General features: G+C 42.6%; 10 protein-coding genes, 1 long non-coding RNA gene and 1 other non-coding gene across 18 annotated transcripts in view; 6 read left to right on the forward strand and 6 right to left on the reverse strand.

The window, feature by feature from the left end:
- The first annotated feature begins 1,377 nt into the window (after positions 1 to 1,377).
- On the forward strand, positions 1,378 to 22,723 carry fn1b (fibronectin 1b). 2 transcript variants are annotated; one of them, XM_053427321.1, is made up of 46 exons: positions 1,378 to 1,707; positions 1,956 to 2,081; positions 2,417 to 2,554; positions 2,825 to 2,956; positions 3,261 to 3,398; positions 3,481 to 3,627; positions 3,738 to 3,926; positions 4,024 to 4,206; positions 4,631 to 4,807; positions 5,290 to 5,445; positions 5,932 to 6,060; positions 6,153 to 6,296; positions 8,521 to 8,642; positions 9,339 to 9,507; positions 9,598 to 9,774; positions 10,015 to 10,143; positions 10,257 to 10,346; positions 10,430 to 10,624; positions 11,431 to 11,709; positions 11,798 to 12,061; positions 12,149 to 12,243; positions 12,502 to 12,670; positions 12,807 to 12,893; positions 13,102 to 13,293; positions 14,339 to 14,617; positions 14,797 to 14,988; positions 15,116 to 15,205; positions 15,508 to 15,774; positions 15,893 to 16,009; positions 16,102 to 16,263; positions 16,358 to 16,513; positions 16,617 to 16,733; positions 17,101 to 17,370; positions 17,475 to 17,662; positions 17,746 to 17,833; positions 17,932 to 18,111; positions 18,216 to 18,305; positions 18,684 to 18,872; positions 19,007 to 19,096; positions 19,522 to 19,967; positions 20,076 to 20,214; positions 20,449 to 20,610; positions 20,914 to 21,039; positions 21,128 to 21,234; positions 21,348 to 21,443; positions 21,981 to 22,723. In XM_053427321.1, exons 1-46 carry the CDS (start codon positions 1,563 to 1,565, stop codon positions 22,056 to 22,058), a joined length of 7,401 nt encoding a protein of 2,466 aa, XP_053283296.1. In that variant the 5' UTR covers positions 1,378 to 1,562; the 3' UTR covers positions 22,059 to 22,723. The 2 variants fall into 2 exon arrangements, with proteins under 2 accessions (XP_053283296.1, XP_053283304.1); XM_053427329.1 differs by lacking the exon at positions 14,339 to 14,617.
- Positions 22,724 to 23,052: 329 nt separating this feature from the next.
- atic (5-aminoimidazole-4-carboxamide ribonucleotide formyltransferase/IMP cyclohydrolase) lies at positions 23,053 to 29,869 on the reverse strand. The gene is made up of 15 exons (XM_053418887.1): positions 29,556 to 29,869; positions 29,250 to 29,376; positions 28,963 to 29,106; positions 27,305 to 27,393; positions 26,989 to 27,140; positions 26,052 to 26,208; positions 25,428 to 25,553; positions 25,210 to 25,317; positions 25,044 to 25,129; positions 24,867 to 24,956; positions 24,655 to 24,780; positions 24,445 to 24,537; positions 24,186 to 24,368; positions 23,897 to 24,052; positions 23,053 to 23,377 (listed from the first exon to the last, which is right to left on the reverse strand). The coding sequence occupies exons 1-15, from the start codon at positions 29,572 to 29,574 to the stop codon at positions 23,258 to 23,260; spliced, it is 1,776 nt and encodes a 591-aa protein (XP_053274862.1). The 5' UTR covers positions 29,575 to 29,869; the 3' UTR covers positions 23,053 to 23,257.
- A 6,173-nt stretch (positions 29,870 to 36,042) lies between these two features.
- mnx2b (motor neuron and pancreas homeobox 2b) lies at positions 36,043 to 40,408 on the reverse strand. Its single transcript, XM_053424054.1, has 3 exons — positions 39,973 to 40,408; positions 37,743 to 37,903; positions 36,043 to 36,587 (listed from the first exon to the last, which is right to left on the reverse strand). Exons 1-3 carry the CDS (start codon positions 40,406 to 40,408, stop codon positions 36,180 to 36,182), a joined length of 1,005 nt encoding a protein of 334 aa, XP_053280029.1. The 3' UTR covers positions 36,043 to 36,179.
- A 21,908-nt stretch (positions 40,409 to 62,316) lies between these two features.
- On the reverse strand, positions 62,317 to 67,054 carry stk16 (serine/threonine kinase 16). 2 transcript variants are annotated; one of them, XM_053420443.1, is made up of 8 exons: positions 66,920 to 67,054; positions 66,563 to 66,676; positions 65,580 to 65,799; positions 65,360 to 65,493; positions 64,811 to 64,898; positions 64,563 to 64,691; positions 64,308 to 64,429; positions 62,317 to 64,024 (listed from the first exon to the last, which is right to left on the reverse strand). In XM_053420443.1, the coding sequence occupies exons 2-8, from the start codon at positions 66,646 to 66,648 to the stop codon at positions 63,886 to 63,888; spliced, it is 918 nt and encodes a 305-aa protein (XP_053276418.1). In that variant the 5' UTR covers positions 66,649 to 66,676; positions 66,920 to 67,054; the 3' UTR covers positions 62,317 to 63,885. The 2 variants fall into 2 exon arrangements, with proteins under 2 accessions (XP_053276418.1, XP_053276497.1); XM_053420522.1 differs by having other exon boundaries at positions 66,847 to 66,932.
- On the forward strand, positions 67,005 to 70,262 carry LOC128438167 (PEST proteolytic signal-containing nuclear protein). The gene is made up of 5 exons (XM_053420645.1): positions 67,005 to 67,064; positions 67,675 to 67,904; positions 68,640 to 68,714; positions 68,791 to 68,846; positions 68,964 to 70,262. The coding sequence occupies exons 1-5, from the start codon at positions 67,022 to 67,024 to the stop codon at positions 69,073 to 69,075; spliced, it is 516 nt and encodes a 171-aa protein (XP_053276620.1). The 5' UTR covers positions 67,005 to 67,021; the 3' UTR covers positions 69,076 to 70,262.
- Positions 69,518 to 84,111, reverse strand: LOC128437963 (interleukin-18 receptor accessory protein). Its single transcript, XM_053420317.1, has 13 exons — positions 83,952 to 84,111; positions 83,777 to 83,879; positions 83,471 to 83,684; positions 82,144 to 82,303; positions 81,883 to 82,054; positions 81,304 to 81,375; positions 80,826 to 80,955; positions 80,528 to 80,682; positions 72,449 to 72,586; positions 71,646 to 71,756; positions 71,419 to 71,562; positions 70,947 to 71,062; positions 69,518 to 70,851 (listed from the first exon to the last, which is right to left on the reverse strand). The coding sequence occupies exons 2-13, from the start codon at positions 83,862 to 83,864 to the stop codon at positions 70,624 to 70,626; spliced, it is 1,728 nt and encodes a 575-aa protein (XP_053276292.1). The 5' UTR covers positions 83,865 to 83,879; positions 83,952 to 84,111; the 3' UTR covers positions 69,518 to 70,623.
- Positions 72,702 to 78,825, forward strand: LOC128438239 (uncharacterized). Of its 5 annotated transcripts, none has more exons than XR_008338317.1 (4): positions 72,702 to 73,616; positions 75,263 to 75,370; positions 75,466 to 77,126; positions 77,942 to 78,825. It is a non-coding gene; the product is annotated as an uncharacterized LOC128438239 (long non-coding RNA). The 5 variants fall into 5 exon arrangements; XR_008338314.1 differs by lacking the exon at positions 72,702 to 73,616 and having other exon boundaries at positions 74,899 to 75,370; positions 75,466 to 75,703; positions 76,603 to 77,126; XR_008338319.1 differs by lacking the exon at positions 75,263 to 75,370.
- A 321-nt stretch (positions 84,112 to 84,432) lies between the features above and the next one.
- Positions 84,433 to 88,104, reverse strand: LOC128438449 (interleukin-18 receptor accessory protein). The gene is made up of 10 exons (XM_053421034.1): positions 87,932 to 88,104; positions 86,538 to 86,781; positions 86,268 to 86,445; positions 86,054 to 86,180; positions 85,907 to 85,969; positions 85,732 to 85,825; positions 85,483 to 85,625; positions 85,227 to 85,370; positions 84,963 to 85,115; positions 84,433 to 84,887 (listed from the first exon to the last, which is right to left on the reverse strand). Exons 1-10 carry the CDS (start codon positions 87,978 to 87,980, stop codon positions 84,517 to 84,519), a joined length of 1,566 nt encoding a protein of 521 aa, XP_053277009.1. The 5' UTR covers positions 87,981 to 88,104; the 3' UTR covers positions 84,433 to 84,516.
- A 19,363-nt stretch (positions 88,105 to 107,467) lies between these two features.
- On the forward strand, positions 107,468 to 109,007 carry LOC128440349 (eukaryotic translation initiation factor 4 gamma 1-like). The gene is made up of 2 exons (XM_053423039.1): positions 107,468 to 108,135; positions 108,301 to 109,007. The coding sequence occupies exons 1-2, from the start codon at positions 107,920 to 107,922 to the stop codon at positions 108,805 to 108,807; spliced, it is 723 nt and encodes a 240-aa protein (XP_053279014.1). The 5' UTR covers positions 107,468 to 107,919; the 3' UTR covers positions 108,808 to 109,007.
- A 1,476-nt stretch (positions 109,008 to 110,483) lies between these two features.
- Positions 110,484 to 119,053, forward strand: LOC128439881 (coiled-coil domain-containing protein 81). The gene is made up of 16 exons (XM_053422376.1): positions 110,484 to 110,739; positions 110,888 to 110,949; positions 111,110 to 111,263; positions 111,467 to 111,651; positions 111,752 to 111,826; positions 111,916 to 112,087; positions 112,310 to 112,427; positions 113,184 to 113,280; positions 113,385 to 113,531; positions 114,419 to 114,514; positions 115,044 to 115,213; positions 115,301 to 115,379; positions 117,166 to 117,276; positions 117,651 to 117,760; positions 117,874 to 117,999; positions 118,585 to 119,053. Exons 1-16 carry the CDS (start codon positions 110,664 to 110,666, stop codon positions 118,721 to 118,723), a joined length of 1,917 nt encoding a protein of 638 aa, XP_053278351.1. The 5' UTR covers positions 110,484 to 110,663; the 3' UTR covers positions 118,724 to 119,053.
- Positions 119,054 to 135,167: 16,114 nt separating this feature from the next.
- LOC128446006 (U6 spliceosomal RNA) lies at positions 135,168 to 135,274 on the reverse strand. The gene has a single exon (XR_008339539.1). It is a non-coding gene; the product is annotated as a U6 spliceosomal RNA (small nuclear RNA).
- A 2,348-nt stretch (positions 135,275 to 137,622) lies between these two features.
- LOC128426219 (serine protease 23) overlaps positions 137,623 to 140,423 on the forward strand; it is a 3,226-nt gene continuing 425 nt past the window's right edge. Inside the window, exons 1-2 of the mRNA XM_053413092.1 lie at positions 137,623 to 138,018; positions 138,760 to 140,423. The exon at positions 138,760 to 140,423 is cut by the window's right edge and continues 425 nt beyond it. Of these exons, the coding sequence (XP_053269067.1) occupies positions 137,993 to 138,018; positions 138,760 to 139,936 (1,203 nt within the window). The 5' untranslated portion in view covers positions 137,623 to 137,992 and the 3' untranslated portion in view covers positions 139,937 to 140,423. The remainder of the gene's footprint in view (positions 138,019 to 138,759) is intronic.

The following is a 140,423-nucleotide window of genomic DNA, read 5'->3' on the forward strand; positions in this document are numbered from 1 at the left end:
TGGAATTATCCATTAATGCAAAGTAAAAAAAACATCTTGACTATTTCAAATTGGAAGCACTAGAACAAAGTTACCATTTTAATGTAGGTGTGATCAGAGTTTTGTTTTTATATATGCTATAGGTCATTTAAGCAGATATTTAGGGGATTGGGTGTTTTTCCACTATAAAACACATCAATTGATGTTCAATGAATATTTGTAAGTGAAATTCATCAAAAATAAAATCGATTATATCCTAAAATGCATTGATATTATTTGTTGTTACTGTAAAACAGTCCTTAATCCTGAATAGAGGAATCCAGCTGGCTTTAAAATGGGCTATTGCTCTGCCCGACATCCAGAGGTCATGCAGACTTAATGTGAATTACAGATGTAAGAGCACTTTGTTGTTTTTCTCTGTAACAGACAGGCAAACACACACACACACACACACACACACACACCCCAAATAAAGAAAAGAAAAACACTGTGATGGATGTAAAACAGGTGGAGGGGAAAGAACGAGACTATGTGTGGGTGGGTGCGTGCGGTCACTTTCACTTACAACCCTTAAACAGACATTACTATTCGACATGGTATAAAAATAATTAGACTCAGGAAACATTGGCTGGTAAACAATGACTCAAGAAGAAAAATGAGGATCGTGTTTGGTTTCTCAGCGTGAACAGAAAATCTCCTGCTTGTCCTGGCTGCAGAACAGACTGTTTGGAATCTGGAGTTTTCTTTATCTGCTGTTTTCAGCCCCTGGAGGATTTTGCTCAGGATGGAGCAAAGTACACAAACTGGAATAGAGCAAATTAGTTAAAAAAAAGAAGCTATTTGGTACCTAGATTCAGTGTATTGTAATATTTTACTCCTAAAAATATAGAGACACATTCCCTGATGCTGCTATAAATCCCTGTAGGCCACCATTTCTTACATTTGGGGATAAATAACATAGAGCAGAAATATAATTAATTATGTGCAGGAGAATAAAGTGTATTTAATAGTTGCTTTGAATATTTGTGCATTCGGAACCAGAAGAGGATCATTGTTCTCTAAGACAGAACAAGTTTGAGACCCACTGGTTCATTCTGTGTGTTATTTTGAAAGTTGTAGTTTGCATTATAACACACAGAAGTGTCTTATTGTTGTATTTCCTTAAATTGAATTGTGCTGTTTCTTTCTCCATTTTCATTGCAGGCCCCTGACCCTGTTTGGTATCATGAGTTCTGATCTCTGAAGCTCCTCCATCCTCAAGATGTTTTTTTTTTTGTCCTGAAAGTGAAGTTTCCAGTGTGGGTGTTGCTCCCACTCGGGCGGGTCACCCCAGCTCCGGTTAAGACCCTCCCCTCCCTCAGGCTGCGTCGGTGTGTCCGGGTATAAAAGCAACGCGCTCCCGTCTCCTCAGTCTAGTGCACCGGCTGCGAGGCGGCACATCGACACGCCAGTCCGAGCAGCAACGGGGAGCAGAGAATAAGGGACAATCTCTCCAGGCAAAACTCTACTTCTGCGCTCGCTTCTCATTGTGAACCTGCCTTCATCACTACTCTTCACCCAGAACTCCTTCTCTTCCCCTCAAAATGACTGGTGGCCCTCTGACAGGGCTGCTGGTTGCGCTGTGCGTAAGCAGCGCAGTCCAAACTGTGCCAAAGACGCAGCAGAGGAGACAGACGGGCCAGTATCAGGTGTATCCTGAGCTCCGCGACGCAGCGGCTCTCAGTCCAGGTGGGTACAAGGGCTTCCATTGCCTTTTCAAAATGGAAAATCAATTCTCCTGTATGCGTAAAAAGGTCAAAGATGATTTTTTATCTCTGCGTTATTGTGCTTTCTGGTGCGTAAATGTACCCAGTTGAGAGTAAATGACACCATGGAAAACGGTCTCATTCTGCATTGTTTTTTCTTCTAATAATTTCAAATCTGAATAAATGATTTCATGATCTAATTGTTGAATATTTCTGTCGCGTGGTGTCCAGTCGGCTGTGAGGAAAACGGTCGCTCCTACAGATTGAACGAGCAGTGGGAGAAACCCTACCTCGGCAGTATTCTGGTGTGCACCTGCGGAGGAGCCGCAGGCATCAAATGCAAATCTAAACCCGAAGGTCAGTGAGAGTCCCACCGCTTTCACACCCGGAGAAATGTCTCATCGGGCCATTTCTTCTCAGGCTCACTTTGGTTTGGATCAGCTGCCTCCCTCGGTGCAGGGGAGCTGTTGTTTCAATGAAACCAAGCAAAGTAAAAATACTGTATAGGCTCTTGCACTGTGACTAAAACAACAGGGCTGAGTTACTTAAGAAAACACATATGGGAGCACTTTTACATTTCCAGTTGATCCGTCACCAGTGCGTCTTTACGCAGCGCAACAGAAACAACACCCACAGCAGGTAGAACAATAACAGCCTGTTGACCTTTTGGAGTTTTCCTGTGTTTGTCTCAGCGGTGGACTCCTGTTATGACAAGTACAATGACCGGACATACCGGGTCGGTGAAACCTACGAGAGACCAAAGGACAGCATGATGTGGGACTGTACCTGTATTGGTTCTGGTCGGGGCAAGATCAGCTGCACCATCGCAAGTGAGTACAACAATATACTTGTATGCATTATCAGGAATTGGGCATTTAGGTTGGTTTTAATTCCAATTTAATTAGATTTAAGTGTAATTAAAACATATAATTAAAGATTTATGCATTGGTGTAGAAACAGTTTACTTAAATTATATAGGTAGAAAATCCATAAGTGCCTGAATGATGTGTGTGTGTTACAGTGTGTGTGTGTGTGTGTGGTTATTAAGGCCTTAAATCTAAGCCATAATGGACCCAACTTCCAATCTGTGTCATTTCCAGATCGTTGCCATGAAGGAGGCAGCTCTTACAAAATCGGGGACACCTGGCAGAGGCCTCACGAGTCCGCTGACTACATGCTGGAGTGTGTGTGTCTGGGCAACGGCAAAGGAGAGTGGACATGCAAACCTGTGGGTGAGTAACTTGGATGAACTCTGGATTGCAGATCAATGGGACACACACACACACACACACACACACACACACACACACACACACACACACACTTACAGCAGGGTCATTTCTCAGAAGTGTGTGACTATGTTTGGTACCATTCTAAAGCAAACAGGTTGTCGGTGTGACAGGACCCATCTTACGCCACAGCTATTGATTTCCCCCTGGTTTATTTCTCATGCAAACTCTCGGAGGACAAATAACTTGTGACAAACTGCAGAAGCATCAGAATTAAGTTTATGTTTGTATTTATTTACCTGTGCAGCTGAGCGGTGCTATGACAACAGCGCTGCATCCTCCTATGTGGTGGGGGAGACCTGGGAGAAACCGTACCAAGGCTGGATGATGCTGGACTGCACGTGTCTGGGAGAGGGGAATGGACGCATCACATGCACCTCTAGGAGTAAGAAGAGGATAAGCATGCACAGAGACACACACTTTTTCAATACTTAAGCGGCAGCCGTTGACCGTTCTTCTGTCACTAGATCGCTGCAACGACCAGGACCCCAAGAGGTCGTACCGCATCGGAGACACCTGGACGAAGACAGACGCAAGTGGACAGGCCCTTCAGTGCCTGTGCTTAGGAAACGGCCGTGGAGAGTGGAAGTGTGAAGGACACAACGCAGGCCGAAGTGAGATTTAAAACCTTAAATCTCGTTCAAGTTCAGTTTTGCTCAAAGTGATCACTAAATGGAAAAACACTTCCCTTACATTCATCTTGCTCTCAATCTGCATTGTACAGCCACAGGTGCTCTTCTTTTGACCCCCACCCATGCCGTGCTCCAGAAGCGTGTCGACCCCACCATGGAGGGAACCTGCAGCACGGACTCCGGAGCCACCTACTACGAGGGGCAGCACTGGATCAGAAACCAGGGCAGCCAGCAGATGCAATGTACCTGTCAGGGCAACGGCGTCAGCTGTCAGGAATGGGGTGAGTGCAGGAGCGAAGGACGAAAAGCCGGGGTCACAGTTTCATTTTGTTCAAACCCAAAAGTCAAACCCCTCTTTTCCCTCTCTTTCCTGTGCAGAGACCAAAAACCAAGCGTATGGTGGGAACTCTAACGGCCAGCCGTGTGAGTTCCCCTTCGTCTTCATGGGGAAGACCTACTACTCCTGCACCTCGGACGGACGCCCGGACGGGCAGCTCTGGTGCTCTACATCCTCAGACTACGACAAGGACCAGCAGTACTCCTTCTGTACTGAGAGGAATGGTGAGATGTGAACTTTGGCTTCACCATTTTACTGGTGTTGTTGTTGTATTGTGCTGATGTGGGACCTCATCCCAGAGCAATGGCTGTTACCGTCCAGGAGTTAGAGCGGGTTTTCCACAATCTATGTGGTCGGTGGTTTGATCTCTGGCTTTGGGCGAGACACTGAACCAAAACTGCCCTAACGGCTGAGTGAGTGAGGGAGTGTGCACATACTCAATGAATGTGTGAATGGCAAAACCGTTCTGTAAAGCACTTTGAATGGTCATCAATCCTAGAAAAGCACGGTATACAGCTCACAGGCCATTTGACTATTTCCTATCTACAGACTCATTTCATAAAAACAGACTTACCATAGTAGAAGTGTACGTGTTGGTCACCATGTCAGAGATGAACAATAACAGCTGTGTCTCCTTCTTGATTCCAGTCATTGTGGCAACACGAGGCGGCAACTCCAACGGCGCCCTGTGCCACTTCCCCTTCCTCTACAGCGGCCGCAACTACACCGACTGCACGGCCGACGGGCGCCGTGATGGCATGAGGTGGTGCGGCACCACCTACGACTACGACGCGGAGCAGCACTTTGGATTCTGCCCCATGGCCGGTGAGTGTGCGCGCCCACTGCTTTTCAATTGCTCCAATTAAAGAACCTGATAGATGATTAAAATGCTTTTGTTTGATTTTTTGTCTGGTTGAAATGTGAAAGTCCTGGAGAAAGTAAATGGGTTCAGAAACGTGCAACACTTTACTCACATGTTTAAATACTTTGTCATTAAAGGGCATTACGCTAAAGGCTTTGGTGCTTAGCTTGTTCACATGGATGATAATGAAGCTGGTTCTTTGGGTCACTTGTGGACAATTTGGGTCTAAATAACTCACTTTTAGAAGAGACAACATTCATGGTCATGGGAGAGTGATGACTCCATCAGGACTGTAACATAACACACAGAACCACGGCACTGAGCTCAAGTGGACCGAGGAGAATTCCCACGCACGGACACATGCACAAAAGAAACACTGTAAGTAGACAAAGCAGTCAACAATTCCTTGTTTTTAATTTCCTCTTCCTGTCTCTTCTTCATGTAGCCCACGAGGAGGTTTGTACCACCAACGATGGAGTGATGCACCGTGTCGGCGACAAGTGGGACAAACGCCACGACGTCATGGGTCACATGATGGAGTGCACGTGCCTGGGCAGCGGTCGTGGGGAGTGGAGCTGCGTGGCTCACTCACAGCTGCAAGGTCAGAGAGCGAACTCCAACAAAACCGTGTGAAGGTCCAGTGTGTAAGGTTTAGGTGAAAGGGATCTATCGGCAGAAAATGTATATAAAAAAGCCTTAGGGATGATTTCCCGAGTGTGTTTCATCTGAATTGTACGGGTTGTCCTTTTCTTTACCCTAGATTAGGCAATTTATATATAAGAACGTTTTATTTACATCACAAGCTAGCCCTCTCTACGGAGGCCGCCATGTTTTTTACGGTAACCCAAACTGGACAAACTAAACACCCTTTGAGTTTTTATGACAACTGAAGGCGACCACAGGTTCTCCTTCATGTTTGGAAGGGGAGGTGCGGCTGAGGGGTGATAAACTGCAACATGCAACTTCACCACAAGATGTCACTAGATTCTACACACTGAATCTTTAAGTCTTAGCAACAGAAGTCACACGATCAGACATTAGATCATGACATGCGTATTCTTGCCTCCCTCCTCGCTTGTGTGTTCAGATCAGTGTATCGTTGACGGCCTCAACTATGAAGTGAACCAGGAGTTCTCCAAACGCCACGACGAGGGCTACATGATGAACTGCACCTGCCACGGGCAGGGACGCGGACGCTGGAAGTGCGACGCCATCGGTGCGTTCAAGGCTCTTCGCAGTTGAGAATTACTGCCCCACCTCTGTACCGTGCTAACCATCTCCTCTGACGTCTTGTGTTCTCAACAACAGATCAGTGTCAGGAGCCGCAGACCAGGGCGTTCCATCAGATCGGAGAGACTTGGGACAAAGTCATCCATGGTGCCCAATACCGCTGTTATTGCAATGGCAACGGGATCGGAGAGTTGAGATGTGAACCCCAGCAGACGTACCAAGGTAAGAAAAACAATCCGCCCAACATCATCACTTCAAAGCTGCTCAGAGGGCAGAGTCCGTGTGGTCTGCATTTCAATATAACAACAATGCAAAGTCACATGAGCCACATTATGTTGTTTTTTTCAGGTAAATAAACACCCACAGTGATGCACAAAATCAAGCCTGAACACCCAGACACGAAAAACACATCATTTTTAGATTAAGCTCGATGTACACGTTAACTTTAATATTTCTGATGCCCATCATCTTCATAGATCTACTTAAATCACACCAAGGACATGCTTCTTATAACTATAAGTTAGTTTTCTTTACTTTCATGTTGTCACAACGAAAACTGAGAATAACTCATTTGACTTTTCATCGTGCAACTGTGTTTAAGGTGTAATATGTAACCCAAAATGTCTATTTTATATTTTCGATTGACTTCAGGATTCACATTATCCAAAAATGTATCAAAACATTTTCAAACAGAGAGATTTCATTTTTTTCGTCTTTTGAAATGCATCATATCAGCTTTGTTATAACTTTCCTGGGCAAAGGACGTGTGACGAAGGAGAAAGACGCTGCCGATCAGTTAAACAGTCGATTGTTCCACTGCTTGTATCGGTCACTTGATTTTTAATTGCCGTTTTCTGATCAACATGAATAAAACTTGAATACATGACCTCATCTGTGAACCTGAAGTGTGCCCGGGTCGCGTCAGGTAGATTTTCATCTTCAATGGTGGCTTCTTAGTACGTTTAAACTTCAGCATATACAAATGTTAATATTTTATTTAAATCTCCACATTGTTCTCTAGTTTGTGGACTATCCAGTTGTGAATGTGATGTAATTGAGAGAACTCCGGCTGGTCCAAGGCTCAACCAGGGGTGAAAGACCTTAATCCTGAAAACCCCTGGCACACGACCTGATGACGCAGCATTTATCACCAGCAGTCGTCATGACCGAATAAGGAGAATTATTTTAATGAGAAGACAAGTCTGGCTTTTTTTTATTTCCCAGCTGCTTCTGAGCTGTCAGAGCTTTATTTGTGTTATTTAACTTTCTGATATCCACCTCCCTCTCGCCCAACACCTCCCGTCACGCGTCACCGAAATGAAAAGTTCACTTCATGTCAGCGAGGGTCGGGGGGGGGGGGGGGGGGGGGGGGGGTTTCTCTCCCGACTTCGAAGTCAAGTGAAGTCTTTGAGGGTTTGTCCTCAGCCGCCTGGTGTTGGGTGTGGTTTGTGTTGACCTGCTGAGGGGAATGGGATGCTGGGCTTATTTGGGCGAGTGTGTGTGTGTGTGTGTGTGTGGGGGGGGGGGTTAAGCCTTTAAAAACAGTTCCTGGCTCCAGTATCTCACCGCTGGTTGGGTAAACGTTGCTTAACAAGATACTTTGCTCCCGAATCAAACATTGACCTGAAAAGTTACAGTTACAACATTTATCTCACCGCGATCCGTCGCAGAGGAGAGTGTGTCGGTGTGTGTGTGTGCAGACGGGGGGGCGTTGAGGGCAAAGCAGGAAAATGCAACAGTTGATTAGCTTCATCCACATCAACTGCAATTCCTTTGAATGACCTATGTACAGGGGACTGCAATTAAACCTGGTCTGAAACCCCCCCCCGGAATGAGGCCTCACGTCAAGTGTCATGATTTTAGAGTTTGGATGAAGACTAGAACGTCTAAAAGTGTGTGTATGTGATGTGGATGGTGGAGGGAGTTTGAACTTAAACTGTTTTACTGTGACCTTTGTTTATAGGAATCATTTGACCATTCCCCAAACCGATTCTGTGTCGGTATCTTGAACGTGTCCATTTCATTTCATCTGTTTCTTGAGGTTGGGGGATTGGTTTAATGTGGGGCCCACGCGGGTCCCTTTAGCCCGGGGCCCTAAAGTCCCCCGAACTGCTCCCGTGAGCAGACAGAGTGTGTTGCTGTATGTTTGTGTGTTCTTGAGGGTGCGGAGGCTAGATAATCCGTGATGAATATAGTACTCAGGTGTCATGTCAGCGTGTCAGATGTCGGTGGTTGTTTGAGCTAGTTTAGCACCGTCTGGTGATTTGGTTCATTCCCAAAACAATGAATCCATCAAACAGAGCCTCACCAGAAAGAGAAGCCAACTTCCACCCACACCATCTCCTGCACGTAACACGGCTATAAACCATGTCTCTGACAATGTGTGATTCTTCTCTCTCCTGATGTCCTCCTTAACCTTTTCTTTTTTTCTTGTTGTCTGACTCAGACGGCCACCGACCCGTCCAGGTGATCATCACCGAGGCCGGAAAACAGCCAGACTCCCACCCCATCCAGTGGAACGCCCCCTCATCTGTTCACATCACCCAGTACATCCTCAAATGGAGAATTGTGAGTCCATCTTTTGGTTTATAACACAGGTTAGATATTAGTTTTGATAATAAAAATCAACTCTCTCTTCTTAGAGTTAGGGAAACTAACCCCCCTTTCGCCAGGAGTTTTTTTTATTTTCTCACACGTCTTTTTCCTATGAAGACTTCAAAGTCGAGCAGATTTCCTCTGAAGGGTTTTGTGTATTTTGGACGGCAAAGTCACTCAAGGTCGTCATCCGGCACTCCTGCTGAGAAAGTCTGAGAAAGTTTTCCGACTGCATGCAAACCCAGTCGAAATACTTCCACAGCAGGATGTGGCAGTAAACATGCCAGCGTGCAGCCAAAATATACAAAACCACCGTTCCTCCATCCTCTGAAGAAATGAATGATTCCAATAAATCCCAAAATTATTTAACTCTATAATATATGTGCCGTCAAAAAAGTGAATTACTTTAAATCTTTTAAAAATCATATCATTTAGTCGTCATTTTGATTTATAATTTAATTGTAGATGTTACATTGTTTTACTCACTCTTGTTTACTGTATGTTCAATTCAAAACTGAAGTTCATCAATCACTCTTGAGCTTGGAATCACCAGTTGAAATAAAAAACGTCAACTTTCAATCACATCACATGAACTTCATCAGCACTTGTCCTATATGTCTGTAGAACTTCATTTCAAACCCCTAAATACAATCTTTTTCTTCCCGGTAGAAAAATGCACGAGCTCCCTGGAGGGAGGTCAACATCCCCGGCCACCTCAGCTCCTACACCATCGGTGGGCTGCGTCCCGGCGTCACATACGAGGGTCAGCTGATCAGCATCCTGCGTTACGGACGCCGTGAGGTCACACGCTTCGATTTCACGACCACCCACGGCTCCTGTGAGTAGAACTGAGTGACGACATTCTCTCTCGGTAAAAAAAGAGAGGAAATGTTCTCATGAATGCTACGCCCCCTGTCGTCTTTTGTAGTGGAGACGTCCGAGGGAGAGACGACGCAGCTCCCTGCAGAGGTGGACACCTCGGAGTCGGTGACGGAGATCACCTCCAACAGCTTCGTCGTGTCCTGGACGTCGGCCTCTTCCACCATCTCTGGCTTCAGGGTGGAGTATGAGCTCAGCGAAGACGGGGCGAAGCCCAAAGTCCTGGGTGAGCGACTGAAACCCTCACAATGCTCTAACAAAGTCACAAAGAAAGTATTCAGTTGATTAATTGTTTAGTTTCTCTGTTGTGGTTTTGACTGGGGAAGGGGGAATAGAAGAAGTTACTGTTGAACAAAAGTAACACTTAAAAAATAGAATACTTCAAATGGATTTACATGTTTGTGCGTAATCTTTATCATTATCTTTATCTTTATCTTCATAACTAAGTTTTTATCTGCTTCTCCAGATGTTCCCCGCTCGGCCACCTCTGTCAACATCGCTGATCTGCTGCCAGGACGCAGGTACAACGTCAACGTCTTCGAGCTCCCAAATCAGGGTCAGCCGAAGCTCATCCTGACCACGTCTCAGACCACAGGTACGAGTCGCCCTCTCTGCGCCGCTGTCACGACCAACCGGTTCAGGATCCTGCACATTTTGTAGTTTTTTTGCAGAAGAATATAGAATTCCATGGTTTGCCTTTCTCTGCAGCTCCGGACGCACCCGCCCGGCATTCTGTGGATGATGTGGCAGAGAGCTCCATCCGGATCAGCTGGTCCAAACCTCAGGCTCCAATCACTGGTAAACAGATACTTCTGTGTGTATACGTGATTTAAAGTAGGGGTTTGGATTTAGAGATGTAACCGAGTGTGTGTGCCCGCCAGGTTACCGTGTGGTGTACACGCCGTCAGTGGAAGGCAGCAGCACGGAGCTGAACCTGCCGGACTCGGAGACTTCAGTGACCCTGGTTGACCTTCGCCCCGGCCATCTGTACAACATCAGCATCTACGCCGTGGAGGAGGATCAGGAGAGCGAGCCTGTGTTCGTACAGGTCAACACCGCTGGATCTCCTCTGCCTGGTAAACATTAAGAAATGAATGAAAGTGCATCAGAAATGATGTTGGAATCCTGTACATGGAAGGAAGGTTACCCTGGTCTTTAGAATGTAGGTTTTCCTTTAAGATCATTCTTTGTCCATCAGTGAAAGCTGAGCAGATTAACTCACAGATTTATACCCACAGCTGCTGATTCCTTATAGGGCCGGGGAGCTTTAGGAACGGCTTTTCAGTGTTTGGGGAAGACTGAGCGTGTCAAAACACCGGCTCGTCAAAACATGCTTTGACAGCTAAAGCTATACCAGCGTGATTTCTTTTCCAGGGCTCCTTCTGTTGACTCAGGGGCCGAATGTGGCCTCTGAGTGACCTCTCTTACAATTCATGGTGGGCGCTGAATCACACACCTGTTCAGACATAGAAGACACGCAAGAGCTCACAAAGTTCATAAATCCACACGATATCTGAAATGAGATTTCCCTGGCTGAAGTTTTCCTCCTCGTACCTGGCCCAGCTGTTTTATTACAAATCCAGATGCTATAGAAACTGGCAGTGTTTTTTGGAACATCTGGTTTGACCTTTCTCTTATAATTCCTGCTTTATCTGAGACCTCGGTATATGATACATTTAAGCCTCCTATTGCTCTATATTATGTATAAATGCAGATTGTTTTACAGGACATTTTAATTAACCTTGTACAGTCAATTTAAGGTTTGAATATTTTCAAACATTCAGTTTTTGAGCTGTGTGAGGTCAAAAACTCCAATGGGTCCTTTCCAGTCTGAACTCGGATGATATCCCCCGTCACTCAGTCTACCACCTTCTGTCCACAGAGGAGGTCCCGGCGCCCACAGACCTGCAGTTCTACGAGATTTCCGACGTGAAGATCACCATCACCTGGACCGGTCCACCCAGCGAGGTGTCTGGTTACAGGGTGATCTTCTCCCCCGTGGGCCCCGATGGCTCCGACACAAGGCCCCTGCAGCTGCCCATCTCCCCCAACGCATACGCTGACATCACCCACCTGCAGCCGGGCAAACTCTACCGCTTCTACATCTACGCCATCAGTGGCGGAGTGGAAAGCGAGCCACTCGTTGGACAAACCTCCACCAGTAGGTGTCACCATACACAAATTAAAGGGACAAAGGGAGATTATGTCAACTTGTGCCTCACGTGTTTAACATTTTCAAACCCCTTCAGAACCCGATTCCCCGACCAACGTTCACTTCACCGACATCGGGCCTGACAATGCGATCGTCACCTGGGAGGCGCCCCGTGCCATCGTCACCGGCTACCGTCTCTTCCTGAGCATCGAGGGCTCCACCCCCATCGAGAAGAGGATCCCGGGCCGCGTCACTCAATTCCCACTGAGGAATCTGCGGCCAGACACCCAGTACACTGCCCTTCTGCACTCTGAGCTGGACACCCAGCTCAGCGAGGGCGTCACCACCTACTTTACTACCGGTCAGTGTCAAGAGAAACAGAACATCAGCAGAAAGTGGAGCAATTTGTGCAATTAATCATTTTCCTCCCATTTTGTGTTCCACCCAGCCCCCGAGATAGGAAACGCTCCACCTTTCAGCACAGAGGTCACTGACGCCTCTATCATCATCACCTGGATGCCTGTCCGCAGGTTCAGCTACAAGGTACAAACCTGCCTCAGATCAGCAGAGCTCAAAAGAATTGTTCCACATCTGGAGAAATAAAAGAAGCAAATCTGCTCTTATCAATATTTGAATACCGTCAATGTGTCAAATCAAGTCCCCCCTAATAATCGTATGTTAGTGTTATGTTCACATCTTGATGCTCTGCCCCCAACTTGGCCCAAATTTTTTCTATTAAATCCATTAATGCTGATTTCAGTTTATTTTCAACTTTTCTAATTCTGGCCTCCTTCTCTCCAGCTGTCGGTGCTGCCCAGCCAGGAAGGCGAGTCTCCCAGAGAAGAGACCTCGGACTCTGGGCGTATCTATATCCCGGATCTGATTTCTGGAAATCAGTACACCTACAGCGTGCAGCCCATCTACAACGGACGCAACCGTGGAAACCCCATCACCCGCAACGTTGTCACTGGTGCGTTTCTAACTCACTGAGAAAAAAAAAATCTTCTTCTAAACAAGAGTTGTGCGACTGTTCCTGACCAGTCGGCAGACGTTTGTGGCAGAAGTGAGTGTTGTCGCGAGTTTCTCATGCTTCTCTGTCCTTGCAGCCTTGTCTCCTCCCACTGACCTCAGAGTGGAGTCCAACCCGAACACAGGAGCTCTCACTGTCCACTGGGTCGCCTCCAACGCACCAGGTAAATATTGACTGTGCTCGCCACACGCTGGCAGCCCATTGGATCACGGCAAGTCTAGACCTCGGCCTTCAAATGGTTTTTCTTTTTTTTTATGAACCAGGACAAACGGCTCTTCCCAGTATTTCTTTTCCATTTCTCACAGTGACTCAACCTCATGATATTATGTTCCGTCTCATCCATATTTGTCCCGTATCCGCCCACTTTGCAGGCCTCTCAGGCTACAGGGTGACGAGCACGCCGACCAACGGCCAGAGAGGAAACTCCCTGGAGGAGTTCGCCCGAGCCGATCAGACCTCGTTCATCCTAGAGAACTTTGATCTGGGGGTGGAGTACAACATCAGCGTCTTCACCACAAAGGGCCATTTGGAAAGTGCGCCTGTGTCCACTATTGTCACCCCAGGTAGGAGCCTTCAGGAACAGGCATCAAACACACAACTGTGTCCACACAAAGACAAGTGTCTGTGTCCAACATATTTCGGGAATGTCTTAATAACAAAAGAATAAAGATATAATTTAAAATAAAAAAGTCTGAATATATTGAAAATAAACGTAAGAACTTTGAATCTCACGTACACCAACGTTAACTTCACAGTCGACCACTACCAAACATTTCCTCCTCCACTAAAGAGGAAACTATAGCGCCCGACAGGCTGATCTTTGCAAATCCCCTGTAAAATGACCCATTGACTAAACCTCTGACCGTATTTTCATAATATTTACTTTTCCCTCATGATATTACGACTCTATTCTTGTAATATTATGACTTTAATCTCGTAAGATTACAAAATTATTCTTGAAATCTTAGTTTTTTTCCCCTTTAAATGTCTGGCATAGATTTAATTCCTCTTCTTGTTGGGTTTTGGCTACGAATTTTAGCATGAACTTTAAAACAAACTGGCAAACACGCACCTGTCAACCAGTTACACATTCTTACCCAATCGGACGTCCAGTTCTTTTAACTATTTTGGTTTCCACTGACTCGTGAGAAAAAGATCTTATCCAGTTTAGTTTTGGATGAAAACTGCTCCTGCTTCTAGAAATGGCATTTAAGCTATAAAACCAAAACAAAGAGATATAAGAAGATAAAAAGTCCAGTCGGCTCACACAGCTTTAATTATCATTAGCTACTACTAACATGACCATTGGCTGCCATGCATGGAGATCATATTCATTAATTGGGATGGTGAATAATTAATTGTTTGCATGACCAGAACGGTAGAATTAATTGAATATGTTTATGTGACTATAATTCTTAATATCTGTTGACTGAGGTAGTTTGTTATCATCTATCATCTATCGAGCATGACCTCTGTCACACTCTGACCTCTGACTGCTTCTTGGGAATGAAATGAATGATATTGATTTAATCAGTGTAATTATTGTGGCTGTTGAATCTGTGTCTGTGTAATTCTGCCTGCGCTTCACCACTGGCCTAACCCTTTCAGAAATCCCCAAACCGAGTCACATTGACTTTGTCGACATTACTGACACCACCCTTGGCCTGCGCTGGATCCCGCCCAACTATACCGCCATTACTGGTTACCGGATAATGGTAGTGACGTCAGGCGAGAGCTTGCCAATTTTTCAAGATATGGTGGAAGCATCTGCTGGTTATTACACGATTCGCGGTTTGGAGCCCGGCGTGGACTATGACATCAGTATCGTCACTGTTACGGAGGAGGGGGAAAGCGAGCCGACCACACACACAAAGCAAACACAAGCTGGTGATTTGACTCTTTCACTCCGTCAGTGGGTTTTGGTCTGAGAGAACTGATGCAGTCACACTAACAGCCCTTTTCTGAATGTGCAACATGCTGCAGTCACATTTATCACAGTCTTTGTCGTTCCTGTGTTCGCTGTAACTCCCCCCCCCCCCCCCCCCCCCCCCCCCTCGTTCTTGCAGCCATTCCAGCTCCCACCAACCTGCAGTTTGGAGGAGTGGGTCCTGATCACATCAGGGTGACCTGGACCGTCCCACACGTGGCCACACCCAGCGACATCTCTCGGTTTGTCATCCGCTACCACCCCGTGGCCACAGATGATGACATTAAGGAGGTGAATGTGGGCGGAGCCACCAACACCTTCCTGCTGCAGAGTAAGACCAACATGTGAATTGTGTTTTTAAAGGGATCGATGTCTTCAAAAGGCCAAAATGAGTTGTTATTGCCAGTTATTCAATGTCAAGTTGTCCATGCTGAATAATAATCGTCTCTTCCTGTTAGACCTGCTGCCCAACACAGATTACAGCATCAGTGTGGTGTGTGTGTACGGTGAACGAGAGAGTCAACCAGCCACAGGGACTCAGAGGACAAGTGAGTCTGGAAGCAGTTTATCAAAGTGGCTGCTGCAAGTTTACTTCACATTTTAAATAATAGTTCATCACACAAAAATCAAGATGTTACATTAAACTTTTAACTTGTAATATATCAAGACAGAGGCAAATAAAACATAAACATCTGAAAATCACTATTGAGAAAAACCTTGTAAAAAGACTGTTCTGCATGTTTTTAAATGGACTGTGTATTTATGCTTTGCTTCATATCAACAACCCCCAGTTTTTTTTAATCTTCATAATAACAAATTATCCTAACTCTCTTCATTCTTCCCCCTCCAGCTCTGGACTCCCCCACTGGCTTGGAGTTCTCTGACATCCAGACCAACTCCTTCACCGTTCACTGGTTCGCTCCAACCGCCGCCATCACCGGCTACCGCATCCGCTATCAGCAGACGAGCGGCGGGCGGACCAAGGACGAGAGGCTGCCCCCGACCAGGAACCACTTCACCGTGACTGGACTGACACCGGAGACGGAGTACCAGATATATGTGTATGCTGTCAACAGCAATCAGGAGAGTCAGCCTCTAACTGGCACACAGGCCACCAGTGAGTCTCCATACTGGTTTCTACCACCACCTCAGATTTTCTTCTGTCATTGACCCTAAACAGCTGAATCGTGATTTGACTTTAGCACCTTTTTCCTACCTCTTCTATTTCCTTTCAGTCTCTGATGCTCCCACTGATCTGGAGGTAACATCGTCCACCCCCAGCAGCATCACCATCCGCTGGGACGCCCCCTCTGTCCCAGTGAGGAACTACCGGATCACCTACGGAGGGACAAGTCAGTACTGATGATTTGATTCAAAGTTTCCTCAAAGACCTCATCCACATTCTGAGTCTAACACTGCACCCGTCATCTCTTTCCGTTTCTAGGTGGCGAGACTCCTCAAGAATTCATCATCCCGGGCACTCAGACCACCGCCACCATCACTGGTCTCAGCCCTGGTTCCGATTACACCATCACAGTCTATGCTGTGAGTGGACGAGGGGACAGCCCTGCCTCCAACACGCCGGTCTACGTCACACACAAGACTGGTACAGCAACCTGGACAACCACTGCTCCCAAATAACGTGCTGTTGAGGGTTTAAACTAAATCTAAAGGCTGTCATGTGTTCATCTCTCCTTCAGATATCGAGACTCCCGCTGACATGAAAGTAACCGATGTGAGTGACAACGCCCTCACGGCACGCTGGTCTCTTGCTCAGGGGCCAATCAGAGGCTACAGGGTCACCACTGTGCCAAAGAATGGGCTGGGGCCCTCCTACTCTGAGGTGCTGGCTCCTGGTAAGAACGACAACTGTCCAGAACCAGACTGACACCTTTTAAAAGAAAACATACCTAGAGCATCCTGTCCTCACTGGTTTTCTTTCCTGTTCTGCTGCTACAGATAAGACACAGATAACATTCACAGGTCTGATGCCCACTACGGACTACGTTGTTAGTGTGTACACCCTGGGCAACGACGGCCAGCCCTCGTCCCCTGCAGTGATCAACACCGAAACCGGTAAGTTTGACTCAATTCAGTCCTGGACCGGCTTCGTTTCAGGGAATGTTTTTTAGATAAGCTAGCTTTATTCAGTGTGTAGTAATAATAACTATTATGGGAGTTAAACTATTTACGAAATAAGGCAAATAAAATCCGGCAGTTCAAATAGAAATAACTTCTGCTGTTCATTGGGCTCAAAAGGAAAACTAAATTTAAAATTGTTTTTATAAAACCTCTTCATTTAAAACCGAACTACTTGCTTTAAAGGTTCAGTGTGTAAGATTTAGGTGAAAGGAATCTATCTTCAAAGATCTATTAATAGCATCAGAGATGATTTAAATAAAAACAACCGTTAGAGCTGAAATGACTCCCTCCCTCCCCGCAGCCATGGATCGTCCCAAGGACCTGACCTTCTCCGACATCGACTCCACCTCCATGCGCATCACTTGGGACAGCCCCGACGGCACGGTGACATCATACCGCGTCGTGTACTCCAGCCCAGAGGAGGGCGACAGCGAGCTGCGTCCTGCCCCCAGAGGTGACCAGAACACTGTGGTGCTGAGAGGCCTTCGCCCCGGGACCGAGTACACGGTGACGGTCTACGCCCTCCATGGCCGCACCCCCAGCAAGCCCTTAGTGGGAACTCAGGCCACAGGTAGAAATACAAACTGTAGAAAACCGAAAACACGTTCATGACTTAGTTTATTTCTTCCCTGACTCCAACTCTAAAATGGTTGTTTTTTTTGCCTTTGACCTCAGTGATCCCTGCTCCTACCAACCTGATGATCTCAGAGGTCGGGCCCTCGACCTTCACTGTGTCGTGGCGAGCCCCCACTGCTCGCCTGACAGGCTACCGTGTGGTTGTCATCCCCAAGAACATCAACAGCCCCACCAAAGAGCTGAATGTCGCTCCAGACACCACGCGTGTCCTCGTACCCGGGCTCATGGTAAACACCTGTCGTTTTGTCCATTTACACGGCTTCACAGTCAGTCAGGGAGTTAACACCAGCTCTGTGTCTCTGTATCGTAGGTGGCCACCACGTACCAGATACAGGTCTACGCTCTGAAGAACTCGGTTTCCAGCAGACCACTGGAGGGAGAGACCACCACACTGGAAGGTCACTGGCTGCACCATAAAGGACAAACATCTCCAGTTATCGCCAATTATTACCCAGGGCTCTGTTTCATGTGGGTTTTCCTCTCCTCCTCACCGCAGACGTGAGTCCTCCTCGCCGCGTGCGTATCTCCGATGTGAAGGACTCTTCCTTCACCCTGACCTGGCGCACCAAGATCGAAACCATCAGTGGTTTCCTGATCGAGGCCACGCCCGTCGGTGGCTCTCGCCCAACCATCAGCAGGACCATCCCAGCAGAGACGCAGACCTACACGCTCACAGGTACAACACCAAGTCCTGCTTAACAACCCTTTAACAAGCTTTGGAGCCGTGATTGTTTTTTTTGTTTTTTTTACAGTGTAAGTTGTTGTTGTTGTTCCCCTAAGGTCTGCAGCCTGGCACCATGTACAATGTAAATCTGTACACCCTGAATGGCAACACAAGGAGTGCTCCGTTTACCCTCATGATTCAAACAGGTACTACACACATCTCTCCATCCATCTATAAATGTCATATTCAGCGTTATTTTTTCCCATATGAAAACTTTTATTTTACAGAATAAACAATGCAGAGATATCGGTGTATTTATTTGTATATGTTACGTAATAAAAAAAATAGTTTTTCCCTCCAAGCTCTTAATATTTGTTCATTTTCTTTTTATTTATAGTTATTCATAATAAACTGTATATTTCACATTTTGTCTTATATCATCATCTGCCCCCGACAGTCCATAATAGTCTTGAGTTCAGATGCAGCCACAGTAAAAGCAGCATTTGCCAGATATGGACTGATGTTGCATAATAACCCTGCAGCGTGCACACAGATGACCCGGTGTTCTGTATTTCTCTTCCCAGCTCAACCTGTGGTCCAGGCTCCCACCAACGTTCAGTTCACATCTTTGACCCCCACCTCCATCTCCTTCACCTGGCAGCCGCCGGCCACGCAGATCACGGGATACTACGTCACCTACGAGGAGTCGGGCAGAGCGCCGCGGGAGCTGCTGCCTCAACCCCACGCCGGGCAAAACTACGCCACCGTCTCTGGTATGTGCTCGTAAACATGTTTATAAAAATCGGCATCATTTAGGTTCCACTGGTTATGATCATTCTCTCACATGTCAACACGAGTCCAGTGCATCCCAATGGTTCCACTAAGGGATAATTGTTCCTCTCGTCAGGCCTCAAACCAGCCACAGAGTACATCATCAAGATCATTGCCATCCAGAACACACAGAGGAGCACGCCTGTGGTGGGCAGAATCAGGACTCGTGAGTATTATCACACTTCCTCTCTGTACTGTGACAAATGGAATGGTAAAAGAAATGTGTTTAAATGATGTAGCAAAGGAATACAATTGAAATCAGGTAAGAGTCAAGTGTAAAAATGGAAGGGCTTGATAGACAGCTTTGATCCGCTCAGAGGCTTTGAGATAAACTGTGCAGTCAAACAAGCGTCAGGCTCCTAAAATAATAATATATTTAATATTGTATTTTGAATGCCTCCAGAAACGTCATTCAAAATATCTCCTGTGTGTTTGCAATACTTCATAATTATGCCACAGAGTCCAAGTAATGCAGCATATATCTATCACCCCCTGCTGGCAGAGATATGTAACAGCAGCTGTGCTTTACAACCCCCCTCACCCACCTCGTTCTAACCTGCTCGCTTCCCTAACCCCGTCTCTCCCGCCCAGAACCAGACTCCCTGCTTCCCCTGCCTCTGCCCCAAAACCCCGGAAGTGGTGACAAGCTGGATGTGCCAGAACCTCACTTGGACAATAGGGTCAATATAGTGGGCCCCAATGGCCAGGATGGGCTTGGCGATCACAACCAGCGTGTGGAGTACACAGAGTATAACAACAATGGAGACAACAGGTTTAATGGGAACGGTGGCCAACCACAGTTTCCCTATGGGCAAGTGCGTGAGCCCCTGGTCTTTGTGCCCATCCCTGATGCAGAGGGCCGCCGGTTGCCCATACTGAAGCTGAACGTGCCCGTCGGCGCCACGTTCGGTAACGAGACGGGGGTGCCACAGGAGGCCCAGACTCAGACCACCATCTCCTGGAAGCCTTACAGCCAGAGCAGCGCCTACCTGGTGTCCTGCCATCCTCTCACACACTTAAATGAGAAGATGTTCACGGTAAGAGACAAGGGTCTTAGTTTCCAGGTTCAAGTCCAGTGATATTCATCAGTTATATTACATGAGCCTATATGTGATATAACCTCCTCTCTGTCTCTGCCTGTCCAGGTCCGTCTGCCGGACTCAGCCACCACTGCCACCCTGATAGGACTCACGCCCGGAGCCAACTACAAGGTGCTCGTGGAGGCTCTGATGGGGGCGCTCAAACACAAGATTCTGGAGCAGGTTGTCACTGCTGGAAACACAAGTAAGAGACCTACAGCTACTGCTGAGTGTAAACTAATCAAAGCAACTCCTGCAAATAAAGGAGGGACTCCAGCGTGTAGAAAAAAAAGTTGGGCATTAACTCCACAAGGCTCAACAGGCACCTTATGAAACCAAATTTAAATTCACCAGATCTGGAGCCACTCAAAACTGCACAGACTCATAGATCATTCATTTTTCATCAAGAACCATGCATTTGCTCTTCGTTATGTTCCAGTCCCACAAGGAGTGCCCTCCACTGGGGACTCGTGTTACGATGCCTTTACTGCCACCCACCATGATGTCGGCGGCGAGTGGGAGCGGATGTCCGAGACCGGCTTCAAGCTGTGGTGCAAGTGCCTGGGTCTGGGAAGCGGCCACTTCAGATGTGATTCATCCAGTAAGTGATGAGAGACTTCTTTTTCAGAAACTTATTTGTAATTTGCATGGAAGTTCAATTCTGCCACTTTGTTAAAAAAATCCCGTAAGTCATTGTAATAAGAAATTTTAGCATCTCAATTGTTGAATTGTTTAAAATAACATTTTATCCTAAAATAACGACTTACTGACTCAAAATAAGAATTTATCTCAAAATAATCCACTGACTCAATTGAAAATTAGTTTTTTTTCTTGCACTGGCAGACAGGGCTTCCATGACTTGAGAGTATAATTCTCTTATTATTATGATTCTCTCTCGGAATAGAGTGGTGCCATGACAATGGCGTCAACCACCGCATTGGAGAGAAGTGGGACCGCCGCGCAGAGAACGGTCACCTGATGAGCTGCACCTGTCTGGGAAACGGCAAAGGAGAGTTCAAGTGTGAACCACGTGAGTCCTCTCGTCCGACGGAACGCTCCACGACCGGCTCAGAGAGATCTGTGCGTGTGGATTTTAACGTGTGCGTCTTCCATCACAGATGAATCCACGTGCTACGATGACGGGAAAACGTACCAGGTGGGCAACCAGTGGCAGAAGGAGTACCTGGGCGCCATCTGTACCTGCACATGCTTTGGAGGTCAACAGGTACAACACAGCAGCCTCTCTCTCTCTCTCTCGGTTCTGATGTTCAGTGCGACCCGAGTTATGTTGTGACTTTAATGAAACACATGAGGCTGGAGCATGTCTTGTCTCATCAGGGCTGGAGGTGTGAGAACTGCCGCAGACCAGGAGCTGATGTCGATGTCAGCCTGCTGCAGCCTGTGAGATATGGAGACAACAACCTGCACAAAGTGGTCAGTTGAATTCATCGAAAAGTGTTTAAAGAGATGCAGCAATTCATTCAAATGCCATAATTTATATCCTCTTTATGTTTGGTTTTCACTCTTCTGTGACTTCCAGGGCAAACGTCTAACAATGTATACAAGCTGTTTGCCAGTTTTCTGTTTCCTTCCAACGTTCACTGCTTTTTACTGCAGAACGTGAATAAAACTTTAAATTATCTGTGAACATGATTCATTTTCATTCACACTGGTGGTGAAGACATTAACTCCCATGATGCCACACTACACAAAGACATTGTCCCCAATCGGCCAAAGTTACATAATCACAATTTCAGTTTCACATAATTATATGAACTTGAGTAAACTGTATTTGCAAGAGCATCAAATTAATGACACTTTTCAAATCTATTTTGGCTCTTCAAATTAAAAAAACAACAGTCATCTATTAGACATTGGGTGAATATCAAGTGACTTAGACTGATCAGATCTTAATGAGAATACAGCTTTGTACCTGGACCTGTGATCTTACCTTCTTTAATCTTCCTGCAGAACATTCATTGCCCCATCGAGTGCCTCCGACCCGAGCTGCTGGCAGACGCACAGGCTCCTCCGAATCCCCGGGAATAGAAGGATCAGTCGTCCGACCCCTGCTTTGCTCCCTCACCGTCCATTCGCTGCACTGTCTCACCCTGTAGAAGCCACGCTGTCTGTGACTGAACCCAACTAACTGCCTGATCACTTTCTGACACGTTTAGCCAAAGATGTTACACCAGCTCGTTGCCTGATCCCATCATTATCTTTTACCAGCATTACCAAAGTCTCTAAATTCATGCTCTGATGGAAAATGCAGATTCTTGACAGACAATAATCCTTCCAGGGAAGTAATTTCGGGCTTGTCAGCGTTTATATTTATATTCTTGTCAAACTGCCATTTGTTGCCCCGTTTAAAAGTTCAGAAACATTCCCTCATGGAAAGAGCAGAACCTGTCAGAAAGTAAGCACTGTTAAAGAATGTCGATGTAGTGTTGTCCATGAGACAAATGTGCTTCTCTTTTCCTGTAGCCCCTCTTCTGTCCCCTAGGGGTCGCACTGTGTGTGATTGACACTTTCTTAAACCCCAATATCTTTGTACTAATTTATCCCTTTAATCTCAACGTGTGAATGTGTGAACTGGGATGTGAGAAGTTGAACTGTTCTATTTTTGTACTTTGTTGTCAGTGCCAAAGTTGTTTCTATCTTTGACAGGAAGAAGTCCCTTGTTTTAATAAAGCTGGAGAGATCCTGAAACCTAACCTCGGTGTTTGTTTTATGTAAATGAGAGAAATAACTAGATATCAAAGGAACAAGTTCACGAACATACTGATCACTATAATGCAGGGAATACAAAAATGTTTGGGTTCACACAAAGATGGACAACGCATTTACACTTCCATAAATCAAAGTATCAGACAATAATTCATTTTGACAAATCCCGAAAATTGTTGAGAAGCGAAGACTTTTTATTCCCTTGAGACCATGAAAGTTCTAAAAATATTACTGAAATCCATAAAAAAGTTGATATATTAAAGTCCGGACCCACTGACTATGATGCCAGTCTAATAAGAAACAGACAAAACACCTGTTAACTGTCATTTACAGTTTATTTAGCGCTGAAATGTGTTAAACATACAATTAACAGTTTGTGTCTCATGTTAGGTTCACAAGTCAGCAATACAGTTAGTGTTTGCAAAACCTCGTCACTTTAATGATGCAGGTAGGAATGTTCTAAGTTACAGCAATGATAGAACGGAATGACCCTAATAAGCAAACTTGGAAAAACCAGATGCTCAGTGGTGGAAGAGCCGCAGGTTGGTGTGGACCAGAGTGATGCCCTGCTCGTTACAGGCTTTGATCACAATCTGGTCGGCAGCGGAACCTGCAGGAGCAGCGATGAACTCGACACCACTCTACACACACAAACACACACACACAAACACACAGGGCAGAGGCGTTAGTGGAGGCTGTTGGAAAGCTGGTCAGTGCAAAACTGTTCACGAGATTCACAGCGAGCGATTAGACACGTTGACGTTTCTAACAAGCGACGGGTGAAAAACTAAATATAAAAATATAAAGATCTCAGGGTGAAAAAGAGGCCATATGAGACACAGACCAAGATGAATGTCAACGAGATTCAAGAACTTTTGGCATAACGTTCAATGCTCGTTTGTTTAATAACAGAACGATGGACAAACATACTGATCACTATATGCTGCTGTGTTGTTCATGAGAAAGACAGATGTGAAAGACAAACCCCGGGAAACATCTGGACCCAATTTAGTTCATGTCTAAAAACTGCTATGGAATCAATAGATTTCACACGGCTGCTGAGCTTATATTATGCTAGATTAAAGCTTGTGCATTCCCGTGCAATGTCTCTTTAAAGTGCACACAGCACGTCCCATGCTTTTGTGATAAGTGATATTTACCCGTTTGGCTCGATCGATGTTGTCTCTGAAGGGGAAGAAGGCGTCAGAGCTGACGGCCACTGCCTGCAGGGAGCTGATCCAGTTCTTTTTCTCAGTCTGCGACAGAGACTCAGGCTCCTCTTCATACATGGACTTCCAAATTTCCAGGTCTGGACCCTGACAACACAAAAATACACACAATAAATAAGTGCTCCAAAATCTAAATATATATCCCTCTACATTAATTACATGTATTTTATAGTGAAACATTAAGCTTAGTCTTCAAAGAGCCTGTGATGTTCCTCCTTACCTCTCCAATAGTGTCGCTCACATATTGGTCGATTGCATTGGCCATCTCCGCCCGCTTCACGCCGCCGCGAAACTTCATGTTCAGGACGCGCGGGTGGTGTCTCAGCCACCAGTTATCAGCTTTGTCACCTGCCAGCCGAGTGCAATGGATACGTGACTGTTGACCAGCCCCAATACCAATGACCTGTAAAACAAAGACGAAAAACAAGTGAGTGAAAGGGTTATGGCTCTTTCTGATTTCGTTCTCCTCCTGTTCTTACCTGTCCATCTTTAGCATAGCAGACCGAGTTGGACTGAGTGTACTTGACGGCGATCGTGGCCACCGTGAGGTCCCGCACCGCTTCCTCAGAAAGCTTGTGGACACAGAAAAGGTCAAATGGTGAATACTTGTTATTTAAGTCAAATTGTGTTGCTGAAATTAAGTTATTTAAAATAATATGAAAGTATAATATTAAACTTATGAGACTCACAGAGCCACTGGAAACAACGTTGTTGAAGAATTCCTTATCGATAACGCCTCCGTTCCTCTTTTGTTTGAGATGGAGACCAAACAACACTCTCACCTCGGCCTCTTCAGGCTCGTAGTCTGGATCCATCTGAGACAAAAACACACAAATGGTCAAAACATTGAGTCAAAGAGCAAATTTAACTCGGCATATAAACTGATTGATAAATGTTTCACCTGAAGCACGCAGTATTTTCCTCCCTTCTTTTTGGAGAGGATTTTGAGCGCCTCCTCCTCGTAACCAGGAGCAATGATACCATCAGACACCTGAGAACAAGTGGATTGAATCAAAACAATGTTAAAGCAAAGAAACTCTTTTTTAAAAGATGTTGGTCCTTTGAAACAAGTCTTTACCTCTCTGGATATAATCTTAGCGGTGGGAACGTCACACACGTCTGACACAGCGATGAAGTCTCCAAAAGAAGACATCCTGTCGGAGCCTGGTGATGCAGACAGCGTTAGTGCAGCTCCAGACGCCAAAACGTATAGGCACAAACGTTTGTGTATTATTTTTGTTTACCTCTTGCCCTGGCGTAGGCTGTGGCCAGTGGGGTGAGATCCTTTAACATGTCGTGCACCATGCACACTTTGGCCTCCTCCTCAGTCAGAGGAACTCCTACAGCAGCTCCTTCAGAAGAAAGGGGGGGAAAGCTTTTTTTCAGCTTCAAGGCATTTTACTCCACATGGATGTTTATACTGTTGAGCGTGTCTCTTAAAGAGTGCGTCTCATCGTCTTACCAGCAGGGCTGACATGTTTGAAGGAGGCTGCAGCAGGCAAGCCAAGGGCACTCTTCAACTCTTTGACCAGCTGCCAGGCGTTCAGGGCATCACACAGGTTGATAAAACCAGGGGAACCTGTGACCACTGGGAAACAAATAAAAATGAATGTGAGAAAAGGAAAAGGACCAGACACACATGTCAAACCTCTTATCCAATTCTTTGCCAGTACAGTCAAGTTCACACCACACAATCTGTTTTTCGCAGTTGCCGGTGAGTTTTAGAATTCGCTGACAAAAGCCCCAGATCACAGCTAAATAGACGTTAGACTGACGGTTTGCAAAGGCTACTAGATTTGTAGAAGGCTAAATATCTAGACAAACTGGCGACAACTACAGCCAGCCTGATTTTTTACATTACACATGTCTGTAGTCGTGGATAACAATCAACTCAGTGCAGCTGAATTAACTAAAACAGAGTCGAGTTTGGACAGAGCAAATGTAATTACTGTCTGGTTCTTGTGTGAACTGCAGAGCGAGCCGAAAAGTTTGAAAATCGTGTGTTGTGAACTTGGCTGAAGCAAAACACTGCATTTCAAAAAGTTTAATTATTTTAAAGTCACACAGAGCTGGGATCTGGCTCTACCTTTGAGGGGGAGGGCTGGGTGCAGGGTGTAGAGCTGGGCAGGCGCTTGGTGGGGGTTCATGCCGTAACGCAGAGTCAGCTGGGAAACACCCGAGCTGAACTCTCTGCGAAAGTAGTCCGATATGGCGTCATCATACAGGGCTGTGTGCGTGAAGGCCTGAGGTGCACAGAACATAACACAGCTACAAAGTTCAACAACTGGACATTTAATACAAGGTCACAACTATAATGATCTGCATTATGTGGAGGCATCATCCCTAAACCAAAGTAACACAATTTATGAGACAAAATACTGTTCATTGTTGTCAACAAGGTGAAAGTGCACAGGTCCTGATTTGTTTAACTCTGTAACCTGAACACTTTCCAACACTTCACTTTAGCCTTTCTCTGACCTTCACCTCTAAAACAAATACAGATGTGACCACACCATCAGAAAAGAGACAGTTTGGTGAATATTATTGACCAGATTTTGGTTGCATGTCGGTCTGGAGTCCTATGACTGAGGCCTGCTCATACCTTAAGAAAAATTTAAAAAACAGGTATGATTAGCCTGTTATGCCAAACCGCAAGTCATAACTTACAACAGAACAAGTCACTGGAACAAGTCTCAACAGTGACTGTGTGGGATTAAACAACGCTTTCATGTTGGTGTGAATAAGAAATATGGTAACAACACAAAACTTAATTTCTTCTAACTCTAAAAGGGCACTTTCCAAATCTTCTAGTTCATTATTAAGTGTATAACAAATATTACCCGGATTAATCTATGAATCATTTGTTCTTTAAGACGTCAGAAAGTGCTGAGTGTTTTTTAAGTATTTTAAAAAGACTTAAAGGACATCCAGAGCAGCTGAGGTCAAGTTGGATTTGAAGAGCTGTGTGTTTTTCTCAAATCCTTGGAAGTTAAAATGGTGCTGGGGGAAAAACAACAACGTACTTTAAGAGCCAGAGTCCTGCGTGTGTCCAGGGTTGTGTCTCTGTCCCCTGAACCCCCCATCTCCTTGGCAACCAGTGAATAGTCGGCCGGATCGCACACAATAGTGACTCGAGCGTGATTCTTGGCTGCAGCTCTCAGCAGAGTCACTCCACCTGAAGAAGAAGGAAAGGAAAACTCATTACAGAGATTTCACCATTAACAAAGTAAGGGAATAAATTCGATTTTAAACTTTCTGCTATTGAAGCATTGTTTGAACTTTTTCTTTATGTCTGTTTTATTAAGATACAATGAACTATTAAGATTCTACTCTGCTCACCAATATCAATCTGCTCCACAGCATCCTCCACTGTAACATCAGGGTTAGAGACAGTCTTCACAAAGGGGTAGAGGTTACACACCACCACTCTGAAAAGACCAAACAAAAAATGAATTCATACATCAAACTCTAAAAACACTCAATCACACACACAACAAATGCTTATTTATCTTTTTTTATTTATACTGATACGATTATACTTGTACTGCTTTTTGTGACGTTCTATATAAATACATTGTATTGTTCAAATTTTCTATTATTAGACACATCATACTCCTCATCCATACTACTTTGTTATTGTCATTTCCCCCTACATAATGTGACCTGTTTTATGATTTCTTTTCTTACAGCATTAGTTTTAAGAAGCAGGGTATTTTTTATCATGGCGGACAGACATATCATTGTTTGGTATTGTTAACACATGGACAGATTTTAATGCGACTCTGGTGAAAATCCTGTTTTCATGTTCAAAGTAACAGCTAGAACTCTGAGCATGAGGAAGAGGGACTGTGTGACATGAAGATCAGTGTGCTAGAAGCCACTCCAGTAAGTGGGCACATGTTGGATGTTAATTTAGTTACAGAAACTTGGTTATTTCCTCCACACGTGATTCTTACCACGGCCTGTTGGATCCAATAATATAATACATTTAAGCCTCTTAAATGTAGGTAGAGGATGCTGCACTAGAGCCTACAAGACAGCATGCTTCAAGTCTGTAAATTAACTAACCAGGTCACAGTGTAGAGCTGAAAAGATTATTTAATTACTAGTCTTTTTAACAATATAGTAAACTGAAAATCTTTGAATTTTGAGTAAGCGCGACAATTGAAGATGGCCATTTCTGTGACACAGATTAACCGATGAGGAGATAATTGTTATCTGCAGCTCTATCAGTGTGAGTTTAGTTCTCTTTTATCAGGTCCCTTCAGCCTCAACATCTTCATCACATGCTCACCAAACAGGTCAATGAAACACAGAAGGTCTTGATTTTTCTATCAAACGAGTGAAGTGATCAATATCTAATCAGTCAAGTTGATTCACTGTCAGCCTGCGTGTTTAATTAAGCAGTGACGACACTGGGAATTCTGTGATCCCACCAGATACCTCCGTCTCTAAACGAATGAGAGTCACAAGACCAGTTTATAGCAGGAGCAGCAGTTTCCCAATTTACCAGCAGACAGATCTACTACACGTGATTCCTCCTGGCACAAGACGAGTCTCTAACTGGATCATATCAGCTTGTGATCGGCTTCACAGTCACAGACGCTCTTAGATTCAACTGGGCTTTGTAGTCTATATTTCAAATTCAATCCTCCCTTCTCCAGGGTTTACTCAACAATTTAAATATAAGACTGTAGTGAATGGAATCTACTCGTCTATGTCTAAGTATAACTGAGATGAAGGAATATCCCAGAAGCTGAGTTCACTGTGATGAATACTGACCCAGTTGTTTTCCGCCTCATTAAGATCAGTCATCAGCTTCATGTTGGCATTGTTTTTATTTGTTTTAAAGAACTATACGACTTGTTGAGGTAGAACATTTAGATTATTACATTTCTAAGATCCCAAACTGTGTAGTTTTCCAGCACAGATGAGGGTTTTTGACACGTGGGTTTGTGTGTGTTTATTAAACGTGAGTTCTGTCACGTGTCTCTCACCTGACCAGGCCGTAGCCCAGCTTCTCCATGTCCGCGGTGTCAGCGGGGTTCTTCCTGGCCAGGATGCCTCCGTGGACAGCGGGGTGCAGGGTCTTCACTCTGCCCCCCAGCATCTCTGGGTGCCCGGTCAGCTCGGACACGTCCCTGACACACACAGACACACACACACACAGACACAGGGTAGATGAGGAAATCAGCAGGCAGATGTTAGACTTGGTGCATGTGGAGGAAAGTGGAGAGAGAAGCCATGGCTGCAGAGGATCGAGGTTTTGTTGCAGGACACCCACCTGACAGCCAGTCCCGCGTCACGCAGCGCTTTTGCTGTTCCACCCGAGGCGACCAGAGACAGACCCGTGTCCAGCAGCTTCTGAGCGAAGTCCAGGAGTCCGGTTTTATCCGAGACACTGAGGAGAGCTGCAGGAGACACGACACGCATCTTTAAAAACACCCGGAGGGGACGTGGGAAGTTTGTTTCTACCGGGGTGAGGCTAAACCACGCTGGAGCTAACGTTAGCCGGGGAGCTAGCACCCTGTGTGTCGCAGATAAATAAAGTTTAACAAAGTTGAGTAAAAGTAGCAGGAGGAAGTCTTACCGAGCTCTGAGGAGGCCATGTTGAGAGTGATGGTGACAGTGTGTGAGCGGCTGATGATAAAGTTTCTCCCGGTTTAACCAGCAGACACTCAGAGAAGCACGAGACGCACGAGACTCATCTACACGCTCCTCATCATGCGATTCAAAAGTAGAAGAGATCCGCCCTGCTGAAACCGGCCCGCCCCTCACAAACGAGCGTACCCCAAATAGTCGAGTTTTCAAAAAATTCGAAGAAAAGTTCTGAGTAGTTAGGTCAGGTGTGATGGTGTGATGGTGTTGTGGGACTATTGAACTGGTTCACATGTGAGGTGACTGTTCATAGCTCCTGTTTCAGAGATCACATGACTGAAAAGATGAGAATCTACATCCACCAGACAGAGAATCACTGTAAGTAGACAAATATGAACTTAAACAGCTGTAAACTCACCCCAAACAGACAAAACATGTCCACTGACAAATATGTGCAGAAACAGACCAAATGGACAACAATAAGACAATAAATTACCACACACATGTAAAATCGCCAGAAACAGACAAACAAATCGCCACAAATAGACACAAATGAGGAGAAACCGACACAAAATGACCACAAATAGACTTCAAATGACCACAGACAGACACAAATGAGCAGAAACAGAAACAAAATGACCACAAGCAGATATAAAATGATCACAAATAGAGATAAAATCACTACAAATGGACATCAAATTACCACAAAATTGACCACAAATAGAAAAGATTAAGAAATTATCACAAAAAGAGACCAGAAACTGACCAAAATTACCAAAAAGAGACCTATGGTGACCTAAAACAGATATGAAATATTGACCATAAATGAAAATGTTATGTCTGATCACAAAATGATATGAAAATGACCACAATAAGACACAAAACAAACACAAAGAGACATAACATGACCACAAGCAGATATACATTGACCAGGAATGAACATTAAATGTCCACAGAAATATATAAATTAACCAGAAACAATTATGACCAAAAGCAGACATAAAATGACCACAGAGAGAAATAATGAACAGAGATATAAAATGACCACAATCAGATGATGTAATACAACATTTAAATTACAGCATATAAAATAACACATTATAATCCTGACCAGTTATCCATAATTCAGCACAATAAACTTTTAGTAAAGTAAGATATTACTTTTAATACCAGATAAAATGTTATCAGCACATTTATAACAAACCAAAAGTTCAGAGATATCTAAAGTCTTTGTTTATCACAACTCGATTTACTAACATTCACGAGTCTGTCTTTTTGTTTGTTTATCCAAAGTTCATCTTAACCCAACGTTGAGCCAAGTGTTTTCTTGTATGTTAACACAAGAGGGCAGACATGGGCCTTGTGCTGTTTGTACACAAGTCTGCTTAAACATTAGGACGTTTTCTTTTCCCCAAAATGTTTCTGACAACATTCATTAAAAAAGACGAATTGTTTATGTCCATTTATTGTCTTACACTTTAGAGGCTGTGTCTGAAACATCAGTTTTATTTCTAATTCTGAGACTCTGGGCATCGTTGTATTACGTTAGTTTGGTTGATGTGTCACCTTCAATTGATTATCTCATTTATCACTGTAAAATAATCTCAAGATGAAAATCAGAAGTATAATTGTGGTGTTCTTGGTGCAGGTGCATTTGCGAGTAAACTTGATTTAAGTTCAATTGAAAACAACACAGACTGTTTGTGTTTATCTTTATTTTGATGCATGTTTTCCTGTTGGTCAGCATGAACTGAAGGTTACGCTGACGCACACATCACTCTATATGCACCATTACTGGCTCCACACCTGTAACATACATTTCCTGCAACAATAAATGACGCTCATGAATACATTCCCCCCCTGGCCACGCCTTTTCAATAAACTTTATTGGTAAAAACGGTGCCTTTTCCATACTCTACAACAGCATTTTAAGTCGGACAGATGTGAATTTATTGGGCCCCGTCACTCACTCCCTTACTTGCCCATTAGTTAAGTGACAGGACAGGGCCCCGGGAAACCTGCACCAATACATGTGATTACGTTAAAAGATCGCACAATCTGTTCATATTTACGTAATGAGCCCGACATTTCGCTGATTGATTAAACTCCCGGGTGTAAATATTTTAAAGGGGCCCTTGATTTATCATCCCACAGAGCAAAAAGAGGCCGATTTATTTGTCCAACTATGAAAATGGTGGGTTCTGGTAAGCGCTCCGTGTCTGAGGGCTGATCTGACATCTCAGAGGTGACTTGAGTGATTCAATAGACAGTGAAAGATATTTTATTGAAAGACACAGGCTCTCCGGGCGTTATTGGTTCAAAAAGCAGGGAGGCAGAAGGCCGTCAGCACTTTTTCCCCAGGCCCACTGTTGAGAAAACTGACAGCGTTATCAGCAGTAACTGTAATTTACGCCAGGAATTTTTAATCAACCTGACGGGTGTATTCAGATTAAATTAGAAGAGAAACGGAATCAATGACCTCCGTATATTGCTCCACTGCCTTTTGAATTAGCTGTGATTTTTGTACAGAGTCGTGGAGGGGGGAGGGGGGGGGGGGGTGTTGTGTCATAAAACAGGCCAAATGGCATTTGTCATGCAGGCTGACAAGTCACACAACTAAATGAGGTCCTATCGATTCGCATGATTTTTCATCAGCCAAATTAAAAGCTGCAGTTTGATGGAGGTTCAGTCTGCACAGCTCGTTACGTATTCTTTTCTCTCCCATTAAATCAAGTCTCAAAATGTCAGTGAAAACTCCTCAAAGTCCTTCAAGTTCAAACTTCAGCTGGTGAATTGAGGTCATTTGATGCTGATGCATGTGTTTGAAAGTTAACAGGAAGTAACAGGAAGTGATCAGGCTCTAACCAGGTTGGTTAAAGTCAAACTTTCACATACACCAAATCCCCATCTCTCTCTCTTGTTCTATCTGGATTACCAAGTGGGAAAATCAGGCAACTGCTCAGGGCCCAGGACCCCGGTCCCCAATTTCATATGCACAAATTAAACCATAAAAAATGGCACTATAGAGCACACACCTCCCCCAAGGCCCAACTGTCCGCACACTCATAGATTTCAGTTTCCTAAACGGCAGGATTCTTTCCATCAAGATCCATGAATTGTTCTCTGAGAAAATGGAGAAAATGTTAAAACGATGACCACATCCATATTTTCACCTCAAGTTCTTTCCTGACCCATACCACATCCGTCCTCTTAGTTTCAATAGAAATCTGTTCAGTTGTTTTTCAGCAGTGCTGCTTACAAAATAAATTAAACAAGCCAACAGGGATGAAAAGACGAATTTCTTGCGGGAGGTTCTGAACCAGTATTTCAGCTGTGTTGGGCCCATCCTTCATCTTGAAGACAGATTCTGTGTAAGATTCTAGTTTTAGGACCTATGTTATATTTGAAGTATATTCGATGTGAGGTCTTGTCTAATCAAATTACTTAACATTTTCTGTGTCAACAATTAACACACCCCAGAAAAAGACTTTCACTATTCAAATAGATTTCAGAAGCTGGTACCTGTGACATTTATGGTATTTTAAATATATTTTCAGTCAACCATCCATTTCAGCAATGATTTGATTCGATACACTACATTACACTATGTGACCTGAATAGAAATTAAATTGATTGATTGATTAACTTTACAAAAATGTGACGTTGAACAAACTTTATTTGTTGTCAGCACCAGGATCAAAATGAGTTTGTGACCATAGCCAAATAAACACTAGTGACACCATAGCAGTTAATAACTGTTCAAACAAAGCATGCAGTATAATTTGAAATATAGCTGAAACTCTTCATCTCTTTGTTGTGTGCACATTTGTAATTTTGAGTAAACCTTTTTTGCATTATACTGCTGATTTACTATATTATATTGATTATATATGATATAAATATGGGGATAAAATAAACAGCGATCAAACTAATAAACTTAATTAAATGAATATCTCTCATAGATTAAATTTAAAGAGATGACAACGTGAAAAAAATAAGCTTTTTGACTTATTGTGTTTGAGTCTGTGGCCATTAAGACATTTTACCTTCTGTGGGACACTCAGGACGTAACTGATACAAAAAATAAATGTACTCTGTTCAATGTGATTCTTTTATCTTGTGTTTTAGTGCTTTGTTCACATGCTGAATGATGCAGCATCATGCACGTGAGGCTCGGAATCTTAATCCTATAGTGAATCACTTCATCAAAGTTATCTGTTTTTTAAAAAGACTTTGCTCTGCTTCACATTGCTTCCGTGATGAATACTTGATGCGCCACTAAAAGTCCCATCAGCGTTTAAAGCTACTTCTAATCATTGCACGGCCCTGTGTTATTCCTCTTCACAAGAACAGCCTGTGTCTGTCCGGCCAGTTAAGAATACATTTAATCACTATATAAATATGTGAGAGGGGCTAAACGACACCACACTGCATGTCCTCCAATCTGCTCTTTAATCACAGCCCTTACAGGGGAACCCAATAAAACGCCCCGCTGCCGTTACACACACTCATCACGCCGCTGCTCTTGGAAATTAAAATGGGCCCGTGTGACATCACCATCAGGCTTTTGATGGCTTTACTTCCTCTTCATTAACTTAATTATTTGGCTATCAGTAAACCCCACAGAGTAATTAATATCTGAGAGCCTCTGTAGTAAATTAAAACTGTGAACTGAGAAGTTCCTTTTGCTTTCAGTGCAGTGGCTGCGAACGCAACAGAAGAGTTGAAGGAGGCGTGAGAAGTTTTATTGGATTTTGTTGTTAAAGGAAACATAAGCCGTGTTCCTCTGAGCAGTTACATCAACTGTTTAACCCCTTATGAAGCAAAACATCGACTGTGTATAAAGATGGATGACATAACTGCTCCCGAAAAGTGAAGCCAAAGCGTCTTCATGGCCAACAGTAAAGGTCATATATGCAGCCTCATCCATGTTAGTGGATTAGATGAGGACTGAATTAAAAAGTATTCCTAAAATAAATGTCTCTGTGATTATATGTAGTTTTATCAAACTGATCTATTAGTTATTTGATGCTATAAAAACTGACTTGATTGAAAGCAAGAAAGTTCCCGGTTTGATTCCCAATTGACTGTGGTCTTTCTGTATTTGTCTCTGTATGCTGGCCCTGTGATTCGCTGCTGACCTGTTCAGGGTGTTCCCCTCTATAGCTGCCCCCAGATGAAACTTACTCGCAATTGGTCCTCTTGCATAGGCGGGACCTCGATCCTGTGGCCCAATCCCTTGATGGCTATTTCGCAGACTCTGGCTTCAAATGCACAGGATGGTAGCGTTCGTGTTTGGTATATTTTGGCTTCATTTCTGGGTTGTGGGAGGACGTGGACTTATCGTCCATCTTTGATTATAGTCTACGATCACAACTCGGTTGTCTTCATGTGATTCTAATGACAATGATCCGACTGAAATATCCAAACACAAATTGGATGAGTCTCCATGAGATTTTGTTCAGACGTTCATGGTCCCCAGATGATGAATCCCAATGACTTTGGTGATCTCTGACTTTTCAACATTTGTGTAGTTGTGTGTGCAATTTGTCCACATAGTTTTTGGATGGATTGCCATGAAATTAGATGATCGTCAGCCTCAGTTGTACTTTGGGTTTGAGTTAATTAGCAAATTAAAATATAATGCACTAATATAATAGGATGATGGACAGTGTTAGAAGGTTTTGTTCATGTGCTTGTTTTTCTTCTTCTAACAATATGGAATTATTAATAAGAGCACGACAAACTAATTTACTTATTTAACTAATCCTCATTTGACTTTTGGAAAAGTTGGGAATGAATCTACATGACTGGTGTATTTCCACGCTGCTGCCATTATATACACTGTGTGTCTTTTTTTGTCAGCACCACATTTAAAATTCACATTTATTGGGTCATTCTAATCAGGGACACTGATCATAAATGTACTTGTTTCTCAGCTTCTTTATTTTTATTCTGCCGACATCTTTTTTTTTTTTTACTTCACAGCTACACCACAAACAAGTTTCCGATAAATACACATATAGGATTCATCTCAAATAAATTAAATTCATTTACATGTAAGTGACGAGAACAAGTTCATAAACGTCATCAAGAAGAAAAACATCAATATTCACATAAAATGCACATAAGTAAATATAGCACATGGGAAGTTCTGCAAATGGTTTAAAAACATCTGGAGCAGCGGATGTGTCTAAGCTCACAACACCTTGTTTGAACAGTTCACTTGTTGCACTTCACATCTTCCACTTGCACGGCCATTGTGTGTTCACTGGGCGGAGAAAAGACAAGGTGACCAGAAGGTGTGTGGCAGACACTCATGAAAACAGCTCAAATGCAGGGAGGATAATAAGCACGTCCTTTTTTTTTCAGCATGCTATGAAATGTACAGGATTTAGAGGTGTTTTTATTCACAGTTAACTCGGTGTACTTGTATCAGAGTCCTGTGTGTGTCTGACAGCCGTGTGAACAACAACAGTGGTTCCAGCAAACGTCCCGATTGGAAACACGTCAACATTCACAGAGCAGACGAGACAAAGTCTTCAGGTCTGGAAATGTGTCTCCTCTAGAATCCCAGTCTGTAACGCTCAGGAGACCAAACCAGTGTTTTCTGGTTTCACAGTCCTGCTCCAATCTTTCTGTCACCTCCTCCTCCTCCTCCTCCCTGCACCCCCTCCAGCTCCTCATCAGAGAAGGGGCTGTGGGGATTGTATCCGAAGTCTGTGGATCGTGGCATCCCAATGCCATTGCCCATAGCTACAGGAAAACCGTTCTTGCCTTCCACCTCCTCTTCCTCCTCCTCCTCGTCCTCATCCTCTTCCTCCTCCTCTCCATCCTCCATGTCAAGATCTATCCCCCCGTCATCAGGAGTCACAGCTCGCCTGCTCTCGTCGGTTTTGTCTTTGGCTGTTTTTCCTCCGCTGCGTAGTCGCTCGGTGTCAGACTGGGCCGAGGCGCTGGCCTGCTCCTTCGCCTTCCTGCTGCGCTTCCACTTCATCCTGCGATTCTGGAACCAGATCTTGACCTGCCATGAGATGACCGGGCAAAGAGATCGAGTTCAACAGACGTTCAGGAAATGAATAGAATTAAATACACATTTTGTTATCACATCAAGTCTGATGAAGAGGAGAGTCCTCAGTTGGGCTCCCTGGGGTTTCAAGCCCAGACAGCAATTACAATTTACTTTATATATATATATATATACACCCTATATCTACTTTACCTATATTTCAATTTTCCAATTGAAACTAAAGAGCGAATATATTTCCTTGAGGCAAGTTGATTAATGTAAAAGTGGAAAACCTTTAACCCAAAACAAATCAATATATTTCATGAGGAGTCATTGTTTGTGTCCTTTCACCTTCTTCCCTTTTTTAGAAGAATGCTTACCGCATCTACTTGGGACATTTGGTTATAAAGGTATCATCCCAATTTATAATCAAATATGCCCTTATTATAATTAACAGTTATCCCAGAACAGTGTGTGAATATTTCATGAAACCACAAAAAACACAAATCCCTTAATAATGCAAGAAAATGAAAATCAGCTGAAGTCTTCATACAGTTCTGTGGGAGATAAACTCACCAGCTCACAATTGGTCAAAGTTAATCAAACCACAAACTGAGAACATAAAGTCTTGACTCTGTTGTACATAGTGCTCGTCCTTCTTTTCAAAAAAATATCAGTATGATGATATTTTAACTAATATCAGTGAACGTTAGTTAAGCAGTATATCAGTTTTCAGTGAGATTCCTAGAATGAAGCTATATTTGAATTTTGCATTTTAAACTGTACTATGAATGGATTAATGCTGAGTATTTACTGTGGATGTAGACGCCTCATGTGTTTGTTTTAAGGTGCTTTTTAAATTTGATTAAACAGTTCTACATAATCATCACTGTATAATTGTAATTCTTTTTAATTGTGATTTGAGACGTACTTTGTGTTGTTGGTCTTGTGTTGTTTGGGATTTAACTCCAAATAAAAAATAAACTTTATCAGGTAAGTCCGTTGAATTCTGTCTGGTCAGATGCTGTGTTTGGCCTGTAGCTGCATTGAGGACTTTATTTTGAACAAATATGTTCTTACTCTATCTTTTGTTTCTGTGGCTGACCTTTACTTTTTATTCTAACCTTGAAACTAACGTGTTGTCTCGTGAGGTGCACAGCTCTGTCTCACCTGTGTCTCGGTCAGCATGAGGGAGGTGGCCACTTCAAAGCGTTTGGGTCTGGACAGGTACTTGTTGAGTTTGAACTGGTTCTCCAGCTCCAGGAGCTGCTGACTGGTGAAGGCGGTGCGGGGCCTCCGGCACTTCCCCAGCAGACCGGACTGAGGGCCCGCTGCAGGAGGAGAAGGAAACATTAGTTCTTGCTCATCGTGGGAACTGTTGGGTTTCTCTATAAGACCTCGACCTTAATATGTTATGATTTGGGGCTTAAAATGTAATTGAAAGAATATACCTTTTATTCTAGTTCATTCATTTTCACCCATGGATTTTGTCATGTACTTTGTAACCTTGTTTACTTAAGTGCTATACAAATAAATGTATTATTATTATATTATTTCATGTCACCTTCATCCCCTGTCCTTTGTTTGTGGGCAGGATTAGACAGAAATAGCTGAAGTGATCTTGAAGGATGTGGGTCAGGAAAGAACCCATTACATTTATGGTGCAGATCCACATTAGATCTTGGTTATTTTTCCAAAATAATTTGATTTAATAATAAAAATTGTTTTGACATTTTCATGGATTTCTCAGGGAATATTTCTGATGTGTGTACAGTGGTGCAGCTTGATTTAATGTCCACCTTCATGCACACATGTGTTCAACTGGTTCTAGTTTGATATTTGCCCAAAGAGCCTCAAGAGCTCCCTTGATTTTTTTAGCTTTTAATATTTATAGTGCCTGGTGTTTTTCTAGAAGTATTCGGGATATTTAGGTTAAGATTCAAGTCTTAAATGAGTCTTAGAGTATTTGATCAGACACTTCCACAGTACACGAGTCTTATTTATCAAACACCAAGGACACGCAGGGTTCAATATAATTTTGTGGCTGGGAACAGGCGCACATATGCCCGCAGTCTCCTCCATCATTAACCATAACGGCTTTACTCCACTTTATTGTTTGGAGGGGGGGGCACACGGCAGGAGCGGGCGCAGGGGCCATAAAAACACAGGCATGCCATTAACTTAATGAAAATTCAATGGAGGCTTTGGGGATTTTATTGATGAACTACAGAACGTTTTAGGTGTTTGTTTATAGTTTCTTCATCGAACAAAGACAATTCTCATCTTGTTGGCGTTTATAGAGAAATGAATGAGCCGAAATGAAAGTATATGACAGAGATGGGAAGAAGAGCGGCAACACTGCGCGATTTGGAACGACCTGTTTTCAACAGGCTGAATACAGACCGAAAATAACGTGTTGTAAAAAGCTTTCAGAAAAGTGGGTTGTAAATTATGATGATTCCGGCAGTGAAATTCATTTACGACATCGTGCATTTTCAGATTAAATCAAGAAACTCAAAAAGTGTCTTAAGAGGCGACATCTCGAAATGATATGAAATTCGGCTCTATGAAAACCGTCTGCAGCGGAATTGTTTACCTGTGATATTATTTACATAGTGAATCATATAGGAGAAGTTGACAGATGTGAGTATTCTAGGAATGAAAACAAGGATATAAATAGTATAAATATTCAAAAGCAATTAATATGATTATAGGGATATCTGTCGAGCCAATTTGATTATCCCAATGATTGCAACATTGTCACTGTAAACAATATTATAATTATTACTATTAATATTATGGTTAATAATAATAGCCTGTTAGATGTATCTGTTAGGCCTGTTCTATTTAAATTTGTATTATATTAATGACATTGTCACTGTAAACAACAATAGTATTATTATTATATTATTATTGTTGTTTATATGAATAATAATCTGTTAGGCCTATTATATAATTGTTATTGCAACATTATTACCATAAACAACAATAATAAGAGGTAAATAAACTAATAAAAACAAAAAAAATCTGTTAGAAGTATCCCATAGACCTGTTTTATTATGCAACAATATTAGTATAGTAACAATAAACAATAATACAAGGCAAATAAATAATAATGAGGATGATGATGGATACAGAACATAAATCGTGTTTCGTCTAAAATTAACTTTGGTCCAGTGAGTTTACACCAGCTCCTCGTTCGGGAGTCAGATCTGATTAAATCTTTTGACTCCTTGAAAGACTGATAACAGTTCACACAGATTTGGGTCAGTTGGTTTTCTAAGAATAAAATAATAAATAGATTTCTCTTTTACACCTGTTTCTTTATTTATCTCTGGGGTTTTTCTTCTTCTTTTAACTCAGGATTCTAAAGAATAATCCGCTCTGATATTATACTCACTGCTGTAATCGGGAAGTCGTGGCATCATGATCCCGGCGCGGATCCAGTGCTCCAGGGGCAGGGACCCCGCCATGGCCGCCGCCTTCAGGTGCTCCGGGTAGCTGTGGGTCAGATGTGTGAAGCCGGTGTAAGCGAACGCGGGGTGCTGGCCACCCAGCGCCGATAACGGGTACATGGGTGCTGGGTACATGCCGGGAATCGCCCCGTGTGGCAGTGAGGCGAGTCCTGGGTGCGGGAGGTTGAGGATGCCCGGTTTGTGGATTATTCCGGTCTGAAGGTGCGATGCCCGCGGGGACGGGGTGTCGCCGCGGCGGCAGGAGAGCGGGCTGCCGGCGGGGCTGTCGCTGCTCAGACCCGGGGACAGGTCGCGGCTGCTCCCCCGGTTTGTCTCATCGGCGAGCAGGGCGTCGATCCGGAAGTTTTTAGATTTCTCCATGACTCGGGAAGGCTGCGGAGTTTTCTGTGCTTATTCTCGGCCGGTGCGCACCTGTGCCGCGCGTCTGCTCGCAAACAGCGGGTCCACGTCCAGTCACAAACTCATATGTTCTCCTTTCGTTAAAGTTCAGACCCAAGGAGCAGATCAGGCTATATCCTATTATGTTGAATAAATAAGCATTGTCAACTCGTCAGGACAAATGTCTTAAGAGGAAAAGACTTATTCTGAACTGATACTCTAAATAGGGTTTTACGCGCGTCCCTCCATCCAGCTCCTTGAATTGTTTCTAAACGTGTCCCTCAGCAAACACTGGGTCCTGCTGTTTAATACCAATTTAACAAACTCCAAAGGTGTGTGTGTGTATGTGTGTGTGTGTGTGTGTGTCGCTCCATCAGCCGTCCTCCTCCACCCCTGAAGGCCGCCGTGCGCAGGGATTGGCTGGAGGTGGAGCTGCACTGACGGGCCTCTAATCAGCTAATTACTCGCTCGTTTCTCCCCCCAGAAAGCATTCAGAGTGAGGTAATGTCCAACCCTTGTCCCGCCTGAAAACACCTTCAACTGCATCAAAGCGCGGAGGTACATTAGAAGATTAGGCGATTGTATTTCCAGTATCTACCTCGGTGCCAGCTCCTCACACTCAACACAGATTGCAGATCCCTCGCCATAAACAAGGAATTACGCACAGCAGCTCCGGACGTCCCAACTAATTATTAGTGCTGCAAACATCATCCACACCTTAGCACCAACTATTGGCTGTTTCTCAACAGTCCTAATGTTATTGAGTCCTTTTAGATCAGGAACAAACATTGTGCCCACTCCCAGATTTTAAATCATTAATATTAAAATCTTGTTTCATTCTCACACATAAGGCCACACCAGTGCTATTAAAGTTTACGACCAGGAATTGCACACAAACCATATAAAAGTGTAATGACTTGGCAGAAGAGGCTATAAGTTAATTGGCCTTCTGCTTAATGGGAACTAATGCAGTTTTAAGACCTGAGGAAGTAGAAGGTGAATCCGCTGAAGTGGAGAGGAAACTTGTTCTATTCTAGTTTTTAACTTGTATTTCTAGTTATTTCATTAAATAATGATTAAACACAAACACATGAATACTAAAGTCTAAAAAGGCTTTACTCTAATTGTGCTGTGGGAAAAAATATAAATTTGTTTACATGTCGGTTAACTCTTATATGAGACTTTTAATGAAACCGAATCTGCAAGTTGAAGCAACACAAATAAATGTAGACAACGACAATGTGATTGAACCAAAATGTAACGTTATTGATCAATCATGTTTTTCTATATGTAGCCCAAGCAACAGCCAATAGAAATCTTACGATATTATTAAAATTTAAATACAGTTTATTTAGAGAAGATGTTCATTTATATTTCCCAAGCATGAACGTCTCCACATTCATAATTATTCTGATGGGGGGGATATATTGTATTTATTTATTTGACATTTATATGTTGGGCTAGTGAGATTAATTTACTATATATATTTACATCACTTTGAGAATTACTCACATATAATATTTATTCTTATCTACGTCTATTTTATGGGTTAGTGTTAGTCAGCTTTATTTAGTCTATTTATACATATTTACATCGAGTAGTATTCACATGTTATTTTTATCAACATCTACATCTTTTCTTCTAATGGAGAAATATATTATTTTTATTTTTATTTGTATTTTGGCAAAAGAGTAATAACATTTCAATATGATGAGAACAAAAAAAACCTCCAATACCAAGTGTTAAAGCGCACAAGAATTGATTTTTAGTTTTTATTTAATAACAATTTCCCTGATTCCAGCCGGATAAATATTATTTTGTTCTCTTGATCGTCTGTGATAGTGAACAGAAAATCTTCCAATTCATGGACAAAGCAAAAACATTTTAAGATGTAACAAATTCAGGAGATCTTACCATTTCTTTTGAACTAGTATCCCTATTTCTGGGACCAGATTATTAATCATGAAAACAATCAAATGAATTGTCACTAAAATAATGATTAGATGGAACTTTTTCACTGTGATGATTAAAACTTCCTTCTAGAGTCGAACGTCTGGTCCGCAGATAAAAGGATCTGGTGTTCGATATCAGTCTCGACACTTTGAATGACAGCATGCTTGTATGAATGAAACACTGTAGTCTGGATGGAGTGTGAGTGTGTTTGTTTGTTTGTGTATGTGTGTTTGTGTGTGTGTGAGTGTTTGTGTATTTGTGTATGTGTGTGTGTCTGTGTGTGTGTGTGGGGGGGGGGGGGGGGGGGGGGGTATCACTCATGATTTGTAATTTCCCGGAGCGTGTGCACAAGCAAAGTTGACCTCCAGAAGATTGGAGCTGTCTCACCGGTCCGCCCACCTCTCCCTCTCTCTGTCTCCTTCACCAGTGTGACTCTGTGTCTCTCGCCCCCTGCCGCTCTCTAGCAGGCAGATTACCGGCTGTCTGCGCCGCTGATATAGAGGTAATTTGCTCCGGGGAAATCAGTGCTTCTTTCTGCCTGATTCTTTCAGCCTCTCCTCCCTCTAAACCCAACACGTTCACCTTTGCTTTTAGGATTTGAAGGTAATTTAAATAGCCTGGCCGCAGGTAAATCTGTCACCAGGCGCCTGTTGACAGAAGAGCACAAATTAAATTGAATCAGGGCCCGAGACTCCTGTGCCCCCTGCCTGCAATGTCACCTGGTGTCATTCTCAGCAGCACGGCCTTTCTCCTTGAAGGGGCTAAATGGTGTGAACTAAGTCCAATATTAGTCATTTTTAATCATTACAACTAGAATGGAGCGCTCCTCCTTAAACTCAATCAAGAGGCTGCAAATTGCACACGTTCATATCAGTTCTACGGTGGCTCAGATGTCTCATGCAAGCGTCTTAATGGAAAAAAAAATATACAGGAATGCAAGAACCACAACACAACTGCAAAAGCCAAACAAGGGAAACTCAACCACAACGGAAGAGAGAGGTGATGATGACTGAAATGTGCGGAGTTTCCCACCGCTGTCCAGTGAGCTGTCATTTGTGTTAAAATATTATGCTTGTCTATTTGAGGTGTTGCGGTATGGGTGCTTAGAGCGTCCAGAAAGGAAGAACACACTTGTATCCTAATACTTTGAATAGACAGGCATCACATTTTTGATCATATTAGCTTTTTAGAGGGTTTACCTACATTTAGAAAACCTGCTTATTCCCACTATTTGGATATAAAAGAAGAATCCGATGATGATCGATAAACAATAAAACCTCTGAATAGTGTAGCACCTTGAGTATTAATGTACAGCCTCACAGAGCTGTTAAAGTGTGACTGTGACTTACTTCCTTTTAAGATAAATAGTAATGATTCTATATTGATCGATTTGAAAAAAAATATCTCTCAGGGGTCAGGGTCACGGTGTCAAAGGGACTGGTGTGCGATTTACGGTTTTCCCTGTTGGACAGTGTGGCGATAAGGGTGCATGAAAAAACAAGACTCGGAAGTTCTGACCTGACCAACGTAAACCGTCTCCACTCATGTCCTCACATGCACACGACCTCTTGAACAGAGCTCTCTAAGCGCAGCACACACCCTGCACACCGCGAGAGGACAATTGGTTCAAAGAAGCCGCCAGCCCTTGACGTCGCACTACAAAGGACGGAGTTTATCAACGGGTTATGCGGCAGTAAAACTCAGCGGCAGAAAGAGTTTACTGAAACATTAAAGAGCTTATCAGCAATTACAGGCATATGTTTCAATCATTACTACGGCTCAGAGACAGCTCGGCTTCCGGGTGGGATCTCGTGCAGGCCGTGCGCTGGCCTAGGCAGTACAGTACTGACTCCCACTGGGTCACTGGTCCCATCGCTGGTTTACTTAACCTGCTGATAAGACCCTTCACGCTGTTGATAGATGAGACTAAAGCAAGTTCAGGAGGTGAATGATTTTTGGAGCGTCTACGATCAAATGGATTCGGATGAAAACATGTCGACGCCATAAGATTGATCAGATTCTTTTATTAACTCGTCTGGAGACTGAAAGACAAGTTTCCAGATGTGCTGGATAGTGAACCTGTTTGTACACGTGTGTTTAGCAGAGTGAAGTTAAGGGAGATAATCTTTTCAGACTTGTTTGTCAGCTGGACAAAAATGAATAAATGGATTTCCATTGACTTTGGTCCAAGAAAGAACTGAATACACTTGAAGGTGGATCCATGGGGATTTCTTTTTATCACTGCTGCAGGGCGATGGCAACATGGCTGCTAGTATGAACATTACTGTAGGTGGCACAAAGGCCAACAATTCAGTAAGCTGACAGATGGCTACTGTAGTGACAGAGATGAGACTGTTATATCAACATTTTCCAAAGACATATTATAACATTCTGAAGAAAAACTCTATACGACTAAAATTACAATTTATTGACTCATCACCAATTATAAAATGTACCTTTATTAACGCCATTTCTGTAGATGAGCTTTCAGAAAACTTGGAGATCTGAGGTCCCGACAAGTGAGTCGAGTTCTTCTGAATTCTTCCCGTGAACATTGTAAACCCCTTTTGAAGGCAACACATATTTATAATCTTTGCCGCACTTTCATTTCTACCCAACTGCAGCTACCATTACTGGCGTTTGGCAATCAACTGCTCAAAGATGGAAAGTGAGGTCCTCGACCTTCTACGTAAGACAAAACGTTCACCCACCACATTTGCATGATCCCCCTGTGTCAGGCTTGCTGTGACATGTGCAGCTTTCAGGGATGCTGTCGACCAACAATAGTTTTTTCCCACCAGACCTCGGGTACAACGTCCGCACTGTGGTTGTGATAAATGATGCGAGTGCACAATGGGCTTCCTGTGAGGTGAGCTCTCCACACCTCTGGTAATTAGACAAATTCCCACAACGTTAAAGGCAGATGATAAATCACCTCGCTTTCCGTCGAACCTTGAGACAGAACATGAATGTAGTCTCATTAAAGAGATAAAGTTAATTCCTGAGAGCTTTACTCCTCTGAGTTTCTGTGCCCATCATTTATTAACCAATATTGAGCTTTGCCAAGTGATATCCTGCTACTGGATGTGAATCTGCGGCTGTGTGTCTTTGCTGCTTTGGGCCCTTCCCTCTCTCTCCTCTTCTCCGACGCCCTGCACGGATATATTACAAACTAAAACATTGTCTTAACACAAGACCACAGACCGTTGGCAACACACAGTTACAACCAAATCAATTCAAATTTAAACACTAAAGCTTCTTTCAGACACTTTCCGGGAGGGGCTGTATGTGAGAACTCAAATGTCCTAGTCAGTTGCTCCAGACGTCTTCCTGCCCGCTCCCTTGTAAAATATCCATAAAATGTTTGAGTGAGCCCGCGTGAGAGTACAGCTGCAAAATTCAGGTGAGAGGTTGGCGTATGTATTCCACAACGAAAATCACATGTTTTAGTTTTTATTTAACAAAAGCTCTCATTTTATTTATCCTTTGAATTTGTGATCTTTACTTGTGTCTTGCATGTATGGCTCCTGTTTAGATTTGTAAGAAATTTAGATAATTTTTGTCTATTTCATTTTTGTGTCCATTGCATGATAGAAAAGTCATCAACAAGCCCCCTCGTTCACTGTGAGTATCCAAATGTTTGCCTGCTGTATTCTCATCTGGGCTCACTCGTACATTTCCCTAAAAATGTTCAGGAAAATGGTCAAACGTCAATGCACGTCTGAAAGGAACTTGACAGTAAGAGGCAGGGATATAACAATAGGTAAATCCAGTACTGCTGAGCAGGATACTGAAACAAAAACCATGCTTGCAGTTTTGCACATGCAAGGCTCAATCTCCTGACTTTTAAATACTCCTCTTGTGGGAAGTGTTTGTCTCCAAGAAGCTTCAAATAAGCAACTATAGTGTTTAATATTGTTGTGATTTATTTTTGTCTGGCTTTTATGTTAAAAGAAAGTGTGTTTATTTGTCAACATGCCAGGAGAGTCTGGTATCTTAGATAAATATGAAAGAATATAAAACAAATGCATAGGGGTGAGAATCGAGCATGTCGCTTTGATGTGTGAGTCTGATGATGGTTTATCTAATCTGAATTGTTCCCTATATCCTCCAGTTATGATCTTAGCTAATCAATTGCAGCTTAATAAACCACAGCAGTTAAAGGAAATGAAGAAAAAAAACACAGGATCAGCGTGTGCTCTACATCTATATTGGGGAATTCCAACCATGCAACTCACCTGTTTCTTTTTTCCACCGTGGAAACAAAAGCTTCCTTTCAACACCAGCTAGTCCAGCGTGAGTTTTATGGCCATTTAATGGGTCCGTGCATTTAACAGCACTGTGTTTTACAATCACTCACACAAGGGCCCCATTGTGCACAGACATGGGAGATAGGAGATAAATACGCCTTATCAGCCACAACAAGGCATCATTACTTTCACCCTGCTATCTCACTGTCCCTCTCCACCGTGCATTATCTGCCCACTTATGAGGATATTCAGAGTCATCAAGTGCTTTGATGATCTCCGCCAGTTGGCTGTTTGCGCTCTCGGTTTGCCCCCTTCAGATGAACTCAGTCTCAGCCGTGGAGAGTGTTGTAAATACAATGTCTGTCAGTCCACCGGGAGCCTATTAAAACCTCATCTGATTGCTACTTTGGGCACGAGGCTTATAGCTCATGATGGCGTGTTTTTTGTAATGTTTTCCTGTTACAAAGGAAACCCCCCCCACTGCCATTAGCACTCAGGTAATGTCTTCTTATGGCCCAATTTACCTGTTAACCCCGAACCAAAGGTTACAGAGGAAAGAAGGGCAGACAAGCAGTGAGAGATAGTGAGAGGAATTTCTGAGAACATTATATAATTATGAGGAAATCCTTGAGAGGTGACACAGATATTTCACTCTCCCTGTCTGCAGGTCAAGTGTCAGAAGATTACTGTAGAAAATGATATGCATAGTTGGTTACTCTTTCATAAGGGCACTCAAAACCTATTTCTCAATGATTTTATATATTATTTAAATGTTATTATTTAATGCACTGGTTGCAGCTTTCTGTCTGAAGCTGTGAAATTGACCTGCAGTAATTGAGCCACGGCAAATTAAGACCAGCAGCTGGAGTCCACAGAACCCTGAGGTTTCCCCCCCGCTGCTGCACAAAGAGCTGTTCACCTGTTTATTTAAAGTTCAGTGAAGCTCGACTCAGTGCACACAACCCTGAGCAGGAGAATCTGTTGTCGTTGCTGTGGATGTGAACGCACTGATGTGAACACACTGATGTCATGATCGATAACACCACTCGATGAGTCCCAGCTGCTGCTGCTGCTGCTGCTACAGTGCGCTGGCTGGTTATTTATTCAATGTTTATTAAAACTGAACACAAAATCACACCAAATTCGAAGATACGATGAATGATCCTTGAGATAGGCCCTCAGACAGAGATTCTGGAATCAGTAGATGTAGCTGTACTTTGTTTTTAGTGCTTAATAGAAAGTTAAAAGTTAAAATGGTGAACGTTATAGCTGCTTAATCCCTGTTCACACTCTGAGACGGACACAGGTGCATGCACTTCTATACATGCAATTGTGGGTGTGCACATGTTTCTAACGTTCACATCAGCAAACTACAGGAAGAAGAGGTCCTTTTTTGTTGTTGTATTTGACTCAACAAGATATGAAAGTCAAATCCAGAATAAAGTGTGTGTGGCTGCTTATTCTGAACAATACGAAGGATGGGAAATGAAAAGTGCATGAAGTGAGTGTCCAGAAGATTCCACATGGGTCCTCTCACGGGCATGCAGACTAAGAAGATATTAATTGACCTTTAGCATCAATGTGTTTTTTTTGCAATATTGTTTAACAAAGAATGTTATTGAGTTTATTACTTTTGTAGCTCAGGAATAAAAAAACAAACAGCTTCACCTTAGTCCTCATTCTTTAAGACAGACAGAGGAGACGTTTGTTTATATTTGACCAAATCAATTTAAGGTTGTTCCTATGTGGCATTGAGAGCAGAGGGCGACAGGTTATTATAACAAATTCAATGAGACTAATCTTTTAAGCAAATGAGTCTCCTTCTGATCTTGCGCACGGCGCCACCTCCCATCAGGTAATTTCTGTTCGGTCAATATTCCAAAAATTGAAATGAATTGATCAGTCGCTTGAGTTTGTCAATAGACTAATGGAGCGCTGTTAAAATGTGTCAATGTGAAGCGGTGGCGGAGGTAAATCACGGCGTGGTGATGTGTTTTAATGGCTCTCAATTGATCAAAATGTCATCAGGTGTGACAAAGTGTGGTCAACCCGCAGCTCCAGTGGCAGCAGAGCTCCGATGAAGTGACAAAGTGACACAACACAATGCAACCAACACAGAGACCTCTGCTCATTCAGCTTCATCTTACGGCGGTATGAGAAATATAAATAAATTAGAAATGGCTCCAGTAATGCAAGTTATCATTCAAACCAAACACTTAGCTTTTAGGATTGAGTTTTGATACATATCAAAAGTGCAATATTCTGTGCCACTGACTTTGAGGGAAGGATTCCAGTTCTACAATAAAGTGGTTTCAACACAATCATGTCTGGCTCATTCTTTTCTTCACTCTTTGTTCATTATATTTATTCTGTTGACGGCTACAAGGGCAGAGAGGTCAGGGAGCCCATCCCTCTCTGTCAGTGTGCTAATTGGTTTGGATAAGCGACCCCTCCTCCTGATTCACTGCATGTAAGGCAGCCTAAATCACATGCTCGTGCTCAGATGGCACAAGTGCACTTGCTATTTAAACAACATGGGTGCTGGACAGTAAAAAATGACTGCAATGTTCAAAAACTTGCAAAAACGATTTTGTCTCAGCTTTGTGTCGTTTTACAGTTTTTAATCAGCTATGAGCTTGAGTAGTCTATTTTATTTCATCACTTTGAAATTATATTTTGTGATTCTGAAATGAATCTAAATCTTTAAATCTTGTAACTTTTTGTTTAGGAAATGTAATTATTTTTTAAATCCTCCTTCTACTTTCTCCAAAATTAGTCTTAGAGACAACATTTGTACAAATACCATAGATAAATCTTATGTATTGACATTTGCTTAGTTTAAATATCCTTGCGAGATTAATACTGTTTATATATTGTTAGCCCTCTGTGGAAGTGTTAAGTTTCAACAATACATTTCAAAATGTGCCAATCTGGGTCTGGCTCAAGATGAGCTAACCGTGGAATTAGCAATTCCATAATTGGCTGCTCTGTCGGCGGCTCTGACAGGCAGAGATGATGAAGTGCTCACTCAGTGATTTGTCTCCTGCTCTGTCTCACAATACAGCCGACAAAACGTCAGGCTTTAATTAGAACATTTACCGTCTCCTGTTTTTGTTTATGCCATAATCGTCTCAGTCTACATGAAATATTTGAGTGTTATTATTAAAAACACAAAACAAAGCTCTGACACTGCATCAAGGTCAATGTTGATACTGGGGCAGGTTGTTTCCATGCACTCTCTGCTAATTCAGCAAACAGACAATTGCAATACTCACAACATTAAAGGAACATGTAACAGTGAGTCAATAGTGATGCTGCAAAGTCATCATTAAATCTATTATTTAAAAATCTTACAGCATGTATTTTTGCATGGCTTGAATGTAAGATAACTAACCTCCACTTGTGGGAACAAACTGTGAACACAACATTGATATATTATCAATATGATATTTGATGAACTTGTTAGCAAACAGTTGCTTATTTACACGTTCACCAAGTCCAGGATTCTCTCTCTTTTAGCTCTGTGTTGGGTCTCTACCAACTCCTGAGGTACATAGCTGTCTCTTTAAATGCTCTTGGTTCCCTTTTAATGCTAAGCTAGGCTAACTGCCTCCTAGATGTAGCGCCACACAAGAAATACAGACACGAGAGTGATGACAATGTTTCCCCCAAATGTGTCACAGCTCATATCAGCAGGTGTCTTGACCCCTTATTTGTTTATATCCTTGTCTGTATAGGGTCCATCAAAGTATGAGTGATCTTAAGTGTGTTTCCAATATAAGTGTTAAGTGAAATATCGCTCAAAGAACGGCTAAGAAGCTGTTTAATATTGTTCAGGTTAAGTTTTTTCCTGAGGTTTCAACATAGATGCCGTTGCTGTTGGATTTTGGATGAAGATAGTGGAAATATTAATGCTGATGCTCTATGTGTATATGTTTATCTCATGGTCTCCCTTAATAAAAACTAATTACACCGCTATTGAAGTTTTAACAAATGGTCTGAATTTAACTTGAATGTCCTTCATCACTGTCCTCTGTTTTCTTTTCACCGATTCGTGTTGCTGCACCCCCCCCCCCCTCCCGAGTCTGTGCACTTGCCCTGACAATGCAGCATTATGGAAATAAATTGTTCCATTAGGTGCATTGTGTTCTGTCATCAGGCCAACCACACTGAGTTATTAATGGACACGGGCTCCACTTTGATGAAGACTAAAGATTTATGAAAATTCAGGCCCTGGTGGTGAAGGTACTTTCCTTCAGCTGAGGTGTTTGACACAGATATCAAGGGAAGTGACCTCATGAATGTCACTAATCTGAAGGCCCCCGGTCTGTAATGTGACAGATGCAGTCTAGTAAGAACAGCTTTGGGCTGTGAGCGCTTCCAAAAAAAAACACTCTCTCCAACTGCTCCTTCTTGAGCGTTTCCCACCATGTGAGCGGCTCTATGAGGACGTGTTAGTGGTGTTTCGAGATAAATGTTCAAATCAGCATGCTAACAAAACATTTGCTAATTATCACAATAAGTAAATCATAGGCTGATAGGTAGATTTGCTAGTTTTGCAGGTACTTTGTCTTTAACTAAATAAGTGTAAAGTGTAAATTTTGACTTGATGGTACTCTACCTAATAATTGCAGACATCTTATATCTCCGGAACATATCTTAAGGTATTGGTTTTGTTAAGTGTCCCGAGAAGTGCAGCGTTGAGTTTGGTGCAATACAACCAACCAGCGCTCTGTAGCAGTGGCGGCTGGGACTCATCAACGTAAGTGACGTTTGCCGACTGAGTGCCGCAGCCGGCCTTTACTTGCCGCAGCTCAATTACCTGCAACCTGCATCACCACAGGCCAAGAAAACAGCCCATTTCCAACATGCAGCAAAAGCATAACTTAACAAATAAAATAAAAAATATCTCCGGATGAAAAAGAGGAGCTAAAGACAGTCAGAGATGGCAACTTGGAGAGACAACGCAATTCAAGAGCGTTGTCTCTCAGTGGAATTTAAACGTTCTTTCGTGCGTCCTACATGCTGCAACCCCCCCCCCCCCCCCCACACACACACACCTGAAACCTCAGGAGATGTTTCGGTTGTCGTAAACGCGCCTGACCAGAGACTCTCCTGCTGCGTTCTTCATGTATGAAAGGCAAACTGGCTTTAATGCGCGACTCACTAACAAGACTCCTGTTAGACATGATGCTGCTGTGACAGTGTGTGTCTGTCTAAGTGCATTCCATCAGAATTGAGTTTAAGCTACAATATATGAATCTTCACTCGTTTTGTTTGTATCATTCAGGCCTTAGTCGTTCCTTCTCAACAAACCAGGTAAGTGTGTGTGTGTGTGTGTGTGTGTGTACAAGTGTGACTGATCCCATTTATCAGTCCAGTTAACCCTTGGCAGCAAGTAGTAATAAGGCGTAGGAGACCAGAGGGGGATGCAGGCACTCCCTCTAATTAAATCCCCCCCCCCCCCCCCCCCCCCCCACCTACACAGACTGCCTCCTCTCCTCTGGCAGGAGAGACACTGACCTTCCAACCCAGCCTCCCCCCTGCAGCCTGCCTCTCCCACCTCAGCTCTGCAAACAGCATAGTGACACATGGAGACAGTCAAACGCCCCAATATTAGTTTACACCTCGAGCTGTAACATCATTTATTTACACATTAAAACAAAGAATTATAACCAGTTTAGATCTAAAGATTATAGATTTTAATTCAAATTAATTTCAAATTGGTCAAATCACCATCAAACCTGCGTACCAGTCAAGCCACAGATTACATCCATGTTTGTCCAGATTCAAGTTCAAATAAAGACTTTGAGGGAATTGAATAAAAGGTATAATGTGTATTTTATCATAATTAGGGAACAGATGCTTGAGTTATGGCCAGAAACGCTCTCAGTGACCTTGACCTATGATGAACAAATTCTGAGGTCAACGCTTCATCCTTTAGTCCAAGTGGACGTTGATGCCAGATGTAATGAAATTCTCTTCAGGTGATCCTAACATCTGACATTCATATGTATGGGATGGACGGGACGTCACAGTGACCTTGACCTTGACCTTTGACCACAAAAATGTAATCAGTACATCCTTCAGTCCAAGTGGACATGTGTTCAAAAAATAAGAGAAATTCCCTGAAGACCTTCCTGACATATCTTATGCACGGAAATGTCTGTATTTGGACGGCAAAAGGAACACGACCCAACCTTAGAGAAAGGGAATGGAGTTAGCACAGCTGCAGGACGCTCAGAGTAGAGCCGCTGCCTCTTCGTGTTAAAAGGGGCCAGTTGAGTTGGTTCAGGATTCTCATCAGGATCCTTCCGATCGGCAGCTTCCATTGGAGGATTTTCCGTTTTTCCAAGCCCAACTAGGAGGAGACCCTGTGGACCCTGAACTCGCTGGAGGGACTACACATCCCATCAGACCTGGATGTGCTTTGGGATTCCACTGGAGGAATAAGAAAGCGTAGATAGGGAGAGGGACGTCTGCCTAACCCTGCTTAGCCTGCTGCTACTGCGACCCAACCTCGAATAAGTGGAAGAAAAACATCAAGAGCGCCATCATGAGGTCAAAATTCGCAAGTAATAAAATGCAAGACAAATGTTTCAGACTAATGGACTTGATTGGTCTTTATTTTTATTACTACTACTGTGTTTCAAACTATATTAGTAAATGCAACAAATCCATTTGAATTATTAGGAACATTGTGGACAATTGTGAAATTCTTCTCCCACATCGATGTATTCAAGGTGATCGTTGTAATAACCGTGTTTACTTTCCCAGGACTGTTGAGCTAATGAACATATGAAGATGTTCTTCCTCTTTCAGTTGTGTGTGCCTTCCCTGAGCTGTTGACCTTCTCTAATCCAGCCTGTTTTCAGTGTGAGAAGCAATGCTGACTCAGAATAAATGTCCTTTCACTTGTGAAGTAATGACAGTGAATAAAGTGGAATAAGTGTTTGCACTGGTATGAGGGCGTTCAGCCCGCTTTGTGTGGCACGCTGGGTTCAAAAGAGGGTTAAGAGCAGGGTAATCTGTTCGGCTGACAGCTTCAAAGGGGCTGGCATCATGAATACGGTCCCGAGCTGAGGCGTAGTCCCAGTGGCTCCTTCCACTGTTTGTGAAGGTTACACATGAACTTGCACGTTTGCATGCAGGTACAGATAGCTGTACGTGTGTGCACAGATATAATGGTTTAAAGGTGTGCTGGCAGATATTTTTTATTGAACTGATATTTCTCCCAATGTTTTTTTTAAATAACTCTCTGTCTACACAACCGTTACTTTACAAAATATTTCCATCCAGACGAGAACATAAAAATTAAACAAACATCTTCAAAAAAGCAACATACACTACATCAACGATCCAAACGTAGAGATACTGTTGTTTAGCTGCCATTGTTCTTGTCAGGTGCTTGCTCATTACACAAAGCAAAAGCAAAGCAAGTTGTGGCGTCATCGTTTTCTACAATTTCTGTTTTACATGAACATGAAACCAGAGTTTTTTTTTTTATCTGCACTTTGGAAGGCGTTTGTAAAAATCTCTGTTTCAGTGACTTCAAATGCAGATTGTGTGTGGACGAGAGGAAAAAGTTTGTTTAGCCAAATATCTGCATCAGATTCAGGTCAATTTCTAATTTTGTTATACATTTACAAAATATAAAGGGAAACCCTTTGTGAGTGTGAGTTTGTGTGTGTGTGTGTGTGTGTTTGGTAATACAGAGGGTCACGTCAACATCTCATTTATGTAATGGCTTCACATTAATCGCACCCCGACATGACTGACAGGTGGAAATGACATCACAACATTTAAATCGTTGTCCTTCTCATGCAGAGTAATACCTCCTAAGTGATGCATATTCCACCAATGAGCTATTTCTACAGTTGTGTGCTTCATCTTTACTCCACCTTTCTCACAAACAAACAAACAAACAAACAAACACACACACACACACGCTTTAATCCCCCCCCCCCCCCCCCCCCCCTCTCACTTTCTGCATTTCCTTTTACTGTCCCCACAACCTCACTGTGTCACTGCGCTATCCAATTGGCATAATTGGGCCGGGTCAGATGATAAAGAGACCTATAACAATCAATGCAGGTGAAATAAAAAACAGCTCCCAGTTATTACTTTTGGCCTTTACCAACGTCAATCAATGCCCCCTACCCCCCCCAGACAAACACACACACACACACACACTCACACACTCAAGTTTAACGGACTGGGACTGCAGCATTTTCATCTGAGCAAAAATGTTGGACGTCTCAGAAAGAGAAGTGAAGAGACACAAGAAGGTGAAGACAGAAAACGGAGGAAGAGGAGGGGGTAGAGCCGTGTGGGAGCTGAGATAGATGAGATGTGACAGGCTGCCACTCTTCTCAACACCTCCTCATCAGCATGACACAGCTGTCACAGCCCTATTTCAGGAAAATTAAACGGCCTTACGGTAAACCGGCCTGCCCGGAGGGGGGAGGGACTGCAGGAGCGAGAAGCGAGAGAGGGTGTGTGTGTGTGTGTGTGTGTTTGTGTAAAAATGAAAAAATGAATAAGCTTGTAGTATGCAGATGGTCGTTCTGCATCTCTCCTCCCCCACTCCGTCCCCCCTCCTTTGAGCACCATCCGCTCTTTTGACATGGTAATGGCTCCAAATTGATGAAGACACTTCACTCATTCGGTGACAACGACATAAACACTTCCTCCACGCCTCCTCATCCATCACTCACGGACGGCCCTCCCTCCGGCCCGCCTGGCATTGGCCGGGCGGGAAGTTGTTTAATCAGCTAATTTGCTCTTCTGCGGCCATCGCTAATGACCGAGCCACCTCTGGATTATCTTGTCATCGCGTCCTCTTAATCAGCGCTGATGAACTGCTCATGGAGCTATTATCCTCCTTTTGCCTTTGACACGCTTAGCAAAGGTTATAGGCCTGTAATTAAAACTAATCTTCTGGGTCACGTTTCTTCCTTTTAATTGGCAACTCCGAGGCCGTTTCAGTGGCATTTCTTCAGCGGACAAGAGACCTCAAGTCGCATCGCTCTGCACAGACAATAAAATGAAAGCGAGTGAAGAAAATGTATAATTTTCATGTTCCAAACAAACCAATCTAATAAAAAAAATGAAATAGATGAATAATAAGTGATGAGTTTGTGTTGTTATTTGTTTTGTTGTGTCTATTTGCATCATTCTGAACTTTGCTACTGGACCGTATGTGGGAGCATCACCCTCAGAAACACTCTAGAAGCTAGAACGGCACTCGAAGAGCTCATATCCCCCCCAAGGCCAAACAGTCCCCTCACTCGATCCAGATTTTTACTTGGACATCCACCAAATTGCACACATTCTAATCCTGCCAGATTTTTCTTCCTCAACATCCATGAATTATTATATAGGAATCCAATGAAAATGTTTTAAAACACCCTATCTCGCAATGAGTTATTTTCTGATCCATACTGCATCCTTTCGTTTCATGGTAATCCTTCTCATCGGCAAAATCCAGACAAACAACACAGACAATATCATAAACTCTGTGGGGCAGGTATTACATATATAATAGTTTTATTCCCTATAATGAATGTACATAATGGGCCAATAGAAGGGATTCAGCTTTAAATGACTATGTTTTCTTAAACTGCGGTGAGATCTCCTCTGTCACCATCATATATTTCTGAAGGATCAAACTCTATGATGAAAATAAACACTGCGACAAACAGTGTGTGAATTAAACAACATAAACAGAAATAATTCTGTTTACTATATAAAATGCTAATCTGGGGTGAAGACATGACAGATGGGTATATTTTAATGTGTGAAATTAGATTTGAATTAGATATTATATCACTGCTAATAATCAAATATTATTACAAATGCTTTGATCAGAAAGGAAAAACATAATTATTAAGATTTTTAAAGTAATACTTTAAATGAGTATAAATTGCTAATATCAGTTATCTCAGCTATTTCTAGCTTCATTTAAAAACATTAGCAGCAGTGGTTTGGTAAACTAATGGATTACTAGATGGACTGTCCATTTCTTTTCACCTTTAAGAGAAGGTAACATGTACTCAGTAGGTTTAGAGACAGAAAATAAAATCTTTTGTGTGATTCGACTGAACTAGATTTAGAAATGCAATATGATCTTGGTTCTATTTAAGCTACATTCTTGCTGTTGAAGCACAACCAGCTGCACTGCAGGTGAAGAGACTCGTTACATTTTAAAGAATTCAAAAACATCCAAACTGTTCTGACCTTATATGGCAAATAAAAAGGATCGCTCCCGACTCCCCAACTCCCACTTTAAGAGACTTATTGTGGAGCTCCATTTCATCTAATCACTTGGCAAAAGAGTGAAGAGTCTAAATAAAGAAAGGATAAATAAAAAAAGTCCCTGGGCCAGTGTGTTGCTCTCACCTTTGTAGATGAAATTACCCGAAAAGCTGTTACAAATCAATATAATCAATGCAATCAGCTAACTGACACAGGCAATCTCCTGCCAGTAAGTAAAATACCCCCGGTGGAGATCTTTCAATCTCTCGTGCCATAATTGCCCCCAAGGGCGACGTTAGGGTGTAGCATTTTATACACTTAATTAAATTACTGAGCTCTCTGGACAGGGCGGGTTGCCGATATCACACAGGACGGATAGATTTGGCCGCGTGCCAGTAATTAAGGCAATACCTTTCCTGATTACGCCAATCCCCCTTAATGAACTCATTATGCATTTTAACCCAAACACTCCCATGAATTAATGGGCACAAAGAAAGCTCCTGGATGGAAAGAACGCCCCGATCACAAACACAAGCAATAACTCATCCACTCAACGTGGGTTGATGTAATGTCCATATTTCTCCGTCCTTTCAGCCGCAGCCAAGGCTAATTTGGACTTGAGTGACAGCAAAAGGTTCTGGGACTGTAGACTTAGTGAAGCTTTGAAGAAATAAGATCTCTCGTCAGGCAAAAAGCAGGAGACTTTACTGGGCGGCTTTAAAAGGTCTCGCTGGAATCTCGTATCTTACTTCACTTCGTTGAGAGAACTTTTTGTGTGGTCGTTTGGCAAAGATGAGTCTATATGTGCTCACACACGCACATACATGTGAAATGATTTAAAGAGACCTAGGATCACTGCAGGGTGGGAGCAGCTCCACACTGACCCATAATGCTTTGCTAATTAAATAATTCACTAATTGATTCATCGCCAAATCAATGAAGCCGGATGATAGTTTATGATGTGAGAGCTAAAGTGTGTTTGTGTTTGAGGACTGGGGTTGGATTACAAATGAAACACAAACACACACACACACACACACACTACATCCCCGGAAACGAATGACGAGCAAACGCACATGAGATTGGTGCTAAAATGTAGCCAAACATCGAGTTGACCTTGCGCTTGTGTTGCATGACATCATTTCAGCCCCTCACAGGCAGATGATATGGAATGTAAAAGGCAAAAACGGGGGGGGGGGGGGGGGCGGGGGTAGGAGTGTGACGGCGTCTGTCCTGAACCCAGTCTCAGGGGAGTCTGGGTTCTGTAGTTGGGCCTGAGGGAGAAATCACCTGGGATTTTATTAATTAAAGTGTAATGAATCCTCGGGGTGTTTGTGTACAAAAGGGCATCTGCACTGTAAATATGTGGCATGTTGTGTATTCTTTACGACCGGTCATTTGAGTGTGTGCATTTGCACCCGGTAAGGTAGGAATTACCTTCAAAAGTAATTGGGACAGCAGTGAAATGCGACATTGCAGTGATCTGGGTGGACGTGGGGATTGTAAATCCAGCCACTAGAGCAGTTTGATATTTGTTTTCAAGGGATGTCTGGCCAGCACATACACACACACACACACACACACACAGAAATGGCCACTGGAGCTCAACACTGTCAGATGGAGGTTGTGCTTGTGTTGTGAGCCTGAGTCATCATCCTTAAGAACGGTGATTATTTCTCCTTCAAAACTGCATTAACACAGAAAGCCTGTTATTTTTAGTTTTACATAACATGTAAAAATACCACAAGGATCATTTAAAACAGCACCTCCTCAGATTGACCTGTTTTGATTGCCCCGCCCCCCTCACCCCCAGTGAGCCTGGCTGCGAGAGACCCAGCTCCCCATTGAGCCCTGCAGTGGGAGCAGTGGGAGCAGTGGGAGCAGTGGGAGCTTGAGCTGGCGCAGCAGCAGCATCCTTCCACACTGTTGAGTCAACGTTTAGAGGTGTCCCGGGGGTCCCTTGTTTATGCAGCCACTTAAATGTCTGACGGGTAGCAGCAGCGAGCTAATGCTAGCCCGGCTCCCCGGCTAGCGTTAGTTCACGAGCTAACCGGGCCGGTGGAGCCCGGCTAGCATTAGCTCGCTCGTCCAAGGCCATGTAGCGAGACTCCCTACACGGGCATGGTGTGACTATGACGTTTATTTCGGTCGTAATCCCATTCGTGGCACTCTAGCGTATCGTTTCTGAAATAGAGGAACCACAACAAATCGCGGGAGTTGTTTTTTTCCAGAATTTTACGGACGGTAGACATGCCAGATACCCAAATTAACGTGTAGAAGCACTACAAATGTGGAATTTTTATAATATGTCCCCTTTAAATTCACTAGATACAAAGATTTTTATTTGGATGAACAAATTGCACACAAAAAATCCTGGTTCCACGACAAATTTTAAAGGCTACGTCTCTGACCCACACAGCATCCTTTCTATTTTAGTGGAAATCAATCCTGAAGTTTTTGTGTTCACGTTCTCCCCATGTCTGTTGAACCATGGTTCATCCAACAGACTGGCAGATTCATAATAACACAACACATCTACACTGTTCCACATTCCAATGGAGGCATGTTCTACATCAACTATGTCCAACAACTGGAACTGCACATTTTGAACTTGTGCCTTGGTGCTGCTGCATGGCCATGGGAACCACGTCATGACCAGTACCGAGAGAGGACCAATTACTTCTTTCTTTTTTTAACGTACCTCTGCACTCAGCAGTCCCATTGAGTGAGTGTTTGCATTCCATCACGTCACAGCTGTGCAATTGTGGCTTCTAGCATCTCCACGCCATAAAGTGGAACGGCAATCACAGCCGACAGCAGGCTGTGTAACGTTTACTGAGAGGTAGCGCCCTCTGCAGCTACTTGTGGGGATTTGTTCTGTTCGGTAAATGGGTTTCATGTTGAGAAAAAACAAAACCTATCAGTGTGTTTAGTGAAGCTCTGTTTATTTAGTGTCGGTAACAGAACTGAGTCACAACTGAAGGGAGCATATCACCCATGATCCCCGGCTTCCTGAACCAGGAGATCTGCTGCTGTAACAAATTCAGTTTCAGACTATTTTTTAAGCTAATATTTTAAAGGTAAAAAAGTTGCATTGTGTTGCTGAAATTACAAATCTGAGGTACTTGAGGTATTGACTTTTCAAGCTACTTTAACTCAAGCACATTTCAGAGGAAAATATCGCATCTCTTACTCAACTCTAACAATCTGACAAATTAAAATTGGATTTAACGTTAACAGTACCTACCTGTACACAGCAGGGTGATTGCCCGAACATGAAGAATTAAAATATAAAAAATTTAAATCTAATATAGGCATCAAAATATCTTAGTAAGAAAAAAAGTATTTACTGAAATAAATGATAATTTTGATTGACAGGGACCCTCTCTCAATACCTCCATCGTTGCGTTGACCACAGGAGGAATCTGATTGGACAATTTTGATAGGAGACCTCTGATTGGTTGTTGATTGCCTTAAATACTGTTAAAGTTTAAGTCAATTGCTATTACACTCTGACCTTGACTGAGGTAAGTCATGTCTCATTCGCTCTCTCTGTATTTACCCAGCATGCTAACCAATACAACACAGGCTCATCATTTAAGTTTGAAATGAAACCACTGCATAATATGAAGTTGCTGCTGTTAAATGTTGACAATGTGCTGTTTTCTGTTGCTTTTATGACAAATGTGGGAATATTGTTGCTGGCTTGTTTTGTGTTTTCTGCGTATTATCTTTATGAGTGATACGTGATAACGTGATGCTAAGTAGCGTTAGCTCGCCCAGGCCAGGCAGAGCGAGGCATTGTGGGAAAAACACCTGTAGCACCAGGAAATTTTCACATTTCAGATCTTATTCTACCAAACGATGTGATTTTTGTAACATTGGGAAGATTAACCTTGGTATTTAACTTTAGTATTTAAGACAAAGTAAAAACAACAACTGCCGTTGCTGCCAAACAAATCAGAGCATCTGGTGGCCATGGTGGTTGATGAGGGAAGTTTTCCCAGTCATTTATTTCAGAAAACTAGTACAGTAACATCTACCTCTGTCTTTCTGAATATAGATACAGGATTCATGGCCCTGATCAATTAACACAGTGTTGGAGTGCAACAAATCAGTGTGATTCCTTTAGTGTGCAACACAGCAAAGCAACAGAAGACAAACAATGTTTCTTTACTTTTTTACATTTGGTCTAATCTATACAATAATAATAAAAAAAAATTATGACTAATACAATAATAATAATAATAATAATAATAATAACTATTTGCATATCATTAATAAACCCTGACCTCCACTGGTTGCTGGACCACTGTCGCTTGTTGGGTCGACTTACTGAAGCTGCCTCTAATTACCCTGTGATAGGAACATGAAGAATAGCACTAATGTGTATTCAAGATGTAGAGTCAAATTGATTTGTTGTTTGAGGAGCCTCCCTGTTTGGAAGAGCCTTATTTCAGTTTTGTGAAACATTAGGAACACTTGTATTCATCAGGTACAAATTGATCTTGGTAGATTATGTGACACTTCAGAATAGCCAAAGCAAAGAGCCCCTCCTTTTTCCTTTATCACCAAAATAAATCACACACAAGTGAAAAGTTAAACCAGGTGCTTGGACCACCACTTAAAATCCACCAATGACAGATGGGGAATGTTATCCACTAAATGCAAATGGTGGGCTTCCGGTTGCGTTTTTCAAATTGCACCTCTAGACTTTTTGAGCCATTTTGCCCCGCCCATTGAAAATTACACCAGATTACGTAAATGTTCACCACTTTCTAATTTTCTGCAATTTTGGTAAGAATTTGAGCATGTTAAAGCCCTCAAAAAGCAAATTAATTTGCCTCAAAAAATTATATAAATAAATAATAATAATAATAATCCCTCCAATTTCAATAGGACCTCACCCTGTTCGGTGCTCCGGCCCTAAATATGCTCTCTCTGTAATTAAATCAGTAATTACAAGTGGCTTTTGAATACTTTTGGTCATATTGTGCACATGTGACTGACAACATATTGGAGGTTATTGTATTTGTCAATTATCTTGACAACAACTTAATATAGGATGCAATTTTATTTCACATGTATATTAAAAACGGTGTACACAGGGCTCCATAGTTCATATTTTTTTATCCTTTACTGTGCAGAGAAGAGATGAAAAATAATGCCAACAAATGTCTCCATAATCAAATAACACACTCTTACACTCCAGTGAGTGATACCAGTATTAGCTCGCCATTGACAGCCACACAGAAATTCATAGTCATTTCAAAACTTAGCATTTAAAAGAAAAATATATTAAAATAGTATGTCACCTATGTTACCTTTCCAACAATTGACTGCATATATTAACAGTCAGGGACCTTTTATATTCTCACGTGGTCCGGTATTACTTCATTACAGACTCATAAAAGCAAAAATCTTATCTTAATTTATTTCATAGCAGTTTGGTAAGGTACCGTTTAGGTCGACTAGGAAGGACTATCAGACTCTGAGATGTGGGTGAACCCTGAGAACAGATGAGTCAGACCACACTTACAAACGACAGGATCCCAGAATCAAACACATGCATAGCTGGAATGGAAAATACTAAACTATTAAAAAAACGCATTACAGCAAAATGTGAAGTAAAAATTGGGGTATAATGCTATGGCAAAGACTTTGACTGCCAGTGTTAAAAAACCTGTATTGCGTTGAACGAGTTGTTTTGGTGTGTAACATTAACATCTGTTTTCTTTGCCTCGATTTTCTTTTCTTTTGGTGAAAGCAAATACTTCCTTGCTGTGTTTTACTTAAAGTCCATTTGCACATTCCCAACAGTTGAGACAGAAACATGGTCCATGGCCACGTCTGTATGTGGGGCAGCGACTGTGGTTCTGAAACGCCACTTTGTGTTCAAACTCAGCATTGCAGGCGAGGAGCACACCACCTCTAAAAGTCTCCCCACCCGACACAGTGTGAGGGATAGTGTGGAGAATTAGGACATTGATGAGTATAACAACTACATGATGCTACACACACAAAACTTATATAAACAATAAAAGGAAATTGGAACATCTTCCTAGTTGGTATTGTAATCTGATATGTATTGAACTCAGGAAGCCTCGTCCACAGGAAGGTATGACCGAGGCTTCTGTCTTTTATCCCTTTTAAAAAATTCCCCATAACTACAACTTTTAAGACTGTGATGTATGTTTCTGTAATAGAAATACAGTAGAAGTTCAGCCAATATGAGCCTTTCATAGTAAACAATGCAGTAAAGATGTGCATTTACATTCTTCGTAAAATAATCAGTTTAATTGCTTAATTGAAGTTAAAATAAAATAAAATCTATGGTTAAACTGTCAATTATCAAGCCTCAAGTAAAATTTTGTCATAAGGGTTTGTTAACCTTATTTTAGGAATCATTGTAAATTTGGATTTGACTCCCTAATATCAGCATCAGCCCACAGAATCCCATCCTCCATATTGTCTGGGCTCTGCATATAAGCATCCCTTTGAACCATTAACAACATGTCATTTTAATATTGTGTGTTTTGTACAGGTTAACTCCACAAGATACGGAACGTGATCATTCTTATAATCTTTATGCTAAAATGTGATTAGCTTAGCTCACAGGCTGTTGGCTCCAGCCTCACACTGAATGACCGACGTGAGACTGTTATCTATCTTCTCATGTAACCTTCGAGGAAAGTAGAATTTTCACCCGGTCAAACCGTCCCTTTGACAATGAAAGGTAAAGCCACTACATTATCAGAAGCAAACCTTTCACATTGTCCAAACTACATTTAAGGCCATTCAGATGTTTTTGGTAAATCTGTGAGGAATACAAGAGTCCAGGATGGATCGGCCTGTTGCCAAGTTCCCCAAGCTGAGTGAGAGTCTGTACCAAAGAGCGTTAACATTAAAGTCAATAAATAATAATGTTTTTTACAAGCTAAAAATAAAATGCATTCATTTATGTGTGCAAAGGGCCCAAATCTAATAAACTGTGCGACATCAGACCATGTTGGTTTGGGTGTTGGGGCTGCGACTCTGCAGGTCCTGTACCTGGTCGAGAACCCAGCTGATGTTTGGTCTCTCCTGGGGGTTTGACACCATTATGGAGCTCAGCAGCACCTGCAGGCCCTCAGAGTAACTGGGAACAAACAGACACCACATTAGAGCGAACATATATTTAACATACTTCCCCAACCTGCATAAGCAACTTTTCAACTTAAAAATAAACGTGTTGTAACAATGGCTTCTGCAAACAAATTCCAGGGTATAATATTTCTGGTGCTGCTGTTTTAAAGTTTCATTTATCGATTACACCTACTTACTGTTATCTTGGAACGGTAGCATTTGTTGTACTTTTCCATGGAATATAATGTGGGAATTTTTAAGTTACACTGTAAAAATGTTCAATTCTGAAGACTCACCTGCAAGACTGTGGGATGGTCACTGGATTCTGGACAGCAAGGGCAACACTGTCTCCCTTCTGAAACACCAGGTCATATGGTCCCTCCAACATCATCATGCAGTAAAGCACACAGCCAAGTGACTGATGGCAGAGTGGGAGGATCGCGACAGACGAGAAAAATAAGTGGTGAGTAAATAAGCCAGAGAAATTTAAGAAAACAACATGAAACAACACACACAAGCCAGGAGGGACTCAACATAAAACAAGGCCTTACCCAGATATCAGTGCGCTCATCTATGATGCAGTGGCTCTCTACATTGAAGAGTTCAGGAGCCCTGTAGGAAATGGTGCAACGCTGGGCTGCCCAGTCCTGTATGGTCATGGCTTCTCGGGTGCCTTTAACCTGCCACACATTAAGTTTCATTAAATTCATCAGATGAGGATCATTTTGAGGACATCATGTTTAGAAAATCAGTGATACATGCATCAGAATTTGATTAAAACTATATAAAATACCCGTACCTCAATCCTGGCCCGGTTCATAGAGCCCAGGTCCATTAGAACTGGCCTGTCATCCTCATCCAGAAGCACATTCGTGGGCTTCAGATCTCTGTCAAATCACAACAGATAAATTGCATGTGTTCAGATGTTTACGAAATGTCTTCTTAAAAAGAGGAAAACTTAGGAAAAGTGAGTAAATGCTAACATGAATGTTACACGACAATCTGCAAATATTAGAATCATACTTATATCATTCTTTAGTTGATCTAAGATTAAATTACATTTCCTGGTTTTGGATAGTTGGTGATGATATAAAGTAAATGTATATAATCAGAGAGATCAACCTTCTTTGGGATATAGACTGTAATAAGCTAAACTCAGCTAATCAGAGTATGTGCTCTTCATTCAATTCTGAGTAGAAAGTTGCTTGATATTTCTGCACAATCTTTTTGCAAGTCACCGGGACTCTATACAGACAGTTTTGGCACATGAAGCTAGTCCAAGAGTCTTTTTACTGATCCTATGCATTGAAATGTTTGTTGCATACATGTGTTTGTAGAGAAAATGTACCTGTGTGCGTAACCTTTTTCATGAATGGCCTTGAGTCCAGTGCAGATGCCACGAAAAATTTGCAAAATCTGTTTTTCAGGCATTGAGCTCCCCTTGTCTCTTAGCTTTTCCAGAACGGACCACAAACTGCCTTTCTGTTCACACAAACAAAATATATATCAGAGTCAGACCATTAGCCTCAAGGCTATTCTTGTCATTCTAAACTACTTCATCTACTTACACTGATATAAGGCAGAAGTAACCAGGCTTCACTCTTTCCTCCACGATCAACAAAGGTGTGGGCAACCAGGCTCAAGATGTTGGAGTGATTAAACTTGTGATGCATCTCCATTTCAGTCTGAGCCTCCTGGCGGCCTTCGCGGTCATGGCACAGAATCCTCTTCAGGGCATAGAAGCGCCCATCCTTTACCCCCTCAACCAGGTCCACATAACTGAACCCACTGAAAAATGGAAAAACAGGTCAGCGTTTGAAGAGAGCAAAGTAGACTTTTAGGGATAAGGCTGGTGATATTCCATATTTTTATAAAAAATAAACAGATCCTATAAAAGCAGCAAAAAAGTGTTTGTAGGATTGGCCCAAAACTATAAAGGTCCCATGTTTATAGTTATAAGCTAAGAGGACATCCACTAGTACTACAGTGGGGATCAGTTGTGTATTTATGGACAACAATGGATGTCAGAGCAATAATCCACAGCATCATTTGAAAGCATAAGAATTGTTTACCTCAGACAAGGAGGATAAGTTTCCACCTCTGACTGTTTGTAAGCAACATTACACAAAACCAGCTAAACAGATTTCCATGAAACTTGATGGAAGGAAGTAGGACGGGCCAGGGACGAAACCATTATATAGCCATTACATTATGGTGCAGATTCAGATTAGCAAACTGATACAATACTTATTTTCACCTGTATTAACGTTCAAAGATGGGGGATCTTTCAACATATCCACTGTTTTACAAGGGGAAGGTGCATGGATCTTGATGAAAATAACCAGCCACACTTACAGAGCAATTATCTATGGGTGTATTATCACATTTTGTTGCAGACTGATTAAACTTAAAGAAACTGTTGGGCCTTGGCCTTTAATCCATTATTAGTTTTGCCCTTTTAAATAGATGTTTTGCTAAACACACATAGAATCGTACTTCACCCTGAGGGTGAAGTTAAATGGAGTTGGGTAAACACAACATGCCATCTTACCCTTCATCTAGTTTTTGGACGAAGTAATATTTCTTGTTATCGATGGTGATGGAGCCGCGGGAGCATAAACACAGTGTCTGCCCCATGTTGACTGGTTCATTGTTCGACACTAACCTGGAAGAAAGAAGACACATTGAAGTTAAGTGACAACAGGGACAAACATATCTTCCATTGTTGTGCTAGCTAGCGTGAAGCTAGCACAACGTCCAGGCTAAAAGCGTCCAAATGCGATCTTAACATTGGTTTTTAACTTCATCCCCAAAGAAAGTGAGATGTTAACGAACCCCCCGATGCAATGAGCACCTCAACCAAAAGCGTGGGACGACACACGCGACGTGTTTGCGCCTGTTAGCTCACCGTGCTGTCACTTTTCCTCCATGTTCTTCTTCTTGTGTAAACAGCGCGCGACGCCTCAAGGAGACCGGGCGACATCTGCCGGCGAGTCCGAGAAGAGCAGCGATGGCGGACTATAGCGGAGACAGCAGCAGCAGCGACGACGGAGGTGATATTTGAGCTGTTTTAGCTTCTCACTTGTGTTTATAACTAATCAATATGTTGTGTTAGCTCGATGCGATGCCTGCTTATCAATACCGGACACGACTGACGCAAAACAGAGGGAATATTCGTAAAATGACACCAAGCTAAGCTACATCTCGGTGACCCAGCTAATGCTAACGCTGTAGCAACGTTACCTGTGTAGCTATGGACGAATACACTGGACTGTAACTATTATGCTAGTACGGCTAGCATTAGCCAGACAGTACAGCAGCGACTTGCTTCTAGCTCATAGGTTTATTGATCGCTTGCTAACAGTGTCAGCCTAGCCAGTGTGTTTGTGTGTGTAAAGGTAGTTAGCGCTAGCTAGCAATGTTATTATTTGCTCTCAGACCTTGCGCACGGTACCAGCGTAGTTAAATAAAACCCTGATGTCATCGGTACTTAACGCACACAGTGTCCCCATGTGGATGTATGTGGTAGAGTCGAACACTAGCTACCTATGGTTCGCTGATGGCTAGAATCACAGCCACCCAGGTACAGGTGATAGCGTTTATTTATTCTCCAGGTCCCAGCAAATATGTGTTCACCTTGGTGAGTTGTCTTGCCTCAAGCAGGGCCGCAGGAGGAGGGAGGCAGAGTGAAAACTAAGCCTGTCTCTTGTAGCACTGCGCGCGCAGAAGGGTCCGCAGTCAAACGCACGTCCCAGCACCTCACACCCGAGGAGGATGACGACGAATCCTCGGCCGACCCGCCGGCGCCCTGCAAAGTCCCCAAAATAGGCTTTAGCATGCCCGCCAAGATGGGGAAGAAGTCCAATCCCATATCTATCAAACTTGGAGCACCAGTGAGTGTATTTTGTTGCATATTTACTGATTGCATAGATGACTGGTTTATATGATGTAGTACTTGTGTTGTAACTTGCATCACAGATTGTGGAACACCCACATAGGTTATAATGGCCCCACAGATCCAAACTAAATGGCACTCACTGGAGCCAACAATAGTTCCCTTGAGTCCAATCTAGCTGCACCAGATTTCACACACTGGTTGATACCACTCACCTGAATGTGCTTTATTGTTTATTGTGATAACCTGGGAATTGAAAAATACCTTCTGTTAGTGGTGAAAAGGAGTCGTGGATCTGCCCCCTGATCCGGATCCACACCAAAATTTTACCATTTCTTCCCTTTTCCATACAATATCTCTTCAGAATGTAATCTTGTTTACAACCGAATGGATGGGGTAAAAACATATCGTCCTTTTATGGAAGGTAAAAAACGATGAAGGCCAAAATCCTCAATATTTTGAGTGGTGCTGAATCATGAGTAACATCAAGAGTTACTCACAAGTCAATTGATAAAACTAGTCAACTAATGATTCAAGTAATTTATCAAGTAAACACAAACTGCGTTTCATTCTGCACAATGACAATAAAGTTTAATCTAATCCAAAAGGGTCAAATATTATCTGGTTAAACATATTAAATGTCAGTATCTGTTGTTCTTACATTTTGTAAAGTGCGATACTGCTCGATTACTTTGTTTCATTGAGTTAACCCACATCTTCCATCCTTTTTTAGAAACCCAAAGAGCCTGTACCACCGGTCCCCCCGAAAAAGTCAGGGTTGGCATCAGTATTTGACGATAGTGATGACGTAAGTGTGCATGGTTGTGTTAATGCATAAATAACAAATAAGCACAAGTTGACTGATATTTTTTATTCACATGCAGAGTGAACCTGAGGAGATGCCTCCAGAAGCAAAGATGAGGATGAAGAACATTGGCAGGTATAAAGACAATCGGATTGTTTCCTCAGGTTTCTATGAGTACATTTAGCTTTTTCTCCCTAAATGAATTGATAGTAATCGTGTGACATGTTTCTGTTTCGGGTTTTCACTTTTCAGGGAGACGCCAACATCTGCAGGACCTAATTCATTTAACAAGGGCAAGCAAGGCTTCTCTGATCAGAAAAAACTGTGGGAAAGGAAGCTGAAGGCCCAGTCAGATAAACCCTAACTGACTCCCAGTTTGTCACTAATAGATCCTTTTGTATAGGTTAAATATCTATGAAGGCTCAGGTGATTCCTCCTGCATTGAAGAATAATTTAAGCCTTCTGTGGTACTCTCTAAATGAACATTTACACATTTAACCACTACTGGCGGATGCTAAGGGGGAGGAGAGCCATCGAGCCCCTGTGATGAGAGTTACTGAGATCAAGACGGGGGGCAAGTAAATGAGCCATTAGACTATTATTCAAACTGTAAAAAACAAATCTACAGTTTCCTTCTGCGGGCTGATGAGAAAATCGAGCACCTTTTAGAGCCGTCATGCCTCCCATGCATCCTGCTTGTTCCTCTTGGTTTGGTGCGATCCTGAGCGACTCTTCCTTTTAGTCGTCTAATATTTGTGTAAAAAATGTACATTGAAGTGCGATTGTGTTTTATTTTGTGATCCACAAACGGGAGTGTGAGTATGATCATTTTTGTTGATGTGGGGGCAAGTGACTAGACTACATGCGTAGATTGATTGTTTTGCTCAGTTTTTCAACATCAATGTACAACTTTTTTATTTACCCCAATTTTTATTTTGATATATAAGATGGACATAACCATCATAAATCAACTTCACTTCGCATTTCCCCTGCTGTATCACGTTATTGGCAGCTCTTTGTTTGATGTCTAGGTTTTGTTTTACCAGTATCGCTGGTTTTGTTGGATTTCTTTCTGTATCACTTTCACATTGACGAAAGCCCTTTTAACTTTTCCATTCACTGAAGGACTTTGATGTGTTTTTAGTTGACAACTGTGTGAAGATCCAAATCACTCAGCGCTAATATAACTTCAGATGCTGGTAACAGTCATGTCTATTGATTTGTGGGTGGTTAAAGTGTACAGCAGGTTAGTAATGTTTACGTAAACACTTTGCATTGCAGCTTTAACATTAGAATGCCCACATTTCTGAAGTCTAGCCCAACTATTTTTAAAATTAGAAACCTGCAGTACCTCAGTGACTTCTCCTGTGCCTGAAACTCCTTCTGGAAAATCCCCACGATCAAACATGTAAACTTTAAATTCCTTTTGTTATCTTACTGTTGTGCAGAATTTCCCCAAGTCAATTACACCCATACCCACTGCTGTGACCTGACTAGTCAAGCAAAACTCTCCTGAAAACATTTAAAAGGCATTAAAAAAAAAGTTTTGGATATATGTTTTGTGTCAAATATGTCCGCTCTGCAGTACACGATGAGGTAGACCTCACAACATAATGTTGTTATACCTATACTGTTACAGACAAATATAATCTAATTCTTTAAATGTCTCTTTTTTTACATTTTGTTCACTAAGTAGTATAAATATTTTATATGTTGTATTCACTCTTAATGCTAGGAAACATTTCAATTAGTATTCTTGGTACAAAGGTTGGTTCACTTGATTTAATGATGATTTTCTTTACATATTTGTTAGTTAATGATGCCACAGTTTCAGTTCAGTACATAATGTTCATGGACATAACACCTTTTTGGAATGTTAAATGTTACTGGGGAAAAAATGTATTCACTGGTCCTACACAAGTGAAACCACTGTCACTCTGTGATCGGGCATGGCCTTCCTCAAAGACCTCCAGAATCTGCTGGTTCCTCTGGCAGGTTCCTCTGACGTCCAGTTCAGACTCGGGAGCACCTTCAGGGCCCTTTGGACCAGTGGAGGAAGTGGGGGGTCCTGGATGACGGATGAAGAGTTTCTACACGTCTGTATCAGCAGGAGTTTGAGGGAAGACTTTTGCAGCAAAGCCTAAAGAGATGGACCAAGTAGCAATCCAGAACATGATTATGAAAAGTCTGGATTGCAGTGAACGCAACATTAGTTGCCCTTAAACGTAAACCTACCTGAACTCCTGACTCCAGCTCAAACACTCCATTGCTGTCGCAGAGGTAGTCGGCGGACAGGAGACAGATAAGCATGTGGCTTCTCTGTATTGCGAGAGTCACATCATTTGTATAGGCTGCAATACAAAATGGAATCGATCAGGAATCTTTGCAGACATCACACACACACAAATACAACACAACACAGCTGTCCTTCCTAGGACTTTTCATTTATTGTGGACAGCTCAACCGAACCGTATTACTAACACTACCAGTCCAGGACCAACTGGTACCAAACCTTAATCTAACCACCAGTTACATCTGAACACAGAACGGATTCCCACGGAACTTGGACGAGGGATACATTACTTTACATTACATTGACATCGCCAGCCTTAATTTACTCACTTTACCAAAATGTCCTGACTCCATTAGGTCTACAACTCAGATAAGATTGATCTACAAGTACTGACACACATGCTGCTCCACTGACCTCCTCCTGGAAGAATGTCTCTCTCCACCAGGCAGAGGCGATACCCCCACTCTTCCTCTAACACTTGGCGCAGTAGCACTTCTAGTGGTCTCTGTGTGGCCTCCCCCTCCTCAGTGTTCAGTGGGTCCAGGCTTGATGGACATGCTGTCAATAGAAACAAGTCCTTACTTTCTTTAGGTACATGAAAATGAAATCCAGATACGTGTACACTGAACGTCTTGGCTTACCCTCCTCATCAGTGATGGATCCTGATCGGGAGGAAGGGGTCCAGCCTCTCTCCAGCTCTGCTGACATGGGGCTCCACACGTAGGACAGAAACACATCGAACCTTTTCTCATCTGAAACAGAGGCTCGGCAGATGTCAAAGACAATTCAGTTATGAAACCTAAACATGAAACGTGTAAATGTGGACACTTTGAACGAGTCATGAGTTTAGAGAGAGAGATTTGGTTGTGTGATGGGAAATGATCAGTATACTATTATACTATTTTTGATTGTGTGACTGCTGTGATGACCTTTGACCTGCCTAACAGCAGATTCAGGTTAGGAAAAAAGTTATAATGGTTTAAGTCAGAGAAAGTCTCCAGGGAATCAATGTAATGTCCTCTGAAGTGTGTGCATGTCTTTCTATAGTTATGAGGGGGTATCTTGGTTCAATACTATCATAGTTAGGACATTTGGACCAGTCAACAAAACATTTTAGGAATCGGTTTGAGGGTTAGGGTCAGGGTTTTCCATTTTGTTTTGATGGTTAAGGATAGATTAGATTATACTTTATTGTCAGAATCTCTACTGAAATGTGTACGTTCATTGCCTTCCATAAAGACAAACATGTATAATCCCACAACAAAAGAAAAAAGAAAAAACAACGTCCCAACACCAAAAGACAAACAAACAAAGAGGCAGGGACCCCTGGACGCGGCTCGCAGCCATGCCACACTCTCACATATGGTTAGGGACTATGCATTATGTCAATGAGTGTCCTCTTTACTATAGAGAGACAAGTGTGTGTGTGTCTGTGATTTCTAACCTCTGTCATGTTTCCCATGTTGGAAGTGGGATCTGTAGATAATCTGTAGCTCCAGCCACTTCAAGTGCAAACTCACTCCCACCACGACCACCAGCAGCAAAGAAGCAACTGGGAACCCAACCAGTGACGGCCATTTCACTACAACCAAGTCCAAAACACACTCATTAGATCGTATCACGTCTTGACAGTGGCAATACATGGACATGGGCGCAGTGGAAAGAAACAAGCTGTGGATACAAAATTGACATATTGTAGCAGCCGATTGTCAAACAGATAAACGTATCAAATCAAACTTCGAATTATACTAATCAAAGGGCCACTGTTGCACCATGGGTTGTGGTGTACGCGGATGGGAAAAACATAGTGTCCAAACAGATGTCCAGTTTCTGCGAAAAGCGTGGTTTATTTAACCAAACAGCGAGCAAACAAAGAACAAAGAAAATTCCTGTGCCTCTCCCGCTCCGGTAAAAAACCATTTGCCCACCCAGGTGCATGCTGGTCCCTTACCGACAGCCTACCTATATAACTTCAGGTGCCCCCCTACCGTGCCCAAATGAAACAAAACACAAATAATAAACAAGAAACACCTAAAGTAAACAAATAATAAACTAGAATACTAATAGAAATCTAATCATAATGAAATCAAGCAAATTGACGGAGAATAACCAAAAAACTAAATACTCACTAAACAAAATAATAAACTAAACAGCACTAAGTACTACAACTAAATAAATAGCTCCAACATTCCGGCCCCTAATTGTGCACTAAATCACAATTACTTTAATTTATCAAAGGAGCTATTCCCTCCACCCAATCTATGACTAGACAGTTCATGCATTAGCTTCAGTTCACTTTCTTCTTTATGATGTACCTGAAACAACAAAAGAGAGATATAGAGAAAAAGAGGGAGGGGGAGAGAGAGAAAGTCCATGGTGTCACATTCCTGCTTCCAACAGCAGGCAGAGCTTCGTCACAGGCCTCTCCAGAATGCTGGTCCTGGTCCGAAGGCGCACAGAGCGTACCAGGCCCTTTGCATCTGCTCTCACATCCAAGATTCTCCCCATCAGCCAAGATCCTCTTGGGGCTGCAGCGTCTGCAATGAGGACGATGTCTCCAGGAACGAGATTTCTCCTTGGTCTTGTCCATTTCTGTCTCTCTTGCATCATTGGTAAGTATTCAGCAATCCACATCTTCCAAAACAGTTCTGCCATGTATTGTATTTGCTTCCACCTTTTCCTGATGTACAAATCATTGCGGTCAAACAGTCCTGGTGGCATGATTGGCTTCCCCTTTAACATCAGAATGTGGTTAGGTGTGAGTGCCTCCAGGTCGTCCGGGTCATCAGAGACTTTAGTGATGGGTCTGTCATTCAATATGGCCTCAGCCTCACAAAAAACAGTTTGGAGCCCTTCATCATCGAGAATTTGCTGTTTGAGAACTGAAGTCAGAACACTTTTCACAGAGCGAATCAGGCGCTCCCAAACACCACCATGATGGGAAGCTGCTGGTGTGTTAAAGCTCCATTTTATGCCATCCTGGACCAACGCTCTCTGAATTTTGCCATGATTTAAACCAGCCAGACTTTCCTTCAGCTCCCGGTTAGCTCCAACAAAGTTTGTGCCGTTATCAGACCTGATGGTGGAGATTGGGCCTCGTCTACAGATGAACCTCCGGACAGCATTTATACAGGAATCTGTATCCAACATATGTGCCACCTCCAAATGCACAGCACGGCTAGTCAGACAGGTGAAAAGCACTCCATACCTTTTAAGAAGACTTCTGCCTCTTTTAACCTCAATGGGCCCGAAATAGTCAACTCCAACATCTGTGAAAGGGGCTCTATCAGGCACCACTCTTTCCTCAGGCAAGTCCGCCATCTTCTGTTCAAGGAGTTTCCCTCTGTTGCGTCTGCAAACAACACAGTCAGATATAACTTTCCTTGCATTAGAGTTTGCATTGATGATCCAGTACCTCTGCCGCAGCCTGGACAGCATGTGATTTCTTCCTGCATGTCCCAGTTGATGATGAATATGACGCAGAATCAGTACGGATACATGCAAATCTTTGGACAAAATGACTGGATGTTTGGACTCTGTTGGTAATGCTGATTTATCCAGCCGACCACCTACTCTGAGGATTCCATTATCCATCACCGGATCCAGTCTGTACAGAGGACTCCCTTTTGCAACAATTTTACAACCATTCTTCAATGAGGAAATTTCAGCTTTAAATTTGTGTTCTTGTACATACTGAATGACTGACTGTTCTGCTTTTTCCAGATCTTCAGGAGTCAAGATTTGTCCTTTGAGTGTGGCTTTAAAGCTCTGAATTTTCCTTTTCACTTCCTGCTCTTTTGGCTCCAGCTTGTCCTGGCTGAGATATTTAGAGGCACACAGCTCCTTTCTCTTCTGTCCCAATAACACAAGAGTTCTCTTGACCTTCAACAACCAGGCAACAGACCTTTTTAGTCTCGTCCAGGATGAAAAGTAACAGAGCAGGCGATCTGTGGCACTTTCAGAATCCACAACAACAGAATTTACAGTCAACTCCCTTTTGACCTCTGGGTCATCTGCAGGAATAACATGAAGATCAGCATCCAATTTAGGCCAAACCTCCTTTGGCCCACAGAGAAACTTCGGCCCATTTATCCATCTCCTGCCTGTCAGGAAATTATCTGCCGTCATTCCTCTTGATGCATCATCTGCTGGATTCTCCTTAGAACAAACATATCTCCACTGATCAGTATCTGATGCTCCTCTGATGAAGGAGACTCTGTTTGCCACGAAAGTTTGAAATCGTCTGGTTTCATTACAGATGTATTTAAGAACAGTTGTGCTGTCGGTCCAGAAAACTGACTTTTCCAGCTTAAGTTGCAACTCCTTCTGAAGCATCTTGTCAACTCGAACTGCAAGAACTGCTGCTGTGAGTTCCAGTCAAGGAATTGTTGTCTGCTTGAGTGGAGCAACTCTGGCCTTTCCCAACAGAAATGAAACCTGAACGCTGTCATCCTTTTCCAGTCTCAAATAGGACACTGTTCCATATCCAACTTGGCTGGCGTCAGAGAAGTGGTGAAGCTGTGCAGTGGCAGGGTCTCCAAAGTCTCTGGGTTTCATACAGCGATCCACATTGAATTCAGCCACCTTCTGAAGATCCTCCAACCACTCAAACCACTTCTTGGAGAGAGAATGGGGGATAGCTTCATCCCACCCCAAGCTTCTCCTACAAAGCTCCTGTAACAACAGCTTGGCTGGAATGGTGAGTGGGGACAAAAAACCTAAGGGGTCATAAAGTGAGCTGACCACTGACAAAATACCTCTTCTTGTCTGTGGCTGTTCTTGCACTGAGGTTCTAAACTTGAATTTGTCAGTTTCAATGCACCACTGTAGCCCCAAAGCTCGATCCATCGGAAGCTGGTCCACATCCAAATCCAGCTCCATCACTTCCTTTGCTCTGCAGTCTTCAGCAATTGACAGCAGCACTGTTCGGCTGTTGCTGATCCATTTGGAAAGATTAAATCCTCCTTTGTGACAAAGCGCAGTCACATCCTTGACCACTTGCACTGCCACCTCCTCTGAGGCCACTGATTTCAAGCAATCATCGACATAAAAATTACACTTTACTGTATTGACCACTTCATGGGGGAAATGTTCGGCATTGTCATCTGCTGTTCTCCTCAATGCATAATTTGCACAGCTTGGTGACGACACAGCTCCAAACAAATGAACTTTCATGCGATGTTCCACTGGAGCCTGTGAAACGTCTCCCCCAGGCCACCAGAGAAAGCGGAGAAAGTTGATGTGCTTTTCAGAAACATGAACTTGGTGATACATTGCTTGGATGTCGGCCATTACTGCAACGGGCTCTTGTCTAAATCGAACAAGGACTCCAACTAGAGAGTTGGTAAAGTCAGGGCCCTGTAAAAGCTGACAGTTCAGTGACGTCCCTTTGTATGCTGCTCCACAGTCAAAAACAACTCACAGCTTGCCTTTTCTGGGATGATAAACCCCGTGATGAGGGATATACCATACATTTCCATCACTCTGTTTAAGTTGATCAGAAGGCACCACTTCAGCATATCCTTGAGCCACCATGTTGTTTAAAAATGTGATGTACTCTCCTTTAAATTGACCATTCTTGGCAAACTTTCTTTTCAGGCTCTGGAGGCGCTGTTCTGCAACATGACGATTATTTGGCATGAGAGGGTTTTCCTGCCTGAAGGGTAAGTCAATGCAGTAATGGCTTCCAATTAACTTTGTGGTGTTATTCATAACATTCATAAACTTGACATCCTCTCTGGACATTTCAATCTGTTCATCTGATGACCTCTCATTAAAATCATGGTTAAACTGTTTAACCAGCATTTCTTGAAGATGTTCAACAGAGATCCGGTTGGATGTTACAGCAGAGCAGTCACTTTTATTCTTGTTGCTCCCACCACGAAGTGGACCATTAATGACCCAACCGACCCTGGTTCTGACAGCATAAGGTCCTTCATCCAGGCTGTTTATGAGCTCCCAAGGCTCCATCACTTTTGGTGCATCAGTTCCAATGAGCAGATCAACACCTTCCTCAATGTCATGAAGTTGAACAGCCTTGAGATACGACCACTGATCAACGTCCTCTTGTCGTGGAATATTGAGTGATGAGACAGGCATGTTCTTTTGTGTTAAAACATCAGGTAACTCAATAAAGTCATTCATATTCAGACCAGACACTTCCAGTCCTGACAACACATGAGCATTTACTATCTTCTTTTGACCCATTGTTCTTAACAGAATACTTGTCCTTTTACCTCTCACATTCAATTTTCTTGCCAAGTTCTCCGTACAAAATGTTCCTGAGCTCCCAGGATCCAAGAAAGCATACGTCTGCACAGTTTTGTTGCTCCTCTGACTCTTGACTTTGACTGCAACAATAGAAAAAATGGAGGCATCTTCCTGACCGGCCCCAATATGGCCACAGGTTCTGAAACACTGCAGGTGAAACATTTGAAGAGCTCACAGACTGTTGATCAGAGGGTGTGGCTTTATCCTGACGCTCTATATGAAGGACACTTGGGTGCTTTTGGTGACACACGTTGCAATCCAAACGACTCCTGCAGTATTTGCTAGTGTGGCCTTTTTTCAGGCAACCAAAACAGATTCCTTTTTCTTTAATGAAATTAATCTTGTCCCTGTGTACTGTCATCTTGAACTGTGAGCATTGGTCCATTGAATGATTAACTTGTGAACAGAACAGGCAGTTGAGAGTGGAGGACTTGATCTTGTTTCCTGTATGTTGAGTTATGACTCCATCCTTTACTGTAGTGACGTTAGTAGCAAAGCTGCTTCCCTTTTTCCTTTGTTTGAAGTGACTAACAGTGGAAGCTTTGGAGTTGGTGAGCTGTGGGTCTTGAATGTTGCCAAAAACTGGATCTGAAGCAATTTTGACTTGTCTTTCAATAAAACCAACAAGATCAGCGAACATTGCTCTGTTACCTCTTCGTTCTTGCAGATCACAAGCAACATTTCTCCATCTTTCCCTTAACTTGTAAGGAAGTTTCACAATGATGCTCCTCATGTTAGATGGTAAGTCCAGCTCTTTCATGTTCAGCAGTTGCTCTGTTAAGTTTGAACATCCACGTAGAAACAAAGAGAATGATTGCAACCCTTTAATGTCCTCACTTTTTACAGGTGTCCAGGTAAGTATTTTTTCCATGTATGCAGCTGCAATTTTGTGTTCATTTCCAAAGTGCTCCGCAAGAAGACTCTTGGCTCGGTGGTATCCCTGCTCTGAAGGCAAGTGCTGACAACTGTGCACCAGGTCTTTTGGCTGCCCCCTGGTGTACTGTTCAAGAAAGTGCAAACAGTCACTCCAATTGTCTGTTTTCTCCTCCACTCCATTTTCAAAAGCTCTGATGAAAGACCTGTATTGGAGTGGGTCTCCATCAAAAACAGGGATATTCCTAGATGGGAGGTTAGAGCACAGATTTTGTTGGACAAGCAACGCAGCAATGTCATTTTGTCTTTGCATAATGTTCACAATGTCATTTTGATGGTTGTCAGTCAGAGCAGTTTGATGGTGAGCATGTCCCATTTGAGTTCCATTTACAGTTTGCATCACATGAACTGGAGCTTCAACTTTTAATGTCATTTCATCCATTTGTTTTTGTTTAGGCTTAACCACTGGTGGTTGGAGTTCAGGAGCAGACAAACCAAGAGCATGATCTTTTTTTTTTATTTTATCAGGCACAAAGGTGTTGGCATGGGGATTTAATTCACTCGCACCGTGAGAGTTGTTCCTTTCAAAATAAGAGTTCATGCCGTTTGAATGTTTTGAGCCACACTGTGAACGGATTTCCAAGACTTGAAGCTTTGCCTTTGTTGCTGCCAGTTCCGTTTCAAGATCAAGTTGTTCATTTTCTCTCCTCAGTTTTTCCTGTTGCGCTTCTATTTGATGTTTCCTTTTTTGCGCAGCGATGCGCTCCACAAGCGCTGCCTTATCGGCCTCAGCTTTGATACGTGCAGATGATATTGATGAACTCCGTGATAGTCGGGAGTGTGATCTTAGCGAACTTGATTTTATACTTGCAACATTGGAGGCACTATCTTCAGGATGTATTCCATCAGCAACACATTGATTGTCAGGATCGTCTTTATTTGTTTCAACATATGGATGACCCGCCTCAAAGAGCCAGCCTTTTACGTTGTCAGTGAAATCACAAAACATTGTCATTTTTTCCAAGAAGTATTTGCTTTGCCTTTCAACTTCATCTTTGGGCAAAGGTAGACTCATAAAAGATGTATGGGTTTCATTTGCGTCTTGGTAACATTGCATGAACACAGCAAGCTCATTCTTTACTGAATCAACGTTTTGTATTGATGCCATCAACGCACTCATATGTTCCATGCATCTTTTAGCTTGTTTGCATTTTGCACTCCTTTTTTCCTGATACCTTATCACAATGTATTCCATTCCTTTAGAAGACATTTTAACAACTCTTTTTGATGACGGCTCTTCAGCCTCCGTTGCAGCAACATCAGACATTTTTCCGTTTCTTTTAATTGCTTTCTTTCCTTTTTTATTACACCAATGACAGTCCACAAGCGCACATAAGAGCAAGTTGCAAACACACGATGCTTATTGACCAACAGATCCTCTTCATCAAACAAACACACACTGCGGCCGGCTTTTTATGAATAAATGAATGCGCCGTGGCCGTGCGTAAAAGTAGACATGTAGCGATTCAACCATGCACTCATTGAACTCCATGTATTGTGAGATACTGTATCAAACTCCACTCGTTTGGCCGTTTTCCATTACAGCTTTTTACAGTTATATCACATACCGGTTTCTTTGAGAAGGTTGAACGTCTTGTCGATCTGGGCCAGAAGCAGCATGCGCGCCGTGGCTGAGTCCAAAAGGTGATTAAACAATCTCTGCTTTCCATTCGTCCATAATGCGCACAATGCAACAAGTCCAGTGTTGAAGCTTATTTCCTTTGAGTCCAAGGGCAGGTTTTTTACTTATGTAGCAGCCGATTGTCAAACAGATAAACCTATCAAATCAAACTTCGAATTATACTAATCAAAGGGCCACTGTTGCACCATGGGTTGTGGTGTACGCGGATGGGAAAAACATAGTGTCCAAACAGATGTCCAGTTTCTGCGAAAAGCGTGGTTTATTTAACCAAACAGCGAGCAAACAAAGAACAAAGAAAATTCCTGTGCCTCTCCCGCTCCGGTAAAAAACCATTTGCCCACCCAGGTGCATGCTGGTCCCTTACCGACAGCCTACCTATATAACTTCAGGTGCCCCCCCTACCGTGCCCAAATGAAACAAAACACAAATAATAAACAAGAAACACCTAAAGTAAACAAATAATAAACTAGAATACTAATAGAAATCTAATCATAATGAAATCAAGCAAATTGACGGAGAATAACCAAAAAACTAAATACTCACTAAACAAAATAATAAACTAAACAGCACTAAGTACTACAACTAAATAAATAGCTCCAACACATACTATCACAATTTCTGCCCATAGACCTAAATCTTTGACACCGAACCTTTAATAAAACAAAGAAATGATATTACCTGGAGGTTTCCTCTTGAGCCTAATGGTGACATTGCGTTTTCCAATAGCGTTACTGGCGATGCAGGTGTATGTGTGGTCCAAGTGTTGTGGAGTCACCTCGTTTATGACGCCCTCCTGTAGGATCCTGTATTCTTCAAGTATGTCGGACCTCTGTCTGAATGAGGGAAAGCATTTCAGCTGCTTCGTCTCCAAATCAAAACTGATAACGCAAGTCAAGTTGAATCATCAGCATGCACAACCCAACCAAACACATTTACTTGATGGCAAAAGCAAACACTGAGATTGAATGTGACTCACTGAGGCGTCTTCATGTCCAGTAGAGTCGTATTCTCCTTGTTGCCGCCATAGTTCATGAACCAACGCACCTCCCCTGTGGTCTGACTCTCATAAGGAAAAAGTACCTTACAGGTCAGAGTACGAGGCCAACCTAGAACGAGTAAAAAAACATGGTAACTAAACCTTAATGTCGAAAGAAGAGATATATAATTGATTTCATAAAGCTTCATGGAGGTCAGGCATTCAGAGAAAAGAGCATCGTGTCTTTGTCAGTGTTTCAGATATTCAAATATAAACATTTCATACAGTAAAAACTCAGAAGATTACATAATTCATCATTTGACAGACAATAACATAAAATAAGTTTTATAGGTTAGTTATAATGGTAATATACTTTTAATATGACAATGGCTAAATATGGCTCTATAGCAGTTTAAAACTATATATTAGTTATTAATTCTGATAGTGCTAAGCTTTAATCACTTTTCAGTGTACTCACCAAGTTCCACTTCCTCTGTCATGTTGTCAGCAGGATACACAATCCTGGGAGGGTCACTTGTTGTCTTGTGTGCTGGTTTGAGAAATAAAGTCACTTCTTCAGCCAATGTGTTTATTGGAAAAAACACATGTAATGTATGTAGAGATTCGGCAACTGGAGCAGACCACCCAAGTGCTGGGCAAATTCTAGGCCAAAACAATTCTGCGATGTAGGACAGGAAGTGGAGATGTGTCCTTTATATTTAAACACATTCTGTGCTGTGAATTCAATAGATAAATATGTAATAATACACAACTACACAAGGCGTCATGGTACACAAGCATATATGGCTTGTGGTGTTTCCTCACCAAGTTTGTCAATTTCTATGTTACAGCACCTCAAAGTGGATCATCACATTTATACCAGAGCAGCTCGGTACCGTGGCTTCTTGGTATAAGATGACCAGAAGTGCCTTAAGTGGCCCACGTCTATATATGCTCACTATCCAGAAATGGAGCTGAAATATCGAACGCTGCCATCTTGCATTGTCCTGTCATCCCTCCTCATATACATTCAATGATTCACACACACAGCACTTACGCACAACTTTGACTTTAACAGCCCTCCTGAGTGTCCATGTGACTCCCTGCTCCATTATTGGTCTGTCACAGAAATATACCCCTGCATCATATTTGCCTTTGACCTCACAGAGCAGGAGCAGCCCGTTCTTTTCACAGGTGGCTCGACTCAGCTCAGACACAGACGTGTTTCCCTGCAAGAGAGAACGTGTGTCTGAGTGTTTGCTGTTAGTCACACGTTTCCATTGTGAAACTGAAAATCCTACTCATACATGCACTCCACCTTGAACCATCGGACGTGTGTGTTGCTGCTGCAGTTGCGTCCCGGGCAGGGGACCTCCCCACCAGCGCTGTTGAGCAGCTCGACGCTGAGCTCCTCCGGCTGGAAACATCCCACACTGGTTTCCTCCACCACCTGCAGGTGCAAGAACAACACGCTGCCCCTGGACAGCAGGGAACTGTTAGTAAGAATCTGAATAAATGTGATGAAATGATATTAATAATATATTAGGACTTACAAATTAATTATTATTTACGGATTACTATTAGTTTGGTTAATGATTGAATGGTTGGAGCAGGGGACTTTGGCCTCTACCAGTTATTTGACATATATATATATATATATATATATATATATATACTAACCAAGTCTAAGTTTAGATTCTGTCGTAGGTTGGACAGCTGCTAAAATCCCTTGATGCTAAGTTGTGATTCTGAAATCTAGCAGCTTTGTTTGGTGCAGCGAGGATGCTACGTCCCAGCAACATGCTGATGCTAAGCAGCTCACTGACTGTTTGTACTGAGACATAAGGTCAATTCAGCGAATCCAGAAATCTCTGTCTGTGGCTCATTTATCTCAAGATCTGTTTATGTGATTGGCTTCACACTGGTCATTTGTTTTGTTCAGGGCTTAAGGAAGAGCACTGTTGAATCTTGGTGTGATTTAGGCAAGTGAGTGTTGTTTAAAGCAGGGGTCTTCAACATTGTTCAGGCCAAGGATCCCCAAACTGGTGGAGAGAAGGAGCAGGGACCCCCAACTATATATATTGTATAAATTGTGTTTTATATTGTAAGCTATTCAAATAATACACAGGTTCATATATTCATGTGTTTATTTTAAAATCATGCAAGGATTAGGAGCTGCAGTGTTGCATTGCTGACTGAGAGATAACGTCTTCTACTTCCATTTGTCCGTTTGCTACAATATGTTGGATTCATGTTAATGTGTATTTAAAGACATTTAACATGTGGAAAAATGATTGGTTGGAAAAAGAAATTTTAAATTAAAAAAATATAAAAAAATGTCTAATCAACCCAAAATTCCACGACCCCCCTGTAGTACCTCCGCGGACCTCCTAAGGGTCGAGGACCCCCTGTTGAAGACCTGTGGTTTAAAGGATGACTTATAAAAAAATGTGAAACTCATATATCAAAACATCTGAATGAATATTCTATATTGTGTCGCAATCTCAAAATAAATCAATATTTACTCTGTGATTTCACATCTTGTGGCAGATTTTCGCTGTATTAGTCAAAGCAGCTTTTGAGATTCATCAGAAATATGAAACACAACAAAGGTTATGATAAGGAGGAGTAACGTGGTTGCTTACCCTGTGAGGCAGCTGTACTTTCCAGAATGTCCTGCCTCAGCTGGAAACACTTTCCCACAGTCAAAGGACGGACCTTCACGTCCTCCAGTCCTGGACCACACCACGTTAATGTGTCCGCTCACAGATCTTATACATGGCATCATGAAGCTCTCCCCCTCCACGGCTCTGTAGTGCTGATGTCTAGCATCCTGCTGCAGACCTGGGAGTCCCGCAGCTGCACCACGGACATTTAGATATATACATTTTAACTGTATGTTCTAAATCAAGGAGACACCGTTAACTATAATAATACAGTAAATGAATTACCTGTTTGTTTCGTTTGATGACTTCCCACACAGCATCCATCCAGGACAATGGGAAAGATGAATGAAAACAGAATGTGTCCAGTTTGCATCCTGTGTCTCTGAATCTGTCAAAATGTCATGACGCTGATTATACAAGTGTTCTTTATAAGTTTCAGTTTTTTTCTGATATTACTTACCAGATGAAGAGTTCGTGTTGTTTCCCCACAGTTGATTTTGCACCGTCTCTTGGCAGCAGGTGTTAAAGGTGATGTTTTTTCAAAAGAAATATATATACGATTTCCTGTGGGGTTGTTGAAAGGTTTCCCCAGAAATCGTTGTTTGTGTTAGCCACTTCCTATATGAACTGCACTTCTTAGAATTACTCTGATATATTGCACTGTGCTGTAAGAACAACAGAACACATGTGTTGCTGCTCCGTGTCACGCAGGTTTACAGGTCCGGATTTTTAACAGAATCGAATGCAGGCTGCAAAGATGAAAAGTTTTAACGACTAAATAAATTTCCAGAGGAAAATCCGGACGTACAGGCCCCCCCACCTTCTCCTTTATCTATAACTTATTAGTATTTGTATATCTCAAGAACACTCCTTACTCATATATAAATCCATTTGTAAATGCAGCAAAGACCAAGGACAGTGTTTTCTTCAACATGAAAAGATAGATTTAATTTCTTTATTGTGAATACAGAATACACGATGGTAGTAAACATAGATGTGACATAAGATGTGAATTTCTAACTTAGTTAAACATTTCGCCATGAGGCAACACCCTTGGTTGTCAGTGGTAGATGATTTATTTTAGAAGGTTGCCGTGAGGCCGGTAGATGATAGCGTAGCTGTTTCCAGAAGGAGGAGGAGGACAACATGGAGCTCGGGCCCTTCCAGGTGACGCAGTCTCCAGCCTCACTGAGAGGCTGCAGGGCCTCGGATAGGGAACCTGGCGTCGACACTTCCGTTGTCTCAGTCGTGATGAAAATCAAGCGAGTCTGCCGCTCCACAAGAGCAGCATGGATGGCACTCAGCAGGCCGGACCCAAGACCAGGATCTGGAGAGGTGGGAACCAGAACCACCGTCCGGCTCTCCTCTATGCAGTCACACACGGCCTCCGCTGCAGCTGCAAACAACCAGGGTTCAGATTATGCACGACTCCATTCATATGAAGAAATGTGAGGTCAATGTTAACACGTACCTTTCCCTGGTAAGACGTCACGATCATAAAGACAGAGGCTGTAACCAAACCTCTCCTCCAAAACACTCTGCAGCAATTTCCTGTCCTGAGCGTTGAGTCCTGCGCCTCCGTCGCTCTCATAACACATCAAAAAGGCATCGTAGCATTTTCCATCTAATCAAAGAACAACAACAGCTCTGTCACTGCATTGCAATTGTCTGCACCCCCCGAACAAAAGAACAAACTTATATCAATTTAACATTTAACACACAATTTGACTCCTACCTGAAGTTCTTCTATGGCAGCCAAGAGTGTCTCTTAAGAAAAGAGTGATTTCAATTTTCAACTTCACGTAGATAAATAGGGTCACAGTCATCACGAGCACGAGGCCCACAGTGCTGAGTATCAGGGGCGTGTAAGAACGGCGAGCTGTCGATTCATAATGGAGAGAGCCACATAGTTAATTTAAAGCGTCACATTTCTAAACCCACAGTTTTTGACCCCCAAGAAACATGGATTCATCAGTGACAACAAGACTTTCCTGTTCTGAGAGTAACGGTGACGGAGCTGACGTTCTGGCAGGTGGATCGCAGTCTACAGGTGTAGTTTTTTAAAAGATCCTCTTCTGACACTTTTTGGAAGACCAGAGATACCGTTATCTTGTTTTCTTCACCACGAGGTGCCCTGGAAAAATCAACCAAGTGGATGAGGATTATGAAAGAGTGTTAATGTGACTGTGTTTGACATCAGCAGAGTCGCTGCTGCGTGCATGTTGCAGTGCAGTGTTTACCGTTTGGTAGTTTTGACAGATTTGTCATTCAACCAGATCAACCTGTCAAAGACTGAGCAGGCAACAGCTTCACAAACTATCACCTTTGTTGAACCTGGAAAAGACAGATTTAAAAGTTGTGATTTGAAAAGAGAAACGTTTGTGTGTGTATCAGCGCTACAAGTTTGAGGCTCACCCAAATCCACATAAAATACTTCCTCATGTTGCGGTGAAAGGATCACTGCAGTTTTCATCTTTTCTGGGCAAAGAACAGAGAAAGCTAAGTTTTTAGAACACATGAACTTTGATGGGGACAACCGTGTCGATAAAGTGCCAGTCTTACTCTGTGGTTTGACCTGAAGTACAACTGTAGAGGTCATATTATTCACGTGGCTAGTACAGGTGTAAACACCACTGTGGTTCTCTTCCGCAATCGGGAAGTAACCGTCATTTGGTGACGACTGTCCCTCCTACAAGATGGAAAATAAAGTTTAATCTCTAAGCATGAACTCAATGAGCAATTAAAAATGTTTATTCAGTCACAAATCAGTGGTTACCTTGAGCCATGTGATGCCGTTGCTGGTCATATTTATTCTTGGGGTGTTTACATGAGGGCAAGTCAATCTGCAGGACTGTTGTGAGTAACAGATCTGTGAGTAATCGTTCCTCTCTTCATTACCTCTGGACGGTGCTGGGGTCACTGTCACTGTGAACCGGGACTGGCAGCTGGAATTCCTTTCATGTCATAAAAGAAAAACAGAAATAAGAAATAAGAAGAGCTATCCAGATTCATCTGACCAATCATCAACCTGCGAATGAAAACTGACCCCAGAGAGCACGAGTAGTTCCCCTGATGACTTCCAGATGCACGGGGAATAACGAGACTCATCCCGTGAACCAGCACACCGGTCTCCTGCGCCGAGGACACGTTGTTCAGAGCCATCTGCCGCTCGGTAGAACTGGTCCAGATGGGTTCGGCATCACCAGTACGATTAACGTCACAAGGGCAGTGCAGCACCACCCTCTCACCTGCCTGGACCAGTATCACCTCATGTCCCAGTTGTTGTGCAACTGGGAGAGAGCAGCAAAAGGTCAACTTCATTTCACTGTGTTAATGAGCTGGATTGTTGACACCAGAACTGAGTGAAATATATTAGTGTATTGGATGGCCCACATCAGTGAAGCCAAAACCCCCTAGTGGCTGGCTGGAGTATTGGTCATAAACCTTGTCTCCTCCATGTAAGTGGACGGGACCATAGACCAAACTAAAAAGTCATAGTACAAGTTGGATACAATTTCCTCAAAGACAATTTCTCTTGTTTTAAGTGTTTTTTATTATCACACTCATGTTTGTTCAAGTATTTATTTTCTTTAGGTTTTAATTAGTTAGTCGATGCTTTAAAAATGGGGTAAAAACGTCCTGATTGAAAAATGAAAACACTAATAAATAAATACACAAAATATACAAATAATAAATTATTTTCTATAGCTTTTTCCAATGTAACAATAATAATATTTGCTGAAGTAAACTGCAGTCAGTCCATGGAGACATATACAGACTAAAGGAAGCACCTTGAAACTACTGGGCTAGTGTCTCAGTGGACGTGCGAATGTTCCATGAGCTTGAACCCACTGTGGTTATTTATGGGTTCCTGTCTCTCAGTGATAACGTGTGAATGTAATAACAGGGTGGTATGTGACCACATCCTAGTTTCATGGTGCTTATTCTCTTTAAAAACAATGTCAGATTACTGAAGGAAAGATATGTGAAGAGACATGGCAACGATTTTAAAGTGTTATAAGTGTATAAAGTATGTATAATGACGTGTCGGTTAAATGTCATTTTTTGAGTTATGAGCACTGATGTAATGTAACTAGGTGGTAAAAAACGTTTGCAGGCTCCTGTAGTTATATCCATTTTATGCTTGTTCCCCAAAACAATTCAGAGGAAATATTATAACTTTTACTTCCCTTTTAAATATCTTCCTTCATGCACTCATTTCTTTGCTGATTCAGTAAAATTATAAAAACAAACGGGTCATAATGAGTTATTGTAAGTTTTTACTTGTACTTGTTTTTTCAGAACTTTTCAAATCGTTTACCTTCTACAATATGACATTGTTGTGAGTAAACTCTGCTCCCTCCCTCAACCATAACACAGTGAGAGCAAGCAATCTAAAGTCGATTGGATACGTTATGTAAAGCCAGGTTCGTGTCTTACCGGGTGTCGATGTGAGGAGGAACATGAGAGCGAGCAGAGAGGAAACCATCACTTTGTTTTCACCGTCTTCAGCCTCCAAGTGCGGCTCCGCTGAATGAGACTGGTGCGTTTCCCTGATGATAAAATAGAAACTTAAGGACGAGCATGAGGTCGCTGCATGAACACACTGTGAAATCCCCTACCCAAGAGAAATAGGCTCCTATTACAAGGAAATGATTTGTTATTTATTTCTTTGCACATCTTCTTATTAAACAGTGCATTATTCATTATTATTATTGTTGTTATCATTATTATTACTATTATTACTATTATTATTATTGTTATTATGACCTGGTGGTGCTATCATCAATATCTACATCTATAAATATTACATTTTTTCATTATATCCTGGTCCCTCTCTCTCCTCCCTCCCCTCTCTATGTAAAGTGCATAGAGATAATGGAAGTTATGAATTGATGCCAATCATATTAAACTGAATTGAATTGCAGAGAGAGGACGAAAACTCAGTGGGCCCATTTTAAAGACTCTACATAGAATTCAAATCTCACAATACTAGAAAGATTAAAATGCCAATGTATACATTTATAACAAGGATGATATTGTATGTGTGTAAAAAATAAAGAGAGTATATATATATAATTTTTTTTTTCCGGTTTTATTCTTGTCATTTTTATTTTTAGAAAAATATTGAGGGGGGGGGGGGGGGTTGAGTATGTTAACTGTTCATAAACTTTCCTTGACAACAGTTCGGACCATTTCCAGCAGATGTGTAGACTAAGCAAACTTCACTTATTCTACAAATACAGCAGTGCAGTATTTTCTGTGTTTTTAAACGAGACATTTTACGAAGCTCTACATGTATTGATTCTTTTCCAGTAGGTGGTAGTACAACACAGAATAAGCTCATTGTCCCCTTCAGTCACATTTTATGAACAAAACACTATTATAGAGAAATGAAACCATATAGTGACATAAACTGAAAACACTGATATGACATATCAACTGTGAATTTGATAATTTTTAGCTTTGCTGTCTGTGATAAATATGATTTACAGTCAGAAAGTTTACTGACTTCGGCTCCTGGAATGGACCTTTACTGGTTTCTCTACCACAGGCAGTCTCCTTGGTGACAGCTACAAGCAGGGGCGGTTCTGGCTAATTGGAGGCCCTGGGCAAAGAACAATTTTGAGCCCCCCCCCCCCCAAAAAAAAAAAAAGAAATAAGAAATTTTTCCTCATTTCTTATAGCAAGCAATAAGAAATGTCATGTTGAAAGACATTTCCAGAGCGAGCACACAGCATCTGCTGAAAAGTACCAAGCTGGAGATGAGCAAAAAAAGCAGAGTTCTGTGTTTCATTTAATTCAAAGTAGGCCTACACATGTAATAAGTTTCTCCTCTTCATAAGAGTTTGGTGTTTTCCTTTTTTGTAACAGGTTAAAATAGCAGTTAAACAGTTTTTTTTAATTGTCGTTCTATAATTTAATAAATGCAACAAACTATAGTTTTTATATATATTGTATAACTATATATATAACTTTATAACCTGTGTTATCAAATATTTGTTTGGCTCCAGGCAGATTTAATTTGGGGGAAGAGGGGGCAAAATTGCTCTTTCGATACTAAAGGTTGACTACCCCTGTGTTAGTATGACACAAACACTAACTCACTCACTCACATGTCTCCTTTTCTCACACACACTCACACACACAAGTCTCCATTTCACACACACTTATTTAATCACTTTCTCTCTCTTTCTCTTTGTCTCTCTCTCTCACACACATACACACACACATAGTCAAAATAGATTTTTTTTGGGGGGGGGGGGGGGGGGGGGCTCAAAATTGTTCTTTGCCCAGGGCCTCCAATTAGCCAGAACCGCCCCTGAGGGGCACTTGTGTTGAGAAGTGGTGAGGGTCACGTTTGGCGGTAGGAACAGTGGAATGGAGGACCCGAGCGCAGGCTGGAGCAATGAATCAACTTGAATTGATAGATGAGGCCCAGGCTTAAACAGACAGATGGGCAGACAGTCAGTTGAGAGCAGACAACAGATACCTATACAGAGGAAGCAGTTACAGGAGTCATCAACATGCAGAGCACAAAGAGAGACACACAGAGACAGGAGATGATGTGGCAGCTGACTGGTGAAACAGGGCTGCAACAAATGCCAGGAAGAAGATGAGCGAAATGAGGAACAGGTAAGCAGGTGCATCCGGACCATAGACTATGTATATCCAGACACAGGAAGAAAGACCAGGGACATCTAGTGGAAAGGTGGAGTATTATACAAGGTTGGTAAACAGGGCGGAGACAGAAACCATGACACTGGCTGTGGCTGAATTGTCTCTTTTAGCAAATAAAACGTTGGATCCAATCACTTGGTCAATCACATTGATTATGGCATGATTATGTGGCCTCATGTATGTGTAGTATCAAAGTTACTTTGTTTCTTGAGTCCTTCATATCTTCCTTTGGTCAAGGAAAGGGGACAGGAAAGGACACAGGATTTGTACTTTACACTGTGTTACAACTTTGAAAAGCTTAACAACAGAGAATTTAACAAAGAGAACATTTCAGAATTGTAGGAGGTAGGATTTCTGTCTTCTTCTTTTTAAGGTGCTAGTTCAATTTCACTGACGTGAATATAGACTGAATCAAAAAATGAATCCTTGTAATGAGCCAGTATGGCTTCCATATTTTTGTGATGTCACAAGTAGTCACTGACCTCAGTCACGGCCCCAGCATAGCTCAACTGGAGCCACTGTGTGTTTGTTTCAACTTTATTATTGCAACACTCCAAGTGGTCTAGAAAGGAACACAACTCAACTTATTGAGGAAACATTGCACAATCGGAAGGAAGCCAGTATATCACTTCAGAAGAGAGTTGAAGGGAAATGTTCTTCTCCTCCCACTCAAGTAAATATTATGTGATAGCCCTATTTCACTAATGTGACAATATTGCTTTAATTGTTCAATCAGATATACCCTGTCCCTGTCACTGCTAATACCACTTTTAACCTGAGGGAGGATGTAGGAGGACAAACTGATTCTTCTGCTCAGACAGAGCGAAGCCTCACTGGGAAACAGAAACACACAGAACCAACCATGTTAGCTGCTTTCATGGTTAGCACCTCCCTGAAAACAAAGCAGAACAAATCTGCGCTCATTACAGCCACAGACTGATCAGCAATAAACAGATCATAACCCTTAAGACCTATTCTCAAGTTTAAAAAAGGTCAACAGTTACACAGGCCCAAGTGATCACATACGTAAATCTTAAATTAAAAGAGTTTTCCCACTCTTCCCACTAGTGGACGGAGATCATAAACTTACTTATGGCCGCCTTATCTGTGCAGTAGCTGCTGCCAAATTATTAATGCATGTCATAAACTGCATTGCACTTTGTGGCAGGTCCGGTGGCGTTTCTACATTAGGGGCACGTGGAGCACTGCCCCACCAGATCCAGATGGCGCTGTTGTGCAGAAAGCTCAATACATCTGTACTTTGGGGCAAAATATATTTGATTTCATTTTATATGCAAAATAGCGTGAATGTGTGTGTGAATAAACTTGACTCACAGGCATTATAGTCTTTGTTTTGGAGTCATTTGATTTGTGTGTGTTTCTGTCTGTGTGCTTGCTCTGTGAACTGAGCTTCTCTCTTGCCGTCCGTCTCTGTTCTGGGGGCAACGGCCCAAGCTTAAGACTGTTGCCATGAAAACACCAATGAGCGTGAACCACACAGGCCGAAGTTAACATTGGGTGGGGGGGCACTTTCAGATGTGCCCCACGAAATCTGCCTAGCAACTGGACTCGAATGATGCGAAAAGCGACTCCAGCTCCGAGCCTGTTGCCTGCTCGGCTCCACCTGAGCTAACAGGCTAACAGGCTAACACGACCTGAGTCTGTGGACAGGTTTCACTCACATATCGGATGAATAATACGGTTTGATCTTCGGTTTGTTCTCCTGACAGAGAAGCTAAAGACGTCTGCGCTCCCGTTTCTGTGGTAAGTCCAGTTTAGTATTGTATTTATGTGTTAGTAGTGATGAGCAGGTACCTGTACATGGCTTGTTAGTTTGGCTCCGCTAGCCTGCAGGCGATGCTAACGGGACCTTACGGAGTTATTGACCCGACATGAACCAACATGATCCGGTCCACCCAGCGGGGGAAAGCGTTAGAGTTGAGTGTGTTTGGAGGATAAGCTCCACCACGTAAGATATCTGATGGTATGTAAAGTTGTTTCACTCGCCAAACCATTTGACTTGACTACGTTACACAGATTATTATTCTGCAGAAACAGATTTACTGTGATCAACTGAAACGTGAGTATTTAAAGTCACATCTGCATTTTAAGAGCAGCTGTTTAAAGTAGCATTACGTCTGTGGTGAAAATGTACGCTGGAGGAATTTTCAATGGGCGTCACAAAATGTCTCAATGGTGCCCCTGAGACCCCGGCACGTGTTCACATTGACCGATCTTCACAAAAATCAATACACAGGTGTATTTATTATTATTATTATTCATTTTATAATTATGTTTTCACAGAGAAGTGGAGAGACATGATGTGGACTGTTATCAACAGCTCTGTGGGAGATTATCACCTTGAATATTAATTCAGGCTTTTTCACATGGAGCCGGCCACTAGTGGCCATCCAGTGAACTGCAGTTTTTCCAGGATGTTGCGCAATGGTTTCAAGGGAGATTTAATGCCTTTAATCAAAATGAGTGATGCTCCGGTCCTATAATGTGCTATGAAGTTCTTGACCTTTAGTTGTCATCCCTCCTCTATAACCTTGCTGGACATCTACTCAAAACCCACAAGTTTGCTACAGAGCCGAGACAGACGCATCATCAGGTAATTTACCCAACTGTATGTTCCCTCCTGCTTCTCTTCTTCCACCATCATCATCATAATAGTTTGCTGGTACCTGCTTGCAAAAAGGGCTTGACCAGGGGCCTAAAGTCTCTGATTTGAAGCCCTGATCCACAAATTATTCCCTGGTTATTGGTAAAACTTAAAAAAAATCCTATCCCACAGTGTCAAAAGACAGTGAGAAAAATAACTACCTGGATCCACCCCTTTGTGTGTGTAACCGTACATTTTCCCAGTGTTAGAGGATAAAGATATAAGGGACTGACTTTATTTATTCAGCTATTGATGAGAATTATATAACGATACTTATTGATATCGTTTTATTGCCTAGCTCCCTGTTCTATTTGCAAACTTTGGCTCTGATCTTTGTCCACTTAAGTCCAAGGGCTGAGTGATATATCAAGAAACGACACAGCACAGGCTTTGGCCCTGATGTCTTTAATGGCGTCTTCCACGTCTATTGACATTTCAGTTCTCATGTACATGTCTGAAAGCAACTAGATCTGCATATCGTGTCAGTGTCATTGGTTACACTAAATGTTTCAATGTTTGTTTCAAGACTGATTTACCTGACTTAAGTGTGACGCCCGATCTTTCCCGAAACGTCTTTTAGTTTTGGTTTCAACTCTGTCCATAGGTTTGTTTCCTTGGTCCCATTAGACGGATCGTCACCGACTTCTGATAAATCTGCAGAAGGCCGAGGACATTATCAGACAGCATTTCGTTGGAAACATTAAGTTCATCGGCGAAATCTTCAAGCTCAAGATGCAAACGGCGGCTATAATGCATGACTGTGTGGTCAGGCTGCTGAACCACCAAGACGAAGAGTCTGTACAGTGTCTGTGCAGCCTGCTCACCACCATGGGCAAAGTCCTTGATTTAGAGGAGGCCAAGGTGAGCCGGAAGTAGTACATTTGACATAAATCTTAAATTAATTTTATTACGGTCTTAGAAAAGGTCTGAAGGGCTACAGATTGAAAGCTTCGAATATATTCTAGAGGATAATATGCGGCTGGTTTCCCTTTCCAAAACTAAATATTAAGAGAAATGCGTTGTTTGCAGGGATGAAGATGTGATGTGAACTTTTTGTCAGCAGTGTCTGGTAGATTGAATGGAGACATTCTGAACATGAACTTCATGTCTCAAATTAACCATCTCTCTCCCTCTGTGTCTCACCAGCCTCAGATGGATGAGTATTTCAACCAGATTGAAAAGATCGTCAAAGAGGGGAAAACTTCGTCTGGAATACGATTGATGTTGCAGGATATTATAGACCTGAGATTGGGGAGTCCTCTGTTTATGCCAAAATGTATCTAGGACTGTGTGATAAAACCCACACATGCTCCTAAATTCTCTGATCGTTCAAAGATAAAGAGCAAAGAAATCTGTTTAACACTACAGAAGTCTGATTCAGGTTTGAAGTCATTGTGGTTCTGAATTTTTTTTTTTCTTCAGCACAACTGGGTGTCCAGAGGACCCGAGCAGGGTCCAAACACCATTGACGAGCAGGAGGAGCCAAGAAAAGTGGAGAAACAAGTGCTCTCCAATGAAACCGAGAGACTGCCAGGTCAGGCCTGCAGTCTAAATCCTCTTTAAGGTTTAGAGTCACATCGACAGAGCTATAGTGACTCAGGAAACCAGTCTGTAGACTTCCTGTCCATATAATCTGCAGAGATGCTTTCATGCCCAGCAGCAGACAGGAAGCCCCCTCACTCCCTCCCATCTGCTAGCTGAGCTATAATATTTCATCTTGTAACGCAGCATGCCACAGAAACAGTCAGATCTGTCACTGTCTGCCACTTTCACAGCCGTCTGACTGCACTGTATTTCCTGTGAACTAATCTTAAACCTATACTTCCCTGTTCGTTTGTTTTTTTGTTTTTTGTGTGGGTGTGTCTCCACAGATCCAAGTGAGCAGAGAGATCAGCGCATAGAGAAAGAGGAGCCCTGGACCACTGTGCCTAGTAGGAACAATAGAAGGACGAACGACCCCAGGAAAATCCCAAAGGTCTCCAAGGTGAGACGAGCTGTCCGAGGCTTTGACACAGATCTTACCATTCTATCTTTTTCTAACCTTCTACTGTGAGGATTGTACAAATGCACTGCATACAGGAGACATGAAGCTGCTATTTACCTTCTGTCCCTAATAGTTGATTTGCTCATATTTCTACATTGGAATCACAAAAACAATGACAAACAATTACCATGTGGTAACTGGTCGTGTTCCATGGAAACTTAAATCGTTGTCAGAGGTGACCGTCGGGTAAAATCTGGAGAATTGGCTACAGACTTCAAACATTTAAATTACTTTGAAATTGTACATTTATTTTTTTCAGAACAACTGGGTGTCCAGAGGACCCGAGCAGGGTCCGATAACCATTGTCCACAAGGAGGCAAAGATGACAGAGAAGGAGGAGCCGAGAAAAGTGCAGCCTCAAATGAAGAACATCCAGCAGGGCCCCTGGGCTCAAGTCCCATTGGTGAAGGGCAGTGGTGGAGGAGCCAAGGCCGGTGACTCAGGTGAGGTCACACCACATGACTTTCAAACCTATCAGATCACTGTGCAGTTCTCACTACATGACCTGCTGATCAGGAGTTGTGTCACTGTTTGGAGTTCATACTACAACACTTAACGATGGAAGGGTGTCACTCACTTCACAATGTTTCGGCTGCTCCGCTCTGTTTAGCTGTAGTTGTCACTGATTCATCTAAGATATGAAGCGTGTTAGAAATCTGGGAGTCTGATAGTCTGTCATATCTATTACATTTTACCAGAATTTCCTTCATTATCTTCTTAAAAAGGTTTTAAATTTAACTTGATGAAACCCTGATATAAAACAGTAACTTACAGCATATCCTGTACACGGAGTCAGGTGAAGCATCTTCCTCTTAATGACTGGACCTTGACTCTGATCACCCACAATCGTTATTTTTCACTTTTCTCTCTTTTAACGTTTCATCTCTGCGGGCCTCAACTGCTTCTCAGCGCTGCAGTCCAGCCCCTCACCTCAACCCTCCACCCCTCCTCAAGAGAAGGCAGACTTCGACGGAAGGTATGAGATGACAACGCTGTCTGATTTGAAGGATCCTGTTGGTGTTAGGTTTCTCTGAAACTTGAGGAGAGTGTCTCTGTGATTTTGATATTTATCTTTTCTGCTAGCAGGATATTTTTAACTTTGATTAACTAGAATCCATTAATTTAAAATTTATTAGGGTTTTGTTTTGCTTCTGTTTAGGTCAGTGATAATAATTTGTAGTAGGTTCCAAATTGGTGGAAAAGCTTGATATTCAGAGTTTCTCATTTACACTGCCATCCTTCCTGACTCTTTGTTTATTCGTCCCCCACGCAGAAGAGGCAATAAGAACAGGAATCGCAGGAATCGCCTCCACAATCTGCTGCACAATGCGCCTGCTTTTTCTCAGCCTGATCCGTTGACCAGGGGAACCTGTTTGAAGGAGCTGCTGGAGAGTCCAGCCCCGGAGGACGAGTGGTATTGGTGATAGCCCTTGTAAATACAGTGTGGACATTACACACGTATACCAATAAACTGATCAATACAAGAATTTGTTTAGGGAAACAAAAAATGTAATCTGATGTTGATCTCTAGTTTCCTTATATTTTCAGCTATGTATGGAAAAATATATACAAGTATTAAAATATCCTTTTGCTATCATTTGTTGCAAGCATTTCATTATTTGAAGGCAAACAGCATTTCTCATTGTGAGAAACTTGTTTTTTTCTGTCTGTAGCTTACACAATATGTGCAGCTCCTTCCTTATTCTTTAATCGTTTGCGTGCCTGCACAGAAGGTCTTTCTATTTTTATGAACAGCTTTATAGAAGAATCCTTTAATAAATCCTTCAGTAACTTTAATAGTACTTGCATTTATCCATATTTTGGCACCAAGTAAGTACAACCTATTTCCCAGAGGTCAGCTGAATTAGCACTAGTTGGATACAGTGTTGAAATAATAGGATTTAGGCCGGCAATGTTTAGGTCAGGGGTGTCCAAACTTTTTATCCCGAGGGCCACATACAGAAAAAAATCCGAAGGTCTGGGCCACTTACACCGCCACGCCCCCCGGCCCTGGAGCGGACCTTTGACAGTGCGCCTCAATTGCGTCGCTCAGGGCGGGGGGCGTGGCGGCGTTCTGAGGGACAGCTGGCAGGTCAGGGGTGAGATGGGCGCCACCTTGTGTCTAAACTGAGAAGTACAATACAGTGGGCAATAGTCCATTATATTGCAGTGATTTTATTTGAATGTCCATGTGTGTGAACCATTGAATTTGTCGTGTGTGTTTGTGGGTGCGTGTGGGGTCAGTGTGGCCACATAGAAGGGGCCAGTTAGAGTCTTTAAAGCCATATAGAGAGATGCGTTAAACTGCATGAGCAGATCCTGTGGGTAGAGACGCACAGCCTGTATGAATGGAGTATGACTAATAATACATTGTGTAAAGTTGGGTGGGTCACTTGTATGTGAGCCATCACAATCACTGTCCCTGCAACGCCACCTAGTGGATACAGACGGACCGTATACTAATAATCATAATAACAGACATCTTTAAACTGTATCGTTATATCATATGATTACATATTTTTGTGGGCAAAGAGAACAAATTGTAAAATAAAGCTATAAAACAAATTAAATATGCATATTTTTTAAATAAGATAAAATAAAATAAAATTAATCCTGCGCAGTTCACTTCTGCGCAGGAGGTGTGAATTTGAGCATGTTAAAGCCCTCAAGAAGCCAATTAATTTGCCTGAAAAATAATAATAATAGTAATCCTTACAATTTTAATGGGGCTTCACTGTATGTCAGTGCTTGGGCCTTATTATAATAATAAATATCATTATTACTATTATTTTAATCAATGACGATTTAATGAATAGATGTTATAGCCTCAAATGTATTTTCATCACATAATATACAAATACTGTACAGTAATAAACATCTTACTTTAATCTACATCATGTGTGATATCAAAACCTTATAGCTATAGCAGGGTTCCCGCGGGGTCTTAAAAAGTCTTAAATTTAATAATCGGAATTTTAGGCCTTAAAAAGTCTTAAAAAGTCTTAAATTTGATTAAGCTAGGTCTTAAAAATGAATTGGATTAGGAACCAACTTCACGTTAACTAAATGTCCGCGTTGCAGAGTAAGCAGTATGATAATCAGTTACCCCCCCAACAATTCGTATGGATATAAATCAGCATGGAACCATCACTAACACTCCCAATGGGACGCGCCGCGCCTGCCTATCTGCATCTCGGAGGTGCACGCAGAGCACAGAAAGAGGAGTGCGCGCTGCATCCTGCGGCGGGAGCGCGCTCAGCGTAGCGCAGTAGTAATCAACATGTATCTCGAGACAGAGAGGAAGAAGACAGCTGTCCGTCAGACAGAGACTGCTGTCTGTTTGTGCCACTGTGTGTTATTAGTAGTTTCAGAGTTCTTTATTAGTTAACTTGCACTTCTGGGGCTGCACGGTCAGCGCGAGTGCAGCGTTATCGGTGGGTTCCTCGCTAATATATATATACGGATAGATAAGGCTGTATTTTGTTAATATAGAACCACACGTATTCTCACCCATATCCTGCCTGCCTTTCATAGGCATATGTTGTACTGTGCTGTTGCCAAATTAAAGAACATTAACAGAGAGAAGTCGTCTGAGCCGTGTTTTAGCAGACACACCTGGAGCGGAGCTGGAAATCAGAACCGGCTAAAAAAGAATAAGTTCCTCATATGCAGTCCTTACATCAATCCTCACCAATATACTGTGTGTTCTCCGATAAGTTCTCACCGGGGGCCAGGGGTGGACTGGCCATCTGGCATACCGGGCATCGTCCCGGTGGGCCGTTGACCCAATGTGGGCCGGTCTGGTCCGCTATGTTTTTTTTTTTTTTCTCTTCTTCCGCTCTAAATTCCCTCCAATTGGGCCGGCCAATTGGCTACAGAGGGCTAGCAGTGTGTTGCCAGCATCGACACATATTATTGGTTTATTTTTTGTCATTGTCAATCAATCATGGGCTGACAGTGCTGTCAATCACAACACAAACCAGGGTGGGGCGGGACCTCATGGCATTGGCGGGGGGAGTCGCGGGACGGGCTGCTGCGGAGACAGAAACTTAAAATGGATAATAAGAGTAAAAAATGCCCGGGTGGCGCTGAGAAGCATCGGGAAAAAAAGCTGAAGTCTCTGGAGGTGGAGGCTGCTACATGTGGCAAACTGACGGACCTATGGTAAGTAACGTTGGCCTGGGGCTGGCTAGGCTACATTTTTGAGACATGTCCAAAACAAAGTAGAAAACGTTTTTGATTTTGTTTTAATATGCCGAAATGTGATATTATGGGTTATTATTGTTCAGATGATTTAGCTAAGCTAGCTAAGAGCTGCTAACGTCTACTGTTGCCATAGCAACAGTAAACTTTCTCATGTACTTTCTCATGTAAATAGAGATGCAGAATCAAGCTAATTCTTTTCAGAAGTTTTATTGTGCCTATGTGTTGATCTTTAATGGTGTGATCATGTACACTAAATGATCAATTATTCTCCATTACAGGTTGTTGTGATATATTTGAGGAGTCGTTCTCCCTCTGTTTTATATGTGGACATTTGGGACCACTGTTAGAATTTGGTAAGTTTATCATGTATTTTTTAATGTATAAATTCAAAATTATAATAATTTTCAAAAGGTTTTAAAAGAAACACACATCCAAAAAGTTCTCAACTCTAGGTTCAGGACAGAGGAAAACATTTTCTCTATTTTTCAGACATTATAATGTATCCATGTTCTTCTCCGGTTGACCACTTGACATGTGAGAGCCTGAGGAGTTGTTCAACCTCTGTCCATGTTCCAGGCCTTACTCTCTGTCTGCCTCCACTCTCTGCCTTCACTGTACCAAAGTTTGTCTGTTGAGTCTCCTCTAGTCTGGTGAGTTTATCATTTTTTATGTTTTATGAAATCATACTTAATTTGTGATGATTAGAGACATTATAATGTATCCATGTCCTTCTCAGGTTGACCACTTGACATGTGAGAGCCTGAGGAGTTGTTTTCCAGACACAGGTAGAGCTGGCAGGGGCGTCACCCTGGGCCTGCCCTTTTGGGCTGGGCTTCAGCTGCAGATCTAAAGGCTGCTTCCAGGGGCATGGGGCCCTCAGCCTTTGTTTTTCTTTGCTTCTGCACCTTACAACATACATCACACCTTATTTTCATACATCCAAACACTGTTAACACCACTGACGTGTAACATATTTTACACATCCCACTACGTAGTTAGAGCTATCTTGATTTGGAGTTAAATAAATTTACTTTTGGCTTGAGAGGTTTGTGTGTGGCCTCCCTTCTTGTTGCCATCTTTGAGCTAGGTGGTAACAGTAGTATGCATGAGAGAAGACACCGCGAGATTTGTTGACTTCTATGTGGTGTCCGCTGATAATGTAGTGGGCTGGTCTGGACAGACAATGCCAGGGCTGAATTTTTGTCCCAGTCCACCCCTGCCGGGGGCTGCAAAGTTAGTGATGGTTCCATGCTGATTTATATCCATACGAATTGTTGGGGGGGTAACTGATTATCATACTGCTTACTCTGCAACGCGGACATTTAGTTAACGTGAAGTTGGTTCCTAATCCAATTCATTTTTAAGACCTAGCTTAATCAAATTTAATACTTCTTAAGACTTTTTAAGGCCTAAAATTCCGATTATTAAATTTAAGACTTTTTAAGACCCCGCGGGAACCCTGCTATAGCTATAAGGTTTTGATATCACACATGATGTAGATTAAAGTAAGATGTTTATTACTGTACAGTATTTGTATATTATGTGATGAAAATACATTTGAGGCTATAACATCTATTCATTAAATCGTCATTGATTAAAATAATAGTAATAATGATATTTATTATTATAATAAGGCCCAAGCACTGACATACAGTGAAGCCCCATTGAAATTGTAAGGATTATTATTATTATTATTTTTCAGGCGAATTAATTGGCTTCTTGAGGGCTTTAACATGCTCAAATTCACACCTCCTGTGCAGAAGTGAACTGCGCAGGATTAATTTTATTTTATTTTATCTTATTTAAAAAATATGCATATTTAATTTGTTTTATAGCTTTATTTTACAATTTGTTCTCTTTGCCCACAAAAATATGTAATCATATGATATAACGATACAGTTTAAAGATGTCTGTTATTATGATTATTAGTATACAGTCCGTCTGTATCCACTAGGTGGCGTTGCAGGGACAGTGATTGTGATGGCTCACATACAAGTGACCCACCCAACTTTACACAATGTATTATTAGTCATACTCCATTCATACAGGCTGTGCGTCTCTACCCACAGGATCTGCTCATGCAGTTTAACGCATCTCTCTATATGGCTTTAAAGACTCTAACTGGCCCCTTCTATGTGGCCACACTGACCCCACACGCACCCACAAACACACACGACAAATTCAATGGTTCACACACATGGACATTCAAATAAAATCACTGCAATGTTATGGACTATTGCCCACTGTATTGTACTTCTCAGTTTAGACACTAGGTGGCGCCCATCTCACCCCTGACCTGCCAGCTGTCCCTCAGAACGCCGCCACGCCCCCCGCCCTGAGCGACGCAATTGAGGCACACTGTCAAAGGTCCGCTCCAGGGCAGGGGGGCGTGGCGGTGTAAGTGGCCCAGACCTTCGGATTTTTTTCTGTATGTGGCCCTCGGGATAAAAAGTTTGGACACCCCTGACCTAAACACTGCCGGCCTAAATCCTATTATTTCAACACTGTATCCAACTAGTGCTAATTCAGCTGACCTCTGGGAAATAGGTTGTACTTACTTGGTGCCAAAATATGGATAAATGCAAATACAATTAAAGTTACTGAAGGATTGTTCATAAAAATAGAAAGACCTTCTGTGCAGGCACGCAAACGATTAAAGAATAAGGAAGGAGCTGCACATATTGTGTAAGCTACAGACAGAAAAAAACAAGTTTCTCACAATGAGAAATGCTGTTTGCCTTCAAATAATGAAAGGCTTGCATCAAATGATAGCAAAAGGATATTTTAATACTTGTAAATATTTTTCCATACATAGCTGAAAATATAAGGAAACTAGAGATCAACATCAGATTTCATTTTTTGTTTCCCTAAACAAATTCTTGTATTGATCAGTTTATTGGTATACGTGTGTAATGTCCACACTGTATTTACAAGGGCTATCACCAATACCACTCGTCCTCCGGGGCTGGACTCTCCAGCAGCTCCTTCAAACAGGTTCCCCTGGTCAACGGATCAGGCTGAGAAAAAGCAGGCGCATTGTGCAGCAGATTGTGGAGGCGATTCCTGCGATTCCTGTTCTTATTGCCTCTTCTGCGTGGGGGACGAATAAACAAAGAGTCAGGAAGGATGGCAGTGTAAATGAGAAACTCTGAATATCAAGCTTTTCCAGCAATTTTGAACCTACTACAAATTATTATCACTGACCTAAACAGAAGCAAAACAAAACCCTAATAACAGAACTGATTTATTTTTAAATTAATGGATTCTAGTTAATCAAAGTTAAAAATATCCTGCTAGCAGAAAAGATAAATATCAAAATCACAGAGACACTCTCCTCAAGTTTCAGAGAAACCTAACACCAACAGGATCCTTCAAATCAGACAGCGTTGTCATCTCATACCTTCCGTCGAAGTCTGCCTTCTCTTGAGGAGGGGTGGAGGGTTGTGGTGAGGGGCTGGACTGCAGCGCTGAGAAGCAGTTGAGGCCCGCAGAGATGAAACGTTAAAAGAGAGAAAAGTGAAAAATAACGATTGTGGGTGATCAGAGTCAAGGTCCAGTCATTAAGAGGAAGATGCTTCACCTGACTCCGTGTACAGGATATGCTGTAAGTTACTGTTTTATATCAGGGTTTCATCAAGTTAAATTTAAAACCTTTTTAAGAACATAATGAAGGAAATTCTGGTAAAATGTAATAGATATGAAAGACTATCAGACTCCCAGATTTCTAACACGCTTCATATCTTAGATGAATCAGTGACAACTACAGCTAAACAGAGCGGAGCAGCCGAAACATTGTGAAGTGAGTGACACCCTTCCATCGTTAAGTGTTGTAGTATGAACTCCAAACAGTGACACGACTCCTGATCAGCAGGTCATGTAGTGAGAACTGCACAGTGATCTGATAGGTTTGAAAGTCATGTGGTGTGACCTCACCTGAGTCACCGGCCTTGGCTCCTCCACCACTGCCCTTCACCAATGGGACTTGAGCCCAGGGGCCCTGCTGGATGTTCTTCATTTGAGGCTGCACTTTTCTCGGCTCCTCCTTCTCTGTCATCTTTGCCTCCTTGGGGACAGTGGTTATCGGCCCCTGCTCGGGTCCTCTGGACACCCAGTTGTTCTAAAAAAAAAAAAATGTACATTTTCAAAGTAATTTAAATGTTTGAAGTCTGTAGCCAATTCTCCAGATTTTACCCGGCGGTCATGTCTGACGACGATTTAAGTTTCCATGGAACACGACCAGTTACCACATGGTAATTGTTTGTCATTGTTTTTGTGATTCCAATGTAGAAATATGAGCAAATCAACTATTAGGGACAGAAGGTAAATAGCAGCTTCATGTATCCTGTATGCAGTGCATTTGTACAATCCTCACAGTAGAAGGTTAGAAAAAGGTAGAATGGTAAGATCTGTGTCAAAGCCTCGGACAGCTCGTCTCACCTTGGAGACCTTTGGGATTTTCCTGGGGTCGTTCCTACTAGGCACAGTGGTCCAGGGCTCCTCTTTCTTTACGCGCTGATCCCTCTGCTCACTTGGATCTGTGGAGACACACCCACACAAAAAACAAAAAAACAAACAAACAGGGAAGTATAGGTTTAAGATTAGTTCACAGGAAATACAGTGCAGTTAGACGGCTGTGAAAGTGGCAGACAGAGTGACATATCTGACTGTTTCTGTGGCATGCTGCGTTACAAGATGAAATATTATAGCTCAGCTAGCAGATGGGAGGGAGTGAGGGGGCTTCCTGTCTGCTGCTGGGCATGAAAGCATCTCTGCAGATTATATGGACAGGAAGTCTACAGACTGGTTTCCTGAGTCACTATAGCTCTGTCGATGTGATTCTAAACCTTAAAGAGGATTTAGACTGCAGGTCTGACCTGGCTGTCTCTCGGTTTCATTGGAGAGCACTTGTTTCTCCACTTTTCTTGGCTCCTCCTGCTCGTCAATGGTTATCATACCCTGCTCGGGTCCTCTGGACACCCAGTTGTGCTGAAGAAAAAAAAAAATTCAGAACCACAATGACTTCAAACCTGAATCAGACTTCTGTAGTGTTAAACAGATTTCTTTGCTCTTTATCTTTGAACGATCAGAGAATTTAGGAGCATGTGTGGGTTTTATCACACCTAGATACATTTTGGCATAAACAGAGGACTCACCAATCTCAGGTCTATAATATCCTGCAACATCAATCGTATTCCAGACGAAGTTTTCCCCTCTTTAACGATCTTTTCAATCTGGTTGAAATACTCATCCATCTGAGGCTGGTGAGACACAGAGGGAGAGAGATGGTTAATTTGAGACATGAAGTTCATGTTCAGAATGTCTCCATTCAATCTACCAGACACTGCTGAAAAAAAGTTCACATCACATCTTCATCCCTGCAAACAACGCATTTCTCTTAATATTTAGTTTTGGAAAGGGAAACCAGCCGCATATTATCCTCTAGAATATATTCGAAGCTTTCAATCTGTAGCCCTTCAGACCTTTTCTAAGACCGTAATAAAATTAATTTAAGATTTATGTCAAATGTACTACTTCCAGCTCACCTTGGCCTCCTCTAAATCAAGGACTTTGCCCATGGTGGTGAGCAGGCTGCACAGACACTGTACAGACTCTTCGTCTTGATGGTTCAGCAGCCTGACCACACAGTCATGCATTATAGCCGCCGTTTGCATCTTGAGCTTGAAGATTTCGCCGATGAACTTAATGTTTCCAACGAAATGCTGTCGGATAATGTCCTCGGCCTTCTGCAGATTTATCAGAAGTCGGTGACGATCCGTCTAATGGGACCAAGGAAACAAACCTATGGACAGAGTTGAAACCAAAACTAAAAGACGTTTCGGGAAAGATCGGGCGTCACACTTAAGTCAGGTAAATCAGTCTTGAAACAAACATTGAAACATTTAGTGTAACCAATGACACTGACACGATATGCAGATCTAGTTGCTTTCAGACATGTACATGAGAACTGAAATGTCAATAGACGTGGAAGACGCCATTAAAGACATCAGGGCCAAAGCCTGTGCTGTGTCGTTTCTTGATATATCACTCAGCCCTTGGACTTAATTTGGACAAAGATCAGAGCCAAAGTTTGCAAATAGAACAGGGAGCTAGGCAAAAAAACGATATCAATAATTATCGTTATATAATTCTCATCAATAGCTGAATAAATAATGTCAGTCCCTTATATCTTTATCCTCTAACACTGGGAAAATGTACGGTTACACACACAAAGGGGTGGATCTAGGTAGTTATTTTTCTCACTGTCTTTTGACACTGTGGGATAGGATTTTTTTTAAGTTTTACCAATAACCAGGGAATAATTTGTGGATCAGGGCTTCAAATCAGAGACTTTAGGCCCCTGGTCAAGCCCTTTTTGCAAGCAGGTACCAGCAAACTATTATGATGATGATGGTGGAAGAAGAGAAGCAGGAGGGAACATACAGTTGGGTAAATTACCTGATGATGCGTCTGTCTCGGCTCTGTAGCAAACTTGTGGGTTTTGAGTAGATGTCCAGCAAGGTTATAGAGGAGGGATGACAACTAAAGGTCAAGAACTTCATAGCACATTATAGGACCGGAGCATCACTCATTTTGATTAAAGGCATTAAATCTCCCTTGAAACCATTGCGCAACACCCTGGAAAAACTGCAGTTCACTGGATGGCCACTAGTGGCCGGCTCCATGTGAAAAAGCCTGAATTAATATTCAAGGTGATAATCTCCCACAGAGCTGTTGATAACAGTCCACATCATGTCTCTCCACTTCTCTGTGAAAACATAATTATAAAATGAATAATAATAATAATAAATACACCTGTGTATTGATTTTTGTGAAGATCGGTCAATGTGAACACGTGCCGGGGTCTCAGGGGCACCATTGAGACATTTTGTGACGCCCATTGAAAATTCCTCCAGAGTACGTACATTTTCACCACAGACGTAATGCTACTTTAAACAGCTGCTCTTAAAATGCAGATGTGACTTTAAATACTCACGTTTCAGTTGATCACAGTAAATCTGTTTCTGCAGAATAATAATCTGTGTAACGTAGTCAAGTCAAATGGTTTGGCGAGTGAAACAACTTTACATACCATCAGATATCTTACGTGGTGGAGCTTATCCTCCAAACACACTCAACTCTAACGCTTTCCCCCGCTGGGTGGACCGGATCATGTCGGTTCATGTCGGGTCAATAACTCCGTAAGGTCCCGTTAGCATCGCCTGCAGGCTAGCGGAGCTAAACTAGGTGGAGGTGGAGCCGAGCAGCCAACAGGCTCGGAGCTGGAGCCACTATTCGCATTTTTCGAGTCCAGTTGCTAGGCAGATTCTGTGGGGCACATCTGAAAGTGCCCCCCCACCCAATGTTAACTTCGGCCTGTGTGGTTCACGCTCATTGGTGTTTCCATGGCAACAGTCTTAAGCTTGGGCCGTTGCCCCCAGAGCTCAGTTCACAGAGCAAGCACACAGACAGAAACACACACGAGTCAAATGACTCCAAAACAAGACTATAATGCTTGTGAGTCAAATTTATTCACACACACATTCACGCTATTTTGCATATAAAATGAAATGAAATATATTTTGCCACAAAGTACAGATGTATTGAGCTTTCCGCACAACAGCGCCATCTGGATGTGGTGGGGCAGTGCCCCACGTGCCCCTAATGTAGAAAATGTATTCAATGTTTACAAGAACTATGATCTGGTCCCATCTGTGCAATAAATGATTATATGTAAATTAAAGGCATTTACAGATGCAAGTGTCCATTTTCTAACAAATGTTGCTATTAACAGAAAGTGGTTTCTTCATTTGCAGTGAAGAAAACACTTATCTTCTCTCGGCCACCGTAACCATGTAATCCCACCCCGGAGCGGCAGGAGGCGGTGTGGAGCATCAGACAACACCGTGGTAGTCTCGCACTAAAACAGAAGCAAGAAGTCCCTCAAACGTGTATCCAACATGTCCGACATCAGTGTTGTTACTTGCTGAGACGCTACGAGCCGAGATCTTTTTATTTCACTGCCCGCACATTAAAGTTGTCCAGCGACGGTTGAAGGAGCGTTAAAGCCTCAAAATGCCTGAGAGGAAGAAGAAGCTGACGAAGAAGAGGAGACACCCGTTCAATAAAGACACGGAGGCGGACTCTGACTGTACATCGTGCCCACTGACTTCAAACAGCGCTGCAAACGTTTTGCCTGCCATATTAGTGCCACTGATTTCCCCCGAAGGACACATTTCCACGTGGTGGTTTGACCAAATTAAAACTGTTGTTGTAAAAACTCTTGAAAGCGACACATTTACCGATATGAAACAGGCATTATCGTTCCTTATTAGCATGAATGCTACTAGCCCCCCTATACCCCAACCCCCCCCCCCCCCCAGATAGATCTAAAGTGATGTAGATAAATAGATGTACTTTATTTTTGTAACACACAGTTTCAGAAGCATCATCGGGGATTTTTCACTCAAACCGTTAAGTTTGAATTTAATGTTTATCTAAATTAAACTTGTACATTTAAAAAAAAAAATAGGCATTTTCTGAATTTTTTTGAACGTTATCACTCAGGCTTTGTTCCTTTGATGAATGTCACTGAAGGTCACCAAAGCAGCAGCCATATACCTTTGAAGTCTGTCCCTACATAAGCGTCAGTTTTCAGTCAGTTTTCAGTCAGTTCTCTTCGGAATACTTGGCTCGTTGCACCTGAACTCTGTTGTTGCTCCTGAACTCTGTTCTTGCTCCTGAACTCTGTTCTTGCTCCTGAACTCTGTTCTTGCTCCTGACCTCGTTTCTTTGGATTTGCCTTTAAGAGAACTACGATTGATTTGAATCAACATGATCCCAACACACGTGGGGTTTCTCGGCGCTGCCTCCTACGAGTCCGTCAGCTGCGTCACAGCAAACTTTCAAGCCTTCGTGACGGATCTGAGTCACGAGGACTTGGACGTTGAGGAGAACCTGCAGGAAATGGTTGAGCTCATTTTCAAGAGGGCCGTGAAGAAACCAGACTCTGCTGCAGTCTTCGCGGAGCTGTGTCAACACCTCTCAGAAGTAAGTGATGCATCTATGACTGGAAGCTACTTTATCCTGTTTCTTACTTAGTTGGACACCTTGTATTTGTATGCAGGTTTTAACCTTAATTGAACACACTGATCACTATGTATGTATGTGAGTTACATTAGTGTTAATATTTCTTTATGGTTTTCTCCTCTTCAGGTGGAGTTCCAATCCTTGTCTGACTGGTCAGCCAGCGTCTCCTTCAGGTCTCTGCTGGTTAAACACTGCCAGGCAGAGTTCATGAAGAACTTGGACAAGGAGGGCATTCATCAAAAGAGTTGGTCCTGCCTGGAGCCAGTCCAGGACGTGAGGGTCATCGACCGGCTGAGGGAAGAGCAACAGAACACCAAACCTTCTGGTCGGTTCCTTAACATGCTGAGGTTTATTGGGGAGCTGTTCCTCTCCAAGGTGCTGGCAGAGAAGTCCATGCACTGCTGCATCAGGAGGCTGTTGCAGAAAGGAGACGGGCCGTCTCTTGAGGGCCTCTGTCAGCTCCTCCAGATGATCCAGCAGGACCTGGAGGTGGTGACGGAAAAGGAGGTGATGGACACCTACTATAACCAGCTGGACCATATCGCAGAGAAAGGGAAGAGGGCACCAAGGCTCTCCCTTTTGTTGAGGGAAACAGTGGATGCCAGGAAGATGGCATACTCCACCCCCCACTAAGTTTTTAATGAAAACTCATGTGGGAAATACAACTTATACACTTATACAACTTATACAGTGATATTTGTAAATGGACACTAACCCCCCACTGCAACCCCTGCTCCTACTCTGTATAATTTGCACTGGGTGACATCATGTCTGTACTCTGTTTGTGGTTTGTACTATGTTGTCGACTAATGAATAAAATGTTTTAAATTTAATTTGGGTGTTTTTATGTCTTGCATGCAGCTGCCCTCACATTTCAATTAAAACACATGTGGGAAATACAACTTATACATTTCCCTTTTTCCCAATAATCAATGAAAAGCACAGATGCCTGGAGAGTTTCTGGGACAACATTTGACAAAAGTACTTATTCTGAACTGAACATCAAATCTAAATGAGAATTCAGTAAAAAAAACATAATTGATCTCATATTTTATCTCTTAACAGCTGGTTGTGTACCACTAGTTTCACTTCAAGCTGTGAGGATATTCAATATAAGCCTCTGGAGAGTGATATTTATGAATGGACAAAAAGCTTGGCTTTATTATGTCATCAGCAAGAGCATGATATTATTTGACAAGGACAGACAAACTGCAGCTTTGTGTTGAGTAACACTATTTTCAACCAATCCTTTAGACATTTCAGTGCATGTGTAATAAATACGGCATCAGAGGTCAAACTCCTAAAATTAGCTCAGTATCGTCTGCTGAAACTCAGAGACTCTGTCTGTGAGCTTATGTTTGTGCACTGGACTAAAAATGTGTTTCTTTTGGGAGACAAACTCGCAGCATATTTCAGGATTCCAGTAGCTTAAGTGGGACAGTTGTTGCATGGATGGGTGGGCCTGGCCTGCCAAAACGTCCTATGCACTCACTACATGAAAAGTTATGCAACAGGCAGTACTGCACCGATTGTCTTCCTTGGCCCCATGAGCTTCTTCGAGTTATGTAAATATATAGTCATCACAAACAAGGCATTACAATTAAGGCATATTACAACAGTGCTTTAAGGATTTATTTCTCTCATTTGTACACATATAAAGAATATATTCATCGCTTCATGAGTTCCCAGATAATTGGATAGACAGACAAATAACTGAGATTATTCCTGAAAAATGAGCAACTGAGAATTTGAAATTGCAGGACAGTCTGACACTGGGTCCGCACAATACTGTCAGTGTCGGTTTTACTTAAGAGCATGCGATTCTGCTGTCTTCTTGCCATATCATGCACCAAAGAATGAGGCTGTGAATGAATAAATAAAAGAATAAATCATAAATATTAAGAAGTTGGGGAGACCAATTCAAATGAATGGAGGTTAATCTAGAATACTAAGCAAACTTCACTTATTCTACAAATACAGCAGTGCAGTATTTTCTGTGTTTTTAAACGAGACATTTTACGAAGCTCTACATGTATTGATTATTTCCCAGTAGGTGGTAGTACAACACAGAATAAGCTCATTGTCCCCTTCAGTCACATTTTATGAGCAAAACACTATTAAAGAGAAATGAAACCATATAGTGACATAAACTGAAAACACTGATATGACATATCAACTGTGAATTTGATAATTTTTAGCCTTGCTGTCTGTGATAAATATGATTTAGACAGACAGTCAGAAAGTTTACTGACTTCGGCTCCTGGAATGGACCTTTACTGGTTTCTCTACCACAGGCAGTCTCCTTGGTGACAGCTACAAGCAGCAGTGGTGTCACTCATTACAACACAACTTTAGAAACTTGGCTCGCGCGCGCCCTGCAGGGGGTTGTTACCATGCGGACCGGGGCTCTCATGTATTGATTTGTGTCAGTGGCTGTGGAGCGGAGCGAGGACGGGATTTGTGCAAACTCCTCTTCACGCTGCGAGGAGATGACTGACGTGCTGAGGCTGCTGTCCCAGGCGGACAGGAAGGATTTACCCACTCTCTCCCTGCTCTCTGATAATGGTGGGACCAAAGTTTGTTGTCCTTTTTTGTTTTTGTTTGGTGAGAGTCTGGTAAAGTGTCCATTCAGCTTCTGGTTGTAAATACAAACAATGCAACTTGCACTGTGTCATCAAATTTAACGCTGTTAATGTATGTGTTCTGTTTTCAGATATTGACAGTATTTGGGCTGATGTATCCACTTACATTGAACGACAGATGACATTACAGAAGGTTAGTCTATCTATCTATCTATCTATCTATCTATCTATCTATCTATCTATCTATCTATCTATCTATCTATCTATCTACTAGTTCATATATGTATGACACAGTGTTGATACTGCCCATTCAATGGCCTAATAACAGTGGACTGATTGATTTCTTGTGTCAGGGGGTCCAGCTGGCAGGATTGGGGACGTTCACCTTCTCTCAGCAGAGGCTGGATCTTGGGAACAGGTCCACCGTGATCCAACGACCCATCTTCATCCTGGCAGGGAAACTGCTCCAGTCTCTGGGTTTAAAGCAGACCAGGCCATTGGCTGCAGGTGGACACATTATACTATTTTTTAAATGCATTACTACTCCTAATGATAGCCTATTTTATGTGAATACAGGTTTATGCTAATGGTAATCCTTTAACTGTGGTAAATATTTGGATATGAGTCTTGGTGATCGGAAAGGATTTTGTTTCACAACGGTGTTTGACACACTGACAAAAGAACAATGAGGATTTGTGTGTGCCTTGCAGCGACACACCTGCCAGTGGTGCAGCTAAACTTTGCAGCCATGTCCCAGGAGACTCCCTTCAGTCGAGACGTGGTGGAGGGCTGCGTGAGAGAAACTCTTCTGTTCCTCTTCAGAGCTTTGGCCTCTGAACGAAACGTGTTGGTCACGTTCCAGGGGATTGGAGTTCTGTCCTTCACAAACAACAAGGTGGCTCCGCTCCGCTTCCTGCATCATGTTTCCTATTCTGTGATTCACGTTGTCGGCTGGTTTGTCATTAAATCTAATATCAGGTGATGTTCTTCAAAAGGTCCGGATGAAGTTCAACAGATATTTTATTAATGCCATGGATGGAACTGGTAGGATGCTGATAGCTTTTAACAAAGTGAGTATCAACAAGTGTGTTTGCATGTAACAGCACAATAATTGCATAGTGAGTGCTCATATAGGTAATTGGTACTTTTGCCTCTCCAGAGAACTGGCAGCAGTGTCTCTTTACTGTCTGGTGGCGTGTCCAGGCTGCAGAGGCCACAGACTGTCAACCCCATCACCCTGCCAACCGTCTGCTCCCCTCAGCCCCCCCACAAAGACACAGACACAGATGGATGGTGCATGTCACCAGCTCCAGACCAGAGGAATGCAGGAGGTGAGCGAGCCCTCTGCACGAGGCCGACGGTTTGAGTTTAATGAGTCAAATCCAAATCCTCACATGTCTCTTGTCCACATGCAGCAAAGAAAACTTTAGGCTGTTTAGGTTTAGAAGCTGAAATAAACACGATATGGGGAAAATTATGTTAATCTTATTTATCGTGTGTAGCAGATTAATTGATTTGAATTTGAATCTACTCAGTGTTGTGTGTCTTCACAGACGTCCCCCAACAGAGAGACTCTAAACCGCATCCGACACTGCAACCTGCCAAGATGAAAGCTATCAATCTTTTTGAGGAAGTGAATCCAAAACCCCCAACGGAGGCCACCTCGGTCAAGTACTTCACACACAAAGACACAAGCACACACACACAGACACACACACACGCTGAGGCTCGGTTTTCAGTGGACCGAGTTGTTGTTTGCAGGTCGACGAGTTGCTGAGAGCTGAGAGGTCAGTGGGGGTCTCATATTGTTACTGCCCCGAGGCGGCTAACAGCTCCATGAATGATGCACAACTACCTGTGGGACAGATTCCCCTCATGTCATCGCCTCCCGCCACTGTCGACACACAAACACACACACACACACACACACACAGACACACACACGTGATCTTAGAAAATTGTTGTTAAGAAAAATGTCTCACTTCCCCAAATCTTAAATTGAGAATGAGACAGAGAGTGAATGGACATCCAGCTATCATCTTCTATCCCTTTGTGAATCCACTATGATCCTCTTGTTAGGTGTCATCATCATTACCCATAAGTTGTCTTCATAACTGTCATTGAGTCTATTATAACCTCAAATACACATCAAAAGACTGTGTGAAAAGTTTAAATCAAACTTAAAATAAACCTGTGTAAGATGTTGATTTATTTAGTTTCTATTAAAATCTCTTCCTTGCTCAAAACAAAAACCAAAACAGTGTGGATTAGGCTTCAGGAAGAATTTGACAAATAATGTGTAAAACGAAATGTTTGTGTAGACAAGTCACACAACATCTGTGTAATAATCTCGCAACAATCACTTATCAAGAGGTCACCACGTCTTTGCACACTATACAAAAGTCAAGTATTTATTTCCACTCCCAGGCCTGTCACCTTCATCTCCCCACCAGAGGGCGCTCCCACCAAACTGGAGGAACCTTGTGTGAGAGCTAGATGCTCTGGCCACACTCGAGCTGGACAGGTGACTCCACTTGTCTGTATTGAAAGAGCCTGAGAAGAACACGATCCACAGACTTCATATTCTGAATCCTTTGCACTGTTGATCCTCCGGCCTCGTCCCTGCAGGAGCTGTGCTATCTGTGCATGCAGCGGGCCCGGAGAAATGTCCCGGTGTACCTGAGGGAGCAGCAACAGGCCGAGGAGAAAGCTCGGGACAAACTCCTCCTACTGAAAGAACAACAGAGGGACAAGCAGCGCATGGAGGAAGAACAGGTTTGTGTGACAGCAGGGGTCATAGGTCACACAGCAATAAGCACGACAACAACGTGAGGTAAAATGTCAACCTGACGATGATAGCTCTACTTTGGGCTCCACCAAAGTCATTGGGGTTCATCCTCTTGGGAGAATGAATATCTGAGACAAATTACTTCAGCAGTCCATTCAACAGTTATTGAAATATTGCAGTCGATCCACAGGCTGATATCCCCTGAGCTGCTGGTGTCGCCAAAAGCTATGACTGTGAAGATTAAGTGGTCACAAGCTATTGTGCTATGGAAATGTCTCTTTTTGTAAACTATCTTAATACATATATACACATTTATTTTCTATTTTATTGAAATACCTTATTCCCATCGTCCACACACAAGTTTTGATTCACAGGTGTTTTGGGGATATTTCTTTCGGTTTTTATTCAAAGAAAACATGAGATCAGAAAACACATAGACTGAGGCTGTAGAAACATGGTTAAGCAAGATAAAGTAAAAGCAGTGAAATGTTTCACAATAAAAGGAAAAAAGACAGAGGTCACAGTAAGAACTCTCTCAACAGCTGAGGAGTTGAGGGTGGTTCCGCTCTGCTCGGGGTCGGTGAGCTGAGACCAAGGCATCATCCCTTTTTCCAGCACTTGGAAAGAAGTGTGGGACCCCAGGGAAATTAAAATTCAAAAGTGCTTTAATGTTGTTTTTGCCAGTATTACTTCTTGGTCCAATAAACCAGCCTCCAAAATTTGTAGCATGTCCCAAGAAGTCATAACGGCCAAATCCCTCTCAGAAAGCAATTTTTTCACCATGGTTAGAACATTCCAAACTGTCCGTCACCTTATTTTTTTGGGGTCATTGTGGTGATAAGAGGGATTTGTTTTTTTTGTGTTCATCTGGCAGGAAAAGCTGTGTGAGCATCGTGAGCATGCAAAGCAGGTCGCTACATATAACCTGCACATGTCAGAGAAGAAAGAGAAGACGGGTCCTCTGTACCCTGTGAGTAAGGAGCTGCTGGATCTACGCTTTGGTCTTCAAGTCATAATGTCAAGGGTTTTAATAAATACCTATGTAAAGATTTGTTTCCGCTAAATACTCACACCCACAGTCTGTCAGATTTAACCATGGACTGTAATTAAAGATGGATGACATAACAGCTCCCCAAAAGTGAAGCCAAAGCATCTCCATCACATGTTAGTGGACGGGACATGGACTCAACAGAAAATTCAAACTAGCCTACATGTTTAAGATGGTTCCTGTCACTGTGGGTAGTTTGTTATCATGTCAAGTTGATCAATAAGTTTGGTTTTAATTAGTTTCACTGTTAGTTTCAACATTTCAGTTTTTTTAAACATTAGCTACAGTCAGCAAGAGTATTCTCCAAGACTCAAATTCAGGCTTATATCCCCTAAGAATAGACTTAAATGGATATTTGGTTATTACCGTGTAAGTGAAGGACTCTTGTATATTGGTGGGATCTCAATATCAAGTCAATGTGGACAGTCGATGTCTTCTCTGGGCTGCTTAGACTTCCTTCATCTTCCCGGCTCGGCCGCTCACTCCCGTCAAACGGATTCAGCAGCACCGTTACATGAAAGATCTCCAGAGCCAGGTCGAGACCCGGCAGGAGCGCGAGGCTCAGGACCAGCAGAGCCGACTTATACTGGAGCACCTAGACCAGGTCCAGCTGGTGCAGGAGTGAGTCTGTAATCATGGCACCGCACAGGCCTTTCAAATGATCATCTGATGTGATAGCTAACGTCTCTTACGGGGTTTCTGTTTCAGGATAGCTGTGCGGAAGGCTCAGCAGCTCCAGCAGAAACACGAGAAGACGAAGCATTACAAGAGAGCTCTGGACACTCAGGCAAGAAATTACTTTAAAGCTCACATGAAATATCCATATTCAGTTTCATGGGTTATTACTTGGAAAGGTTTATATGCTCCAACGTTCAGAGAATCAGTTTCCTTAGACTTTGCAAACCTTTTAGATTCACAAGAAAATATAAGACGCTAGAGGAAAGAAAAACTGAAAAATAATCACTCGACCTTTAAAAGCAGATTTTTCAGGCTCAGCATTTTACAAAGGATGTCGTCAAGCATGGAAAAGCAAGTTATACGTCATGTTTATTCACTGAGTCCTTTTTGATTTATCGTACGCCAGAAAAGATATAGCAGCAACATCAGATCGAGGTTTTCCCAATGTGCTTTTATGCTGATCAGGATGAGGAAGGTCATAGGTCAAAGGAAGGCAGAGAAGCTGCCGCCCATCCTGCCCATCAAGGGCATAACTGCAGTTTAAGTTTTTATTTCATAAGCCACAGTGTTCATGTACCTTTAACATGAACCACTGCTTTAAAATCATGATACACAGGATGTGGATTCTTCTTCTTTTATTGCACCAAAAGGAATGAGAGTCACATTATGTCATTAAACTCACTATTCAATAAAAATGTCCTGCCAACAAATAGTTGTAAAAGAAACAAATTCAACAACCATAAACACGCTGAGAGCGTGAACCCCCGCCAGAGCTAACGCCCTATCTCACAATGATGAAGAAGGTGAAGGGAAAATTCCTTCATCAACCTCCTTAAACAAATCTGCTCCTCAAGTGAATAGGTTCAAACTCCTTCAAACGATACAAAGACTGGTTGAGTTTTGGAATATAAAAAGAGGCTGTGAGGAACTAATTGTTATTAGGGCCCGAGCACCGAATGGTGAGAGGCCCTATTGAAATTGAAAGTATTATTTCTCTCTTAAATGAATTGGCTTTTTGAGGGCTTCAACGTGCTCAAAAAGTTTCTACTGGTGAAAATGTACGTATTCTGGAGTATTTGGAAATGGGCGTGGCAAAATGGCTCAACAGCGCCACCTACGGAAAAGCCCCTAATTTAGCGTTAACGGATCCTCTCGAAAATGAGGATAATTGTGTATCATGACCAGATGCACAAAAAAGCCTCAAGGAGCATTATGAAAATGCAACAGGAAGCCCGCCATTTTGGATTTAGTGGCCATTTTGGTCATATTCCATATTTTTACTTTGATATACTTGTCGTAGAGCTTTCATCAGATCAACTTAAAATTTAGACGAGTGTCATCACAACAAAATGGAGATAAAAAATGAACAAAATTGCTATAACTTCAGTGTTCATGGTTCTATCTCACTCAAACTGCATGTGTGTATTAACATTCCCCCCTTGAAGATATTGGTTTTAAGGCCGTGTGACCGTGTGACCGTGGCGTGGTGTCAAAGTTTGATTACACGTCATCAAAACACGAGCTTCTGTTTCTAAGACATGGTCTGGTCCAATCAAGTCCAAACTAGACATGTAAGACAAGAGTCGCGACCTGATGACATCTACAAAGACATCATGTCTTAAAACCACAGCGCCACCTACTGGCTACAGGAAGTGAAGCGTTTATCTTTGCCGCAGAGCGCAAAACGCATGCAACGCGGAGACGTGCGCCTGTTCATCGATCGCTCTCTCTTCACCGACCGCAACAGGCTTGAAATTGCCTGAGCTCGGTCCTGTTAGTGCTACAACATAGCCCTAGTTTAGCTTATTTCACTTATTTCGACTTTCGGATGAGAAAGAGCCTTTCACCAAGCTGCAACTGGAAGAGAACTGAATCGAGTGTGTTCTTCCTCGCAGGTGGAGGATAAGAAGCCCACAGAGCCTCCAGAGTGCCAGACTGACAACTCCGGCTTCAACCGCTGTGAGACGGCAGCCAGGCACACAGAGAGCCGAGACAGGGCGCAGAAGGTCACCACTGTCTAAGTGTCAAAAGTCAAAGTGATATAGAATCTGCCCTTTTAAAGCGTTATATTGTTATTGTTATTGTTATACACCATTTTACTGGAATTAATTTATTGATGCATTAACATGAAACCAACTGTTTCCATGTTGTAGCTGATCGAGGTGTAGCTGATTATTTAATAAGATAAGACAAGACAAGATAATCATTATGGACAAATGTGTTGTGCTACAGCAGCAAATACAAATATTACAAGTACAAAAATGAATAATAAATGCATAAAGAATAACTTAAGAAATAAATGTAGAAATAAATAATTGGAAAAATACAAAAATTGGTCTCATACATGGTGAAACTGATGTTAATCTTCATATACTTGTAGCTCTTTCAGGTAAATTTCAGTACAGCCACTCAGAGGAAAAAAGAAGAACTGCACAGCCGCCAGGCCCAGCTGGAGAAAGAAAGACAAATGCTCAAAAGCAGCAAAGCGGAGTGAGTTCAGAAGGAGGCAATGAATGAACTAGTTGACAGTGAGGATGTGGAGGAGAAAAAGAATCTGTGAACACGGTGGTAGTTTGTCTCTCTCTGGTGTGTTTTCCCTCCAGGCTAATCCTGGACCGCATTAATCGCTTTGAGAAGAGGCAGCACCTCAGCAAGTCACTAGAGGACGAGTGGAGTCGCAGCGTGAAACTCAAACACAGACGAGAGGAAGAGGAGAAGCGCTTCCTCAGGTTTGTAGATGTAGCCTTTCTTTGAACTTACATCACTGCTCATCCGCTGAGTTACATTGACGAGTGCAGCCCATTCCAAACGTGCCTGTTTGCTTGGCCTGCGGTAATAATGCTTGTTGCAGCTTCTGAATCTGTAAATGTGATTGAGCCATGTGAGTACAGATCGGCTGCAGGATCAGAATCCACATAATCCTGAAGCTGCTGCACAAAGAGCTGTTCACCTGTTTATTCAAAGTTCAGTGAAGCTCGACTCAGAACCCTCAAGTAGAGAATCAGTCGTTGTTGTCGTTAACGTACGTTGTTGATGATTCTCAGAGCGCTGGTCACGTGTTTATATAAAGTGTATTGATATTGAACGTATCACTTTTCCAAATCAAACCGAATTCGACTCTGCACTTCCTCCGGCCACTAACGACACACGGGCCAAGTGTGAAGCTGATAAGATGAATGGTTCCTACGATTTTCAAGTCGCATACAGATGTTCCATATAAAGATCATCAACCATTACTTTAAATTGCTGCATCCTTGGGACAACTGAACACTTCCTGTCCCTTTATTCTCTCTGTTCCCGATCCCTGTGCTCAGGTCTGCTGGTCAGCTGCTGGTAGATAAGCTGGCACAGTACCAGCGCTGCTGCCAGTGTAAGAGGAGGACCACTAACTTGGGAGAGACGAACATCTGGAAGGACTCCTATTACCTCTCTGGCTCACAGTACATGATCTGATGATGAACATCTGAACCTCACAGCCTGAACAAGACCTCAACACTTGTTTAATGTTAAATGTGAGATTTACTCTTTGGAGTTTGTGTTGGTGTTTTTTTGGGGCATTTTTAATCATGAAAATAGTTATTTAGTTTGGTTCAGATTTACAGTGTGTTAATATGAGACTATTCTATATCCTGCTCACACTTGCATCCATGTGTTTACACCATTCACTGTATATAAAGATGGACGGAGAAAGATGGAAGCCAAACTGTCTCAGTCAATGGCTTGCTGCATTATTGGTAATAAATCCCATCTCCTCCATGTCTGTAGGTGGGACATGACCAAACCCTAACAATCAAAGGACACGTTACATGTATTTCTTCCGCAAAGATGGTTTCTGTTATTTTAGGTAGTTGATAACACACTGATGTTTGTTAAAATGTTTATTCTTCTGATGAGTTTAGTTTGAATCAGTTATTTGATGCTGAAACTGAGTCACCATTGGCCGAGCATGTTTAGCGGCAGGACCACACCCCCAATCACTGCTGCACAGACTCTGGCTCCAGATGCAGAAGATGCCAGTATTAGTATATGCAGATATTTGGGCAGCATGTCTAGATGATGTGAGATAGTGGAGAGCCGTCAGCCATCTCTATTTACAGTCTAAGTTTCACATTGACAAGTAAAAAACTTTTCAATATCACTAACACATCTTTGTCTGGTTTACGCAGCTTCGCAGCAGCGGAGCTCTTTGACGAATCCTCCGTTTGAATGAGGTTTCAGCTTTTTAGCCATTTGCTGACTCATCACAAAACTTGCCTGCTCATGAAAGCTGCTTGTTGTGCACAAATGTCCATTTGAACTTTATCCAAGCACATTCGTGTGTTTTACAACTCATGGACTTTAGCTTCATGCTTTGAGGTTGTCCTCTTTCATCGCTGTGACCGTGTGCCCACACATTATCCACTCGGACTGGTCTTTCACTTCAGCAAAAATAAATGAATCATGACTCATGTCTTTCCCTCACATTGACTGTGACCTTACAACCAGAGGGCTCACGCTGAATAACACCTGAGTCCATATTATGTTACATTTATCACAGAATAAAATTAATTGCTGTCATGTCATGTTTTTTTTTATTCTCTTTATGGCCATATAAGTTCCCCACTCTTGTTTCCACTGTGTATTACATGAGGGGATCCTAACCAAAGTATTACATTTGAGACACAGCGGTAATGTGTAGAATTCGAAACAAGGTATGAGAGGATCAAGTACAGTGGTTGTGATGCAGATAAATTGAGTCCACTCTATAAAGACATAAAACAAGCTGGAACCGGTTGTCAAGTTCAGGTTGTAAAAAACTTAAAAGATACATGATATCAACATAAAATATGATTTATTTTTTTCTAGATAAGCTTCAGCTATAAATGATGTTGATACAGGCCAAGGTGTCTGTCCTCTGTCTGACCTTGAAGTCGTCCTTATATTCCACAGTACATACAGTGAGGTACATTACTTACAGTGCAATGAAAAGCAAGAAGGCCTCACCAGGGCCCCAAGTGTCTGAGCACTGGGAGGAGGAGAAAAACAACAAAATCATTCTAAATCAATCTCCATAAATCACGACGAGCTGAAAACGAATTGGAGCCAAACGAAAAGAAAAGTGAGGAAAACAAAACAAGAAAAGGATGAAAGCGGGAACGTGCCTTTAATGTGGGTGGAGGGCTCCATGTGATGGGGAGTTTCTATAGATGATAAACGTTGTGTTGCAATATTCTTCTGGCACTCGGCCCAGTTCTGTGTGAAGCCAGAACTCCCTTAATGAGCCTGTGGAGGCATCTGAAGGTCTTTGTACCGAAACAGATGCACAATAAACTCCTCCACACGTTCTGGTTGAGTAATTTACAAACCGACAAATCCGATGTATAGACAAAGACGTGTGTTGTTGAGTAGACGCTGTGTAGCGTCTACTCAACAAGAAACATGTCTCCCTCATACTCCGAGCGAAGGGCAACATGACCCAAATCAGGATCCACCCGGAAACCTCTACAAACTACAGATCGTCCACTTGTTGGGGCTCGTTCCATTTCAGAGGTCTTTAATATTGCTGTGTTGTACCAGCACTGGTTTTATTAAAGTAAAAAAAATCATAGGGGAAACACATACAACAGTCAAATCGGAGCCAAACTGAAGTTTCGAAAACAAGTGTAGGGGATATTTCCTCAAAAAATAGTTTCCAATGTCAAAAACAAATGAAACTCATTAGTCTCTCCTCTGCCTCCAGTGTGTGTCTGTGTGAACCAGATCCACCCATCTCCTGCTAAGTCCTGTGGTGTGTTCTTGAGATTTAACAAGTCCACACTGACCTTCCCCATCAGAGATACCGGAGTGGACGAGTGAGAACACTAAACATGTGTGTGTCGTCCCTCTCATATTTTTATTTTCCTCACTGAACAACAGAGATAAACGCTTTTTTTTTTACTTTTGAATTATCTGGACCCGATTCTGACAATTGAGGCTGTGACTATCTAGTCAGCTACTCACTTCTCACAGGAGATCGTAACCTCTCACCAAAGTAACACATGAGAACAGATGTCGGGGGTGAGGAGCAGGAGTGATTGTGGCACAAATCTCCTTATTCCAAGTCAGTGAACTGCCAAGCTCTTTTTGAGCCGGCCTTTTTAGCAAAGGAACTGTATTTGGACATGCAACTCGACTATTTAAAATCTCATGAGTTTATCTAGAGGGGCTGTGGGATTATTGAGAGTTTTACCTTCCATCCCTCTGGTAGAAACTCCAGAGAAAGAGCCCACGTGAGAATACAGCAGGAGTTCGTGTAGGGGATTCACCACAAGCAAGTGAGCGTGTGGATTTCATACAGGACGGGCGCAAAACTATACAAAAAAATGATGGCCGATGAAGAGGTCAACTGGGAAAAACAAGAAAACGATCGACGTCAGTGTTGATTTTCTCAGCAGATTTCACACACCATGTCCTCCTGCATGTTCTACCCATGCCCCTGCTCACGCCACTAGATTGTAGAGAATCTCCTGCTGCGTTCATCATGTGTGAAAGGCAAACTCCACACCCAGATCACATCTGAAGTGACAACACGCGAGTCCTGGACTAGAAATGTCAGTTATTAGTTTTACACAGTTTGATGGTAATTTTTATTTCTTAAATATTTTCTTCAGAGTTTAGTTACTAATCCTATTTCTGGATAGGATTACTTGCTCTCCGAGGGTTTCTTGGAAAGTTGAATTGATGCAATGAGATGGAAGTTCGGTGACTCAACTGCAGTGTGGGTTGTGTAATGTGAACTCACTGTTGGAGTGTGTTGTGGAGTTATTAGCAGGGTGGAGGGCACTGCCTCTTGGGGCATCTATGCTTCCCTTTGAGCAGGAGACCGCAGGAGGCCACTGACCAAATACTTCATGCCGTTTGTCATGCACTTGATGACTGGTGGGGAGGAGGTTATGTGAGGCTGCAGGGATTTTGTTCTGCAACAGCTCTGAATTGTCCTCAGATATTTGGTTCAAATGTGGGAATATTTCCTCTGGAGAAAGAAATAAGAAATGAAAGAAACTTGTGAAATACAGTGAACACCCTCCACCTCTTTCTTCAGCCATTCTTCTCCATGTTTTTGTGTGGTTGTGTTTGCATGTTTTCAGATTCCCATGGCTTGTAGAACCAATGATTGTCCTGAGTCTTATTGGCAGGAAGATTGTTGTTTGCAGTTTTACAGTTTTGGTGTCAAAGTCTCATTTCAGATCCAGATGTTCCCGTCCTGCCCACAGTGACCAGAGGACAGTCCCCATAACACAAACATGTTGATTATCTTCCCAGAAGATGAAAATAATCATATTTTGAGGGAAATGATCGTACGCGATCAGAGTAGGGATGTGACGCTCAATACCGACGTTTCAAAGCTGTGTCGAGATTCGATGTACCTACAGTATTTATCATCAATAGCAAGATTGTTTGTTGCCTGGATTTGTCATCAGCATATCTGAGAAATAAAAGCTGTTCCCTGTTCGAGCCAGAAACGACCACGCCCGCCGCTCCCACGGCCCCTGAACATTGTGTCTCCCACACGAACATGTGAGTGCACACACGCTCACACGCACACACACACGCTTACACGCACGCACACACACACGTCTCTCCATCCAGCACCATCAATACACTCACCCACAGGGAAACTCATGTTACACACAACTTGTTATTTCCTGACATAAATATACAGGCTCTGGTGGAGCCTCTGTCTTTCCTGTTCCTCTTCCGATCATAAGGTAACGTACATCCTAAAGGTTCACACTTCACTAAGGTCAATGCTGGGTTGCGACCTGTTTGCTGCATGGTTAGGATCTACAACACATGGACGCAGACGCCTTGAGCAGCAGGTCTTTGGTTTGATTCCTGGCCAGTTGGACCTTTTACTGTTTGTCATTCCCCTGCTCTCTAATCCCATTTCTTGTCTCCTTCAAATAAAAAGTACATTGAAAAAGAATAGAGAAATTAATTCTACTGTTAAGGGCAGCAGACGTTGTGATTTCTCCTTATTCCCAATCCCGCTCCCCGTAATTATTTTTTGAAACTGACCTCCTTGCTCTTTTCCTTCTTCACCCTCTGATAGATGTCATTCCACACGACCTCTTTCACTTCTTCACCACCTCTCTTTATAAGTATTCTATGTCTCCCTCTGTGTCCCATCTCAGGTTCCTGCCTACACTAACACAACACACATGTCTGCAGCTGTATAATGAGCTGCTGCAGGGAGCAAGACTTGGCAGCAGCTTATGGCGATCAGCGTGGATGAGTGTGTTGTGGTCTGTGGTACATTGCCCTTAAATTGTCCAGCGCAGTACGATTTATCACTAGAAGCTGACAGTTGCTTCGCAGAGAGTTCAGGGCACTGAGATGCAATGTGTAACTTTGGCCACTAGGGGTCTCTCAATCGAAATAATAACAAAAGACCAAGTTTGATGAACGCGTGAAGGAGCGTGGGATTATGGGAGTTGTTTGGTAATTTACCACAACAAACGGCAATTAGTTATCATGATCCAATTAGAGTGACCAAAATAAACAGTGGAAGAAAGAAACAGCTGACTGGCTAACTGGCTAGCTGTTCGTTTCTGCTTTGTTGAGACGGACAAAGCCGCGGGTAAAGTGGATATAATTCAATAATAGTGACGAATATGAAGATGGTGTATTTCTCTGGGTTTGAACATTTTTGGAAACATTTAGGATATTGTAAGTACCCACGTTAACAAAATATTTAACATATGACAAGTCCTTTTGAGACATTTCAATTTAAAAGTGTTACACAATCTTTAACACAATAACGTCCATTATAGAAATGAGCCCTGCCAAACAACGGGTAGCACAGCGTTATATCTTCGTTTTTCCAAAAGGAACGGGCGTATTTTGCATTTGAAGCTGCTCACGTCTCACGTTGGTCTTTCCTCTTTTGTGGGTGTTTATGTACATGTGCGTGTTCTGCCTGTGTGGGGCTCTGCCCTCTCTCATGCCTGTTTATGGTCAAACTATGCTGGCGGGCTCCCTCAGAGCACAGCAGGGGTCATGGGAGGGAAAAGGAGAGAAAATGTCACTCGCTCAACCAGTTTAGTTTCTACATATCATTAACTGACAGATCCCCTCAGATGTGTCATCTAGTTAAGACGTAGAAATTCAGTAAAGCTCCCGAGATTAATTCTCACTCACGTTCTGTTTTCGGTCCGAAAGCATGAATTCATTTCAGCACTAAATTATCCCACAATCCTCGGTGCTGCCAACAAGCGCTTTTGACCTCATTCGGAGTCGGTCTGCACAGCGAGGTCCCGCCTCCACATGCGTTTGGACCAATCACAAGCCAGTCTCAGCTGTCAATTATGTTTCACCGGATTTGTTTCACATATACGATGACAGAAACAATCTTTAAGAAAAAATTTGTTGATGACCATATCCCATCTCCTTAAACAGGGGAGGTGGAGTTTATGACCTGTACCCCCCCCCCCCCCCACACACACACGTTAGGGCTCCATATTTGTAACATTAACTAACCAGCTATTACCGCACATTAAGACAGCTTTGGAATAACAAGAGTGCCGAGCTGTGCCAAGCCAACGAGACCCAGTTAGACCTCAAACAAGCTGATCGACAAAATGTCAAACACATGGAGAGGTGTTGGACGAACTGCTCTTTAACTTGTGACCACATGTGTTAAGCATTAATGAAAAAAACATGCTGTAACTGTGACACTTTAAGCTAAATTATGGATTATGGCATTATTGAAAATGGCCACAAAAGCGCGCACACACACAATGTGCGTCACAAAATAAAATAAGATTTTATGCAGTCAGCCCTCCTGTCATCACCTGTTCATCAACAACAGCTCATTCTGTCCGATCCCTCTGCACTTGCTCTGCCTCGGTTATTAACCGAGAGGGAGGGAGTCTCCTGGTACTGTGAGGGAACAGGCTCCAGCGAGCTGCAGGTTCGGGGTCGGCTCCCAACACAAGGTGGAGGATTTCTCCTTTCATGCAACAGTTTGGCAGATAACACTGGGAGGAGCCTCTTGGGAATTCAGCTTGTTCCAGCTGAAGGCCGAGCGTGGTGAGGGTATTGCAGCAGCATGACTGATTACACTGCTGCTCTGCCTGAAAAACACTCGATGTCAGTGGGTGTGTGTGTCTGTGTTTGAATGGGTTTCAGTGTAATACCATCGGTTCCTGTTTGTAATGAGAGGAGTCTTGATAGATGTGAGCAGCTGGGAATGGAGGCACAGTGAGATGCGATGGAGATGAAGTTGAGAAGCTGCCCAAACCATGATATGAAGAGACAGTGCATCTGTGTGTCAGTATAACTATACTTGCAAGGACCTGCTCTTTCCCTGCTAAATTAAGTTTTAAATGTAGGGTTTAGTTAAAACTTAGTTAAAGTAAATTAAAGCTGTAATTCTTGTTGGATCAAATGTGTATGTAGCTGTCACACAGAGGACATACAAAGCCCAACAGTCCCCTTAACAAACAACAAGTAAATTCATTGGACACAAATTTCTGTTATGAGCCGAGCCTTCTCATTAACATGTCAGATTTAGTTAATAAAGATCCATGAATCATCCACTGGGAAATCAGTGAAACTATAGCAAAAATCGCTTTGTTGCACAATGCTAAAAAAAACTATACAACTTATTCCCACATGTGCACCACAATTTGATGATTCCTTCCCTGACCAACCCTAGCACCAAGTTTTGTAGTGATCAGTCCAGTACTTTTTGTGTAATCCTGCAAACAATCAAACAAAAAAAACCTTTAAAACACAAGATCCATGGCTGAGGTGACCTTCACTCGACCCTGTTGTTCCCCCTCAGCTCGCTTATTTGGAGGAGTGGGGGGTGGAGCCTGACTTAGAGCTACACGCCCACCTGCTCCCATTGGACGACACTATGAATACAATGCTTTATCGTCTATTTTACTGTAAATGGGACCATGATTTAGTAAATGAACATCATGCTGTGTTGAAGAAGAAACATAAAGTCGGTTTCATGGAAATGAGCAGGGTAGTTTTCTTAATCCTAATAAACAAACAAACAAACAAACAAACAAACAAACAAACAAACAAACAAACAAACGCAGATAAAAACATAACCTATACTGAACAGAGGTAGGAATGTTACTCATGTTAGTAATGTCGATAATAACTTAGTTTGAGGCTAAATAACCTTTCATTCTAGTGTTTCAAGAGGTTCAAGTGTTTCTTGAACCTCTTAAAAATTTCTGACAAAGTTTCACTGCAGTGAAAAAAGAGGAGTTTTCCCGATTGCTAAATAATGATGTCTCAAAAAAGCAGGATTGTAAGACAGAGTTTTTTAGTGGGATAAATGGAAACAGAATTTCATCCACGGATACGTGCCTGCCATGTTTCTGAGTGATTACTGCTCACTTAGGTTTTCAACACTATCCATCAAACTACACTTGAAATGTTAAAATTATGAAAAACTGAATACATGCAGCCTGGATCAGTGGCTGTGGCAGGAAAAGACTTGGAGTCGTTTTGGTTTGACTGCAGGTCAGTGATTGATTAGAAACAGTTTTTGTGCTGATCTTGGACCTGAGCCGCAGTCCACAGAGACACAGATACACACACACAAACACACACGCATGCTTGGCTTTGCTATGGTTGGAAAGACAGTTTCATCTGGTGGTAGTTTAACAAGTTTTAAAGTCAACAATATCATCATTGTATAAGTACTCCGTCTTCATTAAAAGTCACAAAGCAAAGTTAAGGTTTATTTCCCTTTTCACAGACATCGGTCAAACTGGGCTGACTCCATTGTTGCAAAATAGTTTCTATATGAGAAACCATTCTACTTGTCACTTGATTCATTATATTTATAAACATTTTCCTGGTTTTGGTGTGGATCCAGTTCAAGGGGTGTATCCAGGATTATTATTTGTTTCACTTTTAACACTGTAAGACAGAGTGTTTCTCAATATTTAATTCCATGATTTCCCAAAGAATGGATTCAATATAATCAGACATACTTTGGGGATTGATATTTATAATTTAAAGTGCAGGTTGATGAAGGTCCAAAGAAAAATCTGGATCTAGTGAATTTAAATGTGGTTTCATAAATGGTTTGTTGGGCCTTGGCCTGAGGTATGGGTTCTACTGAGCGTCAATTCTAATTCCTATTATGTTTTTACCCTGTTAAGAGGAAATGCTTCACAGGTATCACACACAATAGACGGAAGAAATTCATACAAGGCCCGGACAGGCAAAAACAAAAAACACATGAGATCATAAAACTGTCAGGATGGGGTGATACTGTACGAACCAGCACAACAACACGGCAGCAATATTCCCATCGTCACAACCACATGGAAAACCCCTTTGTCAGAATGACGCCGAGGTCTCCCTCCTGCTGTGAACACACCCTTTCCCACACGGAAGCTCTAATTAACCTGAAACGCTCCACACTTCCTGCTGGTCAGTCATTGTGCCCCAATTTACTGGTTACCGTGGCAACAGTTGTTTTACTGGGAGCAAGGGCGTTTGGGTTTCAGGGAGAGGTCAGATGACAGCTCCAGAGAAATGCTGGTACCAGACGCATCAGCCTCAGACCTCACGCAACGGTCGGCCACAGAGATCACAGCAAATACTGGACCATGTTTTTCTCTTAGCAGTTAAATATCTGTTAAAACTAAAAAGTAAAGATCAATACCAGGTCCCAACATTCCCATTTGAAACGATCTGCATTTCTGGAAATATCAGTCCCCTAAACATTTTTGATCTTTTCATCAAGATCCAGGAATTTTGAAAAATGCCTCGTCTCTATCATCTCCTAAGACAGTGAAAAATAATTCTTTGATTTGCCTCCTGATCCAGATCCACACCAAAATGACATGGGATCTTCCCTGACCCAAACCACAGCCCTCCACTGAGTTTAATGGGAATCAATTATGTAGTTTTTGTGTGATCTTGCTTACATCAAACAAACCAGTAAACAAATGGACAGGGGTGGAAAACATTACTTCCTCGCTGGTGGTAAAACGGTTAAACTCCTGCACATGAAGGTGAGAAGAAATCCTAAGACAGAAAACAGATGGAGTTCCATCATGTAGTACATGATAACAACAGGAAACCCTCAGCTGGTACAGTTATTGTACCGATGATGTTGTGGGTTCTCTGAGTCATACAGATATTTTCGGTGTGACCAGGATGTCGTGTCCCTGCAGCCCTAAACTGTATCAGCAGATGTTCGTGTAAAAAACAAAACTGCAGCCTGGTATAATTATCTCATATTCAGTTTCTCTACCGTCTTCAAACTTTTCACTTGTGCAGATGAGTCTCTGTGACGTTTCCATCCTGCCCAGCACCTGCCGAGTTCATTGTGCTGGTAACTGTGAGAACTTCCATTATGACCACGAGACATCACTCAGGTATTCCGAGGACAACTCCTGGAAGCACTTCAGTACTTAAACATAATTATGTTGGGAGGGATTGTTAAAACAATGTCGACTGTCAGCTGGATCCCTGAAATGTGAGAGTCTGAGCTGATTCTTGGATGAGACTGAGACCAACTCTGAATGTTGGTTTAATCATGAAGGCTTCATCCGAGAATAGGTGTCAACAGTGATCTTCCCCATTCTGTTACCTTTTTTAGCTGCGTTTCCAGCGCAGGAACTTTCTTCATCAATTAAGATTTTATTGATATTGAAGGTTTTTCTTTTCAAATTCAACAGCACTCTTCCTTGGCCCCTATTTTAATACACAAGCCAAGTGGGATGTCTATTAGATGAATAGTTGTTGAGAGTCAAATACAGATAGATTTCTGGATTTAGTAGATATATTCCAGAAAGTAGTGCTACTCAGAGCTACTAGCATGACTGTTGGGTTTACATCACTGGAGGTCTGACTTTGCACTGAGGTTGTTTTGGGGGAACACACATAATGCCAGGCTGGGTTTTTCAGGGAGGCAACCAGGCTGAGATTCAGCGTGGGAGAGGCTTTTGTTCCTTCTCATGGAGAATGTTTGTACAAATATGAATTTATAAAAAACTCACACACTTTAGGGGAAAATCCAAATGGCTGATCCATTTAGGAGGAGGCAGGAGCTGAGCGGATCAAGCAGCTCAAAGACCTGGAAGTGACTCACATGTCCCAGATCCTGACCCCCGTCATTAACAACCGCCTACACCTCCCACAGACACACACACAGAAGTCCCCTGTGGTGCAGCGGAGATAATTAGTGTCTTAACCAGTGAAATGGAGAATATTTCCTCATCCAGAGTGTGTAAGGGCACAATTGTGGTCTTGCTGGGGTTTGTGTTGTGGTCAGAACCAATCTTACTGGTATGCTGACAGCCTCAATGTTGAAGACTTGTGTGGTGTGGTGGGACCACCTCTGCCCGGCTGGAAGAGTTTAACCTCTGATCCCCAAGCTGCGATATCATCAGAAATACAGAGTGAGCGATGAACACGAATGTTACGTATCAGAAGTTTTGGAGCAAAACAGGAAAGCCCCAGCTGAAAAAACACTCAGTGTGCTGGTGGTGTTTTGGGTTATCTGAGTCACAGAGCTGAGAAGAGCATTGCACTGTCCCTGCAGCTCTGGAAAGATTAATGCAGTCTCTCCTGTGCAGCACATAATCATCGTTCTTCTCCTGACATCGCACCACATACTGAACCACTTGTTGCTCCCCGAAAGACCCACAGACACACACTTGAATTACTGCAGGGCTCAGATATTATCTCAAGATGTGCATTCACTGTGAGAAATGAGTCCCCCCCGATCACACAGAACCGATCTCGAGGATGAATATGTTCTGCTTTGAGAATAGGGATGAGATAATGCCTGGATAACAGCCCTGAAAAGCCTTTGTAAAGACCCAGGGGACTTACGGATGGACTGGATTCACAGGGATTCCTGATATCTGGGCTCGATCTGTGGCTGACAGACTGTCACTTTGCTCAGCGTGTGGTGGCTCTCTCAGGGATGGGTGGATGCTCACAGTTAGTCAGCTTGGATCGGGCTCTAGAAACGAGCACAGGCGCATCAGGTGTTTGAGTCGGAGCGTCCTTTTTCAGGCCAAACAGCTGGATCATAAAAAGCATGTTGTTGGTGTTCTAGGACAATCCCTGTGCACAGCATGATGATAAACGTGTGTTTGACTAGACTGTTTGGTATCAAGTGTGTTGCTGTTACAGAAACTGTTTATCAGACAGTCTGACTATGATCAGTGGAAGAGACACAGCTTGAACTGTGATTTATTTCCAGCAGTGAGATGAAACATTAGATATGTGTGTGAAATATGAAGCTGGGGTTGGTTTAGCTTAGATTGAAGACAGGACAGTGAAAGTGTCTTCTACTCAGATCCAATCAGATTGTTCAGAACATAACAGCTATGACTTTATACATATTTAAGAGTTGTGGTCAACTCTGGAAAGGAGGTTATGTTTTCACCTCTGTGTTTGTTGGTTTGTTTGTTTGTGAGCAAGATTACACAAAAACAGGCGAGGGAAGGACTCTTTAAAATTTGGTGTGAATCCAGATCAGAATATTTGTATAGCCCCTAATCACAAATCACAAATCGTCTCGTCAGCTTCCTTCATGATCCAACATCAGGGTCAGACTATATTGGTTTTAAATCACATCCAATGCCATGTTGTCCAATAAAACATTAAGCCACCCAAACATATTTCACATTTCAAAACATATAATTTAGGCCAAAGAGAAATACAATTAAAAGCCAGCTTTTGCATAAGTCGCACAATTCTTATTTGAATAACCTAACTTGACATTGTGCGCCTCAAAGGACTTTCGAGGCGCACACAAGTAATGGTTCACGACCCCTTTATACAAACTGTGTTCACGAGCCGGTCAGCGCTGTCCATGAGAAATATACAAAAGAAACATCAACAAAAGAACGGAAAATTGAAATAATCTCGGGAGAGGCCATTTAAAGGGGGTTCCAGGAAGGAAGGGGGGGAAAGAAAATCTGTGGTATCATATCACAAGTTTATTTGAAATAAACTGCACCCATGACCAGCATTCAGCATCCATTACTGAGGGGTAATTACCACAGTACTGTGGTACAATGAAAGACTCATTGTTTTGATTAAATCAGGCTTTGATTACATGCGTCGGCCTGTAGAATGAAAACGGACTTCAGAGGAGAAGCAGAGTTCAAACAATCCTCAACTTCTAAATGAACCAAATTTGTTAGGACATCAAATTGTAACCCCCCCCAAAAGCGACTTAAATAAAGCCTCAAGCTCCTGGTGGATGTCATTAATGTTTTGCCATATCTTTCACGAGGGTGTGAGTCATTTTCCGATGAGCCACAGTATCACATGCAAGAGGTTCAGCCCGGTCCTGTAGGCGGATTCTGTTGAGAACAGCTCAGTCATCAGAAGCAGAGAGAAGGAGCAGCTGTGACCGTTGGCTCACATTATGACTCCATGTCTCCTCTTCTTCTGCGTCTTCAGACTGAAATCTCTATCAACTGAATGTTATGCTGAAGAAAACCAGAAGTTTGTTCTTATTTTGTTTTATTTAATTTTTCCTCCAGCAAAGGATGTTTTGTGTCATAAACAGTGACATGAAAGATTACTAATGCACATTTAGTTGAACCCTGAAATGGACAAATTTTCATTTCATTTGTGAAGCAGATCTTAGAGACTTCAGACTTTAGAGTGAGGCAACTACATGATGATGCATTTTGAGTAAACTCAGTCGTCTATGGTCCAGTAGATTATTTTACTGTCACATGGATCAGTGGATTTGCAACGGACCAGTAGGCCAGAGTGAAGCCACCATTATGAAATTAATATAGTATTTCGTGGGGCAGTTTGAAAATATGATTGTATTTTAATTGGTTTGGTTCAGGTCAGGTAAAGAGCAGGTGATGGTTTAAACCAGGAAGTCAAACATAGACATGACCCCCTCTGCTCTGCCTATGATTGGCTGATTCTGAAGTTATCATCCTAACTGACCAATCAGAGGCAGAGTGAGGCAGGTTTGGTTGGTCAGGAGGTCAGGTTTGGAACAAGGTGATCATTTTTAACAGGAAGTCAAACACAAGCAAGAGCTTGAATTTGCTTGACCTCCCCCTGGTGGCTGGCTGCAGTATAAATCCTAAACACTGGCCCCTCAATGTTAGCAGATGGGACACACATTTTTTTATCCCCAAAGATTGTTTCTAAAATGTTTTTTTTCTTCTTATTACACTGATGAATGTTTAAGTGTTCATTTTAGGATCCTTATAAATGGTAAAACATCATGATTGACAACTGCAACTGACTCCTGATTGGTCAACTGCCTATAACAGCGGGACCTCAACACAGTGGCTCCACCCCCAGTCACTATTCTGTACAGTCTCTGGCCCCAAATGATATCAAAATCACAAGATGGCAGCATCCAGATATTTTGGCTTCATTTTTGTACAGTGGGAAGATTTGGAGATTGGTCGTCCATCGTAGAGGCAACAGACTGAAACCAATTTATGTATTGTTGCTGTACAATCTTGGGTAACTTCGAAATTCACAAAATGATACACAAGTCTGCTGCAGGATGGAGTAAAGTAAATCCTCCAAACAGTAAACATCATCACAAAACAACTCCTGGAATGTACCGAGCATCAAAAGTGGACATTTCCTCCCACAGCAGCTGAGGCAGGCAGTGTTGACCATTTCCTTTTTGCATTAAAAATGATCCAATGCGCTTGCCAACAACTGTATTATCTTCCTTTGGACTTTTCATCGAGATTTAAACTTGGCCTGAGGTTTCATTCAAGATTTCACAGCAAATAGCTTCTCCAAAGACGCCTGTGGTTGTCCGGCTTTGCCAAACAGCTGTTTCGTGGCCACTTGGGACGAGCGAGAGAAGAGGTCCGGGACGGGAGAGAGAGAGATGATTCCAGCGAGAGGCAGAGAGGCTCAGAGACGGGGGAGAAAACAACGATGGAACAGAGCAGACAGACCAAGGGACATAAAGAGAGAGGATTCAAACATGCGAGGCCGTCCACACTTGCTCGATTGTGTCTGTGGCCAGAAGCGAGAGGAGGAGAGTGGGAGGAATAAAACAATTAACATGAACAGTACTCTGGGGAATGTGGGTTTCCCTGACAACAGAGGCCAAAGCCAAACAGACGGACTCTTTCATAACAATTCAAGACAAACAGAAAGGTCTCCTTCGGTAAAAAGAGAAGAAAAAGGGGGCATTCCTTCCTGTTGTCCTAGAGAAGAAATACAAACAAACACAGTACCGTTATTTCCTCAAAATTCCTCTTTTAGAATTAGAATTAGAAAGCTTTATTATCCTTAGACAAAATACATAACCAGTATAAAAAGAGCATCAAAGGTTTCATAATGGGCTCTGTAAAAAACATTGCACGAGTGTAACCAGTGGATTGCACATCAAGATAAATAGTATATGAGTTTTATAATCAGTTCCACATCTGCACCCCCAATTTCAAGTGCAATCATCAACCTGCACAGATTGATTATCAAACAGCAAAAACTTCTCCGAAGCAGTGGTGAGAACTCCATCTACAGAGGGAAGATGGAAAACCAGATACGTTTGGGCTCATGTGAAAACGTGAGAAACCAGCAGAGACCGTTAATGGGACAAGTGGAGGGCGACACCCTGGCAGAGCGTCCTGACCCAGATAGCGTTTCCAGAAAGAGAGAGAGAGAGAGAGAGGTAAGTGTGTGCATGTGCGTGTTAACTGTCATTTTGGGTTTTTGGGGATGGGTGGGGTTTTGGGTAATTCAGAGCAGGGTTTGATGAGCCAGCAGGTCCACCCTGAGTCCTGGCAAAGGTGCTGATCTATAATCAAATGCAGTTGAGACGCTGAATATCTGAGAATCTTATTTGCTTTCCCACTGAGAGATGGATGAGAGGATTGATTACAGCCCTCAAGTCTGTACAGCAAACAATGCAAAGTTTGCACCCAGCTGTCAGTTAGCTTAGCTTAGTATAAAGACCTGTAAAATAGACTGTATATAAAAATGGATGACATGTCTCCACCTCATCCCAATCTCCAGAGTTGACCTCAGCTGTCAAAAAAGATGTTTCTCCCAGTTTATTTATTGCCTCAAATAACTAGTTTAAATCAAACTTACTGGAAAAAGATTAACACCAGAACATTGTGCAGCCAGATACCAGGGAAGAGGTGGGGGGGGGGGGGGGGGGGGGGGGGGGGAGGGGGGAGCAGCCTGGCTCTTAAAGGAAAAATAATTTGCTAGAAACACCTCTGAAGCTCACTAATCCACATGTAATAATGAGTTTGCTTTGTCTAAACAGGAGTATACGCTTGAAAGAAACAATTCTGGAAGTGAGTTAAGTGTATACCCCCATCAAAGCCCAACAGACCCCTTATGAAACCACAATTAAATTCACTAAATCCATATTTTTATTAATCTGCACCGGTTGCATGTTCTCCGAAATATCATCTTCTAAAACACAACAATAATTTGAAAAAACACCGACCACCCTCATAAATTTTTGGCCAGTCTGTGATGACCGGACTGCAGACACATGCACCTGTCCTCCTCATCTCTGGGAACTTTAATCCCACCTCTCCATCCCCCGCTCTGCCCACTTTCCCCCTGTACGTCTGTGCCTCCACACCTGAGAGAAGACTGGACCTTTTCTACGCCAACACCCCAGACACCGGTGAACATCCGAGGGGAAATGGACATTGAGATGGTGACTTCCTATACGTCACCATCTCAATTCCTAAGTGCCTGCATGTTCACCTGCACAAAAACTAACCGTCCCCCTGCACTTTATAGAGACCTGATCAGACTGTATTGAGGCCTTTAGGAGTACAGGGGGCGCTCCTGCAGACCTTTAATGGCTCCAGTCACCATGTTTGCAGTGGTTTACTGGTGCAGCACCATTTCTAACGCTGACAGGGAGAGAGAAGCAAAACGAAATTATTTAAACAAAGACACAAAACGGGATTGCTTCACGATTGTGCGTGTCATCCTTGCGCCAGGGGCCATGCTAATCTTCTCTGTATCAATCCAGTATTATTATATGTGAAGCCGAAGTTCCACATTAATGCTATGCACCCCCACATGTACTTATAGGGCTGTGAATCAGACACAGTTTTAACTCGTGGTGTCCTTTCCCCTGAGACTGGGACGCGGTGCACTGACTCTGTGGCCTCACGTTGAGCTCGGACAGAATCAAACATGAGTCCGTTATATCAACTTAATTCATTTATCAAACCTCCGTGTTGCTCACAGGCTCACGGGGCCGATGGGAAGTTCATGTAAAGCAGCCTGATTGGTTCGCTGCAGGCGAGAGAGCAAATGATCCGCCCACAAACGTCCTGCAAGAGGATTTACTGACAGAGAATCCTGCAGGTGCTGCACAGAGAGGAAGTGTTTTACGTCACAAAGCTCAACTGTCAACCACCTGCCCGTAGCGGACTGCTCGGTCATGAATGAGAGACGATAAGGAAGTGGAGTCTTCACCTCTGATTGGTCAAAGTTTCCTCTGCACGCTCTGATTGGACGTCAGCCCGATCGGGTTTCACATACTCCCGCCTTCCAATGAAACGCCGCCTTCGATTGGTCACAATTTAATTTGCACGCTCTGATTGGATGTCTCCTCGGCTCCAAACTCAAACTCCTTCGCTATTATGGTTTCTCACTTTGTGGAGAACATGGAAGTGGCTCAAAGTTTCTTTCTCTGATGAAATACACGTGTACTTTTACTCTACTGTTTGAATGACTACTCACCTAAAACTAACTAAACAGATTTTAGCAGCAGTAAGGGAGCAGGTCAACAAATATACACATGTACATCTAGAGTATTTAATTTGGACCACTTCAGGCCCGCTGACCATAAGGAAGGTGGTTCGATTCCCGCCTCCCTCATTCTCACTGGGATGTACTGTAAAGAGACTCGAGTGGTCGTGAGAACTACAACAATCTCTATATAATTACAGACCATTACTTTTTAAATGGAGCAGTGTTGTGTGTTTGCAATTAATATTATTTTAATATTATTATTTTAATAATATCGTATTTGTAATTGTTATAATAATTAGTTCATGAATGGTGTGTGATTGTGTCACTTCCCTCAGCTCATACAACTTCATGATTTATTAAACAACCATCAACTAACTTTTGTTTATATCATTATTATAACGAGGCTATATTCCTCAATTCAACGTTTGCAATCTTGACCTGCAGTTTCTCATATGTTCCTCTTTTATTTAATTTTGTTAGAAATGGAGACAATGTTTTCTGTTTTCCTGCCTGACCCCCCCCCCCGGCCCAGTCCTCTGGTTGTTCAGGTGGCCAGATAAAGTCGCTACAAAGCACACATATTTCAAAATAGATGGGTCAAGCCATTCAACTAGTTCCTCTCAACAAACACAGTTACTACAATGTAAATGTCATGTATGTGTCTCTCTGTGTGTGTTAGTGTGTGTGTGGTGGGGGAGAGGAATTAATGGCTTTCTCCCAAGTGAATGGTCTTTGTGATTAATGCCAAGAGTCACGAGGGCGATCAACCAAGTAAATCAACAGTGTGAAAGTTTGTTTGGGCGGAACAATGATGTATGTGGGTGATGTAATTATTTAATGAGTATCTGACATTTCTGGATGTGTATGTGTGGCAGAGAGAGAGAGAGAGAGAGAGAGAGAGAGAGAGAGAGAGAGAGAGAGAGAGAGAGAGAGAGAGAGAGAGGGAATCTGGTCCGGTTGCCCGATATAAAGAACGAATGTTGCTCAGTGTTGGTGTGACATCTATATTTTATATATAAATATAATGTGTAGGGTTTTTATTGTTTATATTCAAGTTGTACTTCTAATTCATACATTACTTCCCTTAGTATAAGTAACAGGACTATTATTTTTGAAATCCCAAGTTACGTTGAAACCTGGCTGCACTTCAAAGATGAGATGTAAAGGTGAATGATCACAACAGATAGAGAAAAACTTCCCTGACGTGGCTCCTAATGTTCTAGCTGCTGAAGCAACGAGTGGTACAACCCTACTTGAAGTAGAAATACATGATTCAAATCTGTATTTTATCTGAAAATGATTTGAAGTGTTATTCAACTCAGACTGTGAATAAATAAATAAATAAATAAGAGGGAACTGTTGAGTTTCTCCATAAATCATTAGGTCCTGACCCTATTATGTTATGATTTGAACTGAATTGAATAACTTATTGTATTTCATAAATGTTTTTCCATGGGTTATGTGAACCTTGTTTGGATAAGTGCTATAAGAATAAAGACAGAGTTCTATAAATAAATATATAAATTGCCTTGTTCAATTTTTTTTAATTATTAAACATTTTTCCCCCACTTATGTCATTTTGTGTCCCTCACAGATGGGGAGGTGACGGAGTAAGTGATGGGATGTCATGTGACCTTGACGGGGTTTGGAAACCCTCCCGCTGCCTCCAGTTCTCTGCAGATGAAGGAGTGAGCTCAGACAGGCAGGAGCCCTCCTCCTCCTCCTCCTCTTCATCATCCTCACCATCTTCCTCCTCCTGTAGCGCACAATGGTCCAGCTCCTCCGCTGCTATCGAGCCGGCTGCTTCTGTTGGACGACTCCACTCCCTGCCGGATTAAATAAAGCCGTTATTTCCTGAGAGAACAGCCGAGAAGACAACTGCTCTCTTTGTGTTTTTTTTTGCAGCAGGACTGGTTCACCAGTTCGATTCCCTCCGCTGCCTCTGACACGTCTGGTTTGAGGAGGGGGGTTTTCCCCTCAGTGTTCAGCCACCAGCTCACCTGCAGAAGAGGAACCATGCGCTCCCGGGCTGCGCTCCCGCGGTGAGTCACCTCTATGTCCATGTGTGTCTGCGCGTAAAAGTTAAAAACACTGAAAGGGAATTTCACTTGCACACTTAACATTTAATCAGTGGAGCAGCAAATAAAAAAAACTCGTTGGATGAAGAGATACTTTATTCGTTTTTCTCCTTTAAAACATATTCTGAATCTTGCTTTTATATTGTGTGTTGCATGAGTTACAGGAGACTTCACATCTCCAGGACACTTTGCTGTATAGTCCCAACAGATATAGGACGTGTCATGACTATAATTTGTCATGATGCCTCTTAAAGCACTTTGACCTTCATTGTTGTTGAAATGTGTTAATAATAAACTTATTTTTCTGAACTGTGCCACATATATCAAACTTTGGTTATACAGCCACTCTACAGGGTTGAGGTCACATCCCTACAGACACTCAAGGAATTTTCCATCATAAGATCTGATCTTTGCCCTGTCTGACGTATTTGCAGCATTTTAAATAGTGGGAGTTCCGACTTCCAAATTCCAGAGCTGATAAAAAAAAACAAAAAAACAGCTGAAATAGTTTCCCCTCAACTCCCATCGCTTGGAATTATAAACCCATGATGCTGCATTTAGGAATGAGGATGTGTTTCATGCTAAGGGGCCCCAACGTCCGGTCTGAACTTCACTCTCTGGGATCCGCGGAAATGTTGGGTTTGATGCGCTTCATGTTTTTTGTACAGTAGTTCACCTGATCTATCCTCTCCCTCCCATCCACAGGTTTACCTCCCTCCTATTTCTCCTCTTCCTTCCCCCCATTTTCTCCTCCCGCCCCCAGTGGATCCTCCAGCGTGTCCCTGTGGTCCTCCCACAGACCTCAGAGCCTCGGCCTGCCCCTCACTTCCTGTCCCCGGCCCGTCTGGATGTCAGCTCCCCCTGTGACCCAGAATGCCACATGCGGGCCGCCCAGCCGAGCTACTGGGACCTGCGACGTCTTCTGGCCTACGAGACTCTTCACTCCAATGGTCATCTGACTGAGACCGCCATTGGGATCTATGGCTACCAACCCAACTCAACCACCAGCACGGCCTATTCCTCCAGGTCGTCAAGGAAGGCCGCGCAGTCCCATGTCAGGAGAAAGCGTCAGATCTTCGGCCATGATGGACGTTTTAGCATCGCTGGACAGAACTTCCTGCTAAAGTATCCGTTCTCAGTGGCTGTCAAGCTGTCCACTGGGTGTTCTGGGACACTGGTGGGGGACCGGCATGTTCTCACAGCTGCTCATTGTGTTCACGATGGTAAGAACTATGTGAAAGGAGCCCAAAAACTCCGGGTTGGATTTTTAAAACCCAAGCACCGAGACGCACAGTCTTCTTCCATTTCCCTTCCGTCCAACTTCACCAACCAGGTCGAGGTGGGCATCGGTCCGTACGACCCACCAACCAATGACAAGATGAAGTTCCAGTGGATCAGAGCCAAGCGCACCCATGTCCCCAAAGGATGGATTAAAGGGAACGCCAACGACATCGGGATGGACTACGACTATGCTCTGCTCGAACTCAAGAAACCCCACAAACGCCGCCACATGAACTTGGGAGTCAGCCCGCCGGCTCAGAGGCTGCCGGGTAAGCGCGTCCACTTCGCAGGATTCGATAACGACCGTCCAGGCCAGCTGGTGTATCGGTTCTGTCGGGCCGGCGAGGAGACATCCGACCTGCTGTACCAGCACTGCGATGCTCAACCCGGGGCCAGCGGCTCAGGGGTCTACGCCCGGATGTGGGATGGGAGGCGTCGGCGTTGGGAGCGGAAGGTGATAGGTGTGTTTTCTGGGCATCAGTGGGTGGAGCGACAAGGGGCATCTCACGAATTCAATGTGGCGGTGAGAATCACGCCTCTCAAATACGCTCAGATTTGCTACTGGATTAAAGGGAACTTTGTGGACTGCCGAGAGGGCTGAGGAAATGGACGCAGGTATAGTTTCATAACAACAGGCCCACTACATTCCTCATGACCTTTCCTGGAATATGGGGGCCACGAGAATCCAGACTTTTCACCCCACTACTCTTAGCACTGACACAACATTAACATGAAAATCTAAATTTCCTTTGTTGCTAAAATTCTCAGAAGCCAACTTCGTAAAGACAGATCAAGTAACAACACTAACTTATGTGAACGGGAAGTGTTCATTTAATTTCTGCTTAGTTTCCTATAACATGTGTTAGTTATATTTTTGTTAAGTGGAAAAACATTTAGGTTCAGGTGGTTGTGCAGAACTGTGGCCTGTTTTTTTTCCATACCCTGGAACATTTATCTGGACAACAGTTCCTCAGTTCTGGAACATGGACCGATGTAGAAAGATGTTTATGGAATAAAACCTAAACAGCGCCGCAGTTTGACTTTTCATCCTATCATCTTTCTTGAGCTAATACTAAAGATTGCACTGT

The sequence above is a fragment of the Pleuronectes platessa genome, chromosome 1 (genome assembly GCF_947347685.1).
Source record: "Pleuronectes platessa chromosome 1, fPlePla1.1, whole genome shotgun sequence".
Lineage (NCBI taxonomy): Eukaryota > Metazoa > Chordata > Actinopteri > Pleuronectiformes > Pleuronectidae > Pleuronectes > Pleuronectes platessa.

What these genes read in the sequence shown, in the direction of transcription:
- fn1b (XM_053427321.1), top strand. Translation starts at nt 1,563, where the DNA reads ATGACTGGTGGCCCTCTGACAGGGCTGCTGGTTGCGCTGTGCGTAAGC. An exon ending in CACGACCACCCACGGCTCCT is followed by an intron (nt 9,508 to 9,597) that starts GTGAGTAGAACT and finishes CGTCTTTTGTAG; the next exon opens with TGGAGACGTCCGAGGGAGAG. An exon ending in GCAGACCTACACGCTCACAG is followed by an intron (nt 18,112 to 18,215) that starts GTACAACACCAA and finishes TGTTCCCCTAAG; the next exon opens with GTCTGCAGCCTGGCACCATG.
- atic (XM_053418887.1), bottom strand. An exon ending in CAAACATGTCAGCCCTGCTG is followed by an intron (nt 25,318 to 25,427) that starts GTAAGACGATGA and finishes TTTCTTCTGAAG; the next exon opens with GAGCTGCTGTAGGAGTTCCT. An exon ending in CTAAGATTATATCCAGAGAG is followed by an intron (nt 24,957 to 25,043) that starts GTAAAGACTTGT and finishes ACTTGTTCTCAG; the next exon opens with GTGTCTGATGGTATCATTGC.
- mnx2b (XM_053424054.1), bottom strand. Translation starts at nt 40,408, where the DNA reads ATGGAGAAATCTAAAAACTTCCGGATCGACGCCCTGCTCGCCGATGAG. An exon ending in ACGACTTCCCGATTACAGCA is followed by an intron (nt 37,904 to 39,972) that starts GTGAGTATAATA and finishes CTCCTCCTGCAG; the next exon opens with CGGGCCCTCAGTCCGGTCTG. An exon ending in TCATGCTGACCGAGACACAG is followed by an intron (nt 36,588 to 37,742) that starts GTGAGACAGAGC and finishes ATCTCATGGCAG; the next exon opens with GTCAAGATCTGGTTCCAGAA.
- stk16 (XM_053420443.1), bottom strand. Translation starts at nt 66,648, where the DNA reads ATGGGGCAGACACTGTGTTTATGCTCCCGCGGCTCCATCACCATCGAT. An exon ending in GAAAAAGGTTACGCACACAG is followed by an intron (nt 64,899 to 65,359) that starts GTACATTTTCTC and finishes GTGATTTGACAG; the next exon opens with AGATCTGAAGCCCACGAATG. An exon ending in TGAACCGGGCCAGGATTGAG is followed by an intron (nt 64,692 to 64,810) that starts GTACGGGTATTT and finishes AATGTGTGGCAG; the next exon opens with GTTAAAGGCACCCGAGAAGC.
- LOC128438167 (XM_053420645.1), top strand. Translation starts at nt 67,022, where the DNA reads ATGGCGGACTATAGCGGAGACAGCAGCAGCAGCGACGACGGAG. An exon ending in CTATCAAACTTGGAGCACCA is followed by an intron (nt 67,905 to 68,639) that starts GTGAGTGTATTT and finishes ATCCTTTTTTAG; the next exon opens with AAACCCAAAGAGCCTGTACC. An exon ending in TATTTGACGATAGTGATGAC is followed by an intron (nt 68,715 to 68,790) that starts GTAAGTGTGCAT and finishes ATTCACATGCAG; the next exon opens with AGTGAACCTGAGGAGATGCC.
- LOC128437963 (XM_053420317.1), bottom strand. Translation starts at nt 83,864, where the DNA reads ATGCAAACTGGACACATTCTGTTTTCATTCATCTTTCCCATTGTCCTG. An exon ending in GCTCAAGAGGAAACCTCCAG is followed by an intron (nt 72,587 to 80,527) that starts GTAATATCATTT and finishes ACTTGGTTGTAG; the next exon opens with TGAAATGGCCGTCACTGGTT. An exon ending in AGACATTCTTCCAGGAGGAG is followed by an intron (nt 71,063 to 71,418) that starts GTCAGTGGAGCA and finishes TTTGTATTGCAG; the next exon opens with CCTATACAAATGATGTGACT.
- LOC128438449 (XM_053421034.1), bottom strand. Translation starts at nt 87,980, where the DNA reads ATGGTTTCCTCTCTGCTCGCTCTCATGTTCCTCCTCACATCGACACCC. An exon ending in AACTACTCGTGCTCTCTGGG is followed by an intron (nt 86,446 to 86,537) that starts GTCAGTTTTCAT and finishes ATGACATGAAAG; the next exon opens with GAATTCCAGCTGCCAGTCCC. An exon ending in ACGGCATCACATGGCTCAAG is followed by an intron (nt 86,181 to 86,267) that starts GTAACCACTGAT and finishes TCCATCTTGTAG; the next exon opens with GAGGGACAGTCGTCACCAAA.
- LOC128440349 (XM_053423039.1), top strand. Translation starts at nt 107,920, where the DNA reads ATGATCCCAACACACGTGGGGTTTCTCGGCGCTGCCTCCTACGAGTCC. An exon ending in TGTGTCAACACCTCTCAGAA is followed by an intron (nt 108,136 to 108,300) that starts GTAAGTGATGCA and finishes TCTCCTCTTCAG; the next exon opens with GTGGAGTTCCAATCCTTGTC.
- LOC128439881 (XM_053422376.1), top strand. Translation starts at nt 110,664, where the DNA reads ATGACTGACGTGCTGAGGCTGCTGTCCCAGGCGGACAGGAAGGATTTA. An exon ending in GACAGATGACATTACAGAAG is followed by an intron (nt 110,950 to 111,109) that starts GTTAGTCTATCT and finishes TTCTTGTGTCAG; the next exon opens with GGGGTCCAGCTGGCAGGATT. An exon ending in TGCTGATAGCTTTTAACAAA is followed by an intron (nt 111,827 to 111,915) that starts GTGAGTATCAAC and finishes TTGCCTCTCCAG; the next exon opens with AGAACTGGCAGCAGTGTCTC.